Source organism: Ovis canadensis, chromosome 24 (genome assembly GCF_042477335.2).
Source record: "Ovis canadensis isolate MfBH-ARS-UI-01 breed Bighorn chromosome 24, ARS-UI_OviCan_v2, whole genome shotgun sequence".
Classification (NCBI taxonomy): Eukaryota; Metazoa; Chordata; class Mammalia; order Artiodactyla; family Bovidae; genus Ovis; species Ovis canadensis.
Genome location: NC_091268.1, coordinates 15,888,453 through 16,006,273, shown reverse-complemented (window position 1 = coordinate 16,006,273; position 117,821 = coordinate 15,888,453). Strand labels below are relative to the sequence as shown.

General features: G+C 59.3%; 10 protein-coding genes across 52 annotated transcripts; 5 read left to right on the top strand and 5 right to left on the bottom strand.

Annotated features, from left to right (window-relative positions):
• Positions 1-43,777: 43,777 nt before the first annotated feature.
• Positions 43,778-45,671, top strand: GNG13 (G protein subunit gamma 13). The gene is made up of 3 exons (XM_069571489.1): positions 43,778-43,844; positions 45,181-45,312; positions 45,493-45,671. Exons 2-3 carry the CDS (start codon positions 45,215-45,217, stop codon positions 45,596-45,598), a joined length of 204 nt encoding a protein of 67 aa, XP_069427590.1. The 5' UTR covers positions 43,778-43,844; positions 45,181-45,214; the 3' UTR covers positions 45,599-45,671.
• CHTF18 (chromosome transmission fidelity factor 18) lies at positions 45,646-53,773 on the bottom strand. Of its 2 annotated transcripts, none has more exons than XM_069571485.1 (22): positions 53,616-53,773; positions 53,205-53,399; positions 52,974-53,124; positions 52,667-52,835; positions 52,214-52,306; positions 52,077-52,129; positions 51,803-51,947; positions 51,294-51,503; positions 50,693-50,790; positions 50,294-50,417; positions 50,057-50,208; positions 49,788-49,881; positions 49,452-49,550; positions 49,200-49,330; positions 48,807-48,978; positions 47,880-48,104; positions 47,649-47,798; positions 47,423-47,553; positions 46,709-46,853; positions 46,488-46,610; positions 46,109-46,166; positions 45,646-46,035 (listed from the first exon to the last, which is right to left on the bottom strand). In XM_069571485.1, exons 1-22 carry the CDS (start codon positions 53,704-53,706, stop codon positions 45,899-45,901), a joined length of 2,946 nt encoding a protein of 981 aa, XP_069427586.1. In that variant the 5' UTR covers positions 53,707-53,773; the 3' UTR covers positions 45,646-45,898. The 2 variants fall into 2 exon arrangements, with proteins under 2 accessions (XP_069427586.1, XP_069427587.1); XM_069571486.1 differs by having other exon boundaries at positions 53,226-53,399.
• A 98-nt stretch (positions 53,774-53,871) lies between these two features.
• RPUSD1 (RNA pseudouridine synthase domain containing 1) lies at positions 53,872-57,116 on the top strand. 2 transcript variants are annotated; one of them, XM_069571487.1, is made up of 6 exons: positions 53,872-54,125; positions 54,636-54,822; positions 54,896-55,019; positions 55,151-55,253; positions 55,407-55,508; positions 55,941-57,116. In XM_069571487.1, exons 2-6 carry the CDS (start codon positions 54,641-54,643, stop codon positions 56,354-56,356), a joined length of 927 nt encoding a protein of 308 aa, XP_069427588.1. In that variant the 5' UTR covers positions 53,872-54,125; positions 54,636-54,640; the 3' UTR covers positions 56,357-57,116. The 2 variants fall into 2 exon arrangements, with proteins under 2 accessions (XP_069427588.1, XP_069427589.1); XM_069571488.1 differs by lacking the exon at positions 53,872-54,125 and having other exon boundaries at positions 54,563-54,822.
• Positions 57,117-62,157: 5,041 nt separating this feature from the next.
• On the top strand, positions 62,158-68,982 carry LOC138429731 (mesothelin-like protein). The gene is made up of 15 exons (XM_069571457.1): positions 62,158-62,197; positions 62,427-62,547; positions 63,600-63,720; positions 64,269-64,354; positions 64,474-64,600; positions 64,673-64,863; positions 65,133-65,223; positions 65,436-65,577; positions 65,927-66,114; positions 66,190-66,345; positions 66,422-66,549; positions 67,396-67,526; positions 67,610-67,704; positions 67,903-68,158; positions 68,574-68,982. Exons 1-15 carry the CDS (start codon positions 62,158-62,160, stop codon positions 68,807-68,809), a joined length of 2,109 nt encoding a protein of 702 aa, XP_069427558.1. The 3' UTR covers positions 68,810-68,982.
• Positions 68,983-69,262: 280 nt separating this feature from the next.
• Positions 69,263-74,783, bottom strand: MSLN (mesothelin). The gene is made up of 10 exons (XM_069570734.1): positions 72,657-74,783; positions 72,106-72,149; positions 71,898-71,997; positions 71,113-71,291; positions 70,867-71,022; positions 70,550-70,692; positions 70,344-70,471; positions 69,933-70,027; positions 69,536-69,722; positions 69,263-69,460 (listed from the first exon to the last, which is right to left on the bottom strand). The coding sequence occupies exons 1-10, from the start codon at positions 72,739-72,741 to the stop codon at positions 69,366-69,368; spliced, it is 1,212 nt and encodes a 403-aa protein (XP_069426835.1). The 5' UTR covers positions 72,742-74,783; the 3' UTR covers positions 69,263-69,365.
• Positions 74,784-87,463: 12,680 nt separating this feature from the next.
• Positions 87,464-93,950, top strand: CIAO3 (cytosolic iron-sulfur assembly component 3). 3 transcript variants are annotated; one of them, XM_069570697.1, is made up of 11 exons: positions 87,464-87,764; positions 88,590-88,685; positions 90,040-90,183; positions 90,400-90,532; positions 91,012-91,146; positions 91,365-91,483; positions 91,579-91,708; positions 91,817-91,889; positions 92,338-92,475; positions 92,836-92,993; positions 93,075-93,950. In XM_069570697.1, exons 1-11 carry the CDS (start codon positions 87,699-87,701, stop codon positions 93,311-93,313), a joined length of 1,431 nt encoding a protein of 476 aa, XP_069426798.1. In that variant the 5' UTR covers positions 87,464-87,698; the 3' UTR covers positions 93,314-93,950. The 3 variants fall into 3 exon arrangements, with proteins under 3 accessions (XP_069426798.1, XP_069426800.1, XP_069426799.1); XM_069570699.1 differs by lacking the exon at positions 87,464-87,764 and adding an exon at positions 87,791-88,378; XM_069570698.1 differs by lacking the exon at positions 87,464-87,764 and adding an exon at positions 87,791-88,457.
• Positions 93,951-93,957: 7 nt separating this feature from the next.
• Positions 93,958-98,174, bottom strand: HAGHL (hydroxyacylglutathione hydrolase like). 32 transcript variants are annotated; one of them, XM_069570709.1, is made up of 9 exons: positions 96,914-98,137; positions 96,289-96,508; positions 95,874-96,037; positions 95,669-95,786; positions 95,492-95,600; positions 95,311-95,414; positions 95,012-95,110; positions 94,634-94,710; positions 93,958-94,358 (listed from the first exon to the last, which is right to left on the bottom strand). In XM_069570709.1, exons 2-9 carry the CDS (start codon positions 96,391-96,393, stop codon positions 94,190-94,192), a joined length of 945 nt encoding a protein of 314 aa, XP_069426810.1. In that variant the 5' UTR covers positions 96,394-96,508; positions 96,914-98,137; the 3' UTR covers positions 93,958-94,189. The 32 variants fall into 32 exon arrangements, 31 of the variants coding, with proteins under 31 accessions (XP_069426810.1, XP_069426809.1, XP_069426807.1 ...); XM_069570708.1 differs by having other exon boundaries at positions 95,012-95,113; positions 96,289-96,396; positions 96,914-98,133; XM_069570706.1 differs by having other exon boundaries at positions 95,012-95,113; positions 96,914-98,132.
• On the top strand, positions 96,894-101,472 carry CCDC78 (coiled-coil domain containing 78). Of its 8 annotated transcripts, none has more exons than XM_069570692.1 (15): positions 96,895-97,722; positions 97,921-98,040; positions 98,127-98,213; positions 98,391-98,543; positions 98,647-98,730; positions 98,828-98,880; positions 98,997-99,075; positions 99,160-99,285; positions 99,514-99,701; positions 99,832-99,973; positions 100,095-100,138; positions 100,723-100,789; positions 100,867-100,963; positions 101,056-101,089; positions 101,179-101,472. In XM_069570692.1, exons 1-14 carry the CDS (start codon positions 97,489-97,491, stop codon positions 101,079-101,081), a joined length of 1,500 nt encoding a protein of 499 aa, XP_069426793.1. In that variant the 5' UTR covers positions 96,895-97,488; the 3' UTR covers positions 101,082-101,089; positions 101,179-101,472. The 8 variants fall into 8 exon arrangements, with proteins under 8 accessions (XP_069426794.1, XP_069426792.1, XP_069426793.1 ...); XM_069570690.1 differs by having other exon boundaries at positions 96,897-97,722; positions 100,863-100,963; XM_069570693.1 differs by lacking the exon at positions 101,179-101,472 and having other exon boundaries at positions 96,894-97,722; positions 100,867-100,939; positions 101,056-101,172.
• ANTKMT (adenine nucleotide translocase lysine methyltransferase) lies at positions 101,473-105,816 on the bottom strand. The gene is made up of 5 exons (XM_069570733.1): positions 102,624-105,816; positions 102,308-102,412; positions 102,076-102,216; positions 101,856-101,906; positions 101,473-101,728 (listed from the first exon to the last, which is right to left on the bottom strand). The coding sequence occupies exons 1-5, from the start codon at positions 102,783-102,785 to the stop codon at positions 101,507-101,509; spliced, it is 681 nt and encodes a 226-aa protein (XP_069426834.1). The 5' UTR covers positions 102,786-105,816; the 3' UTR covers positions 101,473-101,506.
• On the bottom strand, positions 101,473-108,269 carry METRN (meteorin, glial cell differentiation regulator). The gene is made up of 9 exons (XM_069570700.1): positions 108,048-108,269; positions 107,355-107,755; positions 106,542-106,601; positions 106,153-106,454; positions 105,831-105,961; positions 102,316-102,412; positions 102,076-102,199; positions 101,856-101,906; positions 101,473-101,728 (listed from the first exon to the last, which is right to left on the bottom strand). The coding sequence occupies exons 1-5, from the start codon at positions 108,143-108,145 to the stop codon at positions 105,857-105,859; spliced, it is 966 nt and encodes a 321-aa protein (XP_069426801.1). The 5' UTR covers positions 108,146-108,269; the 3' UTR covers positions 101,473-101,728; positions 101,856-101,906; positions 102,076-102,199; positions 102,316-102,412; positions 105,831-105,856.
• Positions 108,270-117,821: the final 9,552 nt, after the last annotated feature.

Sequence of the window (117,821 nt, the reverse complement as noted above, 5' to 3'; positions counted from 1 at the left end):
CTGCTCCCTGACCCTAACCCGGGAGGGAGTCCCAGCAGAGCGGTCAGCCCCAGCCTGGGCGCTGGGGTGCAGGGTCCCCAGGGCAGCCACTCTGTGGCCTGCTTGCTTCAGGTGGAACTGGATTAATGGTGTGTTGCTTGGCAACCCTCCTGGGCTGCAGCCCAGAACCTCCACAGCCTGACGTCAGCGGTGAGTGGACACCTGCCCCCCTTGCCATCCACGGCGCCTGCCGCAACGCGGAGGGTCCCTGCGAGAACAAGCTGGTCTAGGCCAGGAGGCCAGACTGAGGTGGGCACAAGCGTGAGTCTGTGCAGAGCCCCCCTGCCTGCCTGGGGGCCGGCCGGCCCAGGTGCCAACAGAGAGGCCGTGTTCTGCTCGCAGGCAAACAGGCGCCCTGTGTCTACCACGGGACAGACGGGGCCTCAGACGCGGAGCCTGGAGCCAGCACGTCTGCCCACGATGGCTGCATGGAGCTACCGCGGCCCGCCGTGCCTGGGCCCCTCCTGGGGGCCTGTCCTGGGGGCCCTGCCCGTGGGTGGGAGCACCGGGGGTGCCCCTGTGGGGCCCAGGACGGGCAGGGGGCTTGAAGAGACACTGTGTCTTAGCTTGGGGTGGCCCCCTGGCCCCAGAACCACAGGTGGCCTCCTTGCCAGGAGACATGGTGGGTCCCTGCCCTGCCAGCCCTGCCCACCACACTCTGGGCTCAGCGCCACCCGGAGATCAGGACTGGGAGGCCACAGGACTTGGCACCCCTGGTGTGGGCTCTTCTCTTGGCCTCGGTCCAGCCATGCTGGTCCCAAGACTCCTGGGACCTCTTAGGACACACGCGGGTGGTGATGCCCAGACCTGCAGGCTGGGCGGAGCCGTGGGTGGGGCCATGGACAGGAGTGACAGCAGGAAGGTGGCCCGGGGCCCGGTGGCACCCTCTCGCCCCAGGGGACGTCCCAGGTGCAGCCAGGGTGGGCACATGGCCCACTAACAAATCAAGGGCCCCATCAGACCTGCCCGTGCCTCCAGAGGCTCGGGTCCCTGAGGGGTCCGCACTGGTCAGAAGCGGCCCCACCCGACCTTCAGAGCCTGTCCTGAGACCCACACCCTCCTCTCGAGGACAGTCAGACCCCATCCTCCTGCAGAGCCCTCCCATGGCCCACCTCACTGAGCCTGAACCTGGGGTCTCCACCCATCACCTTGCCCCTCCCCTGTGTCCTCTCACCCTGCTCGCCCACCAGCCACGTGGGGCCGCAGGGCCTCTGCACTGGGAGCTCGCGGTGCTCACAACGCTCAGGGCCACCTCTCCTGCCTTTGCTCGACCCCAGCTGCTCCTGGTCACACATGGGTTGGCGGGGGCTCACATTGGCCCCCCAGTGCTGGATACACTATTGACCTGATGCGAGAGAAAGGCCCAGACACACGTGTCTGCTCCAACTCAGGCTGCCTCTGTCCAGTGTCAGGACAGTCAGCTGTTGGTGGGGAGGTCGGCGGGGCAGGGACACGAGGTGGGGGCTTGGCTCACCCCTCCTGGGACAGGCGACTGAGTCCTGGGGGTTCTGGTGGGTGAGGATCCGCCCTTCTCAACAAGCTCAGATGCAGGTTGGGAACTGAATTTCTATCAGGCACAGGCTGCTGCACAGGGTCCTAGGTTCACCTTCTAAAACCAGGAGTCCACTCAAGGCAGGGGCAGAGGTATTCTCAGAACACAGGAAGGGGTGGCCTGCTCACAAGAGAGGTGAGCAGAGTATGGCCCGGACATTGACCCTCTAGGGGACTGGAAATTTAAGGTCAGTTCTTCCCACCCACTCTCTCGAGCTACCGCCTCATGGAAACCTCTGCCTGACAGGCTGGCCCTCGCTGAGACCCCCGCCCCATCTGGAGACTTCTCCCCTGCAGAGCGCTCTGCCCCTGTGGCTGCCACAGTCTGAATGGGGGTCTATGTGGTGACGGTCACAACGCCCAGGCCCAGCCCCACACCTCCCCCCAACTCTCCAACTCGAGGGCCCTGCACTCAGCCCTCTTGCTCCAGGAACAGGACTTGGGCCTCCGGTCACCAAGCAGCAGCTAAGCTCAGGTGACCCACTGAGTCTGGCTGGTGGCTCAGCTGGGGGCCTGTCTCAGGGAGGACCCACGGCCTCCCTCTTGCTCAAGGATGGAGCAAAAGGCTCAGCACAGGTCCTGTCCCCGTGAGCAGGGTGTGTGAGAGCCTGCCTCCATCAAAGGGGCTCCGGGCATCATCCTTCGCCAGAAGGTCTCTCTCTTGGAGATGATAAAGCTGAGGTCAGGCCCACCCTCAGTCAGATCCAGTCCTCCTCTCCCCAGGCTTCCGCATCCACACAGGGATGGCCCGACGTTCTGTGCTCTTAGGCCGCCGGCTCTGGAGGGACAGGGTCGGCAAATACAGCCTGTGGCCCCACAGGGGCAGGACCATCTCCTGAGGCTGTCAGTTTTTAGAACGGCCCGTGGAGACGTGGAAGCCTGAGCGGCCCTGAGTGCCTGGCTACCTGCCTTGACTGCCCCGCTCGAGGCCGCCCAGGGGCTGAGGCCTGCTCCCCGCGACGTTCGTTGGGGGCTGTTCTTGGCCTCCTCATCCCTGCTCTCTCAGCTGCCGCTCCGGCTTCTCAGGTGAGCTGTCCTGCTCCGTCTCCCCCGCGCGCTCCTCCTTCCTGCCACCTTGTCCATCCTGCTCCGTCTCCCCCGCGCGCTTCTCCTTCCTGCCACCTTGTCCAGGACTGCCTGTCGTCTCCTCCTCGGGCCACACGCTTACTGCCTTTCTTCCTGCTCCCCCGATTTCTAAGCACAGCTGAGCACCCTCACACGGTAGCTGTGCTTGCAGGGCTTCGTGAATTAGACCGTGGTCTCTTCTTAACGCAGCGAACAGCAGAGGCAGGGACTGAGATGCTCACATGCATGGACTGGGAAGGCAGCCTTTTACCTGGACTTTTATCAACCTGTTTGTCACTCCCAGCGCCCCTCACCCCCCACAGCTCCAGCGTGCTGGGTCAACACCCCTTTCAGAAGTGAACAGATTCTGGTATGAAGGACAATTGAATTCCAAGAAGGCTACTTGCGTCCCTCTGCTGAGAGGTTCCCTTGCTCAGCATCATGACAACCTGTCCCCAAGATCCACTCCCCCCCTATATCCTGCAGCCTGACGACACCATGGCCCTTTGCACTCAGGGACTCCGTTCCAAAGGTGGAACTCACGTGTCAGAAAACTTAACGTTTAAAGTTCCTAAAATAATCAACAGAATTGACCAAACGGTAGCTTTTACTGACAAAAAGAGAAGATAAAACAACTAAAATCATAAAAGCTAAGTGGGACATGACCAGCTACGTCACAGACGTAAGAAGGACGACAACAGAACAGCACGAACAAATGTGGCCAACAAATCAGGTAACCCGGACGAGCCCAATTCCTGAAGACATGAAACGCTCAACGTGACTCAAGAAAAAAGAGGAAATTGAAGAGATCTCTTGCACGTAAGAAAATTGAATCAGTAATCAAAACTTCCTAGCAGAGAAAAAGACTGAAGCAGATGGCTTTGTTACAGAAAAGTTAACACAAATCCTTCCCAAGCTCTTTCCCAAAAAAGAAACGGAGGGAACACTTCCTAACTCATCTTATGAGGGCAGTATTACCCTGGCAACAAAGGCGCGCAAATACAGCAGTATCCTTTATGAAGAAAGATAGTTCTGTTATCAGAATTATTTATAACAAAAATCCTCAACAAAATACTAGCAGAACAAGTCTATCCGCATATTAAGGGAATTATATGCTGTGGCTGAGTAGGATTTTTCCCAGAAATGCCAGAGTGGTTCAACGTAAGAAGATCCATCAATGTAATACACCACGTTAACAGAATGTGGTGGTGGCGGTGGTTTAGTCATCGTGACGTGTCCGACTCTCGTGACCCCATGGACTGTAGCCCGCCAGGCTCCTCTGTCCATGAGATTCTCCAGGCAAGAATACTGGAGTGGACTGCCATTTCCTTCTCCAGTAACAGAATATAGGTGCAGAAAAAAAAAATTCTTTCAATTGATACAAGAAAGTCATTTGCTCCCATGATAAAACCACTCAGAAAACTAGGGAAAGACGGGCATTTCCACACATAACAAACATTCATGAAAAACCCCACAGCTAATGTCATCCCCAGTGGTGAGAGACTGTGAACTTTAACACCGAGACCAGGACGCCCGTGTGCTCCACTGATATTCAACACTGCAGTGGAGATTGAGCCAGAGCAATTAGTCAAGAAAAATAATTAAAAGGCTTTGAAATTGGAACGGAAGGAGTGAAACTATATTCACAGATGATATAATCTTATATATAGAAAAGTCCAGTGATCCACAAAAATACTACTGGAGCTAATAAGCTAATTCAGCAAAGATTCAGGGTGTGAGATCAATATGCAAGGATCAGATGTGTTTCTATACCTGCAACGAACAACCTGAAAAAGAAACTAAAGGAACACTGCCACTTACAGTAGCATCCAAAAGGGTCAAATACCCGAGAATAAATGTAACCAAGGAGGTGAGCGACTTCCGCAATGAAAAGTACAAAAGTGAGAAGCGTCTGTGTCCCTGGGTTTGATGACTTAATTCTGTTAAGATGACAGTACTAATCAAGTATCTACTAAGTTGATGAATCTCTATCAAAATTCGATGGCCTGTTTTATAGAAATATACAGGTCAATCCTCAAGTCCACATGGAATTGCAAGGGCCCCAAATAATGAAAAAAAACAAGTCCACATGGAATTGCAAGGGCCCCAAATAATGAAAACAACTTTGAAAAAGAAGAAAGTTGAAAGGCTCACACTTCCTGATTTTAAAACTTAATACAAAGTAATCAAAACTGGTAATAGCACAAAAATAGACACATAGATCAACAGAATAGAAAGCAGAGCCTAGAGAATCCCTCACACGTTTGGTCAAATGGTCTTTGACAAGGTGCCAAGACCATTCAGGGGAAAGAGGATAGTCTTTTCAAATGATGCTGGGGAAAATGGATCTAAATGCTAAAGAATGAGGTTAGGCCCTTACCTCACACCATATTCAAAACTTAACTCAGGGACTTTCCCTGGTGGCCTAGGGGCTAATAAGACTCTGTGCTCCCAATGCAGGTGGCCCAGGTGCGATCGCTGGCTGGGAAGCTAGGTTTCACAGCAAGTAAGTCCTCATGCGACAACTAAAGATCACATGTGCCGCAACTGAAACCCAACACAGCCAAATATTTCTTTTCTAAGTACCAGTACACACTGCAATGTGGATAAAACTTTCAGTTCAGTTCAATTGCTCAGTCATGTCCAATTCTGTGACCCCATGGACTGCAGCATGCCAGGCCTCCCTGTCCATCACCAGCGCCCGGAGTTTATGCAAATTCATGTCCATCGAGTTGTTGATGCCATCCAACCATCTCATCCTCTGTTGTCCCATTCTCCTCCTGCCTTCAGTCTTTTCTAGCATCAGGGTCTTTTCCATTGAGTCAGTTCTTCACATCAGGTGGCCAAAGTATTGGAGCTTCAGCTTCAGTATCAGTCCTTCCAATGAATATTCAGGACTGATTTCCTTTAGGATCGACTAGTTTGATCTCCTTCCAGTCCAAGGGACTCTCAAGAGTCTTCTCCAACTCCACAGTTCAAAAGCGTCAATTCTTCGGCACTCGGCTTTCTTTATAGTCCAACTCCCTCATCCATACATGACTACTGAAGAAACCATAGCTTTGACTAGATGGGCTTTTGTCGGCTAAGTAATGGCTCTGCTTTTTAATATGCTGTCTAGGTGGGTCATAGCTTTTCTATGAAAACATTATGCCCAGTAAAATAAGCCAGACAAAAGGATCACCTGTTATATGATTCCTTTTACAGAAATATCTAGAACAGGTAAATATAAGGATAGAAAGCTGGCTAGTGGTTGCCAGAGGGGAAATGGTGGCGGGGGCAACTGCTAATGGTCCAAGGCTTCTTTCTGAGGTAATAAAATACTTTGAAACTAGATGCTGACTGCATGACACTGATATGCTAAATGACACTGAATGCTCACTACAAGATGATTAATCTTAATGTCAATTTCATCTCTATTTTTTTAAATAAAACGAAAGAGAAAACCTTGTAAGTGTCCTGAGACCCTGCCCCAGGGGCTGGGAGACCTCACGCTGCCATGTGTGTGGCACACATGGCACAAAAGGGTGGGGGGAGGGCAGGTTAGGTGCTTCGTCCCTTTACTGCTGTGCACACAGGCCTGGATTCACTCAGGCTGAAACATGCAGCTGTGGTTGGCGGGTGGGATGGAAGGTGGGTGTCCAGAATCAGCCTGTGACCACACTTGGGCACTGATGGTCTTGGAAAGACAGGCACACACGCGACTACCAATTAGCTGAGGAAAGACAAGCAAATGATAAGCGCAGTCATGGCTGCGCGATGCCAGGCCAAGGAAAGGCGGGCAAACAGAAGGGCAACCGTGGCTACGCGGTGCTGGTGATTCTGAAACCTGAGTCTGCTGAGGCCACTGACCCCCTCTTCCCAACTCAGGTGAGATTCTTAGCAAGGCCTCGGGGCGGAGCACAGCTGGATCCTCTGCCCGCTCTCTGCAGGTGTGTGGCCACCTCATCCACTGGGACTGATCTGACGGGTGAGCAGCAGCTGACCCTGCAGCCTCCGGGCTGTGTGGTTCACCGTTCCAGGGGTCACACCTGCTCGGGGGTTCGCATGGTCCACATGATAACAGCTTTATCATACATCCTGGGACCTCGTGGTCTCAGCCCACGCTGCTCTAAACTGCCTTGACATCTTTAGCACATCCCTCACAACAGGCTGAAGCTTCTTGTTCTAACACAGGCAGACTTGTCTCATCGCACTTCACAGACACTGGTGCTTTTTACAAATTGAAACAACCCAGCATCTAGCCTGTCGGCACCATCTCTCAAGAGCATTTTGTCACGTCAGGCCTCCATGTCACATTTTAGTAGTAATATTTACTTAATATTAATTAAATATTAATTTCGTTCTCTTAATAATAATTAAAGTGTTTGAATATTGCATTTGTCATGGTGATGTGTGATCAGTGATCTTTGATGTCACTACTGTTAATTGTTTTGAGACCACAACCTGTACCTTTATGAGACTGTGAACCTAACGGATCAACATTTGTTTCTGACCTGCCATCCTCCCAGCTCTCTTTCTCTCCTTAGGACTCCCTGTTCCCCGAGATACAACAATACTGAAGTTAGGCCAATTAATCAATCCCCCTACAATGGCCACTAAAGTGTTCAAGTGAAAGGAAGAGTTGCACATCTCTCACTTTAAAGCAAAAGCTAAAGATGACTGGACCATGAGGAAGGCTGGGTGCTGAAGAACTGACTCTTTTGAATTATGGTGTTGAAGAAGACTCCTGAGAGTCCTTTGGATGCAAGGAGATCAAACCAGTAAATCCTAAAGGAAGTCAACCCTGAATATTCATTGGAAGGACTGACGCTGAAGCTAAAGTTTTTTCCAATATTTTGGCCACCTGATGCAAAGAGCCAACTCACTGGGAAAGACGGGGCAGGAGGAGAAGGGGACAACAGAGGATGAGATGGTTGGGTGAAATTACCGACTCAGTAGACATGAGTTTGTGCAAACTCAGGGAGATAGTAAAGGACAGGGAAGCTTGGCGTGCAGTCCATGGGGTTGCAGAGTCGAACATGACTTAGTGACTGAACAATAACAAAGATGATTAAATTTAGTGAGGAAGACAAGTCAAAAGTCAAAACAGGCCAAAAGCTAGGCCTCTTGCACCAAATAGCCAAGTTGTGAAGACAAAAAGTTCTTGAAGGAAATTAAAAGTGCTCCTTCGGTGAACACATGAATGATAAGAAAGTCAGCCTTATTGCTGATGTGGAGAAAGTTTTAGTCTAGATTGAAAATCTGACCAGCCAGAACATTCCCTTAAACAAAAGCCTCATGCAGAGCAAAGCCCTAACTCTCTTCAATTCTGTGAAGGCTGAGAGAGGGGAGGAAGACGCAGAAGGAAAGCCTGAGGCTGGCAGAGGTAGGTTCGTGAGGCTGAAGAAGCTGCCTCCATGACAAAGAAAAGTACAAGGTGAAGCAGCAAGTGCTAATGTGGGCGCTCAGCAAGGCATCCAGAAGACCTAGCTGAGCCAATTAATGAAGCTGGCTACACCAAATAACAGATTTCTCAATGCAGACAAGACAGCCTTCTATCGGAAGAAGCCACCTAGGACTCTCAGAGTCGGAGAGCAGTCAGGGCCTGGCCTCAAAGCACAGGCTGACTCTCTTGTCAGAGGCTAGGGCAGCTGGTGCGTTTGAGTTGAAGCGAATGCTCACTGACCATCTGAAAATCCTAGAGCCCTTAAGAATTACGTGAAATCTACCCTCCTGCGCTCCATAAATGGAGCCACAAAATCTGGATGGCAGCACATCTGTTTACAACATGGTTTACTGAGTATTATAAGCCCACTGTTGACACCTACTGCTCAGGGAAAAAAATTCCAGTTCCTTTCAAAATATTAATATTACTGCTCACTGACAATGCACCTGGTCCCCCAAGAACTCTGATGGAGATGAACAATGAGATTAATGTTATCTTCATGCCTGCTAACTCAACATACATTTTGCAGCCCAAGGATCAAAGATAAGTCATTAATTAAGAAACACATGTCCTAAGGCAGCGATACCTTGGATGGACCCGGGCAAAGTCACTGACAACCTTCTGAAAACCATCCTAGATGCCGTTAAGAACTTTTGTGACTCAGGACTCATCGACACTAAAAGGAGTTTGGAAGAAGCTGACTCCAACCCCCGTGGGTGGCTTTGAGGGCTTCAAGACTTTAGTGGAGGAAGGCATTGCTGACGTGGCAGAAACAGCAAGAGAACTAGCAGTGGAGCCTAAAGTTGTCACTGAGTTGCTTCAATCTCCTGACAGAATTTTTAATGAATGAGGAGTTGCTGCTCATGGATGAGCAAAGAAAGTGGCTTCTTGAGACGGAATCAGCTCCAGTGAAGATGCTGTGAATACTGTTGAAATGGAAACAAAAACTTTCAAATAGTACATGAACTTAGTTGATAAAGCAGCAGCAGGGCTGGGGAGGACTGACTCCAATTGTTAAAGAAGTTCAGCTATGGGGTAGCAAAGAGTCAGACACGACTGAGCAACCGAACAACTATGGGCACACTGCTCTCAGTGCCCCTGCCTACTGCAGAGAACTCACTCAGAAAGGAAGAGTCAGTGTGCCAGACGTCAGCATCTGCTTTTAAGAAACTCACAGCCACCAGCCTTCAGCAACCGCCACCCTGCTCAGTCAGCAGATATCAACACCAAGGCAACTCACTGAAGGCTCAGATGATGATTAGAGTTTTTAAATGGAAGGCGTGTATGCACACTGCTCTTTAAACAAAAGGCTATTGCACACTTAGTAGACAACAGCACAGTGTAAAGGTAACTTTTGTATGCACTGGGAAGCAAAGACGGTCATATGACTTCGTTATTGCACTAAAGCTTCCTGCTGTATGCTGGAACCAAACCCACGGTGTCTCTAAGTTGTGTCTGTAGTTTGCATGCAAATAGTGAATGGTGTTCTTTCTTTTCTACCCACCTGAAGCTTTTGTTTTCTTTTTTATTCATTTATTTTGGCTGCACAGTGTGTGGGATTTTAGTTCAGCCCTAACTATGGTTTTTCCAATAGTCATGGTTGAATCATAAAGAAGACTGAGCACCAAAGAATTGATGCTTTTCACTGTGGTGATGGAGAAGACTCTTGAGAATCCCTTGGGCTGCAAGGAGGTCAAATCAGTCAATCCTAAAGGAAATTAGCCCTGAATATTCATTGGAAGGACTGATGCTGAAGCTCCAATACTTTGGCCACCTGATGCAAAGAGCCAACTCAGTAGAAAAGACCCTGATGTGGGGAAAGATCGAAGGCAGGAAGAAAGGGGATGACAGAGGATTCGATGGTTGGCTGGCATCACCGACTCAACAGAACAAGCTTTGAACAAGCTCCGGGAGATGGTGAAGGACAGGGGAGCCTGGCATGCTGCAGTCCATGAGGGTGGCAAAAAGTCAGACACGACTGATCAACTGAACAACAACGGACCAGGGATCAAACTCAGGCCCTTGGTGGTGACAGCGCCAAGTCCTAACCGCTGGACTGCCAGGCAATTCTCTCTTTCTTGTCTTTTTGCGCTAGCTTCCAGGTTGAGGCCCACTATCTCTCTCTGTGATATCTTTCTTCTAACCGAAAAGTTGTCCCTTTAAAATCTCGCTACAGTGAGTTGTTCTACTGCAAAAACCCTCTGGCTCAACCCATGCAAAAATGCTGGAGGACAAAAAATCAAATTTTGTATCTGAACTCACACACACAAAATTCAGTACCAGAGGAGGTGAAAGGCAGAACAGTGTACCCCAGGCTGCAGGGAAGAGGCACCTAGTCCTGATGACATGGGGACTCCCACCAAAGACCTCTGCATAAAACAAAAACCCTTTCAGGACCAAACATTAGAGAACAAAATCACTGAAACCCACTCTGGTTCCTTGAAAATATCAGTGAAAGGAGACTTCCCTGGTGATCCAGTGGTTAAGAATCCACCTGCCGGTGTAGGGAACACAGGTTCGATCCCCGGTCCCGGAATACTCCGCATGCCAAGGAACAGCTAAGCCCTTGAGCAACAGCTGTGGAGCCCGTGTGCCCTGAAGCCTGGGCTCCGCAATGAGAGAAGCCGCTGCAACGGGAAGCATCACAGAGAGCACCCCCCACTGCAACTGGAGAAAGTCCACCCACAGCAGCAAAGACCAGGGCAGTCAAAAGTGATAAACATTTTCGAAAAGAAATGAGTATCTTTGCTTTTTAAAAAGCTTAAAAATGTATTAGTAAAAGGGATACACTTCTAGCCACAATGAACAAGCAAAAAAGGAGACAAAACACAAATTACAGCATCAAGAAGAAAAAGGGGGACATCACTACAGATCCTATAGACACCGAAAGGATAAGAAGAGAAGATTGTGAGTTTTACTCCAATAGACTTTACATGCCAGTTGACGTGAAAAAGAATTCCATGAAAGTACCCGTACTAAAACTGACTCACAAAGAAAGAGAAAACCCTAACAGTTCCATAACAATTTTTTAAAAATGAATTCTTAATTTAAAATCTTCTCACAAAACTTCAGACCAAGATGGCCTGATTAGTATGTTCTATCCAACATTTAATGAAAAAAATATCATCCTACACAAACTTTCATAAAATAGAGGAAGAGGAAACACACACTACTGGTCAGAATATAAAAACGTACAACCACATGAAAAACAGTTCGGCATTTTGAAAAAACATTAAACATGTACTACCATACGGCCCAGCCATTCCTCTCCTAGGTATGAAAACACAGAGACCTGTAAGCAGGTCCTTAGCAGACTTACTCATAATAACCACAGAGCTGGGAGCAGCCCAGGAGTCCATCAGTAGGCAAGTGGATGAGCCCATAGTGCCGTAAACACACAACAAATAATTCTTAGCAATAAATGGATCAAATCATTGCTACAAACCTGAACCTCGAAAACATGCTGAGCTAATACACACTGGAATACACACTGTATCATTCCATGTATACAGGGCTATCAGGTCAGTCGCTCAGTCATGCCTGACTCTCTGTGACCCCATGGACTGCAGCATGTCAGGCTTCCCTGTCCATCACCAACTCACAAAGCTTCCTCAAACTCACGTCCATCAAGTCGGTGATGCCATCCAACCATCTCATCCTCTGTCATCCCCTTATACAGGGCTATAGGGAGGGAAAGAGTCTCAACTACAGGGACAGAGAACAGGTTAGGGGTTAACCCCACGGGGCGGGTTGGGGAGGGGCTGACTGGGAAGTGAAACAAGGGAGTATTTACAAGAGCTGGAAATGTTCTGTCTTAATTGCAGGGTAGGTACTTCAGGGTTTCTCAGAAACCATCAAGCTGTACACTTAACATAGGTGCATTTTGTTTTATGTAAATTATGACTGACTCCATGGATAAAGCCCTGATTTGTAGTATTTTTTAATTTCCATGATTAAATACTCTCACCAGATCACTCAGCACAGAGCTTGGGAGCAGTGAGCATGGGCAGTCTTGTGTGGCAGTCAAGCCAGCTCCAGCATGCCACCACTTATCCCTCGGTCAAGTAAGAAACCCTGGAACCTCACTACAGCAGGCTAAAATGAGACTTTCAATGCCAGGTGTTGGTGAAGCCAGAGAGCAGTAGAAGCATTGGTCCCCACTGGAGACTGGTGACGTCTCCTAAGGCGGATGCTGTACACACCAGGACCCAGCAGTGCCATGTCTGAAGCATCACAACGGACGTGTAGACAGATGTCCCTGTGCACTACAGGCAAGCACAAGAGGTCACAGCAGCACTGATGGGTCACTGAGGACCCAGACGCCTCTCAGGAGCGGAGAAATACACACGGGCCTGCACGTGCACGATGGGACAACTGACGGCACTCGAATTCTGCCGCACGATTTCACGTACGACTCGACCCCACGGGAGCGCAGGCCAGTGCAGATAACACTGGGGGGCGCCTCCTGGGGCAGTTACACCCACATCCTGTTTGTGAACATTTTCTGAGCTCACGTTTTGTGAACTTCCATATGTGTTCCAATCCACAATTAAAATGCTTTCTACAGAAAAATGCTCTCGTCATAGTGTCAGACCTTTTAGGCCGCATTTACTGTAAGAGTCTGGAGCTGGTGTTTGTCTTTTCCCAGACCGTGTGTGCCCACTTGACTCCGGGTAGGTTCCCCGAGCACCTCTCTTGTGTTCTGACCGACACATTTTCCCTTTGTTGGTTGCCCATTGTCGAAGGGCTTTGTTCCCTGAGTTCGTAAACCTGTTACGAGAGACTCAAAAGCCCCAGACAGCCCTTCCTCCCTCTCCCCAAGCCCTGAGGACCAGAGCAGGTTCCCAAAGCTTCCTTCATCTACCTGCAGGGACACCGCACTTTGGGGCCGAAAGTCAGGCAAGCGGTGGCACAGAGCCGGCAGAACCAGACAAAGCCTCTCACCTGCCTCTCCTCCCGCGTGGGGCCACGATGCCGTTTGTCCTGGAAGGGTCGTCTGTGTGGCAGCCCCGGCTGGCGCTGGCTCGGAGGGGCTGCACCTGGGGCGAGGGCCTCAGTGCCAGCCAGCAGCTGCACTCCCGCCAGGCATGCATTTGCATCTCAATAGGCTGGGCTGGAGCTGGAGGAGCCAGCTGTCGGGGCCTTGGGAGAAACGCGCCTTGTTCCTTTAAGGGGTGGGCTCAAGGCTCTTCATCAAGTGGCCTCCATCTCCCTGCAGTCTTCACACTCACACAATTCTTCTAGACGAAAAAATATGAAGCGCCATTAGCGAGTTATCAGGGGCCAACTGTGTCCCCATCAAAGCCCCTCAGTCCATTGAGGCCGCGTGCAGCTGCAGGGGCTGGCGCCCAGCAAGCAGCCGGCCGGGCCGTCCCTCTGTCCCGTCTGTCCATCTCCACCGGGCACTGCGGCCCCCGAGGCCTTTTACCGTCACATCCAGTGGAGTGGACGGCACGTTCAGAGCTCATGCGTTGTCCTGGGGGACCAGGCCCTGCCAACACCAACACCCCCAGACAACTACCCAGATCCAGCGGTCCCATCCTCCCCCAGCTGCTTCCAACCCAGTGCCACAAGCACACCCCTTGCCAACCATGGCCCTGGGGCTTTAGCACACAGGTCCACCCAAGAGGCTGTCCTGGGTCCACCCTGGTGTGTCCTTCACCGCGGGTCTCAGGTCAGGCATCCCCAGGCCTGGGGTTCCCTGCTCCTCAGTCCCCACACAAGGGGATCAACTCCACCAGGGACGGCCTATATGTCGGCAGTAGCAGATTGAGTTTGCTGTTGTTAGCTGCTAAGTCATGCCTGACTCTGCAACCCCACGGACTGCAGCACCCCGGCTTCCCTGTCCTTCACCACCTCCACTGAGTCAGAGATGCCATTTAACCATCTCATCCTCTGTCACCCCCTTCAACTGCACGGACCTTTGTTGGCAAAGTGATGTCTCTGCTTTTTAATACGTTGTCTAGTTTTGTCGTAGCTTTCCTTCCAAGGAGCAGCATCTTTTAATTCCATAGCTGCAGTCACCACCCATAGTGATTTTAGAGCCCAAGAAAATAAAATCTGTCACTGTTGCCACTTTTTCTCTATCTATGTGCTATGAAGTGATGGGACGAGATGCCAAGATCTTAGTTTTTTGAATGTTGAGTTGAACAGTGTCTCCCAAAATTTACATCTACACAGAACCTCAGAACATAACCTTGGAATAGGGGCTTTCCAGTTCGATGAGCTAAGAGGAGGCGAGGCTGGGCCCAGGGTCCTAACCCCAAGGGGAGATGGCACACAGGGGACGTCACCTGATTTCAGCTGTCCAGGTTGTGGGGACCTGACTTAGCAGCCCCAGGACACCAGCACAGCCACCATCCCACCCGAGTGCAGGTGTGACGGGAGCACTCCCTCCCGGGCTTCCTCTGACCTCTCTGGTTGGCCCTGGGGGCACACGCTTGGCCCCGGCCTCACTGGACACACCCAAGTCAGATGTAGGAACAGCTCTCCTTTGATAATTTAGATGAAATGAACCAAATCCTCCCAAACCACAAACACCCAAACCTACTCAAATGTAACAGGTACTGTATAGTCCTATAACTGTGAGGACATTGAATTTGTAGTTATAACTATGAAAGAGAAATGCCCAGGCCCAAGTGATTTTACTGGTGAATTCTAGTGGTGGTGGTTTAGTCGCTCAGTCGTGTCCAGCTCTCTGCGAACCCATGGACTGTAGCCCACCAGGCTCCTCTTTCCATGGGGATTCTCCAGGCAAGAATACTGGAGTGGGTTGCCATGCCCTCCTCCAGGGGATCTTCTTCACCCAGGGATCAAACCTGGGTCTCCTGCATTGCAGGCGGATTCTTCAAACATTTAAGGAAGAAATAACAGCAGTCCTACCTGATCTCTTCCAGAAAGTAGAAAAAGAGGGAACACTTCCCAGGTCAGCTTTATCCAAACCAAATTAAGAAAGGACAAATAAGAAAATCAGAGACCATGATCCCTCACAACACAGAAAACAAGCCACCGATCAAGTGGGCTCCGCCTAGAAATGCATAGCGGCTTCGAAACTCAAAAATCAATTAAAAGACCAAATAAGAGAAACCACACAATCCTATCAACAGAGGCGGAAAAAACATCAGACAAAATTCAGTATCTATTCACGATAAACAGCAACCACCTCTCAGCAAATTGGGACGAGAGGTTCCTGAGCCTGACAAAAGGCGTCAACACAGCCACCACCCCTCAGTGGGGAGAGCCACACAGCAGTCAGCTGGGGACTGACCCCTGTTTGGAGGAGCTGGGGCAGGGTGGGAGGGGGCAGACAGTCCAGAGAAGGCCGGATGGCTACCAGTGCCAAGTGGGAGAAGCTGGCAGACAAGCACCACGTCCCGCACAGAGTCACACCAGGGTCTCCTCCCCAGGGCAGGGGCCCCAGCCCGGGAGCCACCCCCGCTCCCCCGGGCCCAGTGCTGAGCCACGGTCAGGCCCAGGGTGGGCCTGCAGATGCCCCCGCCCCTCAGAGGCCGGGTCTGAAGGAGCTGCTCCTGCATGTGAAGCCCCCAAGTCCAGGTTCAGCCAAGGTGAGTGCTGGCCCACCACTGCCTGCCAAGAGCTCCCAGGAAGGAGTGTCACCATGTCAACAGGACCCCCAGACTGTCATGCTGACCTCTGGAGGTGAGAGGCTGGCACTAGGCCCAGAGACCCACTCCCCGACTGACCAGGTCTGGTCTAGGCAGCCTCCCCACGCCTCATTCCACCACCATTTTGACAGCTTCATGGTGATTTTCGTACTCATGAGCCGAGTGCCTTTGTGGGGCTACAGTGCGTCCCTTGGAGCTGCCTTGACCGGTCTGTGGTTCCGGACCTCGGCCTCACTCGTACCAATGTCCAGCGCCTGTGGGCAGAGCTGGACCAAGGGACAAGGGCCTTTCTGCTTGCAGCCCCACGTCATATAAACACTAGGTAGAATTGAGGGGAAGCGGCCTGGCCATCCCCCGTGGAGGTTCTCAAACCACTAATCTAATCTAACCTATTTCACATGGGTCTTAGATTCTGCCAGTGAGGAAAAGCCAAGGGAAAAATAACAAATAACAAGACGCACACAGATGTGTTTCCTGGTCCTGCTCACACAGGAGAGGAGGAGCCTGCCTCCCCTTGGCTGTTTCCCCACAACCCTGACTCAAACCTCTTCTGCGCTGATGCCAGCTGTGGTGTCAGGGCCCGCTGCTGCCTCTGACGCTGGGGTCCTACCTCCAGTCTCTGTCCCGTGGAGACGCCTCCAGACAGCCAGCAAGGAAACCCTGGGTGGTCCAGTGGTCAGGACTTGGCCCCTGGGGGCAGCCAAACCTGCTGGGGGTCTGCCCCCAACTCGACCCCACTCCAACAACCTCCCAACCTAGAAGACCCCAGACAGTCCAGGCCCCCCTGCCCCAGCACACACCACTGCCAGACACCCCCCACAGACCACGCCCATCACCGACCCTCACCTGCTTCCCTGCCCAGCCTCCCACTCCCTCCTCCACTCCCTCCTCCAGCCTTGCCGCCACCCCAACCTAAGCTTGCCCCCCAGCACGGCCAAGCCCCGAGCCTGAGGCCCTGGGCCCCGCTCCCTCGCCGGCCTCCACCTCCATGTGGCCCCTGGGAACCAGCCCGACACCCGGTCAGCACGGGTGTCACCCGACCCAGCCCTGGACGTACCTACCCGTCCCCTGGAGTTCTCCCCCCTCACCCAGGAGCTCACAGCCAAGCCCCCCAGGCACAACCAGGAAGGAGTCCACCTACCGCCCACGGATGACCGTGCTCAGAGCCACCTCTGAACCGCTCCCTTCTCCCTCCAATCACTCTGGGCCCTGCATGTGCGCGGGACCGCAGGAGGACGCGCGAAGGCGCTGTGGCTCCCTGGGCCACTCCCCACCGGCTCCAGGTTCCCACCTGAGCCGGTCGAGACGCCCCCACACGAGGAGCACGGCCCCCTGAGGGAGCACGTGCACAGCACCCCATGGGTCTGGCCCGGCGAGCTGGGCAGGGACCGCCACCCGCGGAGCCCGGAGGTGATGGCAAACAGGTGTGACTCAAGCCGAGCTGCGGAAATCTGCTACACAGCCACGGAAATCGAATCCCACCAAGTGGAATTGTTACAAAACTGACCAGAATGCAACAAGGCCACAAGTTATGAAGTATCAAAAAGAAGACAGAAAGGGCTTCATGTGGAGATTTTTTTAAATTGCTAACTCCTGGATGAGTGGGCGAAAACAGCTAAAATTACAGAATTTCTAACAAGATAATGATGTGAAAACACTACATACCAAAATCTTTGAAATACATTTAAAGCACTGATCATAGGACAATTCGCAGGATTAAACATTTTTATTTAAAAATATGAAAACAAGTTAAATTCCCAACCCAAAAAAGCTTAGAAAAAGAACTGAGTAAATCAATAAAGAGCATATGAAAGGAAACACTAAAAAATGATTACAGATATGACAGGGTAAGAAACAGAAAATCGCAGTCATGATTAGTAAACCAAAATCCTAATTTTTAAACTAACAGAACATGTCATCTATTCGTTACCTTAATTGAGAGAAGAGGAGAGAGCCAGATACACAAAATAAGAGGTAATAAGGGCAAATAATCATTGAAACAATAGAAATCATGAAAAGAGGCCACTTTGCGTCAGGCTCTACAAATGAGTCTGAAGACACAGAAGAAATAGGAAATGTCCTGGGAAACACACATCCAAACTGACACTGTTAGACATGGAAAATTCAGACCTTTTTCCATGGAAAAAAAAAAGGTACCATAAACCACCCCAATCCACCCTACCCTCCCCAAAAATTAGGCATAGATAATTTCACAGATAAGTCCTACCAAATCTTTCAGGGCCAAATGGTCTTAAAGCTTTACAAATCATGCCACAATGTTGAAATGAGGTGGTAACTTTTATATTCTTTTTCTAATGCAAGAAGAAAACTGGTAACCTAACCACAATAAGGACAGCATAAAAGAAGACATTTACAAAGCAGCATCACTTACTAATACTGATGTGAAAGCACTAACCGAAACACTGGGCATCAGAATGCAACGCTGTATGGGGAAAATAAGACACCACACCAAGGGGGATTTATCCCAGTACTCCGCAAAGTTACCACACTGTCAGAAATTTGATACAGAAAATTCACTATACAGGTACATTTCAGAAGAAAAATCATGTGATTATCCCCATAGGTGCAAAAAGAGCACTGACGGGGACTTGCCTGGTGGTCCAATGGCTAAGACTCCGAGCTCCCAATGCAGGGAGCCCACGTTCGATCCCTGGTCAGGGAACTAGATCCACGTGCCACAAATAAGCCTGGGCACTGTACCTACTGAGCCTGTGTGCCATAACGAAGACCCAGCACAGCCAAAATAAATAAATATTTTTTTAAAGCCCTGACAAAATTTAATTTTCTATATAGAATTTCTGATAATGAAGTAACTTTGGAATGTTGGGAAAAATCCGCCTGGGTTGTTCAGTTCAGCTCAGTTGCTCAGTCGTGTCCAACTGTTTCCAACCCCATGGACTGCAGCACACCAGGCTTCCCTGTCCATCACCAACTCCTGGAGCTTACTCAAACTCATGTTCATTGAGCTGGTGATGCTATCCAACCATCTCATCCTCTGTCACCCCCTTCTCCTGCCCCCAATCCCTCCCAGCATCAGGGTCTTTTCCAAACAGTCAGATTTTCACATCAGGTGGCCAAAGTATTGGAGTTTCAGCTTCAGCATCAGTCCTTCCAATGAATATTCAGGACTGATTTCCTTTAGGATTGACTGGTTGGGTCTCCTTGCAGTCCAAGGGGCTCTCAAGAGTCTTCTCCAACACCACAGTTCAAAAGCATCAATTCTTTGGCACTCAGCTTTCTTTATAGTCCAACTCTCACATCCATACATGTCTACTGGGAAAAAAAAATCCATACATGGTTTTCCTCAAGCAGTGTTGTATCCTGATGGCCAATCTTTCAGTTAGTGCTTTTGCATCAAAATTCAACAACTAGAGGGACTTCCCCAGCGGTCCAGTGGTTAAGAATCTGCCTTGCCATGCAGTGGACCCCTGATTGAGGAACTGAGATCCCACATGCTGTGGGGCAACTAAGACCAGTTGCTCTGAGCCCGCACTCCACAACTAGACTTCATGTGCCACAGCAAAGACCTGACACAGCCAAATAAATAAATATTAAAAAAAAATTCAACAGCTGCAGGTGACAGCTGCATTGGACAGCAGACTTAGCCCTAAAGAATCAATGGGGAAAACAGACTCAAACGATCAGTGAGTTCACAAAGGCATGAAATTAACACACAGAAATGCAGAGTTTTCTGTCCACACAAAATAACCAATACATAACCCCCCCCCCGCCACCCCATCAACCTCGGAAACCAAGGAGATGAAACACTTGAGAATCAACCTACAAGTGTGCAGAAGTCATTCTGGGACAATTAACCGTGAACTTCCAGACGTTCCAGCTGGATTTAGAGAAGGCAGAGGAACCAGAGAGCAAATTGCCAACATCCGCTGGATCATCCAAAAAGCAACAGAGTTCCAGAAAAATGTCTATTTCTGCTTTATTGACTATGCCAAAGCCTTCAACTGTGTGGATCACAATAAACTGTGGAAAATTCTGAAAGAGATGGGCATACCAGACCACCTGACCTGCCTCTTGAGAAACCTGTATGCAGGTCAGGAAGCAACAGTTAGAACTGGACATGGAACAACAGACTGGCTCCAAATAGGAAAAGGAGTACGTCAAGGCTGTATATTGTCACCCTGCTTTTTTAACTTCTATGCAGAGTACATCAGGAGAAACACTGGGCTGGAAGAAGCACAAGCTGGAATCAAGATTGCCGGGAGAAAGATCAATATCCTCAGATATGCAGATGGCACCACCCTTATGGCAGAAAGTGAAAAGGAACTAAAAAGCCTCTTGATGAAAGTGAAAGTGGAGAGTGAAAAAGTTGGCTTAAAGCTCAACATCCAGAAAACGAAGATCATGGCATCTGGTCCCATCACTTCATGGGAAATAGATGGGGAAACAGTGGAAACAGTGTCAGACTTTATTTTGGGGGGCTCCAAAATCACTGCAGATGGTGATTGCAGCCATGAAATTAAAAAGATGCTTACTCCTTGGAAGAAAAGTTATGACCAACATAGATAGCATATTCAAAAGCAGAGACATTACTTTGCCAACAAAGGTCCGTCTAGTCAAGGCTATGGTTTTTCCAGTAGTCATGTATGGTTGTGAGAGTTGGACTGTGAAGAAAGCTGAGCGCCGAAGAATTGATGCTTCTGAACTGTGGTGTTGGAGAAGACTCTTGAGAGTCCCTTGGACTGCAAGGAGATCCAACCAGTCCATTCTGAAGGAGATCAGTCCTGGGTGTTCTTTGGAAGGAATGATGCTAAAGCTGAAATTCCAGTACTTTGGCCACCTCATGTGAAGAGTTGACCCATTGGAAAAGACCCTGATGCTGGGAGGGATTGGGGGCAGGAGGAGAAGGGGACGACAGAGGATGAGATGGCTGGATGGCATCACCGACTCGATGGAAGTGAGTCTGAGTGAACTCCGGGAGTTGGTGATGGACAGGGAGGCCTGGCATGCTTAAATTCATGGGGTCGCAAAGAGTCGGACACGACTGGCCGACTGAACTGAACTGAACTGAACTGAGCTGAAAGAAGTATGAGTACAAACTTCAGATTAGAGAACACCTAGTGTTGTTTGAGGTTAACATCCCGAGTTTGCCTTGTGCTTCAGTTTTAGGAGAATGAACACCTCGTGTTTAGGAAACACACCCCTGGAATATGTTGGGGGCGGGCACCATAACACAGCTTAATCTCTGAGGACAAACACAGGAAACACTGACTTTTGGGTGAGCTGGGAGAAAGGAATGCAGAATTCACCATACTGTTTTTGCAACTTTCCTCTAGATGTGAGATCATTCCACAATAAAAAGTTAAAGAACTGAGTTACAAATACCCACCCTCTGTGACCCAGCACTCCCCTGCAGGAACTTGGGTCACACTTGTGCCTGTGAGTGCAGCTTCCACAAAGATATTCTCTGTTGTGTCCAGACTGTGTTACCAACTTTTAATGTCACTAAATTATGTCCACAAAAGACAGGCCTTGCAGGTGGAGTCAACCCCTCACAGAAGGTTCAGAAGGGGGTGTGTGTGGAGGGCTCTGCGCACACAGGACACCCAAGACACAGAGAAGCAGGGGCGCCCATTTCTTAGGGAGGAACTGGGAGCACTGGAACACAGAGCTCATGTTTCAATGCATAGCCCTAAAAATTAAATACTTTAAGACGTAAATAACATTGATACCTTCAAATACAAGACAATATAGCTGGCACCCTGCTATGGGCTAAACTGTGTCCCCCCCAAAGTAGATGTTGATATCCTGACCCCAGCATCTCAGAAGGTGACCTTGTCTGGAAATGGGGCCTTAAGATAAGGCCCCCCGGGGGCCTCCCAGGTGGCGCAGTGGTAAAGAATCCACCTGCCAATGAATGCAGAAGATGAGGCCCCCCTGGAGGAGGGCAGCCCTGATCCCCTTAGACTGGAGGCCTTACAGGAGGAGTGTCAGGGAAGACACAGCCTGAAACCACCCACCCCGGCCAGGCAAGATAGAAACCACCTGTGAGAGTTCTCTTACAGCAGGAAGTCCTGGTAAGGAACACGGAACTAATGAGTTACCACCAAACAGAATGATTTGGGAAAGGTCAGAAGGAGAGAGAAGACAGCAGCCCACAGGTCCTACAACCTCCCAGAGTCCTTCTCGCCGGAGTCCACCTTGGCTGAGAGACGCGTGCACCGCCAGGAAGTGCCCTAGTCAGGATGACTGGACAGACAACCTGGAGAGACTGGGCGCCACGCTTCCGAGCAGCGCTCCTGGGCCCGGGCACCCCTTCCCAGTAGAGCCTCTGGCTTTGCCAGCACGTGGTTTCCCCGGGCAATTCATTCACCAAAGGTTAGACAAGCGCCCACTCTCAGGCTGTGCAAGGGGTCCCCCTTCTTGCAACTGGAGGAGGAGAGACACAGCCAGGGCGGTGTGAAGACGAGACCAACACTAAGGGCCGTGGACAGCCCTAGAAGGTGGACGAGGCAGCAAGAGCCTCCCTGGAGCCACGGAAAGTGGCCTGATCTGACCTCTGACCTCCAGACTGGGAAGGGACGCGAGCCCCGAAGCCTGTGGCGTTTTTAGGCAGCCCTGGGAAAGGAACAGACCCTGAAAGCAAACAGGCTTGAGTCCAAGGTGCAAACATCCAAGGGACCCATCAGCCAGACAGGGAGCCCAGGGGCTGAGACCGCCCCTCCCGAGTCTGCCCCGTCACAGGATGCAGACTCAGCTGCCCTGCGGCCAGAAACCACCGCGGGCTTGTTAAGTGCAAATGTAGGCTCTTTCAAATGCTAATCGGGATGCGCAGGGGGCCCCCAAAAGGAAACCAAGAAATGGGCCCAGCAGGGCCTGGAGCAGTTAGGAGGGGTGAGCAGGGACAGGCGGCGGCAGACAGGAAGTGCAGCTCGGCAGACTGACACAGACGGACGGACGGGGTCAGTGCGCTCCGTGCCGCCGGAGGCGCTGCGGTCCAGACCAGAGAGCCCAGGGGACAGTGACAAAGCGCCCAGCAGAAAGCCCAGTGACCACAGTGTCCACCTGCAGAGCCACCCCAGGTGACCAGCGCTCCTGAGCAGAGCTGCGTCCGCTGAGAGAGGCCGGGGGTCGGCAGGGCAGCCACTGGCCCGAGGAGCCAGGCAGGGCCCCACCTCAGGCACAAGCGCAGGAAGAGCCGCCCAGCTGCCGCGCCTGGCCCTGCTTCTGCACGTTACTGCCCGAGCCATGCCAACGTGCACACACACAGACACACCACACAGACACATGTACACACACGTGCACAAGCACACACCCCAGCTTCAAGGGCTCACCAGGCCTGCGTCCATCGTCACAGAAATGACCTTCTTCCAATAAGCCAGGCATCACTGTTACCCCAATTCTCAAGAGAAGGAAACTGAGGCAGTGTTGTAGCCACAGGTTCCGGGAAACAAACTCACTCAGGACAATGCAGATAGTGGAGTGCAGTTTATCACACCGGCGGGCCCCAGGCAGAGTCTCCTCTTAGCCAGGAACCCCGACCAGCATTTGCGAAAATCTTTTATACCCCATGTGTACATGTCTGAACCCACTACTCCAAATTCCTTGAGACTTACATAAACCAAGGCAAATACAATCCCAATAACCCCACCATTCACGCGCTATGTGCTCATGTGCTCAAACAGTCAAACAATTAGCCAATAATCAATAAACCCGAGGTTACACTCTGATAGATACAGAAAAATTTATGGCCTGTCTGGAGGAAGGGGTGATTAGTGTATGTTTTCTCTTAGGCGATGAGTAGCCTAGATACGACCTTCAAGGTTCCCCTGCCTGGAGGGGGTCTTATCCTTCTGTTGCTGTTTTCATAGGCACTAAACACAGAGCTCAGAGGCCATTGGAAAGGTGCTAAGCACGATCAGCATGAACAGGCCTAAGGTGGAGTCCCGGCCCTATGAATTCCTTCTTCAGCAGGTGGCGTGACTCTATCCACAGCAGATGGCGGCGGAGCCAAAGTCCCCATGGTGGTGGCAGGGGCACACCCTCACTGTGCGGGTCCTTCCCGCCTCTGTATTCACTTATTCCAGACCAGCTCTGTCCTCTCCAGGCGAGGCAACAAGGCAGGTCCTCATGAGGGACGGATGCCACAGAGCAGGGGAACAGACAAGTGCTCTGAGTGGCAGGACCGGGATTCCGTATCGAGGACATGCGTCCCACACAGAGGCAGCAACCAGAGCGAGGCTGTGGAACTGGGGGCAATCAGAGGCACACGGGCATGAACTCAGTTTTAGTCCAAGTGGCTACAGACAGAGGTGCATGGACAAACGTTGTGTGCCCACCTTCCCACGTCCCTGAGCTCCTCCAGAGTCCACCCCCCACTGGAGGGCCCCAGGCTCCTCAGAGCGGAACGAGGAAAGCAGAGCTCGGACACCTGTCACCCAGAAAGGAAGGGGGGCTCCCACTGGCCAAGGCCCAGACGCCGGGGCAGGAGCAGGAAATAGGACATTGAATGAACGAACGAATGGAGACTCCAACGAGGAGCAAGACCTCTGGAGTCCACACAGCCAGAAACAAGCCACGTGGAAGCCACAGCCTCCTGACAGGCAGTGCCAGGCAACGACCCTCCACAGAGGCACGCACGTGAGCCCCTGTCCTGAGGCAACACCAGGCAGGCCCAGGTTTGGGTCCCCGCAAGACTAGGGCCCCCTCCTTCAAACGCTGAAGGTCACCAGATCCAGAGGAGACGAACGCGTCTGCACACTGGCCTGCAGGCCCACACGCCTCCCCAGCCAGCACGGGGTCCACTGCGGTGGGCTTGGGGTGCACCAATCTGTCAAAGCATCTCCCCGCCCAAATTCCCTAAAGCACAGATGAGCTTTTATGGTGAATTTGCTTCGATTTTTCCCTAAGAACTTGGTGACCCTCCCTTGACACAGAGAATCTCCCAGGATCCAGAGTGGGGGAGGGCGGCTGCAGCGGGAAGGCGTCAGGGACTCGGAGCCCCAGGCGAGCGCACTGCTCTCAGGGTGGTGTGGGTGGCCTGCTATCCAGCAAGCTGCTCCCTGGTAGGGCTGCAGTCAGAGCAGTGGCGCTGGGCCGGCCTGGGGTGAAGGCCCTCCCTCTCTCCCCGCCCTCTGACCTGCCCCAAAGGGACGCCCCCACCGTGTTTTCTGGGAAGTCTCCATCCTCCAGTTGGTCTCCCACTACATCCAACAGGACCCCTGAGGCACAGTCACCCTCACAATGGCCAGACAAGGGGAAAGCCTGGTGTGCTTTCTGGGCCAGTGACAATGAAAGAGACCTCCCCTAAAACCCAACAGCCCGCTGAGCCCGCCGGCCCCTGGGACTGACCTGCGCAGCCAGGCAGGGCCTCTGGCCGCAGCACCAGCCTAGCCACCCCTCTGCCTCCGGGGGGTGGTCCCCCAGGCCCATCCTGCTCACAGCTGCCTGGTGCAAACTCGCTGCTTCTCTTCTCTGTGTGTATTTTCTCTGGACCCCAACCCATGGGCTCTTCTGCATTCTCTTTGAGATAAAAATCAAACACAAATCTTTAAAGGCCATCTCCAAAAACCACAGAATAGCTGGAATTAAATAAAAATAAAGCTTGTGGTTTTCCTCCCAGGAACTTCCTGCTTATCTGAAATGCACTGAGTCAGCAGCACCTCAGAGCCCAGATGGAGGTTCCTGGGGCCTCAGCCTTGGGACAGGGTCAGCCCCGCAGGTGACCAGCCCCAAAGTCCCAGGGTACATCAAGGGAGGGGGACAGTGGCCAGACCTGCTGATCCAACACCGACGTATACGTGTGCAGTGTACTCGGGGGGCTGAAGAGTGTCGCCAAATACCCACATTCATTATGATTCATGCCCAGGCTGTTGTGTGCTCTCTCATGAGACAGTCGGTCAGGTGTGGCCACAGAAGAACATCTGGGGAAAGCCAAGTTTATCAAACTCACGGACCCCAGAGATGGAGCTACAGGTGCAGGGCCACAGGGAAGCACAAGAGTGGAAACAGGGGCGGGGGGAGGCCTAGAAGAGCCTTTCTCAGTCCCGGGGGCCAGGGGCTCTGGGGCTGTCCCCAGTTGTCTGATCCCTGGACCTGGGTGACCAAGGGCAGGGGGAATGTTGGCATAGTGTGTGGGGTGGATAAGGAGGTGGGGTGGGGTCTAGAAGCTAAGTTCCTTAAGATGCCAAAACGTCACAGATACAGAAAACTGTAAAACACAACCAATACAACCTGAACATCAGATTATGACACTACGTGGCAACAGGGTCCTCGCAGATGGAATGAAGTAAAGAAGCTTTAAGATGAGATCACCCCGGATCAAGGTGGCTCCAAAGCCAATGACTGGCATCCCAACAGAGGAGAAACCACTTGAAGAAGGGGGCAGAGGCTGGAGTGACATGGCCTCAGGTCAGGGACACCTGGTGCCCCAGGAGCTGGGCAAGCCTGGAAGGATCTCTGCTGCTGCCCCGTCAGCCTCCAGAGAGGGCACGGCCCCGAGACACTGACATCTCTGATTCCAGCTCCAGCCTGCGAGAGAACCAGTGTTGTCTTAGGTCCCCAGTTTTAGTGATTTATTGAGCCCTGAAACCACGGTCTCAAAAACGTTCCTAGGGGTTTCGGCATCATCGTGAAACAGAGTCGAGAAACCAATAAAATTGTCTGTGAAACCTTCCTTTCAGCTGCCAGGAGAACACCTTTGGGATGACATTTAAATTTAGGGGCGGGGGGCAGAAGGAATGCTTTGGTGGGCATTAAGAGTCTGCCGGGACTGGCACCACAGAAGGAGGATCAAAGGTTTTCACCGGGAAAGCCCTTCGTGTGTGAACGAGTCCTTCTCACCGCAGCGCCCAACTCCAGGTTCCTCCCAGGCTCCAGGGAACACACACTGGGATCCGCCTGCATCTCAGCACAGCACAAAATCTCCTTTTCCCAGACAATTAATGTAAGACGCTGGGACACGTGGGGCAAGGCACCTGAAACCTGCTCAACGTCTCTGCTGAACTCTACGTGGAATTTATACCTGTCTACTGACTGCCAGGAGTAGATTCACCACCAGCCAAACGACTGCAGCCATGAAGGGCACTCACATGCATCTAGTGGCAAGCAACAAAACTGCAGGAACACGGGGAAAGGGAGACACCGCAACTCCAAAGTGTCCTGGTGCTCATCAGAGAAAGCCCCATCCGTACCTGTCTCTCCCTGTCCTGAAGGTCACCCTCTTAGAATATATACTCCACACAGCCTTAATAGCCAGGAAGACTCTGTCACACTTTCTGATCCAGAGTTAATAGTGTGACATAAAAAGAAGTTTTATTCTTAGAAAATTTTCCAAATGCAAACCATAACATAAAATTTAATGTGACTTTTCTTTCAAGCCATATTGTCTCAAAGTCCTGACAGAGTCTCCTAGAAATGGGGGCAGGGTACCCATCTGAAAAATCACTCTTCTGGAAAAACTGACTTATGAAAAGATACAGATGCTTCATGCATTTATTTGCATGTTATCCTTGAGCATGTGCACACACGGACACACGCACAAACACACTATGTGCTCATTTGTGTCTGACTCTTTGTGACCCCACAGAATGTAGCCCGCCAGGCTCCACTGTCTACAGAATTTTCCCGGCCAGACTACTGGAGCGGGCTGCCATTTCCTTCTCCAGTGGTCTTCCCAATCCAGGGATCAAACCTCTGTCTCCTGGTCTCTTGTATTGGCAGACGGATTCTTTGCCACTGAGCCACCGAGGAATCCCCATCCCTGGGCAGGGGCCGTGCTAATCTCTGTATCGTTCCGTTTTAGCGCATGTGCTAAAGCCAAAAGCATGTGGAAGTTAAAGGAACCCACACCCACATGAATAACTCCAATGTCCTCGCCCCCGGCTTCCCCGATGGTTTCAGCTCCTCCAGACTGATCTCAGCCTGAGTTTTTGTGCAGAATAATCTGACTTCCTTGTACTGATGTGGGAAGAAATAACAGCTGTTTTCACAATTCACCATCCACACATGGTAACAAAAGACAGTCACCTCTCAGAAGCTAGCTTTGCTAAAAGTGGCTGTTGGGAGCAAACTCCTAACTGCACTTTGATGGATGAGACACAGGTTAACTTTGCCAAGAAGGAGAATTTGGGAGAGAAAAGAAAAGACAGACAAGGACTTTCGTGCAGCAAAAATATTCTACAGCTTACAGCTATAAAATTCTAACAACAAACAAGCTTTACTGAGGAGAAGAAAGAAACTGCATACTCTCCAATGCAGAGCCCAAGGCCCAGAGCTGTCTCAGACTTGAGATTGGAGTAAAAGCAAAATCACGGAAGAACAAAAGCAGAGAGGCTCAAAGGGAGCCTCGAACATCAGTATTTTCAACGAATAAACATCCGCAGGCACCTGTTTCCTGGGAGCCAAGAGAGAAGAGTAGACACTTTAAAGAAAAGCAGGGAGTGAGGCTGGTGCCATGGGGACTAAAAGGCAGCTAATTTTATCTGGCTTCTTTCCAATGATAAAATCTAATCCATCATTTTCTCTGGGTGAAAGCTCTTAATGAAAATTTAGAGAGTGCAACTGAAATTTAGAATTCTCCAGGGATTCTGCCGGGAAGATGTCTAACCGCCACACAAAACTTGCTGCAGCTGACTCTGCTGAGAGAACTGGCCACGTGGGAGGCCATGAGGCTGTAGCGCGGCTCCTAGACCTCCGTGCCCCTCGCTGCCACCCAGGGAAACCTCCTCCTCCAGCTAGGGAGCCCAGTTTACTGCTTTCCGCTCAGGGACACCCTGTGGGGAGGGCTGATGGAGACGAAGCCTTTCAGCACAACACACTTGCTCTCTGACAACATCCCCCGCACGCCGTCCTCACTCAGACAGACAGGGAAGGAGTCCCACTAGTCTCCCTCATGCAAATATCACACCTGGCTAGTTCCAGACATTTCCATCACCCCAAAGGAAACTCTGTACCCATTAGCACTCACTCCCCACCCCACCCCAGCCCCAATCTGATTTCTTTTGTAGTTTTATTTCCTTACTTACTTGTGGTTGTGCTGTGTCTTCGTTGCTGCGCATGGCTTTCTCTAGTGGTGGCGAGCGGGTTTAGCAGTTGCGGCATGCGTGCTCAGTCACCCTGAGACACGTGGGATCTTCCCAGATCAGAGATCAAACCCGTGTCCCCTGTTCTAGCTGGCAGATCCCTACCCACTGTGCCACCGGGGAGTCCTAGTCTGTTTCCTGTCCCTCAGTTTGCCTGTTCTGGATGTTTCACACAAGTGAACACATGTCAGGTATGTGGCCCTTTCTGTCTGTTCTCATTCACTGAGAACAGTGGTTTTGAAGTCCATCCACAATGTAGTGTGTGGGCGCTTCACTCCTTTTCACAGCTGGATGACGCCCCTTGTATGGACAACTTCACTCCAATTATCCACCATCCATCAATGGACCCAGGCTCTTTCTACCTCACAGCTGCTGTGACTGCTGCAAAAACCGTGGGCAGGCAGATATCTGTTCAGGTGCCCATTTTCAATTCTCTTGGGTATGTACCCAGGAGTGGAGTTGCTGGGTCACCTGGTGACTGTGCTTAACCTTCCGTGGAAACTCCGACTGTTTCCCACAGCTGCTACACCGTTTTACATCCCCATCAGCCATGCACAAGGGTCCCAATTTCTCCACATCCTTGCCAGCACTTGTCATTTTGCATTTTTATTTTATTATAACCACCAGAGAGAGGGTGAGTGGTATCTCATGGTGGCTCAGATTTGCATTCTATCAAGCATTTGTTCATGTCCTTGTTGGCCATCCACTTATCTTCTCTGGGGAAGTATTTGTGAATCTGCACTTCCAATGCAGAAGGATGCGAGTTCAATACCTGGTTGGGAACAAAGATCCCACATGCCACAAGGCATGCCACCCCCCCAGAAAAAAAAAACACAAACTTTACTTAGGCCACAATGTGCAGCATGCAAGATCTTTGTTCCCTGACTAGGGACTGAGCCCATGCCCCTCACATTGGGAGTACAGAGTTCCAACCACTGGACCACCAGGGAAGCCCCCATCAGTGCATTTTTGAACTGGGTTGTTTGTCCTTCTCCCGTTTCCACTCATCTTTCTGTAACCCTGCATGTAGGAGTCCGGGGCATGTGGGGTCCTACTACTCCGTGAGGCTCGCAGGGCCCTCCAGTGCACAGGCTGTGGCCTTTGGTCAGTGTTTGGAAACAGAGGGAATGATCTCAGCCTTTTAATGATCTCCTTCCTGGGTGTTCCCTTCTTAAGGATCTTTGATCAAAGGCCATCATCATCCAATATATTTAATATTTTGTTTTCTCCTGGGAAGAGATGGATCCCAGTTATCTCAGAGCAGAAGGAATGACCCAAAGGCCAGGTTAACACCTCAAGCCACATAACACAAGACAGCAATCAGGGCTTCCACATCACTGACACCCAAGCCCACTGCCACCTTCAATCCCAGAGAGGACCTGAAGAACCAAAATTCATCAAAAAAAGCCAGAAAACACATAGCGATACCAGATGCCACCATTAAGCTTTTTGTTACACTAGTGACAAATATTTATTAGTGACAAATATTCTTCTGCCACTTCAAAGCTGCACCACCACGTCCATTCTCTGTGCCACAGGCTCAGTATCCCCTTAATTTTCCTCCTTTGATAAACAGGCAATTCAGATTCGTTTCCACAAAAGCAGGGCCCACATAATTCACAACAGATGTGCCCCAAACACACACAATGCTAGAGAGTTGTGCTAAAGCCCTTCTCATCTTAACTCTCTTTCATTCTATAGTGTCTCACCCTGGAAAACCAGCTTGATTTAAAGGAGCTCCCCGAAATTCAGAAACTATGTTATCCTGTACCTACATGAAAACACGGGTATGACCTCTCACACTTGCAACCTGAACAGAAGGTTTTCAACAACAAACATTCTAAGCCGAGACTCCCCTGGTGGTCCAGGGGTTAGAATCCACCTGCTGACGTAGAGGATGTAGGTTTGAGCCCTGGTCCTGGAAGATCCCACCTGCCAAAGGGCAACTAAGCCCATGCACTACAATTATGAGGCCAAGCTATAGAGCCCGCAAGCCACAGATACTGAGCTTTTGCTTCCCTACAAGAGAAGCCATCGCAACAGGAAGCCCCCGCTCTCCACAACTAGAGAAAGCCCGCGTGCAGAACAAAGACCCAGAACAGTCAAAAATAATTACCAAATTTAAAAGAAAAGAAACATTCTAAGTCATCTCAGCAAACCTCGACCCAATGCATCTGCGCCTGGTTAGGATGTGGCCTCCAAGAGGAGGTGCAGGCGTCCTGCACAAGGGTGGCTGCCTGCCCCTCCTAAAGGGAAGGGTCACTGGAGCTGCCTGAAGCCCCTTGGCTCCCCGTGGCCCAGGCGGTTCTCTCTGAGCCCAGGGAGACAGGTTCAAGGTGTGGGGCTGGGACACGGTAAACTGCCTTTTCTTATGTGAGACATTGTGAACCCACTTCAAACCAAAATTAGAGGGAAAAACTAACTTTTTTTTTTCAATTTTCTGATACGTGAAGTCCCCTAGACCACAACAAATCACCCGCCCTGTAGAAAGAGCACCCCTCCCTTCCCTGTAACCCCTCATCTGCATTCCCTTGGACCTCTCCTCTCACTCACCTTCCCACCTGACAGTGTTTTTGTTTCTGATGAAAAGCCATCACCTGTCAGACCTTCCCACTCACTGGTGAGTTTCTGTGCATATCACACACAAGGGGAGCGGAGCGGGGGCAGAGGGAGGGCGCGGGGCTCCTCAGTCCCGGCTCCAGCCCCCTCTACCCCCATCGCCTCACCCCACTCCCAGGTCTGGCCAAATCAGGGAGCCTCTATGGTGAAGGAGGCTGTAGGGTAGTAACCAAGGTGTGTGGACTGAACTGACAACAGATGAACAGAAGAACAAGTTCATTTGTATGCACATGGGAGCCCCGAAGAGTAGCTGGCTCTATAAGTGGTTTCAATTAGATGCTTATATACCTAACTTAATAGGGGAAAGGGAGCCGGGAGAAAAGCCTCCTTACAGGAAAAGCAAATCTCTTTAGGAAAGACAAATGGGTTTTAAGAGAATAATCAAAACGTAAGAAAGTATGTGATAATGTCCCCCTAGAAGGGACTTGGGATAGAACTTATTCCCAGTGTCTCCCGGCAGCAGACCCCCCACAGAAGGAATTTACCACTGCCTGACTTCCCAGAAGCTGCTCTTAGTCAGATGAGGGATGCTCCAAAAAGCCCTCTTTCTGCATTTGTTGATTCTCGCATGCCTTCAGCTCAAAATAAACTTCACATCAAGGTGCTGTATTTTGTACTGTTTTGTTTTGTTAATGTTATTTTAATTTTTTTAAGTTTTATAAAATCTTTATTTGAAATTTTTAAAATTATCTGGCTTCACTGGGTGCTAGTTGCTGCATGTAGGATCTTTAGCTGCCATGTAGGATCTAGTTCCCTGAACAGGGATCGAACCCCAGCGCCCTGCATTGGGAGCGCAGAATCTTAACCACTGGACCACCAGGAAAGTGCCCAAGGTGCTATATTTTTGGCATGGCACATCCTGATCCCCTTCATGACCCATAACCACACATGTTCGCCCTGTCACTCAGCACCAACCAGGTCCCCTGGGTCAGCAAGAGTCGCTGCTGTGTGGGCCACCTGCTTTTCCCTCCAAAGCCAGGTACAGCAGATCCTTTAAGGGCTGCTTGATCTCCCACGTGAGGCTGATTAGAACATACACCGCATGAAGGAGTCAAGAGGGGAGCGTGGCCCCCCTACCCGGCAACCTGGGAGCCCACTGGGGAGCAGAGGAGATGAACGGTGTGGGGTCCTCACTCCAGGAAGCCACCGACAGAGCCAAGGAAGGGGGTGGCCAGACACACCAAAGCCTCCCCTCCAGGCCGGGCCAGTGGCCCCTGGTCCACGATGCTCAAGTTCAGGTCACAAGAACACCCTCTGACAGAAACCCTTCGGCAGGCTGCTTCCTGGAACCCTGGCTACACCGATGCTGCTGAGTGGCTCACATGTACCACCCCTGCCCCCACTCACCTCCAGCACCCCATCTCTCCAGGGTTTACTCTTCCAGTGAAACCATGGTTGTGTTCAGAGCACCTGATAAAGTTTTGCAACAATAGCAAAAGGCAAGAATTCTGTCCTGATGTATCAGAGTTTTTCCACTGGGAATAAAATGAATAAATTCCCCTCCTTTACCAAAAAAATATAGACATAAGCATTCTTAAGTTCCTACATAAGACCTGTGCTTGGAAATGTCTATGACCCAAATATTTTGTCAATTCAGTATGTACTGGGGCACCAAAAAAGACCAAAAAAAGACCAAGCAGTGAGTCCTTTCATAATCCTCTGAATTATGTTTTGACATTTGAGTTTACACAAATCTTGTTTGTTTTTACATGGGACCCACTGTATTCCTATATATGTGTTTCTTTTCCAATATGAGAAAAATTACTCTAAGGAGATGAAACAGAATGTCCCACATGTTTTCACAAAGTCCCACACGTCTCCACAGTCAATGTCAAGTGGTTGGAAAGAGTGGAGCTAGAACTGGTTCTATGGGATGGGGGTCTGGCATCCTCGAGCTGGGTCCCAGCAGTTAGCAGTAGACCCAGTCAAAGCTGTGAGGTCCATTAACAAAATCACCACCATCATCACCATGACCATCATCACAAATACCACCATCATCATCACCACCATCACTACCATCACCATCCTCACCAAAACTACCATCACCATCACCACCATCATCCCCACCATCATCACTACCATTATCATAATCAAAATCACCACCATCAAAATCACCTTGGGCTCACATTTACAAAGCACTGACCACTAGCCCTTTTCATGTACCAATTTATCTAATCTTCACACCCTGTGGGGTTAACCTCAGTTCACAAGGGAAGAAACCATGGCACAGAAAAGCTGAAGCCACACAAAATGGGAGGGGACAACAGCAGAGTGTCCATCCCAGCAGTCTGGCTCCAAAATAAGACCCATTCCCAAAGCGTCAGTTAGACCAAACGTCAGTCCAACTCCCAGACTCCTGGGAGAAAGTCAGCAGAGGGCCATCCTGCTTTCCTTTAACTGTTTCTTTTTTTCTTTTTTTGGTTGTACTGGGTCTTCATCATTCTGCACAGGCTTTCTCTAGCTGCAGCGGGCAGGGGCTACTCTCCAGTTGTGCTGCACAGGCTTCTCATCACAGTGGCTTCTCTTGTTGCAGAGCTCCGGCCCTAGAGCGTGGGCTCCATAGCTGAGGCCTACAGTTTTAGTTGCCCTGTGGCATGTGGGATATTCCCGAGGCGTCCTCTGCGTGCAAGGCAGATTTTTAACCACTGGACCAGGAGGGAAGCCCTCCTCCCTCTGTTTCTGACACACAGAGCTCTGAGCTCTCAAGCAGTGAAATGGGGTGGTATCTGTCATGCACAATCAAAGCACCTCTGACCCCCATTAGGAAGGGAGAAAGGAAGCGTGTGGATATTAAAATGGGAACTTCTGGCTGTTCACCCACAGCTGAAGCAATCCAGGTGACCCACACTCAACATTTGGTGTGCTTTTCTGAAGATAAATGACAAAAAGTTCAATTTCTGGGGGTAGGCCTGGTTGTGTTTCTGCTTTAAATGCTATCAGATTCCTCAGATGGGGAGGCCATGGGGCAAGGGGGTGCACACAGGTGGAGGGTCTGGAAGAAGCTGTGAGCCAACTGAAAAAAAGCGATCAGTCAAGAGAGTGTCTGTCAAAGGAAGCAAGAACCTCTTTGACCACATCCTAATGTCCAGGGCAGGGGGCTGCCTAAGCGGGTCCTACAAATGGGAAGACTGCCCATCAGCTGTGTCTGAGGGACAACGGGAAACAGAGACTCACTAAAAACACTTATGAAAAGACAGGAGCCTTGATCCTCACTCAGCATCCTCATTCAGTAAGGATGTGTCAGTGAAGAACCAGAGGCACTTTTTCTAGGAAATAGGCTTTTCCACAAACCAGTGGTCACCAGCACAGTGAGAGGTAAGGACCAGATGGCCATGTGATTCCAAGCCACTCCCACCCCAAGCACTGGGGAGGCGCCAGGGATGACCTTCAGGGGCGCCGCCACCTCCCAATCCAGCCCAACCTACTCAGGCCAGAGTGTCTGCCAGCCCCTGCAGTCACCGCCTCGTCTGTGTGCACACCCATGCTCCCTCTCACCCTCTCCTGCCTGCTCCCCATGGAGCCTCCAGCCCCTCAGCAGGAGCTGGTCACCCACAACTAACACAAATCCACACGTGGACCCTAAAGGGCAAAGCAGGTGAAAGCAGTAGCCCAAGGCCCTGAGACCAGAGTGAGAACTCCCAGAAAAGCTAAAGGGAGTGTTCTGAAGAGACAGCAGCCTGAACTCACAATCCTACTAGGTCACCTGAGGCCAAGCCCGGCAGGGAGAGAGCCAGGCTGTATGCCCACTGGATCCAGGGAACCAAGTTGGGAGAACATGTGCTCCCCAGACAGAGCCCAACCACTGTGACCAAGGAGCCCCTCACCAAGCAGAGTCTTGGCTCTCCCTGAAATGAGGCCTCAGGCGGGAGGGGCTGCAGGGCTCCTCACCAGCTGCTCCACTAGGTGCTCAAGGGTTTCAGGCCAGCTCCCTCGCCCTGCTTTGTTGTTGCCGCCTCTCCGACAGCATGCTCTCCTGGCCCCCGTTGCCATCCCCTCAAGCGTTCACCCCTTTCTCCCTCCTTCTCCCTTTGAGGACAGGAAGGACCCTGTTCTGTGCCTCCAGGCCCTCTTGATCTCAGGAGAAGGAAGCAGGATATACAGAAAGGTCATGATCCGAGCGGCAGTCACCATCCTTGCCCAACTAAGAGAAAAACATCCAACAGACCCCAGTCGACGGGCATCCTGCAAAATCCCTGACCAGCACACCTCAGAATGGCCAAGGCAGTCAAAACTAAGTCAGAGACCCTATTCCAGAGGAGCCCAGGAGATGCAAAGACCACACATGACAGGCGACCTGCTGCAGGAAGAGCATGCTACCTAACACTGCGCGGGCGTTGGTTCATAACTGTAACAAGTAGAGGCTAGCAACAAGGGATGCGAAGGGCAGGGGGCACACAGGGACACCATCCTTTCTACTTTGTTTTTCTGTAGGCCTAAAAGTGCTCTAAAAAAAGTTACAGTCTATTAATTACCTTTTTTTAAGTAGCAAGATGCCCCCGTAATCACAGCAACCCAGTCTCTCCTCAGACCCCGAAAGTTGAAAGGACTGGGACCCTCGCAATCACCCACAGTCTCTAACAGAGACACTGTCCTCTGAGAATCCTGAATATCTGAGCGTCAGCAAGGCTGACCAGGCAGAGTAACCCTGATTACAAACCAGGTTTCTGCAAGCTCATTTATCCTCATAAAATTACTTTAAATATTTTAAATATTTTTATGTTTGACCTTCCTTATCTTTCAACAAAAATAATCAAAAAGCAGCAAATAAATGTGGACAGGACAACAGAAAGAACTTGAGTTGGCCACGTAGTTATAACCTAGCTCTCCTAAGGGATCTGCACCAATGATGGGAAAATAAAGCTGTTTTTCTTTAAACTGTGATGTTTACATGCACTGGATTTATCATCACTGGTTTTAAGTGAAAGTCCTAAGTGTAACAGCTGCTCTATTTTTGTTTCTAAATACCCCTAGATGTGACCATGTAACAGAAACTTGAAAAATTTAGGAGAGTTGAAGAGTCCTGATGCTAAATTTGAAAGGCAGGTCTGGCGTTTGCAACGTGGGGAAGCAATTGGGTAGGCCTGTGGCTCCACCTAGTGGCAAAGGCCAGGCAGGGGACACGGATGAGCCAGCCAGCTGAAGATGGAATGGCCTGACACCACCACACAGTAATGGGATTTTAGGAGCTGCCTTTTTGGGATTTGGGTGAAATGCAACATGAAACTGTGTCTTGGCAGGGCTTCTGGGATCTTCCTCTGAGATCCAGCTCCAAAGACCTAGCTCCACAGATCTCAGCCCAAGAACCGCTCAGGACCTCCAGATACCACAGGGAGCACCCTTGCCGTGTGCTGCCATTGGTGCATTTGACCATTAGAGATGGACAAAAGTGGAACTTGGCCATCTGCACAACCCAGGCCCTGCCCAGGACCAGGCCAGGGGGCTCGAGGAGGGAGAGGCTGTAAAGAAACAAGGAGAGGGGGTCTCAAGGCCCCACCAAGATAGGGCGGTGGTGGACCCCCACCCCCAGAACAGCCCTTGAGGGGGAGACCTGAGAGGGGGGACCTGAGGGGGAGACCTGAGGGGGAGACCTGATGGGGGAGATCTAAGAGGGGGACCTGAGAGGGAGACCTGAGGAGGGGACCTGAGGGGAGGACCTGAGAGGGAGACCTGAGTGAGGAGACCTGAGGGGTGGGGACCTGAGAGGGAGGATCTGAGAGGGAGACCTAATGGAGGGGACCTGAGTGGGGGGACCTGAAGGGGAGACCTGAGGGGGAGACCTGAGGGGGGGACCTGAAGGGGAGACCTGAGGGGGGGGACCTGAGGGGGGGACCTGAAGGGGAGACCTGAGGGGGAGGACCTGAGGGGGGATCTGAGGGGGGACCTGGGGGGGGACCTGAGGGAGGACCTAGGGGGGGACCTGAGGGGGAGACCTGAGGGGGGATCTGAGGGGGGACCTGGGGGGGACCTAGGGGGGGACCTGGGGGGGACCTGAGGCCGGGGACCTGAGTGGGGGTACCTTGGGGGGGGGAACCTGAGAGGGAGACCTGAGGGGGGGGACCTGAGGGGGAGGACCTGAGAGGGAGACCTGAGGGGGGATCTGAGGGGGGACCTGAGGGGGGATCTGAGGGCGGGGACCTGAGGGGGGGCACCTTGGGGGGGAACCTGAGAGGGAGACCTGAGGGGGGAGACCTGAGAGGGAGACCTGAGGGGGGGGACCTGAGGGGGAGGACCTGAGAGGGAGACCTGAGGGGGGATCCGAGGGGGGACCTGAGGGGCGGGACCTGAAGGGGAGACCTGAGGGGGGACCTAATGGGGAGACCTGAGTGAGGAGACCTGAGGGGTGGGGACCTGAGAGGGAGGATCTGAGAGGGAGACCTAATGGAGGGGACCTGAGTGGGGGGACCTGAAGGGGAGACCTGAGGGGGAGACCTGAGGGGGGGACCTGAAGGGGAGACCTGAGGGGGGGGACCTGAAGGGGAGACCTGAGGGGGAGGACCTGAGGGGGGACCTGAGGGGGGACCTAGGGGGGGACCAGAGGGGGAGACCTGAGGGGGGATCTGGGGGGGAGCCTGGGGGGGACCTAGGGGGGGACCTGAGGGGGGACCTGAGGGGGAGGACCTGAGAGGGAGACCTGAGGGGGGACCTGGGGGGGGACCTGAGGCCGGGGACCTGAGTGGGGGTACCTTGGGGGGGGAACCTGAGAGGGAGACCTGAGGGGGGGGACCTGAGGGGGAGGACCTGAGAGGGAGACCTGAGGGGGGACCTGAGGGAGGATCTGAGGGCGGGGACCTGAGGGGGGGCACCTTGGGGGGGAACCTGAGAGGGAGACCTGAGGGGGGGGACCTGAGAGGGAGACCTGAGGGGGGATCCGAGGGGGGACCTGGGGGGGGACCTGAGAGGGAGACCTGAGGGGGGATCCGAGGGGGGACCTGGGGGGGGGCCTGAGAGGGAGACCTGAGGGGGGACCTAATGGGGAGACCTGAGTGAGGAGACCTGAGGGGTGGGGACCTGAGTAGGGGGACCTGAGGGGGGACCTGAGGGGGAGGATCTGAGGGGGAGGACCTGAGAGGGAGACCTGAGGGAGGGACCCGAGGGGGGAGACCTGAGGGGGAGGATCTGAGAGGGAGACCTGAGGGGGGGACCTGAGGTGGGGGGACCTGAGGCGGGGGGACCTGAGAAGGAGACCTGAGGGGGGAGAGACCTGAGAGGGAGACCTGAAGGGGGGGGGGGACCTGAGAGGGAGACCTGAGAGGGGAACCTGAAGGGGGGACCTGAGAGGGAGACCTGAGGGGGGGACCTGAGGGCGGGGACCTGAGGGGGAGACCTGAGGAGGGGGACCTGAGGGGGGGGCCTGAGGGGGGGGACCTGAGGGGGGGCCTGAGGGGGGGACCTGAGGGGGGGCCTGAGGAGGGGGACCTGAGGGTGGTACCTGACGAGGGTAGCTCAAGGGGGAGACCTGAGACGGGGGACCTGGGGTTAGGACTTGGGAGGATCTGAGAGGAGTGACCTGAGGTGGGACCTAAGGAGGGACTTGAGGAGGGGACCTGAAAGGTGGGACCTGAGGTGGGGGGCCTGAGAGGGAGGATATGGGTTGGGCAGAGGCACCCTGACGGCTCTGTCGTCAGTCTTCAACATTTCCCCTTTTTTCACAGATTCGGGCGGACGGTCTCGCTCACCAGTGCCGCCGTGGGGGGAGGGGGGATGCCCGGCCGCCTCAAAGGTCACCTGCCATAACTTAACAGGAGCCTGAGAAGCCAGGCCAAGGGAACACCTGAGCTTGACAGGTGACAACGCCACCTCCGTTCCGGCCACGCCTCCACAGAGGACGCCGCCACCGCCCAGCTCCAAGATGGCTGCGTCACGCAGAACAGCGCCCTGCAGAAGCCCCGCCCCTCGCCCGGGGGCAGGTCCCCTGCGCGCCCCGCCCCCTCCACGCTTAGACCCGGAAGTGATCTCCCGAGGCTGCAGTGGGCTTTGAGCGCCGCGGGCTGTGGAAGAGCGTTGACGGCGGGGATCACGGAGCAGCGGAGATGCCCGGAGCCTGCTGCCGGGCCTTCCCTCGCGGTGCCGCTCGGTACTGTCTTCACGATAAACACCGCACGTTAACACTAGTAAGAGCGCCGGAAACTTGTTTCGCTTAAGTTCTTTAGCTAAACGCCGTCAGCCTCTGTCCTAGGAAACCTCGTCTTCTGATAGCGGCGTCTGTCGCGAGTTCCCTGTCCTAATCCTGGCCGTGAGGGAAAGCCCCCGAGTCTGCCCTGCAGTCCCAGCGGCAGAGCAGCCAGGGCCCCGCGGTGCGTGGGCTCCTCTCGCCGCTCCGCGCCGCCCGGGTCCTCCGGAAGCCAAGCCCGGAGCAGATTCGTCCTGTGAAACCGAGCAGCGAGCCGCGCACACCTCGGAGCCGTCCCGCCGGTGCCGCCCCGAGAGCTCCGCAGTCCAGGATGCGCTCCTGCGTTTGCTCCTTGCGTGGACTCCCGTTGGCTTGGTCCTTCCCCGTTTCACATGACAGACCTTTCCCCGGGAGGTTGAATTCTAGATTCCTTGTAACTCTGGTGTCAAGTTCTGCAGAGCAGTCTGCATAGACTGCTCCAGAAGTGGCAGACGTGGCCAGGCGAGGGAGCCCTGCGCTGAACCTGGGAGGGGTGAACGATGTCCGCGGTCCCCATGGGAGTCCGCCCCTTGGCACAGGACGGGAGTCCTTTCCGGGGAGAGATCTTTGTGATAGTCGAGGGTCCCCATTCAGTCACTTGCACTCTGCAGTCACCAGAGCTTCTGCAGCTTCTGATGAAATGAGCAGGTGGCAGGGATTCCAGCTGTTTGAAGGAAGTCACTAGATGAAGGACACAAAAACGAGGGTGAGACCTGGGCAAGCCCAGAGCCCCGGGGCCTCAGTTTCCTGCTCAGCCAGTTCATCAGACCTACTCTGGGCGGTGAACACTGCTGGGCATCATCCCTGCTGTGGAGGCAGCCCCAGCTGACAGCAACGTCCCCTGAAGTGTCTCCTCTGCTTTTGTGGAAAATCTCTGGGCACTGAAACTGTTTCTAGGAGCCTCTTCCATCCACCCCTACATGGTGGGCATATCGTTTGGGACCAGAAGTGTACCTGCTGAAGGCGCAAGGCCCACCACACTTGGCCACCGGGCAGGGGAGGGGATGGCTATGGCAGCTGTGAGACAGATTTGTGGGGCCCTCCACACACCCCCAGCTCCACTCACATAGCTGCCCCCATGATCAGGTAGAATTTTCTGCAGTGCTGCACAGACCTGGGGGTGCAGCTGCAGGTCGAGAGGGAAAACCTAGAGCCATGCCCAGGCCTGGGTGACAATGCACTGGTGGCCCGACGTGTGCATTCGTCCCACTCACCCACCTTCATGGCGAAAGGCCCTTGGGGCGCAGGCTTGCCAGCAATACGCAGGACCCCTGAGTGGCACTGGCCTCATCAGAAGGGGACCCCTGTGGCCTGTGGGCACTGGAGTGTTTGGTGCTTAGGCAGGTGCAGGCCCTGGGCCTCTTCCTGAACCTCAGGAGCACCAAGGTGTAGACCATGTGTGTCTTTCTGACCCGCATGCTGGCAGGAGCCGATGTCATGGGAGGGCTGGAGCAGGCGGGGAAGGAGGGGGCCACCCGTGGACCACAGAGCCGTCAGAACACACTGCTTAGCCAGAGTCACCTCCCTGAGCCTTTATGACTCACAGCTTATGCTGATTACAACCTGTGATTCCCTGGAATCATTCACTGTGTATTTTGCAAACATGAGTCTAAGAGCTTAAATTGTTTTTGAAAGTCATTTTCAAACACTCAAAGATTATCCAGGAACTACCTAGTTTCTTGTGAGCTCTGTTTAACTGGGTGAAATAGTTTCTTTTTTATCTTCCTATCCCCATGTTCACCTCAGATAGGAACTCCCAGGGATGGGAGACAAGGAGGCATATCCCCTGAGGCCTCAGGAGGGGAGTCAGCCTGTTGTAGTCGAGAGGGTCCCACACCTACCCTGGGGTGGGTGCTGGCAGGCTGGCTCCCCACGGTCTCCTGCCAGGCCCAGGTTCTACAGCATGGACCACTTGTCTTAAGTTTTCTCACCAGAGACCAGGCCTGTTGCCATGGGAGGGTTGTGTGTAGGGTCTGACCCCACCCCATCTCCCAAGGTCCGAAGCGAAGCTGCAGACACGGGGGAGGTGTTTTCACTGGGCCTCATCCTGCCAGCACATGGGGTGGATCTGCCCCAGCTGCAGGTTTCATTGCTGGGGCACCACGTAGAAGAGAGCCTAGTTTCAGGAGGACCCAGTGGGGAGCTAACAGCACCAGGTGGCTCTGGATCACCAGCATGCTCTACATACTCGGAACAGACCAGGAGAGAGGCTGGCCTCATCTCCGGCCCCTGCCTAGCAAGGCCACAGGTCTGAGTGGCACTAGGACCAAACCAGGCTGCAGGTCCTATCAGGTTGGGGCATTTCCTGCCCCTGCCCCCCAAGTCCTCCTTGGGGACCCTGTTCAAAGTGGATCAGAGCACCCCACACACCACTGACTTGTCCTGAGCACCAGAACCAGCACAAAGGGACCCTGCCTCACTGCATCTGCCCCCACACCCATCATATCCCCGTGAGCCCAGCTGGCTCCCCACTCCAGTCAGGAGCCCTACGGGCGTGGGACCTGCAACAGCCGTTTCTAGGCCAGCGAGGAGCCCTGTTGGTTCTCACCAGCAGCCCAGTTAGGGGAGCTAATTTCAGAAAGGCGGTTGGTCTCTCTGGGTCTGCTCTGGGTGACTGCAAGGTGGCGTGAGCTGGAGCACCAGCTGTCACTGCTTCTGGAGCATCCTCCCCCCACCGCAAACCACTGGGCCTCTGCTCATTCCAGACCCACCCAGTCCCTCTGCGGACCTGGGGTTGACAAGTCCACACTCCCAAGAAGCTGAAATAGGAGGCACCGGTCCCCCAGTTTTCACCAAAGACAGCAGCTTCACAGGCTCACATGAGCATGCACACATCAGCTTGACTGCCGTGTAGAGTCACGGCCTTTGTCCCACGGGGTCACCAGGGTCAGCACAGGGACTGCTTCTGAACCCTGAGGGTCCACAGGGCAGCAGGTGTGGCCAGTGCTCACAGCCAGGAACCAGCATGCAGAGGGAATGCAGGACCCCACGCCCTGCACAGCTCCTGCCGTCCTGGTGAGGAGACGACACCCAGGCGTTTTCAAGTGCCATCACGAAGGCCCGTGCGCAGCGGTCGCGGTGGAGCATCCGAACCATGGAGGAGAGATCGCACGACGCAGGCCAGGTCACACCGAGGCTCCTCTCGGGGCCAGAACACAGTCCTGGGTTCCCCATTCTGCCTGCACCCTCCATGGGGAAGGCATGCCTGGGGGCAGGGACTGGCTGGCCTGGTTTCAGTCTAAATCTTGAGCCAGTTCTGGGGGCTGACTCAACACCGTACCTGAGCACCCACCCCTTGTGAGCAGGGCCCCAGCCACAGGAGAGCCCCAGGCACCCCGAGCAACAGGGTGCCTGCCCAGTCACAGGGCACCAGAGGAACAGGTGGGGGTGGGTGGGGGGAAATGAAGTAAAAACTGCTGGCCATCTGCCCTGAGGAGGATACTGGCACCCTCGGCTCTAAGCCCCCCCACCCCCCATAAATCCATAATAAGAAATAATCCCTAGTTTTCCTAACATGCCCCAGTTCCAGAAGCGCCTCCTGTTCCGTTGTCACGTTGGTGTGGGAGAGGGCCGGGCAGGCGCCGCTGACCTTGTTTTCTGCGATCACAGCAGGGAGAGCCCAGGGCCCGAGGCGGGCAGCGAGCACCCCAGGCCTGGCCCGCTCCCGAGTGGGAGCACCTGCCGAAGGCCTGGCACAGGCTGCCCTGGGAGCCATGGGGTCTGGCCTCCAAGGGGACTGGTTGGTGAACTGGACCCTGCCACCCACCACAGCTGCCCAGCGCTGGCCTGGGAATGCAGGGGAGGAAGCAACTCCACACAGGCCCAGGTGCCCTGGTCAGAGTAGGCTCACGCTCCTGGTGGGTCAGCCCTGGGCCTGTCAGTGGACACTGCGGAGGCTGGGGTGGGGGTGGGGGGCGGCATCCCAGCCTAGAGACTCCAGCCCATGAGCACCAGGGGCTGGGGTGCGATCTATTGGCTGATGGTCTTGGGTTCTGCACCATGTGGCAGCCTGTGAGCCCACCCAGCCCAGTGGGAGGACACCTCACCCAGGGCCAGAGCTGAGCCTACACTGCTCCCAGCTGCACCTCCCACCCCGCAAAGGCTGGCAGTGTGTGCCTGGTGAAGCCAGCTCCCCAGGGTCAGCCCAGCCCCCCAGGAGGGCGGGCAGAGAGTGGGGGCGTGCCCGGGCCTGGCCCAGGTGGCGGGGTGGGCGGGGCACCTGCCCAGGCTCTGCCCGGCTCGCTCGCCCATCACTCGTCCTCACCATCCCGTGGCCCTCGTCATCTCTGTCCTCGCAGTCGCCGTCCAAGGTAGGTCTGGTGAGCTTGCCCCTGTGCTGAGCAGACTCTGGGGCCTGCCCAGGTCGCACTGGGCTGACCTGGACGCCCCCAACCCCTGAGGTGCCCTTGCCTGTCCGTCTTCGGGCGTCCTCCTGTCCCAAGGGGCCGGCCAGACCGGGGGAGAGGAAGCCTCCATCCACCGGCTGGCTGCGAGGGGAACCGCGTCCTGCTGAGTGAGGGAGCGCTGTGCACCGAGGCCAGGGGTGCACGGCAGGCACGGGCTCGGGGGCTGCAGACCCAGCTGCCGCCCCGCTAGCTGGGGGTGGGGGACACCCCCACGTGACACTGAGAACCTGCGCCGCTGGGTGGGGTGCTGGAACTTGGGGTCTCTGGGAGGAAGCCCCTGCTCGCCCCCACTGGCTACCCCCCAGAGCCCCTCTACTTCCCCGGTCTCACGCCCTCCTAGTAAACCCTCCCAGGAGTCCTTTCCGCACCCTGAAGTAGGCAGTGTCACACTCCTGGCAGCCCCCTGCCCACACTTCCCAGGTCAAGGAAGCCAGCCCCCTGGTTCCCAGCTTCAGTGGTGGGGCGGGGGTTGGGGGACAGCAAGGGGCTCCCTGGGCCCCCAGGTGGGCTGGAGCAGGGGGAGGCAAGGAGCCGCCTTGGCTCCCTTCACTTGCTGGCGGGTCTGGAGTCTGAACCTGTGCTCTGCCGGGCAGCCCGGCACTCAGGCAAGTTGGAGGAGGTGCAAGGCAGCCAGCAGGAGGCTGCAGGGGCCCGAGTCCTGCACCAGCTGGGCAGCCAGTGACTTCAAGACCCCAGGCACGTGCCCCAGCCCACCTCCTGGGCAGAGATGCAAATAGCAGCCCCACCCTCCTGGCCCCTGGATTAACCTGCCCTGGGGTGGGCTTTGCCTGTGCAAAGCAGGGGGAGGGGTGTGTGCGCATGCCCCGCCCCTGACACAAAGGTCTTCTGCTACCTGGATGGGAAATAATGAGTCCTGCACTTGGTCGGTCAGGGACCTGACCTGTCCTGCTGGTGGCAGGACACTGCCCCTCCCCTCTCCAACCCAGAGGCCCAGCCTTGGTGAGGCTTCGATGGCAGGTAGGGGTGCAGAGCTAAGCATGGAAAGTTTTCTTGGCAGTTAATGAGCCCCATGGGAGGTGGGGGGCAGGAACATGGGGCCTGATTACTGTAGCCTCAGCCCCAGCCCTGTTCCCCGGTAGGTGGCAGAGGCCGTGGGGACTCCCCAGGCAGTGAGCGGGTGTCCCTTTCTGTGGGGGGTGCTCACCAGGGGGAGGGTGCATCAGGAGGGTGACTCCAGGCTGGCAGCCCCCAGCTCTGTGGCTTGCCCCATACTCCCCAGCCCCAGGCTGGCCACTTCCGAAGCCCCCGACGCCATGGAGGAGTGGGACGTGCCTCAGATGAAGAAGGAGGTCGAGAGCCTCAAGTACCAGTTGGCTTTCAAGAGGGAGATGTCGTCCAAGACCATCCCCGAGTGAGTCTCCAGGACACCCTTCGGAGCCGCGGCCACACCCCCCAGGCTGGCAAGATTTGTGTCTCATTTCCCTGCCCTGTGCTCATTTGTATGAGCCAAGACCACACCCCCACGCACTGCCGCCAGGCAGCACTCCGGGGGCCAGGAGCCCACGTGCTCACCCACCCTCCCCACCCACAGGCTCCTCAAGTGGATCGAGGAAGGGATTCCCAAGGACCCCTTCCTGAACCCCGACCTGATGAAGAACAACCCGTGGGTGGAGAAGGGCAAGTGCGCCATCCTGTGAGGCCCCGCAGCCCAGACTCATGCCTCCCTGTAAAGTGGACGCCTCTGTAAAGGTGTGAGTTTTATAAAGACTTTGCGAGAATGCTGGTGCTTTTGTACACTTTCTAGGAGAGAAAGCAACACTTAGGTAGCCAGTGTGTATCAGGGGATGTCTGGTGTAGTCCAGGGTGTCTGGCGTGACCCCAGAGTGTCCAACATGGACTAGGGTGTCCGCCGTATGCCCTGGGGACGTCCAGCATGGGGCGGGGTGTCCAACACAGCCCAGGGCGGCCGCTCAAGCCCCAGGGGCTCGCCACGCCCCCTAGAGCAGGTCCCTGATGTACAGGCTGCGCCGCACGGCATTGGACACGCCCTCCTTGAAGCGGAACCACACGTCGCTCCTGCCCACTGCAGTGCCCACGCGCCGCTCGGCCGTGTCAGTCTCAGGGGCCTCGTGCCCTGCGGGGGTCACACAGTCACTCTTCCACCTGACTCCAGCCAGCCCCTCCACCGCCCACCCCTCCACACACACCTGCACTCGGGGCTGCTGCTCTCTTGACAACCACGCGACCGAAGAAGTCCCTCTCGGGCTGAAGGAGACAGGCTGGTCAGGTTCACGGGGACTGAGCTCCAGCGGACTAGCCCTACCTGGGGAAAGGGCTCAGAGGCCATGGCCCCCTCCTGCTGAGCCTCTCGGCATGCACCCTCCACCACGCTCACACTCACCTCTTCCCTGCCAAGGTCAGGAGGTGCCAGCACCCTGCCCAGGTGGGAACCGGGCCCAGGCAGAGCCATCATGCTGAGCAGCAGGGAGCTGGACTCCGGGACTTAGAACCAGCCCACTGCAAAGTCGCCTGCCCAGGCCCCCCCAGCGCCGCCCCATGGCTTCCCACTGGTATGTCAGCCCCTACCTGTTCCTCCAGGGCGGCTCTCTTCAGGACACACTCCAGCCGCTGCTTGTGGTTGCACGGGGCAGGTGGCCGCAGCTCCTTCTCCCCCGAGCCCCCCGGGGGACCCCCGGGGCCCCCACCCACCTGCAGGTCACAGACAGCGGCAGTTGACTGGGTAGGGCCACGGCGGGACCCCGTCCTCTCCGAGGGCCCTGCTCTGCCCAGGGCCTGGAGAGGCTCACCTGGGGGCTGTCTCCGGCCCGAGCCGAGGCCTCCACCCGCCGCATCTTCTCCACTTCCACCTCGCGGGCAATGAGCTGCTTGGCTTGGTAGGTGAGGGGCTTGCGGGCAGGCAGCTCAGGAAAGCGGCAAACCTCCTCCACGTTCCTGCTCTTGGGGTGAGCGGGGCAGGGCAGGCCCCGGGACACCTGGTTAGCAGGGACAGGCCACGAGCTACTTACCACCTCTGGCCCCACCTGCCAGACGCAAGCGTGCAGGACGGGGTCCAGGCCTGGCCCTGCTGTGCCCCAGCTCCACAGCAGCAGGGGCATTCCCACCCTGAGCCGCAGTTTCCCCCACCACACGTGGGCAGGGGGAGGGCTGCCCAGGGAGGAACTGCCACCACAGAGCAGGGCCTGGGCTCAGGCTGGGCTGAGCGCATGGGAACGAGCGTCATTACCGCCCGAGGCCTGCATCCGGCCCCCACTAGTGCCGGCGCTCCACCCACGACCCTCTCAGGACAGAGGAACGGAGCCCTGGGGAGCTCGAGGGCCCTCGGGGGCAGCTCCTGTGGGCATCGAGGGACTCCGCGTACAGGGCAAGGAATGAGCTAGACCTGACCCCCTCAGCCTTCAACAAGAGGCCTGAGGCTCACACCATGCCTTCAGACTCTGGCCGAGCAATCGCTGTGGCACCTGGAGCCCAGCACCCCCAGCCCAGGTGCTGCGCAGACTCACGGCTCCAGCCTGTAGACGTACTGCCCGTCGGGTGTGCGGTCCTGGCGGTACGTGAGGCTGTATGCGAGCATGGTGCCTACCAGACTGGCCAGCTGCTGCTTCTCTCGGGCGCTGTACAGCTGTGTGCTCACCTGTGGACCAGCAGGGCACTGAGTGTGGCCAGGCCCCACCCCGCCCCAGGAGGCACACCCCTCCCAGGCCCGGCACTGCCAGGCCAGGCACTCACTGGGCGCAGCTTGGGCGCAAGGATGTCCAGGAGCAGACAGAGGGTGTCTAGGATGAGTGCCTGAGGCGCAGCCCGGCTGCGGGTGGCTGGCGTGATGCCTGACACCAGCGTCTGGATCAGGTTCTGTGTCTGGTTCATGCGATTCTGGGCCTGGGGTGGAGGGCAGACCAGGACCAAGTCACCCAGGACCCCGGGGCTAGACCCTGGCCCCGGGTAGGGCACAGGCCGTACCTCCTGCTGGCTACTGGGGAAGGTGATCCGTGGCACGTGGCTGGAAGCGAAGAGCAGGTGGAAGGCCGGGAGCAGGAAGGGCAGGTAGCGCATCAGCTGGAAGCTCTGGCCGTGGAGGGCGGCCCGGCCCAGCAGGTCGTCGAAGGCCAGCCAGTCGAGGGCAGTGCACACGGCGCCCAGGCTGGAGTCCCGCAGCCTCAGCCGCAGGAAATTGTCAAACAGGCCCTGCAGGCAGGTGGACGGGCCAGTCCCTGAGGCCCTCCAGCCTCATGGCGCCCACCCATACCACAAGCACCACCCTGGGGGAACCTTCCCCTCTGACCAGCCTGTAAGCCTCAGCGAGTGGCCACAGGGCCAGGAGGGGGCCAGAAAGGCCTAGCCTGCTGCCCCCACTCATCTGACCCAGTCACCCCCTAAAGGAGGGGGAAACTCTGTCCACCAGGGTCAAGGGCACAGAGCCCCTACGCACGTTCCACGTGGGAGTCCCTCCCCTCCGGCCACCACGCTGCCCTCCACACAGCGGTTTTCCAGATTTGCAAGGATCCCCAGCTGCTAATCCAAAGCTGCTTACCCAGGAAGGCAGCTTACACCAGGCTTCCCGGGGGTGGGGGTAGAGGGGCCTGCCACTTGCTTTCCACCCCACCTGCACATCCGGAATCCAGCCCCTCCTGCCACTGCCGGGCCCTTTAGCTACTTCCCCAAGGGCAGACACAGAGATCCCACCAGACAACCCCCGCCGGCCGTCCCCCTTCCTGCCTGACCCTGCTCCCTCCAGAGGCCTCCCAAGCACCGGGTCCACCAGTTTCTCCTTGGGCTCAGCACCACTGAAGCGTGCATGTCCGTCAGTTGCTGGCTGGGTCAAAAAATGTGGCCAGAACCGGGCCTCCTGCCCCCCGACCCCCACGAGCCTGGAGGCTGCACGGTTACCTGGACCATCTTCTCGTGCTCGCCTGCAGAGGCGGCCACGTGCAAGATGTGGTAGAAACGCTGCGCGGCTGTAGTTAGGGGCGCCTCGGCAGCAAGGGGCCCCGAGCCTGAGAGCCGGTCCCCGAGCAGGAGCATGTGAGTGGGCAGGGTTGAGTCCTGACCCACGCGGCGCCTGCAGGGGGAGCTGAGGCTGAAGTGGAGCCCCTGCCCCGTCACCCAGACCCAGCCCTACCCACCCTTGTCCTCCCAGCAGCACCGGCTTGTGCGTGTTTAGGGCACCCTAAGGTCCCACAGGAGGGCGAGGTGCCACGGCTCCGTCAGCAAAGGCAGAGCAGGCTGGCTTCCCAGGGCGACGGTACCGTGGACCTTCCAGGCCAAGGCTGGCCTGCCTACCTCTGGGCCCGGGGCAGCTGGAAGACCTCCTGCCACACAGAAAAGAGCCCCTTCCGCTGATCCTTCAGGCCAATGCGCGTGCTCTGAACGGCCTGAACGCTCAGTTCCCGCTGGCCCCGCCTGTGCAGGAACTGGACATGGGGTCAGGGGGGGTGAGGATGGCTGACCCCAGCTCCAGCAGGAAATGGACACAGGGGAGGCGTGGAGGGGGCGCTGGCCACCCCGTCCCCCGCCCCAGAGCCACCTGCCCACCTGCAGGGCGTTGATGCAGGCGCGGATGTCGTTGTCCGTTTTCTCGCAGAGGGCCGCCAGTGCACCGGGGTCAGCCCGCATGCCCTGCCGCAGGGAGATCTGCAGAGAGGTGGGAGGATGAGCGTGCCCTGCGCCCTGCCCTGCAGCCACCACCTCCCTAGAAACAGCTCCTATCCGACGGGGAGCAAAGGCTGAAGAGCCCTGCGGAAGGAGCTCGGTTGTGCCTTAGAACCACCCACAACCAGAGAACAAACTGGCCCAGGACCTCCACCCAATGTCCTGGGAGCAGCTGGGGGGCCACAGGCGGATGGCGGAGGCAGGACAACCGTCACAGACCTCCTGGAGCCGCTGCGTGAGCCTGGAGGGCAGCGTGGGCGGGAAATGTAGCAAGAGGGCCTGCTGCTTCAGCTGCCGGAGAGAGGGCGCGAACCTGCAGAAGCAGGGCATGCACAGTGAGCCGCCCCTGGCCAGGGCGCTGCCTGAGTCCCGCAGCGAAGGAAGCGGGAAGAGAGGGACAAGCCTGAGTGGAGACCCCGCCCACCCGGCAGAGACCCCGCCCACCCGACAGAAGACCCTCCCTAGCCGAGGCCCCGCCGTCCACTCACGGGTCGTTGCAGATGCAGATAATGGGTCTCATCAGGAGCCCCCCCTCTGCCCGGCGCCGCCGCCCCCCACCTGTGGGCACAGATGGGCCTCCTGGCCCTGCCTGCTGTGGGCCCTTGCGATCTAAGACACTCAGGAGAACGTTAATGGCGGCCTGGGGGGACATGGAGATGGCAGTGAGACACAGCCCCCCACTGCAGGATGACCAGCCCACCTGCTGGCCTACCCAGGAGGCCCACCGTGGGGGCCCCATCGATCTCGTCGATGACCAGGCAGTTGGGTCTCCCACCAGCACCCAGGACAGACTCCATCTGCGTGGCCGCCTCGATGCGCGTGCGGAAGGCTTCAGGGCTGCGGTCATCACTGGAACCAGGAGGCCCGGGAGCAGCTGTCAGTGTAGCCAGTGTCCCCAGACAGACGGTCCCTCAGGGCAGAGCCACCACACCTACCACTCAAAGATACTACACAAGGCCACCCCCTGACACCACGCCAAGTCCCAGGAGCCCCGAGATGTGTGGACCATGCCACCGCCATGCACCTGGGACACCAGGCCCCACCTCCAAACCAGGCATTCAGGGCTGTATCCCAGTCGACCAGACACGTTAGGACAGAGGGAGGCCCAGCCTTCCCCCACTCACCTCGCATTCATCTCTACCACGCAGTACCCAGCGTGCCGCGCAATCACGTGGGCCAGGGTGGTCTTGCCCAGCCCTGGCGGCCCACACAGCAGTGCCACCTGCAGCCAGGACAGAAGAAAATGTGCTGCAACCCACACCGCCTCACAGACTTTGGGAGTCCCTGGCCCAACTGCCAGAGACAAAATCCCATCCCACGAAGTGCGGTGCCAGGGGATGTTGCCCTGCCCTGCCTTTATCACCAAAGGAGAACAAGCCCCAGCCTGCTCGTGGTACAGAGTAAAGCCTCATCTCAGCTGAGTGATATTGAGATCTGACACAGACACAGCTATTACTGACATGGCTGACACCTGAAACCCACCCACGTTCCAGTGTAATCACTGTGGGAAGGTGCAGGGCCCTTCAAGTAGTGCTGACTTTGTCTAAGTCATTAGAAGAAAGGACTCGAGTCCTAGCTCAAATTGCTGACACCACACCAAGATACTGACATCACCATAGCCTCGGGGGCCGTAAATGTGCCTCACGGCCCCCAAAGGCTGCAAAGGCTCCAGCCACCCAGAATACAGCCATTAGACATGTGTGCAGAGCAGTCAGGTGCACTCACCTTCTGCCGGGGCCGCCCACTTGGGTCCAGCTCAGCCTCCAGCATCTCCTCGAGCACTTGTTCGTGGCTTTTCCACTTGCTGGAAGTTGTGGCCTCCTTGCCACCACGGGTCGGTTCTGCACTGGGCCTAGGCTTCCGGACAGGCTTCTCTCGGCCAAACACCACTAGGTCCCACAGCTTCAGCCACTTGAGGAGGCAGCGGTTAGTGAACTGGAAAAAGAGAGGCCTGGCCTGGGTGAGGGGGGGTCTCCTCATGCCTGCCCCTCATGTCACTCTACTCTTAAAAGCCCAGAGACACATGCAGGGACTCTGAGGCTGAGAGACCAGTGAAAGGCCCAAACTGGCTTCAGTTTCTCCATCTACCAACACAATCCAACAAAGCTAATCAAATCCTTCCCCTAAATCCTGACACCCCTGTGGGCTGGCAACACAGGGACCTACTAGGCCCTGAGTTCTTCTCTCTCAGCAACAAAGAAGCCAGTCACATCTGAGCAAGAACAAGGTCTCACGTCATCACTGAGCAGCTCCGTATAGCGCTGCGGTGCAAACTCATCCACCCAGAGGCAATGCTGGGAGGCATCTTGGCTGTCAGCTGGCTCCTCCTCAGGCGCCCCTGAGGGCTGGGTCTCCTCCTCCATCTCCTGTGACCTGAGACTGGAGAGCATCATGCCTTGAGCCACTGGGCCTTAACCCCATGCAGGGACTACCCCCCTGGAATGCACACTAGGGGTCAGCAGTCCAAGGACTAGCGAGGATCCTGGTGTGGAGAGCCCCCCGTGTCACCTGCACAGCGTGTCTGAGAGCCGCTGGGCTTCTTCTAGCAGTCGCTGCCGCCGCTGTGCAAATTAAATCAAAACAGCTCAGCCACCAGTCACCCAGGAGCCACTCCTTCCCCCCCAGCCAACCCCAGCAGCCCCCACCTCGCTGTCGACCTTCTCCTTCAGGGAGGCGAAGGGCATGCCCAGCAGGTCCAGCTGGCCACGGCCACGCCACCTGGTGTCACGGAAAGGGCTCTGTGAGGGAAAGCAGGCAGCAGTCACTCCCTTCTAGTTATGGGGTTGCCACAGCTCCCTCCCAACGGTGCTCAGGGATCCATGTGGCATTCCCCAGCATCCACAGCCACAAGGAGCCCCTTCTCGCCATGGACCCCAAGGGGTCACTGGGATGGCAGCAGATCTAAGGAGGAGGATGAAGGAAAAGGTGAAAAAAAAAAAAGAGAAGAAAGAGGGGAGAAAAGATGGAGCAGGAGGAGGAGAAAGAAGGTGGCCTTCCTGAATGCAAGACCAGAGGCAGGGTGGACCTCTAGAAGGGTGCACGGAGTCAGAGTGAGCATATGATGTCCATGGACCGGCTCGTGGCTGCAAGGCACCCACCTGCACCCCAGTGCCCACTGGGTCAGCCCGAAGCACCAGAAAGGCCCGGTCGCCACCCGTGGAGGTCACATTGACGTAGTCTTCCAAGACTGGGGGCCGCCGCAAAACAGGATTGCGGGTGGCTAGTGAGGCCTGAGCGAGACTCGCCTCAGCCCCGGAGTCTAAGGGCCTGGGAAGGAACCAGTATTGTTATGGGGATCCTCCAGGAAGAGCCATGGACCCAGCCCTGCCCCAGGCCCCAAGACCTTGTTAGAGGAATGGGATCCTTCCAAGGCCCCCGGAGACGCCTCTGCCCCAAGTTACACACCCCTCGCCCCACAGCTCATCAGGTATCTCAGGACTTGGTGGGGGAGTGATGTCCAGTGTCGGGGAGTCAGGTGGCGTCATCTCTTCCATCTCCTCCGACCTAAAGTTCAGTCTCCTGACAGCCTGCAGTCTGGACCGTTTGATGTGGGGAGCTGGGGAGACACATGGAAGGAATAGAGGGACTTCCCCAGCCTCGCACCCCACCCCTATACTCTAGGCCCGAAAAACGTACTAGGGGGCAGGGATCTGTCACCCTGGATGTCAGGAGCCAGATGCCTCTTCCTGACACTGCCCTTGCTGTTCCTTGGAGGTCCGCCTGGGGAGCAGTGAATGGCAGCATCCCCTCCAGCAATTGCCTCCTCGAACGTCAGGCGGGGCCGGCCCACAGTGGGCCGAGGGTCCCTGGAAGGCGACAGGGCGGCTGTCCCTGCGGAAGGAAGGCCCACAGCAGTCATCCAGGGCAGCTCGCCTGCACACACAGCCACAGCCCCCGCGGCCGGCGCCGCTGCAAGGCCGTGCTCTCTCCAAGGGGGTTGCGGCCTCTCCCCTGCGCGGCCCTCGGAGCAGTCCTCCTGGACTCCCCGGGAGGGCCAGGTTTCCTTCGAGCTACCTAGGACGAGGCCGCGGCGATACTCGCGCCTACCTTCCAGCTCGGCCAGCACCTCGAGCTCGGCCGCGAATTGGTTGTCGAAATCGTCCTCGACGCCGTACAGCTCCAGCTCGTAGTCCTCCATGGCTGCGGGCCGTACCGCCGGACCCGGCTCCGAACCTCCCGCGCCCCGCGCGCCGCTCCCGCCCCCAGCGAACCGGCGCCACCAATCAACGGCCGGCGTGCCCGGCGGCGCTCTCCATTGGCCAGGAGGAGGGGCGGGGAGTGGGCTGGGTTGCGTGCGCACGCTGGGCGGGGCCGAGCCCTGACGCCAGAGGGGGAGCCCCGGGACCCGGGCGCTCTCCATTGGTCAGTAGGACCGCCCGTTCGTGCCGTGGGCGGGACGTGGGCGGGGCTGAGACCGCAGGCCGGACCCGGCCAGGCGCACCTCTGTGGTCTGAATTATTGCTCCGGGACCACTGGGCCACGAGGCGCGGGACGCAAGTGCGGGAACCAGGGACAGGCCGCGGCATCGGAAGCCCGGACGGCGCAGCCCAGCTGCAGGTCGATCCCAGAGTGGGCAGGGGCGCGGGAAGGATTTGCAGCGGGAGTCCCCCAGGCACCCCTCTGTCGGTGTCCATGAGACGCGAGAGGCGAGAGTTCCGCGGAGGGGAGCCAGAGCAGGGGGAGTCTGCGTGGGCGAGAGAGGGCCCGGTCTCCTCCTCTGTACCCGCCCCCCTCAGGAAAAGGCCACTATCACGTGTCTGTGGCCCGCCTCGGGAAGAATCCGTGGGAGCGGGCTGGAGGGCAGGACTGCTTATCCCCCCAGGCCCGGGTCTGGGCAGGACCGGCCCACAGCCAGAACTCAGGGCACCACTAGCTTGCCTGCTCCTAGCCAGACCCCCCAACCAGTAGACGCCCTGCTCATCCCACTCAGAGGTTGGGAGTGCAGGCACACAGTCGGTCTACAAGCTTGCCTGACAGCGTCAGTGGCTTCAGACCGACGGGGAGCAGGGGTGTGATGCGGGCTGGGCAGCCCATAACCCCGCTCCACGCACTTGCCCCGCATTGCAGCCACCATGGAGCCAGGCAGCATGGAGAACCTGTGTGTCCTGTACCGGAGCCGTGACTTCCTGGTGGTGAACAAGCACTGGGACGTACGCATCGACAGCAAAGCCTGGCGGGAGACACTGACCCTCCAGAAGCAGCTGCGGCACCGATTCCCGGAGCTGGCCGACCCCGACACCTACTATGGGTTCAGGTACCCACAGTGGCCTCCACCGGGGGGAAGCAGCCCCCAAGCCAGCCACCACTGAGTCTCTGCCCCATTCTAGGTTCTGCCACCAACTGGACTTCTCCACCAGCGGAGCACTCTGTGTGGCTCTGAATAAGGCGGCCGCAGGCAGTGCATACAGGTGCTTCAAGGACCGGCGAGTCACCAAGGCTTATCTGGCTCTGGTAAGGTCGGGCTGGTCCTTGGGGCAGGAGCCTCTGACCCTCCGTCCAGTTTGGTAGGCTGTGGATGTCAGGTGGGCTTCCCGGCAGTGGCGGGTGACCCCATGAGCAGCATGTGACCCCCTGCCTGGCAGGTGCGGGGGCATGTCCAGGAGAGCCGGATGACCATCAGCTACGCCATTGGCAAGAACAGCACAGAAGGCCGAACCCACACCATGTGCATTGAAGGCACACAGGGTACGGAGGGCAGGGCGTGGAGGGGCCAGGGACACAGCCGTCCAGTGGGGACCCTGGATGAGCTGGGGCAACCAGGGCATGTGACTGGGCTGCAGTGGACTCAGCCCCAGAGCTGGCCCAGCCATCTCTCTGAGCTTGCCTCACTCCCCTCAGGTTGTGAGAACCCAAAACCAAGCCTCACAGAGCTGGTGGTCCTGGAACACGGGCTGTATGCAGGTGACCCAGTCTCCAAAGTGCTGCTGCAGCCCCTCACAGGTGTGTCCCGGATGTGTGCCCAGGGCCCCTGCTCCCTGCTGACGATGTCCTGCCTTGGCCTCTCCTGGCACAGGGTACCACAGTGTCCCCATCCTGCAGGGGAAGAACCTGCCCAGGAGCCCCCAGCATGCTGACCAGGCTCGTTCCTGCTCCCCATGCAACCTCAGAGTTTTCAGCCTCTTGCCCCACACAAGGTCTCTCTGGTCCGGGTTCTCAGCTGACTGGGCGCTGCTTTGGCCCTGCCTTCACCAGCAGTGTCCCAGAAATTGCTTCTGTTTTGAGCTCTGACTTTGTGGCACAAAGCACAGGGAGGTCTGACATCCCCAGGGGCTGCATGAAGCTCCAAGGACAGCACTTGAGCCTGATGTGAATGGGTTTGGGGTGGGCACGGGGTCGTGCTCCCACCTGACTGGCCCCCTCTCCTCCCCAAAGGCCGGACGCACCAGCTGCGCGTGCACTGCAGTGCCCGTGGCCACCCCATCGTGGGGGACCTGACCTACGGCCAGGCCTTGGGCCAGGAGGACCAGCCATTCCGTATGATGCTGCACGCCTTCTACCTGCGCATCCCCACAAGCGCCGAGTGCGTGGAGGCCTGCACGCCCGACCCCTTCGTGCCCTCCCTCGACGCCTGCTGGAGCCCTCATACCCTGCTGCAGCCACTGGACGAGCTCGTCCAGGTCCTGCGGGCCACCCCAGACCCTGACCCTTCAGAAGGAGGCCCCGGGCCCTGCAGCCCCTGCATGCCCCTACCTGGGCCAGGCCGGCCCCCCCCACCCCCCGAGACAGAGGTGCAGCGGGCCTCCTGCCTGCAATGGCTGTCGGAGTGGACGCTGGAGCCAGACAACTGAGAGCATCATGCTAGGAGGGGAACAGCAGGCTGGGACCCTGCAGGGCCGGGCTGCTGGTCAGAGCCCTGGACAGTCCGTGCCGCGGCCAGGCCTAGAGCTGGGCAGCTGTGATCACAGAGGACAGGACTCTTGGGCTGCAAGACCCACGCTGGCCTCCATCCCCACACTGCTCTCCAAATGGCCTCAACAGCGCCTCCCTGGTTCTAGAGCCTCAGCTCCAGGGACTGACTTGTAGACATGATTGGGGTCAACGTGCAAGAGGCAGAGCCAGGACCTGGGCCAGCCTCAGGTGGGCTCCTTCTGGCCCCCTCGCCCACCCCCCAGAGTACTCTGCTGCATACTGCTCTGCCTGGACCTCCGTGCCCGCAGGGTCCTCCGTCTGCAGACCTCGACACCCTGACCCCTGCCCCCTGCACCAGGCTGGTCCTACCTTGTGCCTTCGCTTTTGCCAGATTCTGGCCCCCCCACTCACATACTGAGCGTCTCGCGTGGAAGTGGGTGTGGGCCACACACGTGCCATCAGCCCCCCCAACCCCCACCACGTGTCATTCCTGCAGGCCTGCCCTGAGCATTGCCCCATGGGGTCTTCCAGGCCCCTAGTTGCAGCCGCTGCCTCCACCGCCTGCCTGACAGTCCCCAGGCAGGACCTCCGCCTGGAGCCAGGGGAGCCAGGCAGTCCGTCCATCCCAACAACACGGCCCAGCTGCAGGCCCAGCTGGGCTCTGAAGATGGAGAATAAATGCTCAGTGAGAACCTGCAAGTGGCTGTGAATGTGCCTGATGTGGGGGCTTCAGGGGGCCTGGTCCCCCACCCCCACCCCTGCACGGGGCAGACCTTTGCCCTAGGTCCGCAGCAGGAGCCTGGATGGACCCTGTGGTCCTGGCTGCTGACCTGCCCACCCCCCACATGCAGAGAACAGCCTGCAGCCCTGCTCTGGGGGCTGAGCACAGAAGCTGGGTCAGCCGCATCCCCGGAGAACCCCCAGGCCCCTAGCAAAAGCATCAGAGCATCTGCCAGGGCTCCCCACAGAGCTGCTGCCCAGACAGTGCCAACCTTGGGAATTCCAACATCTCAGAATGCCACAGGGTGGAGGACGGGGGCCGGGGGGGTCGTGTGCATGGGCCTCCAGGCAGTTAGCAGTCACACAACACATCACTGTGCCCACCCAGGCAAGGCCCCTCCTCTCCGCTGGCTAAAGCAGACAGGCCCTGTTGTGAGGCTCCTGGGTTCAACCCATGATCACAGCGAGAGCTCAGCCAGGGTGGAGCCAGAGGCAGCTGCCTGCCCAAAAGGTCTCTGAGACCCCGCCCCTGCTCCCTGTGCCTCCATCCCCTCATCCCTAACAGCACTGGGGGGGTCCACAGGGCAACAGCCCGCACAGACAGATGGTTACCGCGGCGGGCCAGCACCAGCCTCTGTCAACTTGGAGTGGGGCAGGGTAGCCTCCCTGCCCTGCACTCCCAGCCCCTCTGTCCTCACCAGAACGGCCCCTCCACCTCCCTCCCACTGCCTTCCTCCTCTGCCCTCCTCTCCCCGCCACCTGCCGCCCCCACCCTAACCCACCAACTTACCTGTTTCCTCCCCTCCTCGGCCCCCTGCGGAGCCTCAGGGGCCATGTCAGCCTGGCTCCCCTGAGCCCCTCACCCCCAGTGCAGGCTCCACCCGCAGCCCCTGATGGTAAGTGTCTGCATGGAGGGTGAAGGGTGGTCCCTGAAGGACTCGCCATGAGACCACCTAGTGCAGGCTTCCGGGCCCTCCCCAGGCCCCTTCGCGGCTGCACCCGTGACGCCTCCTGGGCACAGCTCAGCCATCATGCCTGCTGCCACCACAGGGGTCACTGCTGCCCTTGGCCCCTCACAACCTGTGCTGGGCCTGCAGTGGACTTTGGAAGTCCCTCAGACACAACTTGTTGCTTCCCAGCTGCTGGCACCTGCCAGAGGGTCTGGGCCCACGGGGGCTGCGGCTGCGGCAGGACCATCCTGACAGCTTCCCTTGCTGGTGGCCTCCCTGCCCAGCTCAGGCCGGGCACCCCAGAGCACCCTAAGGAGTGGCCAGGTCTCTGTCTTTGTGCCCCAGCAACTGGGCACCGTGGGGCAGGCAGGGCTCCGTTATGTCTCCCTGGAGCACAGGTCCTGAACTCACGAGGGCATTTCCCGCGCCAGGACAGAGAATCGTTTTTCTCCAGCGGGCCAGCGGCACCGCTGTCTGCCACCCTCGGGTCCCAGGAAGCTGCTGGTGAGGCCAGAGGGCCAAAGGCTACCCCACCCGCTCCCTTCTGGAGCCAGGAGTCTGCCCCCACCCCCACCACCTCACCACAGGGACGGGGGCACACAGCCACCGCCGCCACGTGCCAGGCTCCAGGACCTGCTTAGTGCTGAGGTGCCTGGGAGGTCAGCCAGGCTGGGGCCTGGGGCCAACCTTGACTGCTGGGCGGCAGGGTGGGACCTATTGGTGGGGAGGGCCTGGGGGAAAGCCAAGGGCACACAGGACCACCGCAGAGCACAAGCCTGCTCAGGGCCCAGGGGCTGAGCCTGCAGAGCAAGCGACAAGACAGATGGGAAGAGGGCTGGGCTGGACAGCTAGGCGGCCACAGAGGGCAGTGAAGCAAGGTAGGAGGGTGGTAGGGCCCACGGATACCAGCTGCCCTGGGGATGCCCCATAGCCTAGCTTCTCCCCCTCGCGAGCCCCCCCATCCCCTCTGAGAGCCCTCAGGGCCAGATCTCACCCTGCTCCCTATGGGTAGCCTGCCCCCCACCACTGGTGCCTGGGCTAAGGCCTCAGAGCCCAGACACGGGGTCCGCCCGCCCACCTGCCCCCCACAGCCTGCTGTGGGCAGCGCACAGTGGTCACGCTCCAGGGGGCACGATGCTGGCAGCTCAGGAGCCCACCCCGGCCGCAGGGCCCGATCCCGCTCCCGCTCACCTGACTGGCCAGGCGGGCCTCAGTCTCCCCGTCTGTAAAGTGGGCTGGCGGGAGCAGATCCCGTGAGCAGCATGTGGCAAAGCTGGGGACGGAGGGCCTCTCTACAGCTCAGCATTTGCTGTGTTGCTGTGGGCATCCGTCCACCCGGGGCCTGGGGTGCCCTGGAGGCTGAGCCCAAGTCGGGTAGCGAGCGTCTTCCTCCTGTACTCCCTGCCCTGTAGGGAGTGTCCTCCACCCGGCCTGGGCTCTTGGGTGGGTGGAGCCCCATCACCAAGTGACGACTGAGCGCTTGAGAACTGACTGGCCAGCCTCGGGGGGTCAGTGCTGGGGCCCAGAGTGAGACTGCCCACCTCCCATGGGGTCCACCCCCCGAACCCCACCACCTACAGACTCCAGGTGTCACTGTTGGGCCAGCTGGACAGGGACTCACCGGACAGCTTTCAGGAGGGAGGGACTGTCTCCACCGGCTCTGGGTGCCCTCCAGCTGTCGATGCTGTGGCTGACCTTCTAGGGGCCGGGGAGTGGCCCTCAGCTGGTCCCTCCAACCATCAGTCCCCCAGGGTCAGCGCCTCAGCTTGTATGTGGCTGGCTGGATGGGCACCTGCCCCTGGGTGAGCTGGCCCTGCCAGGCGGAGGCAGATGTGAAAGCTGGAGGCTGGGCACGAGGCACGTGTGACTGGCATGGTCCTCCCATCAAGGCCGCCTGCACACTCTCCTTGCCCCACAGCACACACACGTGTGCACACGCGTGGGAAGCTCTGCTCCAGTACCCAGAGAACAGAAACACACCACACATGTCGCTCAACCCAGGTGCCGCAGTAGGGCCACGTGTGCCTGAGATCCCTGCTGGGGACACTCACGCACCTCCTGCACATGTGTGCGTGTAGATGTGTGTGCTCCTGGGGGCACATAGACATGCAAGTGTGCTCACACATGGATGCCAGCACACGCGCCAAGTGCAGGCGCGCACATGTACAGATGCACGCGCGACCCTCAGGGCAAGATCATGGCTGAGCCAGGCCCCCCTGAGTGGGGAGGGATGTGTGCTGGACCTCCGCCAACTGTGAGCTAAGCCTCCTTCTCCCGTGGGGCTGGGGAGCAGGTGCCTGCTGTACCTGGGGCCCCCAGGGGCTGACAAGGCAGCGTCACCTGGTATAGCCCCACCCCCTCCTCTACACATCTGCCTGGAGGGCGTCGCTGCCAGAGTGGGTGGCCGGCAGGGCAGGGTGCTGAGCGGGTCATGGAGGTGAGCGGAGACACTGGCACTCCCACCTTGCACCACCCCCGCACTCCGAGGCTCAGTTGCAGGGGCTGACTCCAAGTGGGCTGGGACTCCGGGTCTGGAGTCCACAGCATCCCTGCGTCCAACGCCTGCCGTCTGGACACCGAGCAGCCTCCCTCCAGGACAGACGGCTTTCTTAGTGCTCAGGTGAGGGGCAGGGAGGGGTGAGAGCCACCACCCAACGGACACACAGGGGCCCAGCTGTGAGTCGGGCCTCCTTGCAGCCCCAGGCAGGTAGCTGAGCCCCTCTGAGCCTCCATCTTGCCCCCATGTGGGAGGTGATTACCTCCCCATCTTCGTGCAGAGCCCAGCGGCCCGCAGGTACCCCAAGCCAGCAGCCCGCGCATGCCCATGGCCCGGGGACGGGCAATGAGGACCAGGCTCCCTGCTGTTGCCCCCACTGCAGGCCTGTTTTGGCCTCCACCATGGCCAGGGCGCCCAGCAGGCTGCAGCATGGGTTGTGCCCATGGCCAGGTCACACTGGGCGTCCGAGATCTGGGAAGGGAAAGGGGCTCCCTGGGCGCCCGGTGTGGGGTGAAGCTGGGTGGCACCAGGGGAGGTCGGGGCCACCAGGCCTCTCCCAGCTGCTGCAGGCACTCACTGGATCCTGGAGGTCCACCACCCACCCCACCCCCCAAAGCTGTCGAGAAATTTGTTCATGGGAGACACGGCAGCCGAGCCCACGGGTCCCCTGAGCCTGACCTGCAATAAGAAAGGCCCTAGAATCTGGCCTGGCTCCCCCACAGCCCCACTGCTCCCTTTTGTTTCAGAGATTCACTGTTTGTGGGTTGTGCCTGAGACACAGCTGCAGCCCAAGATTCGAGGTCCCCGGCCCCGTGTGACCCTGGGTGGTGACCTCCCCTCTGCAACCCCTTCCCCCGGCCTCACCACCTTCCATCTCCTGTCCAGCTTGACCTGGACCCACTGCCTGTGACCCCGCTGCCTTCCTGCCAGAACAACCAGTGGACACCACACAGCCATGGGCCCCAGAGCAGGTCAGACGACTCTCCCTCCCCTTCTTGGGGGGCAGCGCCCTTGGCTGGCTCCCAGGGGTGGCAGAACCACACTCCCCCCTCCTGAGCCTCTACCTGGGGTCCTGCCCTGGGCCCACCACTGGGGGTCAGGGGAGCAAAGGGGGCGGCACAGATAGGGCACTGGGCCGTGGGGCCAAGGCAGGGACAAGGGGGCCACGGCCGGGAAAGACTGACCAATTGAGGAGCAGGAGGAGGTGACCCCTGTCCCCTGCTTCGGGGTCTCGGGGCTCAGAGTATGAGGGCAGAACTGTAGGGGTGCAGGGAGAAGGTGCGCTCCTGTGGACACCGCTGGGCCTGTGTGCAGGCCATCACAGGGGTGCGCGTGTGCTTCCTGACAGTCACATGCCACCAGCCACACGTGCATACACTCTGTCACGCACACGTGTACACATCGTCGCATACACACCACCACACACGTGTATGCACACCGCCACACGCGAGCATAGACACTCTCACAACTGTGTACACATCATCACACGCACATACACACCATCACACGTGTGTACACTGCCTCACCAGCAGACACACAGATATACTGTGTGGGCACGAAGGCCACCACCGACATGTACACCCCACCACACGTGTGGCTACACCACCACACAGGTACGAGGTGCACACGCGCACGGCACCAGATGGTGGACACACTGCCACACATGCCTGCCTGGTCAGAGGTGGCCAGCAGGCTCGGGGCCAGGCCGGCGCATAGGTGCCCAGCTCCCCAGGTGGCGCTCCCCAGCATCAGGGGCAGTCACAAGCCCACCCGGGGTGCAGGGCCCTAGCGGACCCACACGGGATGCTCCCACACACATGTGCGTGGCCTGTTCTGTTCCAGATGCCCTGGTGAGCATGGGCCTCGCCCTCCTGGTGTCACTCACTGCCCACTGCTCTCACCCCCAGGCCGAGGGCGCCTCCCAGGGAGGCCTGGATGCCAGCAGGGCCGACCTGTGGGCCAGGTGAGTGCAGGCCCCACGTCCACAATCAGGTTTCCTGCAGCAGACTCCCTGGGTGGGAGTGAGAAGGAGGGACCACCTCCAGGGTCTGCTCAGGACGTGCGGGCATGGCCGAGCAGGGCTCTGACACAGAGGCCTGGCCCCGGTGGCCCAGGTCACTCGCTGGAGATGGCTCTGGGCCTCTGGGGTCCTGCAGCGGAGTCGCACCCACACGGCTGGGACAGGCTCCCCTCCTCGGCCTGGAGACAGTCACTTCCTGTCCTGAGGCCTCTCAGTTTCCTTCTCTCCACCCTGAACCTGGTTGCCCTCTCAGACCCCAAACTGAGACCCATCTAGGGGGTCTCTTGGTGGGGGCTGGAAGTCACTGGTCTGCCCCCATCAATGGACCAATCAACTGAACCACCAGGCAGGGCTGCAGGCTCAGCTGGACCACTCGAGCCCTGGCTGTGGTCTTGTGAGACCTGACCCTCGCTGGTGCATGGGTCTTCTTAGAGTCACACCACGAGGACGGCCTGGCTGTGGGCACCCACCAGTTGCCCTCTCAACCCTCAGCCATCTTGGGGCCTCGGAGCCCTAAGCCCCAGAACTGGGCTCCTGGTACCGGGCCTCAGACCCAGAGTCAGGACAGGGGTCACTTTTCTTTTAATGTTTTTTTTTTTTTTTAATTTATTTGGCTGTGCTGGGTTTTATTTGCAACATGCAGACTATTCAGTCTTCACTGCACACACGGGATCTTTTGTTGTGGCATACAAGCCCTTAGTTGCAGCATACGGAACCTGGCTCCACCAGGAACTGAACCCAGGCCCCCTGTGCTGGGAGTGTGGCGTCTTAGCCACCAGACCACCAGAGAAGTCTCTGGACAGGGCTCCTTCTAAGCCCTGTTCATAGCTTGGAGCCTTGGCACCACAAGGGTGCCCTTGGCAGTGTGGGGGGCGTCCACACCTCTTGCATCTCTCACCCTCACCCCAAGTTGAGAGTATGACCTCCATCCCGAAGGCTGCAGTCTAGGGCCCTGACTCCCTCTGCCCCTCACCATCAGCCTCCTTTCTGCCCAGTGCCAGCGCCTCCCTCCTGCAAGGTTTCTGGTGCCAGCCAGCCGGCCAGCTGTCCCACGACCAACTTGCAGCTCTCATCAGGAGGATGGCAACGCAACACGTCCTCCTCAGAGCCTGGCAGGTCAGCGGCGGCCACTGCCAAGACTGCTTGGGGGTCAAGGGCAGGGGTGGACTCCCTGGAGAAGGGCCCCAGGGACAGGCAGGAAGGGAGGCGCCCCCTAGCAGGGGGCCCGGGCAGCACAAGGCCAGGATTGTGGCATCAGGACGCAGGGTAGTTCTAGAGTGCGATGGCCACTGTACCGACAGTCTTATTATAAAATTGATACAAAATCAGTAATGCATTTGACATGACCTGAGGGGAACGGGACAAGATGTCCAGGCGGGGTGGATTGGGTAAGTGGACCCTTAGTGAGCCACCATGGTAGGGCCCGACACCGGATGGGACGGGGTCTGGGCTGGTGTTCCCTGTCCTGTTCTCACCTGGAGGTGGATGCAGGAAGAGGCAGACAGGAAGTCAAGCGACAGAGAGCTGCCAGGCAGGAGAAGGGGTCGGTGGACACAGGACAGGGCTGAGAGTTGAGCGGGGGCTCCAGGGAGGTCCCAGTCAGAGCGGAGGGCCCAGGAGAGCCCATGCCACGCAGCGAGTGACACGCCGCCCGCCCTGCCCAGCTCAGCTGCCTGGCCAACCTGGCCGCCCAACAAGGCCTCCAGGGCGACTTCGAGCTCCACCCCCCCGACCTGCTGCTCTTCTATAAGTGAGTGCCCTTCCCCACCCAGCACCCAGCCATGTGGGCTGAGCAGGCTCCCGGGGGCACCTCCATCACTCAGAGGCACCCCCGTCGGCTCTACCCACGGCCCCCCAACCTTTCCGCAGCCTGACACAGGTGAAGGAAGCGGACTGCCGGGCCTTCATCCGCCGTGCCGCCCAGGGAGACACAGAGCTGCTGGCCAATCTGCCCGACCAGAGGGCCGCCCTGCGGCACAGGGCCCTGGCCTGCCTGGTAGGCGCTGTGGGCCGGCCGGCCGGGTGATGGGCTGTGGGACCAGGCTCGTGCTGACCTGCTATCCTGCAGGGAGGGCCCCGGCCAAGGCTCAGCGCCTCCGACCTGCTGCTCCTCGGGGTCCTGGTGTGTGACATGGACGCCTCCAGCATCGTGGCTGCAGACCCCCACGTGCTGCAGAATCTGCAGCACTGTCCCCAGCTCACAGCTGCCCAGCAGGCTGCCCTCAACAGGCTGCTGGCCAGCGGCAGGACCGTCCTCGGGTAGGTGGGGGCCCCTCCCTTCTGCCTAGGCCTCCCCTCCTGCAGATGAGAGAAGAGGCAGCCTGGGGGTTGATGTTCACAGCCCCACTGACCTCCAAGTCCAACCCAGCTCACGCCCCACAATTACCCTGCAGTCCATGGGGTACCTAGGGGCCTGGGGTGGAAGTGTCCACTGGGCGGGCCCTGGGAACAGCACTTGGGGAGGGCAAGTGGCCTGAGGGGTCCCAGCGCTGCTCAGGACCCGACTCGGAGCCCCCTTTGCACACCAGGCCCCCCGGCTCCTGGAACCTGGAGGGGCTGCGGGCTCTGGGACACCTGGCCTCATACATCAGCCCTGGGCTGTGGATGCAGCTGCGGGAGGTAGGGCAATGCCCCAGGCGGGGTGATGCGGGGGAAAGGGGATCCAGCCAACGTTCCACCAGCCTGTCTAGACCTGAGGGCTGGCCTCTAGCCACTCTGATACCCAAGTGGTGTCCCCAGTCCTTCCCCGTCATGGAGTTTCTGTCTGAGGGGAAGGAAAAGGGAACAAGTGGCCCTCCCCAGGGTGTGGACTCTCCAGGCCCGCCCGCCAGGCCGTGGGCCTGGACTTCTTCCGCAGCATAGTGGCCGCGTGCCGGGCAGGGCAGCTCAGGCAGCATGATGCCAGGCGCTTTGTTACCAGCTTCCTCGAGGCCAAGTCCAAGGCAGTGTCCTCACCATCCAAGCGGGATACAGGTCAGTGTGGCCACCATGGCCTAAGGATGCTGCGTCCCCCTCTGCTCCGGTTTCTCATCCTGCAGTGGGGGCCCCAGTGGCATGGCACCCTCTCCCTGGACCTCCTGAGCTTGACCAGAGCCTCCGTCCTGGCGGGGGGCAGTGGTCAGAGCCTGGTGGGGCTGGTTTGGGCATTGAGATCAAGGTCAGGGTTGACTCAGCCTGGTCTTAGCCAAGTTTTTGGCTAGGAGTCAAGCTTGGAAAGAGTCAAGGTTAGGAGTGAAGTGGGGCCCAAAGTCAGCAGTGGTGGTCAGCTCAGGCAGAGGCTGACCAGCAAGGTCCTAAACACCCACACCCCACCGTACCACAGGGAGACCCTGCGTCCGTGGCAACATCACTGCAGCCACCCTGCACGACGACCTCTTCCTGATGCGCTATGACTGCGGGCAGCTCGAGTCCTGCCTGGGCAGCCGTGTGCTCAGGGCCAACCTGGACCCCCTGCTGCAGCACCCACTGCCCGCCGAGTGCCAGCAAGTCGTCAAAGCTAAGCTAGCTAGGGTGTGTCAGGGCCTGGTGGTGGGAGGGGGTGGGGGGCGTGGTGTGGCCTGACCACCACCTGCCGCCCTCCTGCAGGTCTACCCAGGCGGAGTCCCTGAGGAGCAGCTGCGGCTCATCCCCTCCCTGGTCTACCTCTACTCCCTCTCGGAGATCGGGCAGTGGCGCGTCACGTCCAAGGACACGGTCGTGACCCTGCTGGCCCCAGATGGGGCCCTGGAGAACCAGACCGAGGTGAGGGAGGGTAGGCGTGTGGTGGGTGGGAGACGCTCGCTGACCCTGGCCTTGCTGACCCCAACCTTGCCTGCAGGCCATCCTGCAGAAGTTCCTGGACCACAACGGCACCGTCACGGGCGCGCTGCTCGTGGCCATTGGGGGCTCTCGTCTCTGCTGGATGAGCCCCCGGCAGATCCAGGCCATCCGGCCCTCAGAGTTCCGGTGAGCCCCTCCTCAGAGTTCCGGTGAGCCCCACCTCAGAGTTCCAGTGAGCCCCCGTCAGAGTTCCCGCCCCTGCCCCCACCTCAGAGGCAGCTGCACTCCTCAGCCAAGGCAGGCCCAAGTGGGGGCCCAGGCCAGGCCTTCCGAGGTCACCAGTTTCCCATGGCCGCAGTGACAAAGGTTTACAAGCAGAGTGACTGAAAGCAACAGAATCGTGTCCTCTCGTAGTCTGGAGACTGGAAATCTGAGATCCAGTCGTCAGAAGGGCCGTGCTCCCTCTGAGACCTGAAGGGGAGGCTCCTTCCTCCTCTCCCAGCTTCGGGGGCCCTATCACCCGTCTCTGCCTCCCTGTGCATGCATTCCCTTCTTCGGACACCAGTCATTAATTTAGGGCCCACCCTAAGTCTGTGTGCCGACTCACTGGAAAAAATCCTGATCCTGGGAAAGGTTGAGGGCAGAAGAGGACGACAGAGGATGAGATGGTTAGATGGCATCACCGACTTGATGGACATGAGTCTGAGCAAACTCTGGGAGATGGTGAAGGACTGGGGAGCCTGGCGTGCTGCAGTCCATGGGGTCGCCAAGAGCCCAACACGACGCAGAGACTGAAGAACTAAGTCAGGGTGACAGCATCTTAATCTGATTATGTGTACAACCAGGAAAGACCCTATCTCCAAATCAGAGACCAAAACCTCACACTGTGAGGTTCTTGGTGCCCCTGCGTCCACATTGCGGATCCCAGGACCGAGGGCAAGGGGAAAACCGCGGTTCGGGGTGACAGGGCGGGGCCGGTGTCCCCAGGTGGAGGGCCCGTGGCCTGCCCACGAGCCGCGCCCCCTCCCTCAGGCTGGCCGGGGCCCTGGACATCTCCTCCTGCCCTCAGACCCGCAAGAACGTGCTCTTTGACAAGGCCCGCGAGGCATTCGCCAGCGCCAGCACCACGGACACCTACTACCGCTTCATGCGCCCCTATCTCGGTGAGACCCGGGCGGGCGTGGGGCCCGCCTCCCGGAAGCCCCGCCCCTCGAGGCACCGCCCCTCATCGCTGCCCCGCCCCTAGGCGGCGCCCCGGTGGAGGAGCTGCGGCACCTGGCCCAGGCTAACGTCTCCATGGACATCGACACCTTCACCAACCTGAACCCCCGAGTGCTGCAGGTGGGTGGGGGCTACCCGTCAGAGGGAGTTGGGGAGCCTTAGGTCACGGTCTGCAGGCCCCAACACCCCGAGGTCTGAGGTGTGCAGTGTGGGCCCCAGGTCACTTCTCCAAGGCGTTTCGCAGGGTCTTGCCACCCCCGCCTCGGCCAAGCGCTGACCCAGCCCCTTCCCTCCTCCGCCCTTCGCTGCCCCCCGCAGAGCCTGAGCGTGGGCAACGTGACGACGCTGCTGGGTCCGAACGTGGGGGACCTGCAGAAGGCTCGGAGCCACCCCATCATCAGCTCCTGGCTCCGCAGCCTCAATCGGTCAGCCCTGAGCGAGCTGGGCCTGGACACGGACCCCACCGGCCCCACCAGCTCTGCCCACTCGACCACTGGGACGCCCAGCACCAGCCTCTGGACGCGCCATCAAGCCCCTACCTCAGAAGGGCCTGGGAGCGCCGCCCCCAGCTCGGGTACCCTGCACCCACCCTCCCCCTGGAGTGGGCCATTCCCCCTCTGCTTTGTGTGCCCGCCCCCACAACCCGACACCCGCTACTGGTTTCTCTTTCACCCAGTCTCATTCCCTGCTGGCGATGCTTCCCATCTGCCTCCTTGGGTGACACGTGGGTGACACTGACTTAGCCCTGCATTGCCTGCTGAGTTAGTGAAGACAGTCACCTCCCCAAACCTGCTGAGCAGCAGGAAGTGGAGGATGGGGAAGCTCTGAGGTCCCCATTGGGGCCCAGAAGAGCGGCCCTACCTCGGGGTCCTCACTGCTCTTCCCCACCCTCAGGGACAGTGGGAGGCGTGGGCCCTGAGCCTGGGACGCAGGGCAGCCTGGGAGCTCCCAGCTGGACTGAAGGTGCTCCCTCCGTGTCCTACCTGCAGGCAGCCCACCAGCCCACCTGGGGTACCTGCCACTGGCTATGGCCCTGCCCGCAGGCCTCCTGTGGCTGCTGTATGGGGGCACCCCAAGGCCCAGCTGGCACCACCCACAAGGCATGGTGGAGGACCGCACTGCCCCAGCTCCACATGCAGGAGAACGGGGGTTGGCACGTGGAGCTGGACACCTGCCTAGACCAAGATGCAGGCCCCGGGCGACCTGGCCACATCCCCCATCCTAGGGTCCTGCAGGGCCAGTCCCTGCCTACGCCCAGCTCCCAGGACCTGGAGCCAGAGCGAGGGCCTGGGCCCGGGGTCACTGCCCCAGCCAGTGAGGGAGATGCTGCCACGTGCTCAGGCTTCTTCCGTGGACTGACTGGGCCAACTGACTTGAATAAAGGACAAGGTGATCTTCCTGCCTGTGTCCCTTTGATCTGGGCCTGAGGAGGGACAGAGCCCCTCTCAGCTGGGATCAGGACTCCAACTGGCCATCTCCCGGGGCAGTTGTGTCACCAGAAGCCACCTGGAGCACTGGCCTGGACTCCCTGCGTGGAAACGGCACCAGGGAGGGCCTCCTGCCTGGAGCCCCTCCCCCTTCCAAGTGCGCGTGGGAGGGGCTGCAACCCAGGCGGCCCGTGCAGGAGGCACAGTCGTCAGGGCTCCCCTTCAGTCCTCAGAACACCACGGGGCACCTCTACAAGAGGAGGATGGGGTTCTTTTATTGAGCTTCAGAGCCCTGGGGGTCCAAGCCCGGCGGGGTCTCCACGCAGCGCCGGTCGCCAGGGCACAGTAGCCGGCTCAGCTCAGGACTGAGACCAGGAGCAGACTTGCGGTCACAGTGAGCACAGGTCCAGGCCCTCGTCCGAGGCAGTGGGGGCCTCCGGAGGAGGCCTCTGCACAGAGAAGAGGCGCCTCAGCCCCTGCCCCTCACTCTGCCCCACACCGCCCAGCCGGCCACCCCAGCCCACCTCGGCTGTGGAGGTCCAAGACCAGGTAGCCGTTGGGGACGCCGCCGACGAGCCCCAGCCCCAGCCTGTCCAGGTCCTCCTGCGACTGCCGGGAGATCCAGTCCCGCAGGGGCATGTTCCCTGCCTCAGCCTTCAGGCCCACCAGGTTTGGGCCCAGAAGTTTCTGCACCTCGGCCACGGTTAGCGACTGCCAGAGCCCGCAGGCGGCGGTCAGAGTCATCCTGCCTTTTCCCAGAGACTTCGGGCTTCTCCTCCACCCAAACCACCCCAACACCCCACCCACGGACCCGCCTTAGCCTCTGTAGACCCTGGAAAGGGCTTTGATGGCCGTCCCTCCCAAGACCCCGCCCCTAGAGGCCCCGCCCACGGGAGGCCCCGCCTTTCCCCGCCGTCGTACCAGCACTGCCTCTGTTGGCAGTTTCTTGAAAGCAGCCGCGTCTATACTGATGTTCTGCCAAGTAAAAGCCCGCAGGTCTTCCGTGGAGGCCCCACCTGCCCTCGGGGAGAGAAGCCCCGAGGTGTGAGACCGTGCAGCAGCCCCCAGTCCCACCCTCTGACCACAGGCTACCAGAAGCCCCTTCTTTTACCAAGAGTCCCTTTTCCTAAGGAATTCCTGGGCCCCTGATCGGCCTGCTTGACCACCTGACCCTCTGGGTTGGAAGAGAGGTTGGAGGTGCCCAGAACTCACAGGGTCTCAGCCAACACACACTTGGAGGGACAGACTCTGAACATTGGTCATGCTGCCAGTGGACTGCCCGAAGATGGGGGAACCTCAGGCATCATTCCCCCCGTATCTTCCTGGGCTCACCGAGGAAGGGCTCGATCCTTGTGAAGTATTCAGACCCGCTGACGTTCTGGAAGGCTGTGCGGGCCTTGTGGTAGAGGACAGCCATCTGCAGTGAGCTGCATGCGCCCAGGTCCTGGGGTGTGGTCATCCTGAGGAGGCAGCATGCGGCCGGGCAGTGAGCTCAGAGCACAGCACTCCCACCACCCCTGACAGACCCCAGGACTCACCAAAGCACGCTGAGCTGCACGGAGCCCAGCTGCTCGGGGCGGAGCACGCACAGGTAGGCAGGGCGGAAGGTGGCCAGGGTGTCCAGGGCAGCCTTGTCCAGCTCACCTCCTCCCCCTACATAGCGGGCAATGAGGGCAGCCACCTGTGGGAGGAGGCCACTCAGTGGCTTGGGGCAGGGAGAGGTGTATGCCCCGGGCCTGGACCACCTCACGCCTGTGCCACCCCCAGGCAGTGCCATCTCACACTGCGTCCCCCCAACCGGGCCTGCACAGCCTCACACCCTATGTCTGCCCCTCCCCACCCCCACAGCTCTCACCTGAGCATCCACCCCACGCCCTTGGCTGACTTTGAGCAGAGATTTCACGGTGTCCAGGGAAGTCACATTCCACTTGTGGATGTCCTCAGGGGTGACGTAAAGGAAGAAGTAACTCAGGTGCTCGATCAGGGACTGGGGGTACCCCTGTGGGTAGAACTTCCGGGGGAAGGGACCGTGAGGGCCGCCGCCATGACTGGGGCAGTGGGGACGGCCGCGCTGTGGCAGGCGGGCTGAGCCCTGAACTACCTCATCCAGTTTGCGCTTGAAAATGTGCAGCTGCTGGTAGGTGAAGGGAATGCGGTTCACTTGTCTCATCTGCGTGGCCAGCAGGGCCCCATCCATACAGGCCTCCAGCTCCCACTCCTCATAGAAGAAGAGGTTCTCATCCACCACTTGGGCCTCCCGCCCCGGGGGGCAGGCCTTCTCTGCAGGGACAGCCAGGGGGTGGGGGGTGCTGGGCTTCTCCCGTCAGCTTCCTCCTCCTCCTCCTCCTCCCGCAGGGTCTCCCTTCACTGAGACCCTGAGCAACACAAGACTCTCTGGGCCTCGGTTTGAAAAGTGAAAGTCGCTTAGATGTGTGCGACTCTTTGCAACCCCGTGGACTATACAGTCCATGGAATTCTCCAGGCCAGAACACTGGAGTTGGTAGCCTTTCCCTTCTCCAGGGAATCTTCCCAACCCAGGGATGGAACCCAAGTCTTCCACATCACGGGCGGATTCTTTACCAGCTGAGCCACCAGGGAAGCCCGAGAATCCTGGAGTGGGTAGCCTATCCCTTCTCCCGTGGATCTTCCCGACCCAGGAATCAAACCAGGGTCTCCTGTGTTGCAGGTGGAACTGAGCTATCAGGGAAGCCCGGGTCTCTATTTACTCATCAGCAAAATGGCACGATTCTATTCACTCTCCCGCGTTAGCATGACTGAAGGAGCTCAGTGGCTGGGAAGGGCCGCAGGTACAGGTTGAGGAGACCTCACGGTGCGAGCCCCCAGCCCCCGCCTCCTGACACTGATGGGGCTGGGCTGCATGCTCACTCTCTGCGTCCCGCCAGGCCCTCGGGAGGAGGACGGTCAGCTCAGGCTGCTGCCAGGACACGTCCCGGGATGTGCGCTGCAACCTTGAGGTCAGGAGAGCCTGAGAACAGAGCAGGGCTGGGACTGAGCGGGGAGTGTCCTGGGGTCCGAGGAACCCTGCCCAACCAGGGCCAGAAAACCTTCCCCTGACTCCCCAGAGGGTCCTTACCAGTCCCACGTCTGCAGCCTGGGCCCTGGAAGGTAGAACCCAACCTGCAGGGGAAGGGACACCAAGCTTGAGGGATGGCCAGGGGCTCCACCCTGGGAGGAAGGGAGCCACGGTGGTCCCTCCCAGCCAGCCCCTGGTGTCACGGCCCATGACACCCCACGAAGGAGCACAGGCCTCCCCATCCTCCTCCTGGGGCCCCTCTGCTCAGGGCAGGCAGACACCTGTGCTATGGGCGCCCTCAGTTTGGCCTGTGCCCCCAACACTACCCTGCTTCGGCCTCCAGCCCTGCAGGGCAGAGGGGTCCAGCAGGGCTGCCAGACACAGTCCCCTCTGGGGGCAGAGATGAGGCTAGCCGCCTGCCTGGGACTCGCACCTGCTGACGTTCAGGACAATGGGTCTCCAGATCCAGAGGCACCAATCAGGGTGGGGGCCCCGCCCACAGTGCAGGAGCGCCCGTAGAGCCGGCAGAGCCTTTCCTGGGGCCCCAGCCCCCTGCGGACACCCGAGGCTCTCCGCACTCCAGCATCCGGCCGCCCACCCTCAGTGCTCACCAAGGCAGAGAAGCAGGAGCAGGAGGCTGCCGTGGGCGAGAGTCCTCTGGGATCCCAGGTGGGGCGGAGCGGTCTGCAAGGCCATGGTCTGCGGCGCTCTGGTGTCCGCACCAGTGTGTCACCCCACCGTGGCACCGCCCCAGGCCAGTGCTGAAGGGGCACCGGGGCTGGAGGGCTCAGACCTGCACAAGCCTCCAGGGCGTCTGTGCGGCGGCCCCCAGCACCAGCCGGCCCCGGCCCCGCCCATCTGGGAACCCGGCCCCTCCTGCAGGGTCAGGGTGAGTCAGCCCGGCCCCCAGCCGTGAGGGCCCCAGCTGGCGCAGGTCTCTCGCCCCGCAGGGCAGGGCGGGGGCGGGCAGAAGTCTCCTGTGAGGAGGCAGGGCCGCTGCTGGCTCTGGCTGACCTCGGTTTCCCACTCAACACTGGGGAGCTGAGCGGACCCCGACCCTACCCCACAGCACGGTCATCTCCCCTGGGCTTCGTGCAAACCCAGGTTCTGCGGGGGCACCAGGCTGGCAGGGCCCACCGGGTTCCCTCCTGAGCTCCCCCGCAAAGCAGAGGCCTGGGCAGGGCCAAAGGGAGTTCCCTGGGGCCTAGGGGTCAGGACCCCGGGCTCTCACTGCTGTGGCCCAGCTTCAGCCTCTGGTCGGGGAACTGAGGTCACACGTGCCATGTGGTACAGCCGAAACACAACCGAAGGTGACAGCCCTTCCCGCCAGTCAGCCCCGCGGGTAGGGCAGGCGGACATTCTGGGGGGCCCTCCTGTGCTCTCTGGAGTGGGGCTGGGGGCTGTGGGCCAGTGTGGGCAGGAGGTGGGTGGGGAGTGGCTCTCTGGAGAATATTGTCCCAGAATAGGTGGGGGTCAGAAGGAGACCAAACCGCTGTCCACACGCATCTCCCAGGGAGGCCTGGAGGGGGGCCACCAGGGCCAGGTGGAATGGAACACCCCTTTCCCCCAAACATCCGCCCAGGCCTGTGTCGGGCCCACCCCAGCCCAGAAATGGGGGCACGCTTCTGTGCTTCAGCACCCCCTTTCAGCAGGGCAATGAGCCCAGCCTGTAGGGAGTGTCCTGGGGAGCAGCAAAAGCCCAGGGGGCCCCAGGCGCCCAGACCAGAAAATAGGCAGTTGAGTGGGGCCTTGCCCTGGGGGTGGGTGAGGCCGTGCAGGAGCTCTGTGGCCCCCTGCTGTCTCCCCTGGGCCCCCTAACCCAGCCTCAGGTAACGAGGGACCCCACACCCCAGGTAGGGGTGCCCCCAGAATCTTTGCCAGCCATTGCGGGCCCTGGAACCTGGAACCTTTGCACCCCATACCACCACGCAGGTTAGGTCGGGGCCACTGAGGCACCTCAGCTATGAGCTCCCAGAGTGGCCCAAGTGTGATCACAGGGGTCACGGCTGTTTGAGGCCCCCCAGGCCATGCGTACGAGCGCAACAAGGACACAGGCCGCTCACTGCGCTGTCTCCCTTCACAAGGCTGCTCGACCGCTTCCCTTTCTGGTACCCAGGGTTGTCCCCTCGCGGACCTTGAGTCCTTCAAGACCGGTGTCCACCTGGCTACCTGTCACTCACGAGCCACCTGCACACTCCCCCAAGTGCCCACTGGGTGTGGGCCTGCATCGACACTGCACTCACTGGAGAAGGTGATTCAGGCCCTTGCCCAGGACCTGGGGTGGGCCTGCCTGGCAGCACGTGGGGTCTGGGGTCTGAGTGGACCACCAGCTCATCAGAGAGGCGCACGAGGTAGCGGTGGCCGTGGCCATGTCTGTGTCGGGCTGGCTCCAACACCCAGCCCAAGAGTCCTGAGCTCATGGCCTCCAGCAGGTGCGCAGCTGCAGGACGCTGGTGGAAGCTCTCTCCCTCCCCACCTGTCTCACCACCCACAGACCCTCCCACCCCAGCCCAAGCTCGGCCCCCGAGGTCTGGCTCTCAGCTGGTGGAAAATGAAGTCAGACCACATTCCCTGCCAGCCCCAGGCCACTCTAGTGAGAGAGGGAAGGGGCATAGAATACACATTTAGAGGCTTGGATACAGGATCATTTCGTCCGCCCCAAGCATGGAGACACCTTGTGGCTTGCCCAGGGTCACACAGCATGTCAGGAGCAGCTGGGGCTAGGATGGAGTTGACCCTGTGGGCATAGCCCTCTGAGATCAGGTGAGGTGGTCCCCGCCGCTCCCCAGGTGCAGTGGCGACAAGGGTGAAGCACCAGCGGGGGCAGGAGAGGGGGGCTGCTCTGTCTCCCCCAGCCTCCCAGCTTGGGCCCAGTACCAGCCTCTGCCCTATCCCTGTTCCCAGCAGAGCTGTTTCGCTGGAGGTGCCAACAGAAGTGTCCCGCCATCACCTCCCCCGCACGCCCTCCCTCGTGACCCCACCCCACGTAGATGAGGCCGAGCTCAGTCAAGAGCCTGGAGCCTGGGCTGGGTGCTGAAGACCCTGGTCACTTCCCCAGGGTCAGCGGGGAGGGCCCTGCCCATGGTGACTCTGATGTTCTGGGGTGATCAGCCAGTTCTGAGTCTGTTTCCTCAACTAGGATGCAGACTCCTGGTTTGTCAAGGGAAACAAATGTGGGGCTGGCCAGCAGCTGGGAGGGGTAGGACTCAGGCTGCAGGAATGCATGGGTGGAGACCTGGGGAGGGCGTGGAGGCAGGGGAGCCGCCTCTGCCTTTTCCTCTGTGGGCAGGCGTGGGAGCTCCAGGTTGGCTGACCGTCAGGCACCAGGCATGTGTGGAGAGTCAAGGCCTTGCCTCATCAGGTCTTATTCTCCCACTTCTCAGGTATCAAAACTGAGGCTCAGTGCTGCAGAGGTAAGGCCAGGGAGTGACCCCCAGCTGGTGCTATGAGAATCTCGACCTGAGTCAGCAGGTTCTGGGTGATTGATTGCTGCCTGGCCAGGACATGACCCCTGGGAGTGAGCTCCAGGCTGGGGGCGGTGTGGCGGTGAAGTGGCCAGGGAGGGGGCCTTGGGACCCCACCTACCCATACACTGGCCATCTTCCAGAAGGGAGGTGGAAGACACCTTCCTGCTGCTGTGGCCCCAGGGGTGGACAACGTGCGTCTTTGTGCTTGCTGGACACCAGTGTCTGCATCCTGACTTGGGCACTCGTGGACACTTGTGCAGATCCTGACTTGGCCCTGCAGCCTCCGTGTTCACCCCTGGAGCTGGAGTCCCTGGCAGCTCCTTCGATCCCTGCCCTGCACCCTCGATACTGGAGTCAAGTCTGTCTGCAACACACACCTGCCAGTGTTTCTGTTTGTTGATCTGTGTATGTACAGCTACCCCGTCTCTGACCTCTCTCCATGGGCTGGGTTTTCTATTCTGTGCAGTCAAGCCCGATACCAATTCATACAGAATTCAGGACGGCTGCCAGGTACATCAGGGGAAGAAATGGCAACCCACTCCAGTGTTCTTGCCTGGGAAATCCCATAGACACCAGGGACATGAACTAACTCACAGATAGAAATGTCTTTTTTAAAAAAAGTCATGTTCATAGATAACAACCAAAAAATTCAGGACAAAATATTTAAACACCAATTCCCAGGACTTCAGTGGGTTAAGACTGGGCCCTTCCACTGCAGGGGGGCTGGGTTCAATCCCCGGTTGGGGAACGAAGATTCTGCATGCTGCATGGCATAGCCAGAAAACAATACATTTATTTTTTAAATAACAATTCCAAGGGCTCTGGGGATTGAAGGGAAGGAGGCAGATTTTGGATGGGAATCTAGAAGGTGTCAGGAAGCGTAGATTTCCCTTTGTGGGTGCAGCTTTGTGGGGTGGAGTGCTCAGACAACAGCCCAAATTCCCCATCTTTCTGGTCGAAGGAGCCAGAGAGCAGAGAGTAACTGGAGACCTCTGAAAAGGAGACAGCAGAGGAAGGGACCCCAGATTCTGTGTACGAGCCCCACCCAGCCCCCCAGGGACCCCCGAACCACTGTATGTGTGAGACAGACAGCAGAAATGGCCAACTGGCCAAAACTCTGCCCGCTTTCTGAATGGCAGGGGTCACAGGTCAAGCCTGACCAAGTTCATTCTCCGCCAAAACAGAGGCAGCAACAGCCTTTGTAGAAATATGACAGAATGCAGTGTCTACAGAACAAAACCAGTCGCAACCGTCAGGATAGAATCAAAAGCTGCAGGCACAGGAAGAGCCAGGAGACTGTGACCCGCCCTTCAGGGAGAGGAATCTGCTGGGGCCGATAAGACAGTGTCAGGATTATTAGACGATGAGGTCATGGAAAGAATGGGTTCTCATGCATGCAGAGGTAGGAAAAAATGAAAACAGTCCTTCAAGAACCAAGTAGGAAATTTTAGAAATGAAAAATACAAACTCTGGGATTTAAAAATTCACTAGATGGACTTAGCAGGGTTAATCGCTTCCACTGGAGGGTTAGGTGGGGCCCCCGCAACTGAATTCGGTGAAGTGGCCAGGGAGGGGGCCTTGAATTTGGGGTTCCATGAATTTGGAGATGTGAGGAGTTTCCTCTGTGCCTACTTGCAAGAACTGCAGTTTAAGCCCAAACGACCCAACAGCTGCAGCGCAGGTGGGAACTGACGGTTCACGTCTTACGTTAACTTTGCACAGGAGGTGTGTGAGACTCGTCACTTTTCTTGTTAACATGAAGGCCGTGCTTTGCATGTAAGTTCTATTTTCCCTCCTAACTTTAGGTTGCTTTCGTTAAGAGACACAATCAGGCCCAAAGCAAAAGCTAAATTCCAAAGCCATTCAGTGATAGATGATTCAGGTTAAAGGAATCACGCTAATTGTACGCTTTAAATGGGTGGGTTAGATGGTGTGAGAATTCTTTCTCAGGAAAGCTATTTTTGAAAGACAGGCCAAGGGGCTGAACTGGCTTCCCTGGGGCTCAGTGGCAAAGAACCCACCTGCCAATGCAGGAGACATGGGTCTGATCCCTGGGTTGGGAAGATCCCCTGGAGGTAGAAATGGCAACCCATTCCAGTATTCTTGCCTGGGAAATCCCATGGACACAGAAGCCTGGAGGGCTACAGTTGATGCCCTCGCAAAGAGGCAGACACATCTGAGCAATTGAACAACAGCCAACATACAGTTGGCAAAAGAAGACTTGGGAATGGCCAACGGGCACGTGAAAAGATGCCTGACTCACTGGGGAGGTGCAGATCACACACCACCCCCCACCCCCGCCACAAGACACACACCCGCCCGCCAGAACCAGGACCCTTAACGGGACCAACAAGGACAAGTGTGTCGCGGGCGTGGGGCAGTGGGACTCACACCCGCTGGTGGGAGCACAGGGTGGTGCTGGCATTTCTGCCGGGCGTTTTTGTTTGCTTGGCCATGCTGTACAGCTTGTGGGGTTTCCCGACCAGGGACTGGACCTGGGTGCCCAGCAATGGAAGCGCAGAGTCCTGACCACTGGACCGCCAGGGAATTCCCTTGACTAAGTTGTCTCTTTAAGCCATCTCCCGCCGTAAGCAACGGGACTGAAGATCAGTGTACTGGCCATCACCGGACACGGGAAGGTGAGCTGGCGGCCCTGCACGCTGTTCTGGTCCGTGTGTGTGGAGCCATCGCCCCAGTGGGTGGTGGTCTGGGCTGTCTTGATCCCCCCTCACAGCCAGGTGATGGCAGGTCCCCGAGGGCTGTGCACTAGGGTGCAGTCGCCACCTCCCAAGGGAGATGGCAGGGAGGCAGCGCACTCGGGTCTCTCCTTCTCTCCGTGGGGCGACTTCAGAAATATACTCAGCATGTTCACCCCCACCCCGGGGCACCACAGTGGGCCAGGACCTTGCACGTGGGAGCTGGGTCCTCCTCACCGGGGCGCCGCTCCACACAGGCCGCCCCAGCTGCAGCTGGGACCACCTCTCGGCCCAGAAACCTGGGATCCAGCCGCCGCCGCTGTTTTCCACCCGCTTTCCACTTCTCAGTTTCTTAAGAAGTTGGATATGCTCCTAACCACAGAACGTAGCCATTCCACACCTAAGTAATCGCTCCAGAGAAATATGCCCGGATGTGCACACAAAGCCTTGTACGTGATTATTCGTAGCAACTCTGTTTACAATAGCCCCAGTCAGGGGGAAAAACAAATTTCCATCAATGGACCAACAGGGAAATGAAATACAATATCATTCCTATGATAACGTACTAGTCAGAAATAACAAGGGACAAACTACTGATACATGAAGAAAAAGGATGAGTTTCAGCATCATTATGCCAAGTATATACCGCGTGGTTCCATTTCTACAAAAATGTTAAATTGCAAACTGATCTATCATGACAGAAGCACAGAGGCCATCGCCAGGCAGCGTCACTAAAATTCAGGACTCCTGTTTCTAAGAGTGGCGGCGAGGGGTCTTCTGGGGCGGATGGGAATGTTCTGTCTCGACTGGAATGCAGTTTCACGGGTGTGTGTAACCACCAAAGCTGTTTGGACTGCGCCCTTTTATTGGATGCCTCTATTGTGCGTAAGTTACACAATATGATTGATTTAAAGGTCAGTAGCATAATATTTTAAATGGATAACCAACAAGGACCTATTGTATAGCACAGGGAACTCTGCTCGGAGCTATGTGGCAGCCTGGATGGAAGGGGGGTTGGGGGAGAACATTCGTATGTACGCTGAGTCCCTTCTCTGTTCACCTGAAGCTATCATAACATTGTTAATCCCCTACACCCCAGTACAAAATAGAAAGATCAAAAAAAGGGAAATAAGTAAAAGAGGCAAATCAGGAAAAAAAAAAAAAGATCAAGAGCATAACAGCTGCTGACAAGGACAGGGAGGAACTGTCACGTCGGGCGTTGCAGGTGGGGATATCAAGACAAGCCGCAGCCGCAAAGGACAGTCTGGCAGGTCGTCAGGACTTGAGCCTGGGGCCACCGGGTGACCCCGCAACTGCGATACACCCCAGGCCAGCGGTCCTCAACCTTTGTGGCCCAGGGGCCAGTTTCCTGGAAGAGACTTTTTCCACGGACAGGGGATGCAGAGTCTCTGGAAATCAACCTCACTAGGTAGACAGGACACCAAGCTTTATATGGAAGAACCCAGCCTGATAAAGGGCCCCTGACATTAGTCAATAAATTCAATTCAACCCTAGTGAAAATTCTAGGAGGATCTTTTTTTTAGGAACTCAACAAACTCATTCAAAAAAATAAAGAATAAATATCCATGGTGATATAAAAAGAAGAGGCAAGCTCCCAGATATTAAGACAAAGTCGGAGTGATTAAGATAGGAACAAAGGTTCAGATTAGAGACTTCAGGCAAAACACACCAGTGGCGGGGCTTCATGCCCGGAAGGTGGTTCCTCAAAGCAGCAGAGGCGCAGGTCTGGGGGACCGGTGGTTTGGGAAACAGGATGCCCTGGATGAAGAGAAGGGAAGCAAGACCCCTAGTTTACACCACATGCAAGCTGGATACTAAACACAGTGTGTGGTGGAGGGAGCTATATAGACAGAAAAAAGGCAGTGATTGAGGGAGATGCCCCACAGCAGGACCTTCACTGCAAGGCGTGGGCAACCCGACTTCATCAGAGTCAAGGACCCCTCTCTACTCAGGAGACGAGCCAGCAGCTAACGGCAGCTGTCAGATGGAGAGAAGACAAGTCCAACACCCAAAGCGCCTCGGCTCAGGAAGGAGACCACGTGGGGGACTGCACACCAAGAAAAGCTGGAAACCAGCAGAAACAGGGGCCAGGACACAAGCACGAATTCTCACAGGGAGGCCGAGCGCCTGGTGGCTTGCGAAGCCAGAGCCGACCTTCGCGGGAACCATAGAAAGTCAAATTCAAACAGGAGGTTCACAGAATTAGAAAGTGGACGATAACAAGTGCTGAGACAGAACCAGCGATAGTTATTTTTTTTCTGTAATAAGCAAAAGTAAGTGACGCTCATTGAAGAAATGTAGAGACGCGTGGAGAGGAGGCGCGGCCCTGCTCCTCAAGGGGCTTCCCTGGCTCGTGGCCGGCTTTGCACTCAGCCCCCCTTGGGTGAGGCCCCCACTTGTCCTGCCAGCTGTTGCTCCCAGGCAGTCCTTGGCTTTTCCACTCTCTTTGGACAAACAAAGCAACTTTGGGGCTGTTTATTCTGCCCATTAATTTTTTTTCTTTTATTTTCACACAGCTATATCCATTCTCATCAGGGCACCCCCAGCCACACCTGAGAATCTGGATAAACAGTCACCGGCTTTGCTGGTTCCCCCCAGGACCCATTTAGCTCTGATCCGATAATCCCCACGAGGCCCAGGGCAGCCAGCCAGCTCCCCCGGGAGGATCCACGTCCTCAGAGGGCAGGAGCCGTGCCCCAAGCTCAGGAGGCTGGCTCCTGCTCTGGCTTCTCAAACAGTTTGTCCCCCAGTGTGGGCAAAATAGGGAAGGGGACTGGAGGCTGCTGCTGGCCTGGAGCCAGGGGTCAACCTGTCAGTGGTCCTCTGTTCCTGGTCACCTCCTCCAGGAAGCCTTCCTCACCTCAATTCAGTCAGCTCCGCTGGCTGTGTGCCTGAGTGCACTGGCCTGGCCTTCTTCCCAGGTGTGCTGGTGCCGTGAGTGGCTCTCTTGGGCCGGGGGTACCAGACAGCCACTTGCCCAGCTTATCTCATGCCCAGCTGCCCAGTGCTGCCCAGCCACCTCCCGCTGGGCCTCTGCTGCCGCCTGGGCCCAGCCCGCAGGGGCAGTGCCGCCAGGATGTCCGGCTCTGTGGCCAGGCTTGCCTGTGGCTGTAGATGGCACTGTCTGGTCCAGATCCTGGGGACCTTCCTGCGATGACTTCAGCAGATAGAGGCACGGGCAGGCATGGGCGGCCTGGTGCTGTGGGTTGGGGGGGGGGGTGGAGAGTGGCAGAAGGCTGGGTGTCACCCTGTTCACATGCCCTGACCCCAAAGTGAGGGGCTGCTGCAGGATCTCCAGCGGCTCCAGCGCCAGCGCCCACAGCATCTGCTGAAACTTCCTGCCCTGCAAGCTGTCTGGGGGTGAGCAGGGCCACCTTAACTCTCCGACCCCAACCCCACCACAGTCTGGGGTCCTGGGGTGTGTTCACTGGGGGCAGCGGATGGGCAGGGTTTGGGAGCAGCCCTGGCTAGAGTCAGAGGTCAGGCTCGGACCCCGAAGGGCCTATCCCAAGGTCAGGCTTGGGGGCCATCTCCCCGCAGATGTCTCAACCCCAGTGTGGGCAGAAAGGGGCACACACATCTGTACCCCAGAGTCTGTGCAAACTCCCAGCTGTGGAGGGAAAGGACCTGGGGAACCACCCGTCTCCAGTTCAGCACCTGCTCGGAAGGAACCTGAGGCTGGGGTTGGCGGGGGAGCAGGCAGGGCGAGGAACGGGAGAGGCGAGGGGAAGGCAACTTGAGCAGTCAGGCAGGGGCACGGTGTCAGGGTGGGGCCAGGCTGATGGGCAGTGCCACCAGCTGGGGCTGGCCACCAGCCCCAGGGCCTCAGGTGCCATCATCACCCGGAAGCTGGATGAGGACCAGGCCTTGGACCAGCTCTTCCTGGAACTCTGAGGGTGGGCCTTGGGACTGGCACCTTGCCTTGGCATGGCTGGTGTCCTGGGCACCCAGGTGTGGCGTGCCGAGCCCCTCCCACTCTGCCCTCAGGCTGGGGCTCGTCCCACACCAATCAGGCAGGGGGGTTGACAGACGGAAGTCAGGAGGGTCAGACTGGCAGGAGGGGTCAGACTGGCAGGAGGGGCACAGGGATGATGCCCCCGAGGCTCGCCTGGTGCTCTGGCCGCCAGCACACCAGAGGGGGCCCTGCTCATGAACCTGGACCCCAGGCAGTCTGGGTGGGCAGTCCAGCTCCACCCTGACTGTCACGTTCTCGGGGCCAGGCTGGTGGAGCAGCTACGGACGCCCCCCGCCCCCGCCCAGAGTCCTGCTGCGAGGGCCAAGGGGAGGGGAGCAAGGGGGGATGAGGAGGGTGCCGGGGGGGCTGGGGCCCAACGACAGGGACCGAGGGGGCCACCAGTCCCACGACACTTGCAGGGGCTGCCTCTCCAGAAATCAAGCCCCCAAGACCTGCGGTTGAGCCTGCGGCTCTGCACGCTGTAGGCACCTGAGGGAGTGAGGCCTGGGTGGGGATCCCCACCCCACCCAGCAGCCTTGCAGCCCTGCTGCCAGGCACATGCCACCTCGGAGGCTCCAGGTGCCCCCTGACGACCTGTGGGCTGAATACAAAGTGTGGGTGAGAGGCACCAAAGTGTGGGCCGGCCTTGACACTCTGACAAGGTGGCCGGGGCGACAGCACCAGCAACCAGCTGCAAACCTGCCATCAGGGTAGGCCGAGACAATGCTTTAGCGGACTCCCTGGAGAGTCAGACCCCCTCAAACCAGCTATGACCAGTGCTCACCCTCGGAGAAACAGACCAGGTGCCTGGCCGCCATCCTCACAGGCCCCAAGCCCTGAGGCTCCACGATGGAGGCGGGCCCTGTGCCCAGCACCCCGCAGCCGGTGGGGGGCTACCCCCTCAGCCTCCCGCCCCAGCACTGCTTGGCCTACCGTCCAGAGAGGCGGCCTCCTGGGCCAGGGCGGGGCCAGCCTCCCGTGCGTGCGAGTTCTGGAGTGTCACTACCGCACGCCGCGAGGGCCTCTCTGGGACCAACTCTTTCTGCTGCTTCCTGCAGCCCCCCGGCCCCGGGCAGCAGCAGCAACGGGGACCCCGAAGGGCTGCTGGGCTCTCCCGGAGCCCTCTCCTCTCCAGCCCTGGCCCTGGCTACACAGCGGGTCACACGGGCCCCTCATTAGGCGCCAATTGCCGCGGGCGCTGGGCCCCCAGGGCCGCTGCTGCGATCACACCTGTTGACAAGCCGGGTCGGCCCGGCGGGAAGGCGCGCGGCGTTGATGATGCCGCTAATGATGTGTTCTTGGCCCACAGTGATTCTCTTCCACTAATAAAGCCCTGCGCAGCCTGGGGCTGCAGGTCTCGCCTCGCAGAGCCCGGAGGGCTCCGGTGGGGATGCCTCAAGCCACATTTCCTACAAAGGTCGACTCCTCTCTGGGGTTCTAGACTGAGAAGCACAGGGACCCGCCCCACGTGGGCTCCCCACACCCAGCGCTCAGAGTCTGGAGCTGCTCAGAGGGCAGCGGGAGGGTCTGCACCGACTGGCCGGGAGGCCGCGCCCCCATGCCCACCGAGTCAGGGCTGCGGGAGCACCTGGGACCAACAGAGACCAAGCTGACCTGCCCAGAGCCGCCGCGGGTGAAGACTCTCACCTTGTAAGGAGACCCTAGCGGGGTGCCCGTACTGACAGCACAGTCCCCGGTTTACGAAAAGGAAGAGGAGAGCTTGGAAGGCAAGAGCCCTGTGGCTGGGTACGAGGCTGGCCTGGCACCGGGACGGTTGCCTGGGGCAGGCCCTGGGACACGAGGCCCTGCAGCCATGTGGGCAAGGCCTGCGGCCCCGCAGTCTCCCCATTCTTTTCACCCGGTGGCTCCCGGCCCCAAGCTTAATACGGAGCACCTTTCAGCAGGTGGCCCTGCCAAGCTGGGGCAGCAGCAGTAAGCCCCTGCCCCTGGCCCAAGTCACCCCCCCAGTCCAACCCCCATGGGGGCAGCTGGGGGGTCCGTGGACCACAGACACCTTGACCGCGTGGGCTGCACCCTCGAGGCATATCCCTGCTCCTACACCCCAGCCAGCCATGTGGAACCCCACTTCTGTCCAGCTTCTTGGGGGTATTGACCCACACCACCATAACATAGAGAACATGTTTCAAAATCACGTTTCGGAACATTTTTATTTTGGGAAAGACAAACTACCTTTTACTTGTCCCCACCGGGGTCACTGTATTCCCACTGCACACAGACTGCCTGGCAAAGACAGCTGCTGGCCCAGCCCGGGACGGATGGTCCTCGGCACCGAGGCCCGTGTCCCCTCTGTCTGCCTGTGTCCCCTGTACCTGCCTGTCTGCCGGCCCCTAGAGGAGGGGGCTACAGCCAGGTGAGCCACACCCCATCATGCGGCCCTCTGCTGAACCCCCCGATTCCCATGAAAACATGGACACGTGGCCTGCGGTGGACTGAATGGTGCTTTCCTGCAGAACCTGTGGACGGGGCCTTATTTGGAAAAAGAGCCTTTGCAGACATAATTAAGTCAAGGCTCTTGAGAGGAGCTCATCCCGGATTAGGGCCCCAAACCCAGCGATCCTTACAGGATCAGAGAAGTGGGGAGACACAGGCGCCACGTGACAATGGGGACAGAGGCTGGAGGGACGCAGCCCACGCCCGGGAGGCATGGACGCCCAGAGGCTAGAGGGTGGGACGGATCCCCCTGGAGCCGTTAGCGGGGCCCAGGCCTGCCAACACATTGATTTCAGACTTCGGGCCCCCAAACCACGAGAGAAAACTCTTCTGCGGTTGCAAGCTTCCCAGCTGTGGTTTTGTCCCCGAAGCCGCACGGTTCCGACTCCTCACAGGGTGAAACTGAGTCCACGGGCAGGAGGGCTCAGTAGATCCACATGCCTTGGTAGAAACCCCGCCTGCTCCTGTCCAACCACCAGACGCTTGACGGTCAGGTTTGGACAAAGCAGGTCCTGCGGGCGCGGCCAGAGCAGAGGACGAGCTCTGCACCGGCTCGGGTTCAGGGACAGGGGTGCCCACACACAGCCAGAGCGTCAGAGAAGGTGCCTACCAGCCTGGCCTCAGGAGCCTCGGCCCCTCCCGGTGTCCTCCTCTGGCTCTCGCGGTCCCCCACGTGTGTAAACACTGGCATTGCACATGGGAAGCGCAAGGTGAACGCGCGATAACGACAATGATGAAATAATTTGCAAAGCATGAGAGCACACACACTGGAGGCGAGCTGTGTCGTTGGCACAAGAGCCTGGCGGCTCTAGGGACACGGCTGTGAGTTAATAAAATACCCCAAGGGGCTGAAAAGTCCCCGCTCTTGGCTCTGCTCAGAGCAGGCAGGAGGAAGACGGGCCCCCATCGTATGCACGCGTGTGTATGTGTCAGAGAGAGAGAGGTCAGAAACCCCTGTTCAGCTTTTTTAACCAGAAGCTGGCTCTGGCACTCCCCCAGGCCCTCCTACAGGGGTAGAGCAGGGTGTGCTTACTTCCTGGGCCTCTGGGGGCCTCTTGGGGTAGCCAGCTTGAGCGGCAGCCTCCAGCCCCATTTTTAAAAATAGCTTTAAAGAGATATAAATACACATACCAAGCAATTTACCCATTTGTAGTGTGCGATTCAATGGTTTTTAACATAATACACTATTAATTGCTGTTATGTATGTTTTAACACAATTTTAAAATTAATAGTGTATTATGTTAAAAACCATTGAACCACACACTACAAATGGGTGAATTGCTTGGTATGTGTATTTATATCTCTTTAAAGCTATTTTTAAAACAGCCTGGTAGCTCAGTGGTAAAGAACCCACTTGCCAATGTGTGAGATGCGGGTTTGATCCCTGGGTTGGGAAGATTCCCTGGAGTAAAAAATGGCAACCCACTCCAATAATCTTGGCTGGAAAATTCCACAGACAAGAGGAGCCTGTCTGTGGGCTACAGTGGGGCTACAGGTGGGCTACAGTCTGCGGGGTCTCAAAGAATCAGATACGACTGAGCACACACACAGTAGTGAGACTGTCAAGATTTCAGGTGCCGTACTCCAGCCCTTAGGCAGATATTGCCAGGACATGGAGGGGATGCCGGGGCCTGGAAGCCCGCAGTACAGCTCCTTGGGAAAACCCCTCTTGATGCTGAGAAGGAACTCCCATCCTGGGAGCCAAGAGGAGCAGCTGCAGGGGCTGGAGGTCACGCCGGCTTGTGGGCCACAGCCCCCTGGACTCCACACTTAATCCACAGGCAGATGAAGAGTCAGCAGGTAGCGCCCACCTCAGGCAAGAACACCAAGAGTGGAGGCTGCGGTGGGCTCCCAAAACGTGAGATCACGCCCAGGGGATAGTCTGGGGCTGACCCTGCCAGGGTACCTTCAGGGCTGGGCCCAAGCTTCGAGGATGCACCAGATTTGACCACTGGGGTTTTCTGGAAAGCCCCCACAGGAAGTGGTCATTAAATGTATATGAGGAAGACGTCCTTGGTGGTCCAGTGGTTGAGAATCCACCTTCCCACGCAGTGGACATAGCTTCGATCCCTGGTCGGGAACTAACATGCCAGATGCCACGGGACAGCTAAGCCCAAGCCGCAGCTACCGCCCCTGCGCTCCAGAGCCGCGGCTCCGCTAGAAGGGACGCCCCGAGCGCCGGAACGGAGACCCAGCGCAGCCAAGATGAAAATAATAATAAAGACTTAAAGAATGTATATGACCACTCAAGAACTGAGTCCAGCCAGCAGCGTTCTATCCGCGTTCCACAGAGAAAAGGGCTTTTCTCAGGCTGCAGCTGGGTCTGCTAAGTCGCTTCAGTCGTGTCCGACTCTGTGCGACCCCAGAGACGGCAGCCACCAGGCTCCCCCGTCCCTGGGACTCTCCAAGCAAGAACACTGGAGTGGGTTGCCATTTCCTTCTCCTGGCTGGTCTCCGGAAAAACCAGGGGCGGGCTTGCCAACTCACGGGACGCGGGTTCGATCCTCAGGCGGGGAAGATCCCCTGGCGGAGGAACTGGCAACCCACTCCAGTGTTCTTGCCTGGGAAACACCATGGACAGAGCAGCCACGGGGTCGCAAAGGCGTCGGACACGACCACATAATTGAGCACACACCCTCCCAGAGCCGTGGGGCCCTGCACCGGCCAGCAGCCTCGGGGGAGCCGCTCCGCACCCCTGCTCCCATTCCCTTCTCACTCCAACCGAAGCTGGCCGCGTCTGCGCGCCCGGCGCCCTTCTGGGTTCTTGGGCTGGTCCAGAACCAAGAACAGCGCCTCCGCAGCTTCTCTCCGGGGCTGAGACTGGTGGAGGCGAGCCCGGCGCGCAGGCGGGTTGCGCGGGTTGCGCGGTGCCCGGCCCGCCAGCAGGGCGCAGGTTGCGCGGTGCCCGGCCCGCCAGCAGGGGGCGCACGCCCCTGGGAGCCCGGCCGAGGGGCCAACTGCGCGTGCGCACGCGGCGCTTACCGGCAGTGTGGCGGAACTGTCTCGCTGTTTCGCGGCGTTTGGCGACGCCGTCCGCGCCGGGGCCGGCGGCAGTGTGGCGCCATGGCGTCGCCCTTCAGCGGGGCCGTGCAGCTGACGGACTTGGACGACTTCATCTCGCCGTCTCAGGTGGGCGGGCTGGGCGGCTGCTTAGCGCGAGGAGTCCTCTCCGCTGCGGTCTCCCCCGCCACCCCGAGAGAGGGGCTCGGAATCGGGGGGGCCTGCTGGGTCGCACAGCCCCGCGGTTTCCGTGTCCCCTTCCCGGGCGGCCGCGACAACCAGAGTGAGCCGGCTCGGGCCCGGGAGGCCCCGCCGAACTTCCCTGGCCGGCCCCTCGCCCCGGCGCGAGGGCAAGCGGGGCGTTCTGCTGCGGTCGGCGTGGGTGTCGCCCCCGCGCGAGGAGACAGAGCGTGTCCCCAAGGGGACAGGCCAGCCGCACGTGAGGGCCGCCGGCCGCCTCCCCTGCGGCCCCGCTTATCGGTTGCCGGCAGCCGCGCGGGCCCAGGGCTCGGCCAAGGCGTGCCGGGGGCGTGGGGTTGAGGCGGGGCGCGAGGGGCCGGACGGACCTCCTGCCGAGGCTTTCCGGGGCTGCTCGCTGGGAACGGAGAGGAACGGGGGAGAAAGGAATCTTTTTCCAGGAACTGGGCGGGGCAGAGCTTTTCAGCCGACCCTCGGCCTCCAGTGAAACACTGGCCCTCCGTGCGGTGCCCCACCCGCCATTTACTGGCGGTGTCCGCGGACAGGTTAGGTTGGCCCCACCGCCTGCACCTGCATCAGGTCAGCGACCTCGATGCGGGCAGTGTGTGAACGCGCGCGAGTAGGGTAAGCAGCCACAGCGCCAAGACCGCTTCTGCGGTGGGAAGGCCGGAATCAGGGCAGAGTTTTCGTCCCAGGCGGTGTGGGGGCCTCTCCGCCGCCGTGCGCTCAGGCGCCCTTCGGGTCTTTTATGGGTAGGACTGCATCAAGCCCATGAAGGTCGATAGGAGGCCGGGAAGCGGCGTGGCCAAGATCCACATCGAAGATGACGGGAGTTACTTCCAAGTCAGTCAGGTAAGTTCCAGCCCAGCTGACTGTCCAGTGACAGGTGCAGTGACCATGGCCCCTTCCACGTGTCACCAGCCCGTTTTCAGGTGTGCACTGCAGAGGGCTCCTTGCAGAGGTGGCAGTTCTGGCATCCCTCTCTCTCAAGTTCTAATTGTGTAACATTTTCTAGTCCAGACCACTTGTTCTTAGTGAAAGCTACTTCCTGTGTAACTGAGCAATGCCAAGACCCTGCTCCCACGGCGTTAAAGTTGACACCCTGACTGTCTGCCATTTGGATCCTCGAGAACACCCATGCTGTCCCAAGGACTGCAGGCACCACTGGGCGCACCGGCCCAGGGGTCCCTCCCAGCAAGCGAGGAGCCACAGGATGGCTCGCGGCAGGCCAGACAGCGGGAGCCAGCGATTCCGGGGAAGGAGTCGCTGTTTACTCAGCCCTGGAGGACGACCTGGCAGCCCAGCTGGGGTCCCGCCTGAGCCCAGCAAGCACGGGAGGCGGGGTCCTTCATGGGGCCAGGGGCCCTGCTCCAGGGCAGCAGGGGTTGACCTGGAGGGAAGGCCGAAGCACATCAGTCCCTGCTGGCCTCGAGGCTGGCCTGGCCAGGAAAGCACCCTGAGCTCAGACTGCTGCTGCAGGGCCTCTCGAGCAGACTGGGAGGGGGTCTCGGCTAGTCAGCCCCTGGTCACACTTTGGGCCCTGAAGCTTTCCCGGCCCTGACTCAGACCACTCCTATGTGTGCAGAGGAAGTGAGGGCTCTGCTGGGCCCGTTTGCAGCTCAGAGCTGCCCAGCCACCGGCCTGGAGACCAGTGTGAATGCCCAGTCCTCGACTGTCTGGCATCGTAACTGCCCCTTGCATGCCTCGCCCACTCTTCTCTGTGCAGGTGTTGGGGGACACAGGCTCCCACCATCTCCTCCTCCCTGTCCCTCTGTCCTTTCTTCTTTCATCTTCGCCCTTGCCTTTCTCTTCCTTCTCCTTTCAGAGCCTGGCCTTGAGCATTTTCCTGTCCCCACAGCACTTTCCTGTCCCCCTAGGCACAGTCTGGGGACCAGTGACGAGTCGGCTGCATCTTTGCACATTTAATGTCCATGTCCCGCCCCTGGCGGGCAGCAAGGCTCTTTAATACAATATGCCAGCCAAGTTTGTACCCGAGTTAGGATTTGGTGCTTCTAGGAAAGTTTAGAACATATATTTCTGTCCTAAATATTTAATTTCTAAACACGGCACATACAGCCAGCCAGCTGCCACGCTGCTTGTCAGCGCTGTGAGCCAGAGAATGAAGCTCTCCCATGGGTCCCGTCATCCTGAGCGCTGTTTCCTTGTGTGGAAGGGCCCTTGGGGTACTGGGTTCTCATGCTTCTAGGATGGAGGGATGAAGAAGCTGGAGAAGGCCAAGATCTCGCTGGACGACTGCCTGGCGTGCAGTGGCTGTGTCACCTCAGCGGAGACCGTGCTTATTACTCAGCAGAGCCACGAGGAGCTGCGGAAGGTTCTAGGTGCCAATAAGGTGAGCGGTGGGCTGTCTTCAGATGCCACTCTCACCCAGCGTCCCTCACTAGTGTCGTCGGGGCAGCTCATCTCCTGGTGCTACTTCTCCTGGGGACTCCTGGCGTTGAAGCGTTAACCCTGAACTTCGAGTTCTGTGTGTTTGCAAAATTGACATGCCCTGATGTGGTCAGGCTGTAAACCACACAGAGTGAGCCGTGGGTCCCGTGCTTTGCAGACAGCAGCCCCTGATCAGCAGAAGCTGGTTGTCATCTCGGTCTCGCCTCAGTCTAGAGCGTCGCTGGCTGTGAGGTTTCAGCTGAATCCTACGGATACCGCCAGGAAATTAACAGCATTCTTTAAAAAAATAGGTAGGTGCTGAACCTTGGCAAGCTCCTGTGTGGACATGGGGCTAAGGTGACACCCGGCGGTCACTGGACTTAGTGTATCAGAAGCTCTGTTGGAGGTTGATTCAGCTTGAGGTTCTGTTGTGATGATTGAGAGCAGGGCCTTTTAATAAAAAAAAAAAACAAAAAAACCCTCAGTTTTGATGCTGCACATCCCTGAGCCTGGAGTTCACCTACTCTTTACTTCGTTTTTAAATTATCACCACCAAGGCACAGTTCTCAGGCCTGAGTTTGGCTCCTGGTCGGCCCCTGCATGCCAGGGGCAGGGCTGGGAGGGCATAGAGGGCTCAGTGCCGGTGGCTGTGCTGGCGTGTGTGGGGTGGCGCCTGCAGGCCCAAGCTCAGAGGCAGGGCGCCGGGCATCCACCACGGGCGCGTCCGGTGACGCCTGCCCACCCTGGGCGCAGCCGTCCTTCCGGGAGTGAGATGGGTGCTCCCTCACAGGCGCACACTACGTGTTCGACACCGCCTTCTCGAGGAACTTCAGCCTCCTCGAAAGCCAGCGGGAGTTCGTGCGGCGGTTCCGAGGACAGGCCAACCCCGAGCAGGCCCTGCCCGTGCTGACTTCTGCCTGCCCAGGTGTGCGCCCGCGGCTGGTAGCTGGACGTGGTGAGGAGGGTGGGGGCTCTTTGGCAGGAGCCGCTTCAGTACCTGAGGGGTGATCATGGGGGTGCTAGAGACACGTGTCGGCAAGAGCAGAGCAGGGGGCTCCTTAGTGGGACCCTAATCCCTTGCATGAGTCGGGCCACCCCCAGAAGTCACCTCACCGCCCCTCTCACGCCCTGCGTTGGCCTCAGGCTGGATCTGCTACGCTGAGAAGACCCACGGGAACACCCTCCTTCCCCACATCAGCACTGCGCGGTCCCCACAGCAGGTCATGGGCTCCCTGGTCAAGGATTTCTTTGCCCAGCAGCAGGTAACAGGGACCCAGAGTGAACCCCCCTGCGGCGCCCCCCACGCCTCCCCCCATCAGCCCCGCACCACTGCCTCACTGCCACGCCCTGCGCACAGCGTCTGACTCCCGACAAGGTCTACCACGTGACAGTAATGCCCTGCTACGACAAAAAGCTGGAAGCCTCCAGACCCGACTTCTTCAGCCAGGAGCACCAGACACGCGACGTGGACTGTGTCATCACCACAGGTGCGAGGCCGGGCCAGCCGGCGCCGTGACCGGGAGCCCTGCGTCTGCAACGGCCTCTCTTGCTCTTGAGACTCAGCTGAAGCACGTCTGTGCTGTGGTCTCCTGCAGGTGAAGTCTTCAAGCTGCTGGAAGAAGAAGGGGTCTCGCTGTCGGAGCTGGAGCCGGCTCCTCTGGACAGTCTGTACGTTATCACTGGCCGTGTCGGACGGGCTGTAAGCTTACCCAGCACCGGGTGCTCTCCACCGGGGTGTCCCAAAGGTCCAGATGGGTGGCAGAAGAGGCCGTGGCCCTTGACGCAGGCACTGGCCTCCTCCCTTTTCCCTCGCCTGGCCTCCCTCGGCCCCTCGTGTGCCTCGGTGTCCAAGATGCTTGAGCTCCCGACAGCTGGCCGATGGTCGTCAGAGCTGACCCTGACTTCACACAGGTCTGAGCTCCCCGGGACAGGTGGTACGACAGAGGGGACAGTCCTTTGCTGCACAAGCCTCCTCCCGACACACCTTCAAAGCCTTGGGCTCTATGGCTCATCTTCGGCTTAGAAAGCAAAGGCTCTCAAACCTAAGACAGAGGTTGCTCAGAGGCCTCGGGGGGCAGCGGCCCCAACACCACCTGAGGCCTGGCCTCTTCCCCAGGTGCAGCAGTGCCTCTGCCCAGGAGCCCACCAGCCATCGGGGCGGGGGCTCAGGGGGCTACCTGGAGCACGTGTTCCGGCATGCAGCCCAGGAGCTCTTCGGGATCCATGTCACTGAGGTCACCTACAGACCCCTGAGGTCAGTGGGGAGGGCCGTAGCTGGGCCCTACGCTCTAGCTCAGGTGACGGGACCAGCACTCCCGAGCCCTGGGTCTCCTCATGGTAGAGCTCAATGTCCCCTACCCACAGCACCGGGGTACACGGGGGCAGTACGGAGCTCCTGGCACACACTGTGTCCTGATGTGAGCCCCCGCTCCAAGGAGGGTGGGCTGGGGCTCATCTGACCGTGGGAAGGAGGGGTTCCCATTCTACAGACCAGGAACCTGAGGCTGGGGCTACCTGCCCCACTGGTGGGAAGGAGCTTCTTCCCCTCCCCCTCACCGCCCTCACCGGGAGTGAGCCTGGTGTGCTGTGTGGACAGCCAGGTCTGTGCCCTCAGGAACAAGGACCTCCAGGAGGTGATTCTAGAGAGGGAGGGCCAAGTCCTGCTGCACTTCGCCGCAGCCTACGGCTTCCGCAACATCCAGAACCTGGTGCAGAAGCTCAAGCGCGGGCGCTGCCCGTACCACTACGTGGAGGTCATGGCCTGCCCCGCAGGTAGCTACGGGCAGGGGGCCCGCGGGATCCTGCGTGCCAGCTGGCACCCTCCATGACCACACCTGCCCTCCTCCGCCACAGGGTGCCTCAATGGAGGGGGACAGCTCAAGGCCCCTGACACGCCCGGCAAGGAGCTCCTGCAGCAGGTCGAGAGGCTGTATGGCCTAGTCAGGACAGAAGCACCGGAGGATGCACCCGGGGTCCAGGAGCTATACGAGCGCTGGCTGCAGGGTGCAGGCTCGGAGCGGGCTGGCCGCCTGCTGCACACCAGCTACCACGCGGTGGAGAAGGCTGGCTCTGGACTCAGTATCAGGTGGTAGAGGCCTCACGGGTCCAGCCGGTCCACTGCCACCAACACCAGGACTCCTGAGAAGGTGGGGGGTCTCCAGCAGGGCAGTTGCCCGAGACTCCGAGGGGCACCCCAAAATGCTGCAGGGACACTGGGACCCTTGGAGCAATGGAACTCGGGATCACTCTCACGTGGACTCCTCCTTTGGGGCTGCAGGCTCTACCGGCCGCTGGCCCTCTCCATGGTCCTGAGCCCTGAGAGACCCGGGCTCCCCCTGGGTGTGGGGTCTTAGCTCGTCCCGTGGGAGGGCTCCTCACCCTCCATCTCTAGAGTCCCCCCAAACTCCTGTGGGGTGGTGGTGACAGGCTGGACCTGCCTGGCTGGTGAGGTCACAGCAAAGCCTGGGGGACCTGCCACACTGGGCAGTCGAGGACACTGGCCGGACACAGGCAGCCGGCCCGTGACTCCACCTGGGGTGGGGTGCCTCTCCACCGAGACCAGGTGTCTGACGGCTGTGATGCCTGGGGCCGGAGAACCTGCCTCCCGGGGGTGAGTCCTGTGTCCACAGCTGGACCCCCACTGGCTGGGGCCGGGGCGGGGCAGACTGAGTCAGCCCCCCAGGCAAATGCCTGAGAAGCTCATCTCTAGTAAAAACAGCTTCTTTTTGAGAGTGTCTGTCTGCATCAAGAAAAAGGCCTTTCAAAGCTTTATTTGAAGTTCAGGAGCCCTGTGCACCCCACTGTACTGTGTGCAAACACCCATGTCTCACTGTGGCCCAGAGTGGGGCAGGGTGTCCAGCCCTGTAAGTGCCAGAGTGCCCACCCTCCGGGGCCGGGCAGGACTGAGGATGGCTGGGCCCTCCTGTGGGTTGAGGGAGGAGGGCTGTGTGGCCTGGCCCATGTAGAGCTCACTTCTGTCGGGGTGTGCTCAGGAGCCCCCACTGCAGCGCGAGGAGAGCCCGGGCCTGTGGCTGCAGCGGCTCAGCCGCCCTCTCGAAGCTCGCTCGCTCCCTGCAGAGCACATCCAGGACGTCGGCTGGGGCCACCTTCCCCGTGAACTTGCGCACAGACTCCTCTCTGTGGGGAGAGGGGGCACCATGGGGCTCAAAGGGATCCACGGGGTGAACCAGACATGGTGGTAGAGACAGCCCAGGGACTGGCCCCCTACCACCTGGTATCCAAATAAGTGCAGGGGAGACCCAGAGAACAAGTCGGCCCCGTGCCAGCCTGTTGTACAGCGAGGCCCCCGGGGAGGACACAGGTCCCCAAGACGCACTGGCTCAGGCCCTGCCCCATGCTCCCCAGCCCCCCTTACCCACACAGGAGGGCCCAGCACGCTGGCCAGTACTCACGCCACCCTCAGGAAGGGGTTGTAAAGGAGTTCCTCGCCCAGAGTTGCGGGCACTGTGGGCACATCATCCTCATCCCTCTGCTGGAACGAGAATAGGCCCCAGTCACCGCCTTGTCTGGCAGCCCCAGGCAGCTTGGCTCCGTCACCCGCAGCCTGGGGGTTTGAGCCCAGGCCCTGAAGGTGAGCACTTGAGGGCCAGACTGCAGGTGGCCCAGAGCCTAGAATGGGTGAACGCCCCAGCCAAGCCAGGCCTGGTCACCCAGGCCAGAAGTCACGGCTGACACCCCCCCCACACACACACACACACACTTGGTGCTGTCCTGGCCCCAGCCTGCCCCACCCTCCAACCTTGCCACTGAGAGTGGAGGAGCGGCCACACCTTGGCCCACAACAGCTTAGCCTTTACGTGGTCGTTGTAAGGCTCCACTTTCTGTGCGAACTCGAGGTTGCCCAATGTGTGCTCGTGGCCGCAGAATACCTTCTGGAGAGACGAGGTGCTCGGGTGCACAGCACGCCCACGGTCAGAGACGCTCCCCACCCCCTCGCCGGTCCACTTCCTGCCATGGCTGGCAAGAAGGCAGTCATCCTGAACCCTGGCGTAGGCAGGTGCAGTGCGTGCTGCTTATATGGGAAGCTGGGCCCCCACAGCCATGAGAGGGCAAGGGGCAGGCTGCTCACTGTCTCGGGGGGCAGGGTGCCCAAGGTCTCCACCAAGCTCTGGTACATCTGCTGAGCTGTGCCCTCCAGACGCGAGCCGCAGCCGGCCACGGACAGTGCATCCCCTGGGGAGTTGGGTGGGTCAGAGAGAGTGGAATGGGGCACGGGGAGGTGGGGCAGGTGGGTACAGGGCAGCCAGTACCTGAGAACACGGCGGGAGGGTCCGGACACTCCTCTTCCCACAGGAAGTAGCTCATGTGGCCCAAGGTGTGGCCAGGCGTCAGGAGGCAGCGCACGTGGATGGCCCCAAACTGTGGCAGAGGAGCAGGTGAGGATGTTGGGCCCAGGCTCTCTCCCCGTCCCTCCCAGGCGCGCTCACCCGCAGCTCCTCGCCATGTGCCAGCCTGCGCGTCAGCGCACAGATGCGCTCGTCCGCACCCAACACCACCAGACCAGGCAGCAGCCTCGCCAGTTCCGCGTTGCCGCGAGCGTGGTCCCTGAGGATGGTTGACAGTGGAATGGCGTGGGGTTGGGGCTCGTTGGAGTGAGCCCGCCTGCCCCAGCCCTGCCCCTGCGGCACTCACCAGTGGTGATGGGTTGTCAGCACAGTGGTCAGTGACGCCCCCTCCCGACCCACGATCTCCAGCAGCTGAAAGGGATGGGAGTTAGGGACACGCAGATGGCCCAGGGGCTGCCTGCATTGGGGCACCAGGCCTTGGGTGCACAGTGCCCCAGGCACGGGATGGTGCTAGGGACAGCAGAGACCCAGCAGATGATTAGTGAGCACCCACTGCGTACAAAATAGGCACCAGATGAAAAAGTTCAGAGATGGTTCTAACCTCAGAGGAGAACCAAATCAAGAAACCCTAAACTCCAAATAACCAGAGACCAGAAAATAGGGGAGGGTCTGCCCCCAGCAGTGTTGTCCAGAGCCTCTACCAGCGGCCTAAGGTGCCTGGGCCCACAGCAGTGCTCCCGCTGCCTCAAACCTGCCCTCACCCTTTTGGGCACGGCCACGTCCACGGCCACAGCTTCCCGCGTGCGCTCCTCGATGACCAGGTACATGTAGTTGTCCTCAAGCACAGGGATCACTTTGACCTTCATGACCTGCAGAGTTCAGCCGCACTGCACCTCCTGAGCCCCTTCCTCAGCGTGGGGCTGCCCTCTCCAGACTCCAGGCAGGGCTGTGTGCGGGAGGGGTCAGTTCCACACACACGCGCTGGGGGCCAGAAAGGAGCCTCGCTGGCTGCTGCCGGACTGTCCCGAGGCCCGTCTGGAAGGCCAAGCTCCAGGCTCCAGATGACCTGCAGCTGCGGGGACCAGTCCCTCGCCGAGACGCCTCCCGCCGCAGGCTCCGCCCCCACGCCAGAAGCCCCGCCCATAAAACCACGCCCCCGTCCGGTCCCGCCCCCAGTAGGACCGCTGCCCGAGTAGACCCCGCCGGCTTTCCAGGCCGCCCCCCTTCCCCCTCCCGGCGCAGCGCGACCCCGGGCCCACCCCTCTCCGGGCCCCGCCCCTCTCCGGGCCCCGCCCGTCCTCGGATCCCGCTCTCAGCGCCGCTCCGCAGGCCCCCGCCCCAGACCCCCTCCCGACCCCGCCGTCCCCTTCCCGAAGGTCCGCTTACCTCCGTGGGCTGGGCCAGCTGGTCGCGCGGACTCCCTGAAGGACAGGCGGACAGAGGCAGGCCTCGGGCGCCAATCCCGGGGCCTGGACGGAGCGCGCCACTCACGCCGCCGCCAACGGTCCGGGCCCAAGGGGCCCGCCCGCGGGGCCGGCCCGGAGCCTGCGCGCCGCGGGACCCGAGCCCGGCGCAGGCAGCACGCGTGCGCGGAGGGAGCGCGCGCACTCGTCCGGCCAGTCGCGCCCGGAGCTCTGGTGCCTACTCTGCGAAGCCCTCCTGGCACCGCGCTGAGCCAGTCTTCCTGAGTCCCCCGGCCCCGGGTTGGGACGTCTTCGGTCGGGCTGGGAGTATAGGGAGGCTCCCGTTTGTTCGGTTGCTCGTCCCGGCTCCCAGCCTGGGGGCCTGATGAGTGTGGAACCCACATGATAAGGCAATGCGCGCTGCCTAACAGTAACAGGCGCGGCCGCTCGGCTCCCCGTGCGCTGTCCCACACCTCCCGAGCCTGGGCCTTCTGCGCACTCCTGGTTCCATCCTCGCCCGTGAGACATGCTGGGGTGACCGTCTGAATTTCCCAGATAATGAAAAGGAAGCCGGAAAGGTGTCACCACCCACTGAACTGTCCTGCTCGCCCTCGTGGGCGGGGCACCGGGAGTCTCCTGGGAACGACAGAGGCCTTGGCAACACAAACCACGGTGTTGCAGCAACAGGCCAGTAGTCGATGCGACACTGGGCTTAGGGCAGCCTGCAGTCCCTTCTGTGTATGTATGGAGCATGTGGCAGCCCCAGAGCCCCCTCCTCGGGCCACTGAGAATGTGAGTCCTCCCAGGACACTCCTGCTTCTGGGGTGTCCCCTGTTCCCTCACAGGCCAGGAGGGGTGTATGTACTCAGGACCTGGGCCTGATCCTGGCCACGGGAGAGCCTGCAGCTCTGCCAGGCTGGGTGTGCAAGGGTGGAGGCCACAGCCCAGGCCTGAGACGAACCTTGGGGTTGAGTGGTGGTGCCTCCCTAGGTTCTGCCACGGGCCGAGGCCTGGCTGCCAGGAGTCCCTGGGGGTGCCGCAGCCTGGGCCACCAACCCTGGGATAGAGCTTCCCTCAGACCTAGAGCTGAGTGAGGAGCAGCGGCTGCAGGTGGGTGTGGGGCTTCTGGGTGCTGGCAGGAGGGAGGGCATCCCCAGGGCCTCACAGACTCAACCTCTCACCCTGACCAACCGCAGGTCTGCAAGGAGCTGGTCGACCTGCAGATCAAAAACCAGCGCCTGCAGGAACAGCACGATGCTGAAATCTTTGAGCTGAAGAGTGAGGTGGGCAATGATGTGTGCCCAGGTGTGGCATCCCGAGGGCATGTGGGGGGGTGCAGTTGTGCCCCGAGTGACTGTGCACACTCGCACTCTGTCTGTACACACTCACACACCCCACCTGTCCTGTGGATGCTATGTCCCTGTGGATGCCCAGATGGACGATGACCTGGTCTCCCGCAGATCCTGTGGCTCGAGAGCCGCATGCTTGAGCTGGAGCTGCAGGGAGCGCAGGCGGCCCCAGCAGAGGCTGATCCAGGGCACCACCCGGCCCTGGCACAGGAGCTTGGGCACAAGGCCAGGGGGCAAGGACACTCCTTCCGTCACAGACTCCAGGTCACCGGGAGTGCACGGCGGGAGGTGGGGGCGGGGGCTGCCTGGGTGGTAACTAAGCAGGTCCAGGGAGGGACAGTGAAGCCTAAACAGCTCTTCTGTGCAGGCACAGTCCACAGACTTCCTGACCCCCGAGAACAAGCAGCAGGAGCTGGGGGATGGCACAGGTGTGCAGCCACCCAGCCTGAAGGTCTGTCAGGGTTTCTCCCAGCCTGGGGTGGAGGTGGGGTGGGACAGGGGACCCGGGGTGTGGGCTTTCATCCAGCCAGCCGTCCTGTGCCCCACAGCTGCCGGCAGAGGCAAAGCGGGTACAGGAGCAGAAGGCCCTGGAGACATGTGTGTGAGTGGCTTCCTCCCTCATCTGGGACTGGAGGGCCCAGCGAGCAAGGGGGCTGTTCTCAAGGGGAAGGGGGGGTCACCCTTCCTGGGCCCGGCTGAGCCTCACACTGTCCACAGGGCAGCCCTGGGCCGGCAGCTGCAGGGAGCCTGGGAGGAGGCCAGGACAGCTGGGCAGCAACTGGCTGCACAAGGCGTGGTGAGGCCCAGCCCTACCTGCTTTGCAGAATGGCTTCGCAAAGTCCAGCTGTGGACACAGACTCAGGGCCTCCTCCACCCCCAGGTGTTGTCTGCCTGCCGGGGCCAGCTCCACCGGGCTGAGGCAGAAAACGCCCGGCTGCAGCTGCAACTCAAGAAGCTGAACGAGGCGTATGCCATCCGACTAAAGCACTGTGCCCGAATCGTGGCCGTGAGCACCAAGGGGTGGCCCTGTACTGGGTGGGAGGCCTCTGGGTCCCGGGGAGCCTGAGCCTGGCCTGACTGCGATCAACCACCTCCGAGAGACTCTTGACCTTGTTGGAGACTTCAGGCCTGTCCAGCACACTATCCTCAGACCAGCTCTAGGGAGGGAATTAAGAGGGAGAGATTGGATTCAACCAAACCCCGCCCCTCCCGGTCCTGGCCCCGCCTCCTCCAGGGATACGCAGATGGCGCAGGCCCGAAGCCCACAGTCGCAGCCCTTCGGACATTCTTGGAGACCACTCTGGAAGACATTAGGGCAGCTCATCACAGCCGTGAGCAACAGCTGGCCCGGGCCGCCCGCTCCTACCGCAAGTGCCTGGCAGATCTGAGCCGGAGGCATGAGGAGCTGCTGACTGCCCACAGGTGGGCCTCTCCCTGAGACGGGCACCCCGGGGTGGACGGCCCCTCCCTGAGACGGGCATCGGCGGGCAGACGGCCCTGTGAGACCCGGTGCAGGGCTTAGTGTGCAGCAGATGCTGGTGGACCCTGTCAGGGCCCCTAGGACCCCCAGGGCTGCCTTTGGTGCAGCCCCCTCAGATGTGGCGCTGCTGCCCTGGCACACAGTCACCGAATCCAGCCACCAGATGGAGGACCAGGCCAAGCCGGAGAAGCAGCTCCAGAAGCTCAAGGCCCAGGTGACCCCTCTCTGCTGCCCCCTAACCCACCCCAGGACCCCTTCCAGGCTCAGCCAAGCCCAAACCTCCAGGCCTTGGAGCAGCCTGCCCTGTTTAGCAACCCCTGCTCTTGTTCCCACAGGAGGGATCCAGTGAAGTCTCCCAGGGGGTTACATTAGAGCCGCAGTGAGTACCTAGTGTGGGTGCTGGGGGAGCCCATCTATTCTGGAAGGTGGCTATAGGGGCAGTGTTCCGGTTGCTGCAGCGAAGTGATCTCGCTGTGACTTCCAGTCTCGGCCTGCTTAGGAGACACTGTCTCAGAAAACCAAGTGCCTGGAGTGAGGAGGGGTCCTGACAGGAGAGGGGTTAACCTTGAATGGGAGGGTCAGGGAGACGCCCCAAGGAATGGACATCTCAGCTGAGACTCAGGAGCCCCAGCTGTAGACCGCTGGAGGCATGGACAGTAGAGGGCCTGACCCAGGACAAGGCAGGAACAGCTGCCCGGTTACTTTCACAGCCTTTGTGCCTTCATGTTCCCAGCGTGAAGCCTCCTTACTGACACTGCAATCACTCAGCTTTCCGAGTGGCCAGTGGGGCCCCCACAACCACCCCCCGCCATACACAGATGGCACCAAGACTCAGGCAAGGCCATCCCAAACTTGCTCCCAGGAGGAACCTCAAGGACCGCAGGGCCCTGACTTGAGCAGGGTTGTTGATCAGCACTTGGGTCAATGCCAGCTCTCACGCCCACCCCTCTGCCTCCTCTCAAGGGGCCTAGAAGCTGCGTCCTGGGCCCAGATCCGCCAGAATCTACAGGAGTTCGCCCGTGGCACCCAGGTAGTGAGCAGAGCCTGGCCTGAGGCCCCTCCTCACACTGCGCCTGGCTCATGGCTTGTGTCCCCTATGCCAGGCAGAGCTGGAGCGGGAGCGGGCACAGCTGCTGGTCCGCGCCACGATGGCAGAGGAGCAGCTTTCTGAGCTACAGGAGTATGTGGACCAGCACCTGGGAAGGTGGGCCTGGGATCTGGGGACCTCAGTCCCAGGCACTGGCAGCAGGGCTTGTCCACAACCAGGCAGGTGACTAACCTGGTTTCTTTGAGCAGGTACAAGCAGGAGATCCTACGGCTGAGAAAGCTGGTGGGTACAGGGGACCCCTGGAAAGTGGGGGCCATACCTTCAGACAAGCCCCAGCACCCAAGGACCTGCAGCCACTAACTGGTCAACAGGCAAACCTGGAGCAGAACTCTTCATAGTCAGCCAGCATGGCGCTCTCCCCAAAGCACCCCCTAGAAGATGACTTCACCCAGCCCTCCAGCCAACAAGCAGCAGGGTGGGGTCTTCCCTTGTGGTCCAGTGGCTAAGTCTCCACGCTCCCAATGCAGGGCACCCTGGTTCAATGCTGATCAAGGAACTAGATCCCACATGCCACAACTAAGAGTTCTCAAAAGAGTTCTCAAAAGATCCCACGTGCTGCAACTAAGACCCAGCATAACCAAATAAATAAATATTAAAAAACAGAATCAGGGTGGAGCCCAGAGTCTTTATTGCGTACAGTCACCCACTCTGAGAACTGGGTGTTCCAAGTATGGAGGCAGAACCGGGCCCTGGCACAGCCTGCCCAGCGGGCCCACCTCTGTGAATGTCATAGGCCCAGACTCGGTCCAGGCCCTCACCTACCACAGCCACAGGCTGCCAGGTGGGGAGGGGGAAGCGCCCAGACACCACGCGGGCTCCTGCAGGCAACTCTGCCTGCAGCTTGTCTTCCAGCAATGGGAGCTGTGGGAGAGAGGGGAGGGTGGCGTGGGCAGGCGGGTCATGGCTCCCCCTGGCAGCTCCTCCAGGCCCAGTGCCTACACTGGGGATGGCCTGGGCGTCCCATGGAGTCAGCAAACCCCAGACCTACCACACTAGGAGCCAGGAACACAGACACATTGTAGCAGTCCCTCAGGCTCACCTGCAGGAAGAGAAGTCACCCCAGCTGGGAAAGAGGTTTGGTGGGCATGGAGTCACCACAGCTTCCAAGGCCCAGCCCCAGCCTGCCAGGTGACAGAGGCACCATGCCAGAACTGGAAGCGTGGAGAGCAGGCGTGGGGTATGAGGGGATCCAGGGCTCCCTGGGTTACCTTCCAGAGGTCCTCACGGTGGTAGCGGACACTGCCAGCACAGCCTGCCCTCCAGGCACGCAGCCGCGCCAGTCCCACCAGCCAGGGGTTCAGCTCGTAGCCCACAGCGGGGCAGAGGCCGCACCTGTGGGCAGCCAGCACCTGTGGGCCCAGAGAGTCAGGTCCAAGAGACGCGGAGGCGCGCTCACAGAAAAGGTTATAGCAAAGATGTCCCCACACACACAGTCCTTACAATCCTACCGTCCCCAGAGCCCAGGTCCACTGTCTTCCCAGGACGACCTCGCAGCAACGACAATACGTGCTCCACCTGCCTGGCACTCGCGCCGACATAGGGCACCTGGACGCGGAAGGCGGGGCTGTGAGAGTGGGGCCCGCCTCCTAGGCCTCCTCTCTGGGCGAGGGATGTCAGGTCCCACTTGAAGCGAGCCCCACCCCACAGCCCCGCAGGCCCAGCGCAGCAGCACCCTCCGCCTCATACCTGCGCTCAGCGCCCCGCCCCAGCCCGGCCCACTCGGCCGGCGCAGGCCTGCCGCGCCCCGGCCCCGCACCTGCAGGCGCAGCGGCACGAGGCGGAAGCCTGGCTGCAGCAGCAGCGCCCACATGGCGTAGACTGCCAGGCCCGAGCCCGCCGCCACCTGCAGCAGCTCCAACGGGCCCGGCCGCCGCTCGCGCAGCTCCGTCAGCGCCTCGGCCGGGTCGTCCTGCTCCATGGCTGCGGGGCACTGGCTTAGGGGCGTCCCGCCGCAGGGACCCTCCCCGGCTCAGGCCCGAGATCCTCACGCCCCAGCACCGGGCCAGAGACAGCCCCTCCCCGCCGCCCTCGGCCTGCACCGCGCAGCTCCTTCCCGCTCCGCGCCCTCCCGACCCGGGTCGCCGACGCCGGAAGGGGCAGGGCGGCGGCCTCTCCGAGACGCCGGAAGCGGCCGGTCCCTTCGCGTCCCTTTTCCCCCGGGTCCCGGGCCCGTGCCGCGGGTTCCGGGGCGACCCTCGGGTTCTGGCCGCACAGCACGCGGCCCGTAGCGCTCGTCCCTCAGCCGCGGGCGTTGCTGCAGACCCTAGTGCGGCGCGTCCCAGAGCGGGGGCCGCCCGTGGGCGGAGGCCCGTGCGGTCTGGCTGGAGCCCAGGGGCGGCGGTCCGCCTGCGAGGAAGGGCTCGCGAGGCTGAGGTGGCGACCAGCACACCCCGATCGCCCGCCGAGCCCAGGAGCAGTCTCGGGGGGCCCGGGCCCTCCCACGGCTGAAGGCAAAGAGCCCGAGTGCGCGGGAAACGCCGGGCTCTGCAGAGGCGGGGGCGGGGGGCTGGGCTCCGCTGAGGGGCCGAGGGGGATTGACAAGAATTCAGCAGAACCGAGAAGACAGATGGCTGTCTCAGCGAGACGGGAGGGGAGACGAATACGAGGGGCTGGAGCCTCTGGCAACTGGCCCAGCCATGGGAGTGGGAGCAAGAGCCCCAGGAACTGGGGAGACCACCTCCCTTCTCCAGAAAGCATCACACACACAAAGAAAGATCGAGCTCCCAGAAGTACCCTGGCAGAACTTGGGAACGGGAGAAGGAACTGGCAGGACAGAGCCAGGACCCGCTCCTGAGGCCAGAAGGCCTTGAGTGGTAGAAACTTGTCTGCACACAGGCTGCTCCTCCATCCATGGCCCGTCAGGAGGCCCAGCGGGACGGACGCTGCTTCAGGCAACGTGGACCTGCCAGTGGACCTGCCGGATACCACTGTCCCCTCCCCCCGCGAAGTGCAGACTGCTCCACACTGGGGCCTCGCTGCCACCAGCGTGGAAGACAGGTGTCCTTGTGCCCTGCTCCCGAGACCTGAGTACTGGAGAGGAGGAGGGCTGCTCCCACCCCCAACCCAGAATCTCCTGCCTCCTTCCTGGCTCCCACTGCCCCTCCCCAGAAAGGGAGGACGTGCACTGGGTTTACACAGCATCCCATTCTTGCCTCTTTAGTTCCTCAAATTATTCCTGGTGCCTGGCACAGCACCTGACACCTAGAAGAAACTCAATAAAAGCTGGTCAAGTGAATGACAGCGCCTACCCAGACTCCCCCGTGAGCTCATTCACAAGTCCTTCACTTTCACACCTGCATCTGCCTGTCACCTTTGGGCACCGGAGCACACCTCCGTGAGTACAGGCGCCCAGTGAGGCCCCCAAAGGCATCTGCTCCCATAGCCCCGGCCCACATGCTCACCCACACCTTTCCCTTTGGCCCCTTCCTGGAGAGCAGGCATGAAGCGCCTGGCCTAGGCCTTCCTGGTGCCTCCCAAAGCACCCTGGGCCTCCTTTGGTCCTGTTGACCACACCCACTCCTGCTCTTTCTGCTCCTCCTGAGCTGGTTGCAAAGCCAACACTTTCTCTGGAGGAGGATGTGTGCATCAGAGGTTCTTCGTTAGAGGCACTTCCTGGGGCAGGTGGGTAGAGGCCAGCGTCCAGCCGAGGGCCCACCCCAAGGCAGCTGCCCTACATTTTTATGACAGATGGTCCCAGAGGCAATCCACAGTGACCACTGGGTGTGGCTGTAGGCCTCTCTCCAAAGAAGAGGAGAGCTGGCCAGAGCATCATGCCAAGAGCCAAGGGTAAGGCATCCCTCAGGTCTGGAGGGGAAGCCCTCCTTGACCAGGGCCTCTGCAGAGAGGAGGGGGCAGGAGAGCACACCCCCTCTCCTTCTCTGGTCTTTACTGAGACACTCCCTGTTGAGGGGGAGGGAAACAGGTATACAACGGTCTGGTCGAGGAAAGAGGTCCATGGGAGATCCAAATGTGGGGTCATCAGTATGTTGGTGGTATTTAAAGGCAGAAGGCTGGCCTTGCTCAGGATGTACTTGGAGGGGAGGTCTGGGGCCTGAGTCCCAAGCAATCCAGGATTGCCAGTCTGAGTCTGGGGGAGCAAGAGGCTCTGCAAGGAACCTTAAGAACAGCAGAGGTGGGAGGAACCCAGGGATGCTTGCTCTCCAGGGTGACTGTACTCCCCATCACAGTTCTCAGCAGTCCCCTCAGCAAGCGGCCCGTCCGAGGGAAGAAGTATGTCCCCCCAGCACTATAGCCTTAGACGGTCTGCCCCACGGAAACTCCAGAGCAGCTACTGGAGTGTCGCACTCTGCACAGGGCATGGCCACACGAGGCACCGACACCAGCTGAGTCTGGCAGTAGGCGCCCCAAGGAACCTTGCTCCCTTCCTGCCGGTAGGATGGCAGGGCTGCTTCTCCAGTAAGGACTGCAAGGAAAGTTGTATCTGGGGCTCAGCCCAGGAATCTCCCCAGATATGAGCTATGGCACTGGGTCAGCAGAGCCAGCTTGTTCCAGCTTCCGAAGTCCCCCGTGCACAGCCCCTCACCCCCTTCTCTTCCCCCCACCCCCCACCTGGCACTGGGCCTCTCAGCCTCAGGGCCTTCGGCATGGTCCAAGGCAATGACAATTAGGCCACTGGGGAGAGGTGGTGGAAATGGTCCTTAAGAGACCCCACTGTGTGCCCCCACCCACTGGAAATGGGCAACAAATAGGACCCCTGCAGGAGAGACCCCACAGCTGTGGGGGGAGCACATCGGAGGGGCCTGGGGACAGAAGCCCATTCTTCCCCATGGGTGGGGTGGGGCCAGGGTGACTACTGGGCTTGCGACACACCACTTGGGGAAGTTGGCAGGGTGCCAAACCGCAGCCCCTTCCTTCAGGGTGGGGAGTGGGGTTGCCTGGCGGCCCACCTGAGACCTTGGGGGTTACGGCCCCTTTTCATTCCCATTCTGAGTGGTAGAAGCACCTGGCATCGGGGCAGCAGACCGAGGGTCACGTGAGAGGGGGTCCCTGCATGCCCCCAACAGCAGCCCCTCGCCTGGGCATGGGCTGTGTGGCTGCGGTCTTGGGCTCTCTGAAGCGGGAGCTGTGCATCCCCTGAGGCCATGGGAGGAGAGAACGGAGTGAGGCGGCCTGGGCTGGGGGCCACGTGCACACTGGCTCACCCATTCAGCGCTCTCACTGGTCATCACTGTTACCTCAAAAGCAGGTGATGCTGTGATGCCGTCCGCAGGCCACCCCCCACCCTCCCCAGCACCCTGTTCCCAGGCCTGTCAGTCCAGCACCACCTCGCAGGGGTGCAGGTGGTCAGCGTGGGCAGCTGCGTAGGCACGGCTGAATTCCTGGAGGCGGGGAGCGCAGCCCAGCCAGGCCTCACCAAAGCGGCTCCAGCCCATGAAGAGGAAGGTGCCAGGGCTGGGGTGCACGCCACAGTGCAGTGGGGTGCGAATGGAGGCCTGCCCCTGGCCCCCGGGGCCCCCCACCCGGAAAACTGGCAGTGTCTGGCGGAGGACGCGGGCAGCTGCCACGGTGATGACAGATTCCTGTAGCTCTGCGTCGTGGGCGACTCCAAGGATATTTCCGTAGATCACTGTGGGGACACGTGTTGGCCAGTGGCCTCAGGGGAAGACAGGCCCCCGGCTCCTCCCCACCACCCACCCTGCAGCGGGGCACTCACCAAAGTCACTGGTGCACACGGCCAGGAGGAGCTCGGCATCACTGCAGGGTCTACAGGTAGCTGACATGCAGGGCAGGTCAGGAGTGGAGCCCTGAGCCCTCCCCCGGCTGGACACTCCTGTGTCCAGGGTGAGGGCAAGCTCCCAGACCCCCCTCAGGGCCTGATGGCACCTGGGGTCTCAGGGAACTTGTGTGCACACTCTGAAGACAGCCTGCACTTGTAACGCTAAAGGCTCATGTGTGTGTGATGCACACACAGCCACGGGCCAGCACGCAGGCATAGGGCCCAAAGGCCTGGAGCTGCAGGGCCGGGTTCCTGCCCGTCTTCCACAAGGAACCAGCAGGCAGTAACTCCCTGTCTCCCAGAGCTGCTTCCTGGGGCGCAAAGACACCAGCCCAGCCCCTGGGGCAGGAGGTTATGATGGGTTCGGGGGTCAGGGGACAGAGCAGACAGCGTCCCCATCCCCCGTGGGGTCAGGCTCCGACCTCCAGGAGAGCAAAGAGCTGGGCCTGGTGCCCTGCGGGGAGGCGGGGCTGCGTCTCCATGGTGACGGGCTCACAGTGGACTTCTGTTGTACTGGGCTGGGGGAGGGGAGGGAGGTCACCGCCGGGCCAGGGAGCCCTGGACAGCTTTGGCCGCCATCCCCTCCCCCAGCCCTTCAGGACCAGGGGCCCGGGTGGCCCTGCCTGGTCTCACCTTCTAGGATTCTGCCCCCCGCCCCTCCCCACCTGCCCTGCCTGTGACAAGCCGCCTCAGTTTCTCCTCCGGTGCGGTGGGGAGGACAGTCAGTTCTCCACCCAGACCCGCACTCACCATCCGCTCCAAGGCTGCGGGCCTGCGGGGGCAGCTCCAGACGCCCGTCCTCCCGCAGCTCGAAGCGGAAGGAGGCCACGCGGCGGCTGAGGTCGGGATGCGGGGTGGCCTGCAGGAAGAGGGCCCGGCGCTCGCGCGGACCCCAGCGCGCGCATCGGGCCCCAGCCGGGCCCTGGCCCTCGGCCAGCAGCAACTCTAGCGCGCCGCCCGCCCGCTCCGCGAAGACTTGGGCGCCTGCGAAGGGCCGCGTCGGCCGCAAACAGACGATGCCCAGCTGCGCGCCAGGCTCGGAGCCGCCCAGGGTGAGGCGCAGCGCCCCGGCCGGGTACAGCCACTCGATCTCGCCCTCCGCACAGGCCAGTGAGAGCTGTCCCACGCTGCCGGGCTCCTGAGTCAGGCCGCTGCGGACGGACAGGCGGCGCTGAGACGGGCGGCCCGAGTCCCCACCCGGCCAGCCTGTTCCCCTTGCACTCCGTCCCCGGAAGCACCAAGAGCCGCGTCCACTTGGCGGAGAACGAAACTGAGGCCCGGGGTGCAGAGACTGGGAGGCGAAGGTGGCAAAGGCAAGGGTTCGGCGCCGGGACAGAGCGCCCGAGAGAGCGGGCGGCACATCTCCCAGCCCGCGCCTAAGAGGCGCACACAGCGCACACGCACACGGGGTTGGCCCGTGGGGGCTTCCAGTGGGGCTCGTACCTGCCCCTCCAGCTGCAGCGGTCCTCCGAGTAGCCGGCGCGAGCGGCCGCGGCCAAGAGGCAGAAGCAAAGCGCGCAGAGCAGCGCAGGGGTCGACATGGCGCGGGGGACGCGCGGGGGCGCGGCGGGAGCAGGCGGGGCCTTGGCCCCGGCCCCGCACAGCCCCGACCGCCCGCGCCGCTTGCCACGCACCAGGCGGGAGCCTGAGAGCGGCTCAGGCAGTGGGCGGGCCGGACGGCCAATCGCGCCGCGGGCCCCGAACTTTCCACCAATCGCAGCGGCGCTCTCGAGGTGGGCGGATCGCCAGGGGCCCGGGAGGCGCCGGGGAAGGGGCTCCGCGGACGAGGAGTTCTGTGTCACCTCCTCAAGGCACCCCTACTCCACGCCCGCCTTCAGCCTCGCCCTGCACGCCGTCCTGCTCGGGCCCCTGTCCTCCAGGCCTTCGGCGGCAGTGGTGCCCACTGGAACATCTGGGGTAGGGGGGCTTCATCTGGGGGACTCTCTCCAAGTACGGTACCTGGGCCTGCGTCCCCCATCTCTCCCCAGCCTGGCCCTGGTGACTTCCCACATGACAGGTGGGTAACCCCGGGATGCGGGCCCAGGCTCGGTGAAGAAGCAGGAGCAAGAACAGCCCTAGCCCCAGAGTCAGGCCCTGGTAGGTCGGGCCAGGCTGGAGCCGGGCCCACTCTCTTAGAGGAAACTCGCAGCCAGTGTCACTGTGGAGGCCAGGGCAGGAGGAGAGGCGGGTGGCGATCAGCGGGGGATTGCAGAGATGGCCAGATAAAAGGGAGGACGGCCGACAACCTTGGCAAAGGCCTCACGGTGTGGACCCAGCGGACAGGCCCCAAAGAGCCTGGTGAAACGCTGGGGTTGGGTTACAGAGGCCTTAGGCCCATACTCAGAACTGCAGCCTCAGTACTGGACCGCTTGGGGTCCCTGAGAGCTTTGGCTGACAAAGACCCTCTGCTGTCTCTGGGTGTGAGGTCCCCCCACCCCAGCCTCCTGCTGCCCTGGGCCAGAAGTCCACCCTGACAGATGAGACAGACAGCGCCAGCGGGAAGGCGACATTGGAGCTGCTGCCAGACCGAGCAGACCACCGCCTCTTCCCTGGCACCACAGCCCTTCCAGGCCAATGAAAAGCCAGGCACCCACAGGGCTCAAGGGCTCAGTTGCCCCTGGCCCTAGGCAAGGCAGGTGGGAAAGTGAAAGTGTTAGCCTGTAGCCCACCAGGCTCCTCTGTCCATGGGATTCTCCAGGCAAGAATACTGGAATGGTTTGCCACACCCTCCTCCAGGGAAGCTTCTCAACCCAGGGATGGAACCCAAGTCTCTTATGTCTCCTGAACTGGCAGGTGATGGGTTCTTTACCACTAGCACCACCTGGGAAGCCTCTCAGTGAAGTAAGCCAGTCGCAAAAGATGAGTCTACTCACATGAAATGCCAAAACAGTCAAATTCATAGTGAAAAATTAGAATGGAGGTTGCTTGAGGCAAGGAGATGGGGAATTGGTCCTTAATGGGGACGGGGTGTTCATCTGGGAGGAACAGAGTGTTCTGGGGGTGATAGTGGTGACAGTGGTTTGACACACACTCGACACCCCAGTACACTTGGAAATGGTGAAGATGCTAAGCTGTATGTGTATTTTACCCAACAACGAATTTAGAAAGGGGCGCACAGGGCAAAAAAGATTTTCATGACCCAGATAACCACGATGGTGTGATCACTGACCTAGAGCCAGACATCCTGGAGTGTGAAGTCAAATGGGCCTTAGAAAGCATCACTATGAACAGAGCTAGTGGAGGTGATGGAATTCCAGTTGAGCTACTTCAAATCCTGAAAGATGATGCTGTGAAAGTGCTGCACTCAATATGCCAGCAAATTTGGAAAACTCAGCAGTGGCCACAGGACTGGAAAAGGTCAGTTCTCATTCCAGTCCCAAAGAAGGGCAATGCCAGAGTGTTCAAACTACTGCACAATTGCACTCATCTCACACTAGCAAGGTAATGCTCAAAATTCTCCAAGCCAGGCTTCAACAATACGTGAACTGTGAACTTCCAGATGTTCAGACTGGATTTAGAAAAGGCAGAGGAACCAGAGATCAAATTGCCAACATTCATTGACTATGTAAAAGCCTTGGACTGTGTGGATCACAACAAACTGGAAAATTCTTAAAGAGATGGTAACACCAGACCATCTTACCTGCCTCCTGAGAAATCTTGTATACAGGTCAAGAAACAACAGAACTGGACATGGAACAGACTGGTTCCAAATTGGGAAAGGAGCATGCCAAGGCTGTATATTGTCACCCTGCTTATTTAACTTATATGCAGAGTACATCATGGGAAATACCAGGCTGGATGAAGCACAAGGTGGAATCAAGATTGCCGGGAGAAATATCAATAACCTCAGATACACAGATGATACCACCCTTATGGCAGAAAGTGAAGAAGAAATAAAGGGTCTCTTGGTGAAAGTGAAAGAGGAGAGTGAAAAAGTTGGCTTAAAGCTCAACATTCAGAAAACGAAGATCATGGCATCTGGTCCCATCACTTCATGGCAAATAGATGGGGAAATAATGGAAACAGTGACAGACTTTATTTTCTTGGGCTCCAAAATCACTGTAGATGGTGCCTGCAGCCATGAAATTAAACGACGCTTGCTCCTTGGAATTAAAAAGCGGAGACATTACTTTGCCATCAAAGGTCTGTCTAGTCAAGGCTATGGTTTTTCCAGTAGTCATGCATGGATGTAAGAGTTGGACTATAAAGAAAGCTGAGCGCAGAAGAATTGATGCTTTTGAACTGTAGTGTTGGAGAAGACTCTTGAGAGTCCCTTGGACTGCAAGCAGATCCAACTAGTCCATCCTAAAGGAGATCAGTCCTGAATATTCACTGGAAGGGCTGATGCTGAAGCTGAAACTCCAATACTTTGGCCATCTGATGTGAAGAGCTGACTCATTGGAAAAGACCCTGATGTTGGGAAAGATTGAGGGCAGGAGGAGAAGGGGACAACACAGGATGAGATGGTTGGATGGCATCACCAACTCGATGGACATAAGTTTGAGTAAACTCCAGGAGTTGGTGATGGACAGGGAAGCCTGGCGTGCTGCAGTCCATGGGGTCGCAGAGAGTCAGACACAACTGAGCGACTGAACTGAGCTGAGCACAGGGCATGGCACTGAGCAAAGGAGTCTCCAGTGGGAGGAAGGGAACGGGAATCCCGGTCAGTCACATTTGCTGAGACCTAGGTCCAGTTCCCAGCGCCCTGGACCGCCCTTGCCCCAGGCTGGCGAAGCTGACAGAGGGCTTCAGGCGCCCTCCGGTGTCAGTGTGGGGAGTTGCTTCAGACCCTCGTTCCGCTGGCTGGGGGCCTTGGCTCCCCACACTCCCTCTCCGCCCCCTCCCACCCTGAGAATGGGACAGTGTCCCTGGGTTTCTGGGAGGGGCTCCTAAAGAGTGATCTGGTCTGTCAAGGGCACAAGCCTGGCCCTGAGGTGGCCCCCTGATAGCAAGCTTCCCCTTCCTCCTGCCCAGCTGCTTCTTCAAGGGCTGGGTGGTGGCGCTGACTGTCACCTGCGGAAGAAGACCCTGCAGGCTGCCTCTGCTCACAGCTCCTGGCCCTGCAGCCTGTGAGGGGTGCTTCTCCGAAGCGCCCAGTGTGGTTAGCCATCAGAGATCTGATGCCCACATCAAAAAGCCCAAAAGGCTGTGGACGCAGAAGACGTGCTTGGTAAATACCCAAAGAGTGAGTGTGTGGACGGACGAATGACACCCCAAATCTCAGGTAACTCCCCAACACTGTGTTCTGTTTGGAGGCTCTTGTGTGTCCCCCCAGCTCAAGACCCTGCAGTGCCCTGACCCTCCAAAATGGGCTTCTCTCCACTTCCCACTCAGAGCCCAGGTCCTGGCTGGGGACGAGCAGATGGTGGAACCAGGAGCAGTCTCAGGTGGGCCATGCCCTCCGGCAAGGGGGCAGCCCTGCAGGGTGCAGGGCACAGGTGAGGGGCACGCAAGATCAGGGTGGGGCTGGGCCGTCCGGGGCCTGTGGGAGCCGCACAAAGCCCAGGCGCAGTCAGTGGGGATGGACGAATGGAAACAACACCCCAGGTCTGGTTGGCGCCCCGGGCAAACCAGGAACAGGAAGCTGGCCAGTGGGAGGCAGGAACTGGCTTCAAGGGATTGGCTAGCAGAGCTGCTCCTGAGGAAATGGTGGGAAAGCCCAGAGGGGTCAAGTTTCCCCAGCTGCCAAGACCTCTCCTTTGGGCTCCTGTTTCAGCAAAATCGAGGAGAGGGAGAGACGTGGGCTGAGCAGAGGCCAGCTGAGCCTGTGGCCCCAGCTGAGCCTGTGGGCACCCAGACCCCCGCAGCCAGGACTTCCTGAAGGTGTGCTGCAACTGACCTGGGGCAGGGCGCCATCACCCTTGGAGGGGCTGGGGGCTGGAGACACCAAGATGGTTCCCACAACCGAGAGCCACGTGGTGCCAGGAAGCTGCCACCCAGTGGCACACTCCACGGGTGCCCACAATCCACACTGGCCTGGAAGGCTCCTGGCCAGCCTGACCTAGGGAGCCCCAGGGTGCTGGAGGGACCGGCCCTCCCAGAGACCCGATCAGGGAGACAGTCAAATCTGTCAGCTCTCACGGGCAGCCTGAACAACCTCTGGTTCCCCTTCACCTGCACAGCCCCCACCTCGTTCCCAGCTGGACTCTGGCCTGGCCCACATATGAGCCTGTACCTTAGGACACATGGCAAGTTTCCTCCCTTGACAAGAAGACCACTGCCTCCCTCCTGCCGCCCCACATACACCTTGCATCTTCTTCAGGAGCCAAAAATGCAGCTGCAGATTGATTTGCAGCTGAGCTAAAAATAACCACCAGGCTCCAGCCAGGGCCCGGGAAAATATCCCATTGCTAGGAGACAACGTTACTGGGAAACCGCCATTGCTAGGCAACTGGGTTGCTTGGTGACAGCTGGGCCCTGAGTCATACTCAGTCCTGGCCACTCCACCCCCCACACCCCCTCCCCTGCCTTGGTGAGTCGGGCCTGGGTCCCAGGAGGAGGGAAGGCAGGGAGCAAAAGCTAGAGGCAGCAGAGGCCTGCCACCCACCACCCGCCACCTCCCACAGCTGCCAGGGCCACCCCACGCTGTGAGGTTCTCACTTCCCTGGGCTCCCATCAGGCTTCAGAGTGCTGAGGACCGTCAAACACACCTGTGGCCTCCCCATGCCACGTGGTCCCCCCCCGCCACGTGGTCCCCCCTGCAGGCCCTCTCAGGGCCCCTGCCTCTGGGTGGGGAGCAGGGACAGTGGGGGCACAGTGCCCATCCTCCCTGCGGGTCCAGGGCAGCCTGACCTCTGGGGAGCATGGGGCTGGCCCCACCTGTGCTACACCAGGATCTCCAAGGCGACCCCTTGGGTGAGGCCCCTCTTACTTTCCAAGATGGGACCTGCTTGTCTGAGGCCCCACCCCGGGAGGGCGGACCTGAGCCCAGGTTTGTGATCCCGGAGCACACACCTCACCCCACGAGGAAGGAACCCCGTGAGGAGGTCGGGCCTGCAGAGCCGCGAGGTAAGCAGCTCCGTTCCCCGATGTGACTGTGGCTCCCTCTCAGGGCACAGTGTGCCAACGGCCTTTCGTCCTCACCCCCTCATGCTGCAGAGCTGGAGACCCCCCGCTGCCTGGGCTAGGGAGACTCCTCTGTGCCCAGGCATCAAGATGAGGGGATTTCCAGGTGAGGGGTGCCCCCAAGTGAGTGCAGGGGTGTTTTAGGTGATGTGGTGATCAGGTGAGGGGTGTCCCAGGTGAGGGGAGCTCCAGGTGAGAGGCACTCTGGGTGAGGGAAGCTCCAGGCAAGGGGAGCCCCAGGTGAGGGGAACCCCAGGGAAGGGGAGCTTAGGGGAGGGGTGCTCCAAGTGGGGGAAGCTCCAAGTGAGGGGAGCTCCAGGGGAAGGGTGCTCCAAGTGAGGGGAGCCCCAGGGGAGGGGAGCCCCAGGTGTTGGCACAGCCTGCTCTCTGCCTGGGCCCTGGCACTTGCTGAGGGGCGAGAGCCCCTCAAAGTGCAAAGTGAAGCCCTGCCTCCCAGTCAGGGCATTGTGCACACCGGGGTCAGGGTCCGGGCTGCCCCATTGCCCCCTGCCACCGGGGCTGAGCCCACATGGAGGTGACGGGCTGGGTCAGACAGCACTCCCCAGTCACCCCAGGCCTCACGCACCCCCACCCACCCCACCAGGCCCCCTCCTTTGGTCAGGGTCAGCAGGGCGGGGCGCCAGTCCCCACCACACCCAGAGCTGTCCTCACCCAGCCAGCGCCCACACAGCTGCCTGAGCGGCACCACCCAGGCCAGTGCGGAGGGCCAGCCTGCCTTCTCCCGCTGCCCCGCCTCACACCAGCCCCCCTGGGTCTGCTTCCCGTCAAAATGTTGCTGACAAGAGCCGGTTTCATTTTCTATTAAGGTTCTCAGGGGGCTGCCTCTCCGCCCTGAGGCTCTTTCCCTGGAGCAAAGACCCCGCTTTGCTCCGCCCGAACACCTGGTCCCTCTGCTGACTCCCAGGAGGTCCCGAGGTGGGCAGTATGAGCCTCGGTCCTCCACCCCGAGTCTGCTGGGAGTCCTGGCATCCCCAAGGGCCCAGACAGAGCCTTCCGCATCCTCCCGCCCCGCCCCGTCCCACCCTCTCTCCAGGCCTATTCCAGAGGTAAAGTGCCTCAGGACCTTTGCACACCCCTTCTTGAACAACTTCGTTTGCCCTCTCTCCCTTGGGGGACTCAGTTTCGTGTCCTGTCCTCAGGAGCCCCACCCACCCACCACCACCCTCGGAGGTCTCCATCACGTGGCCCTCTTGAACCTCCATCGCGCTCGTCTCTCTCCAAAATGATCTACTGGTCACTTGTTTCTCTGCTCTGCGGGTGCGCAACTGTGTCCCCCGCTGAAGGAGGTTCCGGGCCCTGGTACCCACAGGTGCGCGGAGGATGTGATGGCCGCGCGGTGAAGGGGGCCCGGCCGTCCGCTCCGCAGGAGGGGCCGGGAGGGGGAGGGTCGGACCGCTGGCGCCCAAGGGCTCCATCCTCTGGGCCCCGCTGGATTCGGGGTCCCCGCCGCTCCTCCGAGGCAGGGCTCGCTCTAGCCTGGCTCTCCGTTGGCGGGCCTGGACCTTCCTTCGCCTCCCTCCTGCCCTCGCCGGCCCTCCTCTCCGCTCCCCGCCCCGCCGCGCGCCGGGTTTGTTATTGTGCGGGCGCCCGTGGCAAGGGGGAGCGGGGGCGCGTGCCGGGGCGGCGCGTGCCCGTGGGCGCCGCGGCGGGAGCGCGCTGTGCGCGCGGGAGGGCGCGGCGGGGCGGGGCGGGGCTCGGCATCCTCGGCACCCCCGCCCGGGCTCGCCAGCCCGGATTGGCTACCGGCGCCGGGAGCGCGCGAGGGAGCGGCGCGTAAGGCCGGGCGGGGGGCGCGCGCGGTTCCGCCGGCGGCCGCGGAGGAGCGCGGGGAGGAGGGCGGTGGAGGAGCGCGGGGAGGAGGGCGAGGGGAGGGAGGAGGCGCCCGCCCCGCTCCCTGCAAAGCGGCCTTATTTATCTGGGCACAGCCATAGCCTCCCCGGTGGGAGGCTCGGGCGGCCGATCCTCTCCCACCGGGGAGCTCCTCTCGGGGGGCAGCGGAGGGGCCCGGCCAGGCCGGACGCGGGTCGCGGGGCGCGGCCGGGCCCTGCCTGCCAGGCCAGCACCTCGGTCGCCTCCTCGCCTCGCCGGTGCCCATGCCGGGCTCCCCATGACAGGAGGACGCCCGGTGGACAGCGTGGCATGAGCCAGGAGCCCGGGCCGAGGTAAGGTGTGTGTGCCGGGCCAGGCTACAAGGCGGGGAGGGGGCAGGCCACAACACCGGGGAGGGGGCAGGCCACAGCACCGCGGAGGCCACAATGAGCAGGAGGCTGGGAGGGGGCTTGGGACAGCGCCGCCGCCACCCCCCCCCCCCCCCGCCCCGAGGGCTTACGTAACCGCAGCCCCTTCCCTGGCGGCTGCAGCTGGGCCTCCAGCCCTGCCAGACCTTCCCCCAGCCCTTCACCCCAGTGGCTGCCTGGTTGAGGCCCGATCCCCATGGCAACTGGACCAAGGCTGTGGGTCGGTGCCACCGTGCTCTTCCCCCGTGGAAGCCGAATTACAGGACCCCAGCTGGGCTGCCTGGGTGAGGTCCCAGACCCCACAGCACTCAGGACTCCTCACCCCAGCACCATGAGCCCCTGTGCCTGGAGACAGGTGTTAGATACAGTTACACTCCAAGAGGAGCTTGTGAACGCGAGGCCCAGTCGCTGACCTGCCCCTGGACACCTGAGCCTGGCCCTGCATGGAGCCGCCACAGTGGGAGGTCGAGGGGAAGGGAGGGCGAAGGCCACATGTGCTCTGGAGGAGGGGCCGGGTGCTGGCCAAGGCTGGAGGGCCCCAGAAGCAGAGCTGGGCACCCTGAGACTTGCTGGGGGAGGGTCTGTCCTTCTGGGGGTTTGAGTGGGTCGAGGAGTCCCCCACCCATGACCCGAGAAGGAGAGAAGGTCTGGCTGTTGGAGCCTCCAGGAGCCTGCAGCCTGGTCGCCACTCCTCCACCCCTCCCAGCCTCTGCACGGGAGGGTTTCCCTCTATGGACAGGGCCCATGGACCAGGGACAGGGCCCATGGACCAGGGACAGTCCAGGCCCCCGTGGCGCCACGCAGAGCCTGGGGCCCTTTCTTCCCACAGATGCCTTCGAAGGATGCTGGACGGCAGCCTTGGGGCAGGAGGCCTGGGCTGGTTGGGAGCCTGAGAGGTTTGGGGTCCCCCAGGGCGACGCACTGGCTCCATAGGAGGTGGCCCTAGGGCTAGCCGAGGCTGTCTGGGGAGGAGGGGTATTCAAGGCCCAGTCCCAAACACGGGCAGAGCGGGGAGTCCGTGAAGGCCCCAGGGGACCCCAGGACTCACTTAGCCAGGTGCCTGCTGCCTCTGTGGCCTGGCTCCCCCTCACCGGGGGCCTGGGGGGGCCTCTGCCTCCCCTTGTGTGGGCCAGGCCTACGGGCATCTCTGACGCTGTGAGGGTTCACGGGGCCGATGCCATCCTCCAGCTCACACCCACTTTCGGGGCACTCACACAAGTCCTGTCGCCCACTAGTGAGAAGGGACCAAGTAGCTGGCGGTTGGAGCACCCGGACACTCACGTCAGCTGGGCCCAGCCTCAAGAAGGGCCGCACTGCGGGGACCAGGGAGACCTGTCGCCTGGAGGCTGGGGAAGGGGTTCCTGGGCTGGCACTGTGAGCTGTCTGCAGCCCCCATCTCGTCACACGTGGGAGCTGCTGCTGTGTCTGAGGGCTGGCTTGAGGGACAAGTGGAGGTGGCAGCAAAGTGGGTGGCCCGGAACCTCCCCTCCCAGTCGCCCGGGGGAGCCTCAGTCAGACCCACTGCAGAGGGTGGGCTTGGGCTCCCCTGGGTAGTGTTTGAGGCACTGGATACCCCAGGCCCTGGAGGGCGTGGACCCTTCAGGGCAGAGAGGCCTGGAGCCTGGCACGTACTCCCGGAGGTGCCCGGTCCCGCGTGGCTGAGCTGCCCTGAGCTTGGCCATAGGACGTGCTCTGCTGGAGCACCAACTCGGCTCTCTCTTGAGGCCCACGTGCTGCCTTTCCAGAGCCCCGGCTGCCTGGGTGGGGCAGCCCGCGCCCCCAAGCATCTCTGAGCTGGGGGCGGGAGGGGAGCGCTGCTGCTAGGACGTGTACAACGTGATAGGGATGTGTGTGTGCCTGAGTCACAGAGCTTGTCACGAAATGTGTCAGCCCG

Bases quoted from the DNA above. Each gene is read 5' to 3' on its own strand.
- CHTF18 (XM_069571485.1), bottom strand. From the start codon at position 53,706: ATGGAGGACTACGAGCTGGAGCTGTACGGCGTCGAGGACGATTTCGAC. The intron at 49,882-50,056 runs GTGAGTGGACGG...CTGCTTCTGCAG, and splicing joins ATCTGCATCTGCAACGACCC to GTTCGCGCCCTCTCTCCGGC. The intron at 48,105-48,806 runs GTAACCGTGCAG...ACCTGCCTGCAG, and splicing joins AGCACGAGAAGATGGTCCAG to GGCCTGTTTGACAATTTCCT.
- METRN (XM_069570700.1), bottom strand. From the start codon at position 108,145: ATGTCGACCCCTGCGCTGCTCTGCGCGCTTTGCTTCTGCCTCTTGGCC. The intron at 106,602-107,354 runs GTGAGTGCGGGT...CCTGCATGTCAG, and splicing joins CCGCAGCCTTGGAGCGGATG to CTACCTGTAGACCCTGCAGT. The intron at 106,455-106,541 runs GTGAGTGCCCCG...GTGTCCCCACAG, and splicing joins CGTGTGCACCAGTGACTTTG to TGATCTACGGAAATATCCTT.
- MSLN (XM_069570734.1), bottom strand. From the start codon at position 72,741: ATGGCCTTGCAGACCGCTCCGCCCCACCTGGGATCCCAGAGGACTCTC. The intron at 70,472-70,549 runs GTGAGTCCTGGG...CTGCCTCCTCAG, and splicing joins GTGCAGCTCAGCGTGCTTTG to GATGACCACACCCCAGGACC. The intron at 69,723-69,932 runs GTACGACGGCGG...GGGCTCTGGCAG, and splicing joins TGCCAACAGAGGCAGTGCTG to TCGCTAACCGTGGCCGAGGT.
- HAGHL (XM_069570701.1), bottom strand. From the start codon at position 96,393: ATGAAGGTCAAAGTGATCCCTGTGCTTGAGGACAACTACATGTACCTG. The intron at 95,787-95,873 runs GTGAGTGCCGCA...AACCATCCTCAG, and splicing joins CTGACAACCCATCACCACTG to GGACCACGCTCGCGGCAACG. The intron at 94,714-95,011 runs GTGTGGCCGCTC...TTCTCGTTCCAG, and splicing joins CTAAGCTGTTGTGGGCCAAG to CAGAGGGATGAGGATGATGT.
- RPUSD1 (XM_069571487.1), top strand. From the start codon at position 54,641: ATGGAGCCAGGCAGCATGGAGAACCTGTGTGTCCTGTACCGGAGCCGT. The intron at 54,823-54,895 runs GTACCCACAGTG...GCCCCATTCTAG, and splicing joins GACACCTACTATGGGTTCAG to GTTCTGCCACCAACTGGACT. The intron at 55,509-55,940 runs GTGTGTCCCGGA...TCCTCCCCAAAG, and splicing joins GCTGCTGCAGCCCCTCACAG to GCCGGACGCACCAGCTGCGC.
- CCDC78 (XM_069570688.1), top strand. From the start codon at position 97,489: ATGAAAAGGAAGCCGGAAAGGTGTCACCACCCACTGAACTGTCCTGCT. The intron at 98,214-98,390 runs GTGGGCAATGAT...GGTCTCCCGCAG, and splicing joins TCTTTGAGCTGAAGAGTGAG to ATCCTGTGGCTCGAGAGCCG. The intron at 100,790-100,862 runs GTAGTGAGCAGA...CCCCTATGCCAG, and splicing joins AGTTCGCCCGTGGCACCCAG to GCAGAGCTGGAGCGGGAGCG.
- GNG13 (XM_069571489.1), top strand. From the start codon at position 45,215: ATGGAGGAGTGGGACGTGCCTCAGATGAAGAAGGAGGTCGAGAGCCTC. The intron at 45,313-45,492 runs GTGAGTCTCCAG...CCCCACCCACAG, and splicing joins TCGTCCAAGACCATCCCCGA to GCTCCTCAAGTGGATCGAGG.
- ANTKMT (XM_069570733.1), bottom strand. From the start codon at position 102,785: ATGGAGCAGGACGACCCGGCCGAGGCGCTGACGGAGCTGCGCGAGCGG. The intron at 102,217-102,307 runs GTAAGGACTGTG...CTGGGCCCACAG, and splicing joins GCTCTGGGGACGGTAGGATT to GTGCTGGCTGCCCACAGGTG. The intron at 101,729-101,855 runs GTAGGTCTGGGG...TCTCTCCCACAG, and splicing joins TGTTCCTGGCTCCTAGTGTG to CTCCCATTGCTGGAAGACAA.
- LOC138429731 (XM_069571457.1), top strand. From the start codon at position 62,158: ATGTACACCCCACCACACGTGTGGCTACACCACCACACAG. The intron at 62,198-62,426 runs GTACGAGGTGCA...GTTCTGTTCCAG, and splicing joins GTGGCTACACCACCACACAG to ATGCCCTGGTGAGCATGGGC. The intron at 62,548-63,599 runs GTGAGTGCAGGC...CTTTCTGCCCAG, and splicing joins AGGGCCGACCTGTGGGCCAG to TGCCAGCGCCTCCCTCCTGC.
- CIAO3 (XM_069570697.1), top strand. From the start codon at position 87,699: ATGGCGTCGCCCTTCAGCGGGGCCGTGCAGCTGACGGACTTGGACGAC. The intron at 87,765-88,589 runs GTGGGCGGGCTG...TTTTATGGGTAG, and splicing joins ACTTCATCTCGCCGTCTCAG to GACTGCATCAAGCCCATGAA. The intron at 90,184-90,399 runs GTGAGCGGTGGG...CGTGCTTTGCAG, and splicing joins AGGTTCTAGGTGCCAATAAG to ACAGCAGCCCCTGATCAGCA.